This window comes from Oncorhynchus masou, chromosome 17 (genome assembly GCF_036934945.1).
Source record: "Oncorhynchus masou masou isolate Uvic2021 chromosome 17, UVic_Omas_1.1, whole genome shotgun sequence".
Classification (NCBI taxonomy): domain Eukaryota; kingdom Metazoa; phylum Chordata; class Actinopteri; order Salmoniformes; family Salmonidae; genus Oncorhynchus; species Oncorhynchus masou.
The window spans coordinates 8920129-9064307 of NC_088228.1; the positions used below are offsets into that span (position 1 = coordinate 8920129).

A 144179-nucleotide genomic window follows, 5' to 3' on the forward strand; every position below is an offset into this window, starting at 1 on the left:
AATACAATATCTCCAGAATTTGTCCCTTTCTGGGTCAACTGAACTAATGGAGTTGAGCCCACCCAACGTGCTGATAATAGACAGATACTGTCTGGTTCTGGTTGAGCCCAACTGGCTGATTATAGACAGATACTGTCTGGTTAAGCCCAACCTGCTGGTTCTGGGTTCAGCTCACCGTTGGTCCTGACCTGCCGATCAGACCAGGAAACCCTTGGTCTCCAGGATAGCCCTGAATGAAAGGAGAACAACTACATTAATAACGTACAGTATAGAAGTCAACATTCACAGAAAGTACAATATTTAGACATTCACATCAAAACTACAATTCCTGTGCCTTACTCTGGTCTAGCCTGCAATGTCGCCACTTGCAGCACTTGTACTACACCCTCAGCTCGTTACAAATCCTAAACCCCCCGCTACTCTACAGCTTCATCTCTCACTGTCTCCCCTTTCGTTGCCTACTGTGCCTATCTGAATAAAGTGAAAATAAATATCTTCTTCTCGTTAAAATTACAATACCTTCTCCTCCTTTAGTTTCCTAAAATAACCAATGCATTTCAAATCTGACAACAGACCAAACTATAGTAAACTAAATCAAATAAATTTCCTTCAGATGCCTTTCATGCAATATCACTGCAGATTCATTGGTAGTTAAACATAGCAAAGCAATATTTTGGAGAGTAATTATTCCACACAACATTGACGAGACGAAACTAGGATGGAGAAGTCCCACCTGTGGTCCAGGCATTCCAGGCAGGCCGGTAGATCCAATGTAACCCTTGGACAGAGAAGATAAGAGACAAAAAAATAATAATTAAAAGACAACTAATCAAGTAATATTGAAGACAACAACAGATGACTACATAATAACAAGGAGGATGGCTTTATGACATCAGATCACAACCGTACAGTGTTCTTACCCGAGGGCCAGGAGGACGGCTTTATGACATCAGATCACAAAAGTACAGTGCTCCTACCCGAGGGCCAGGAGGATGGCTTTATGACATCAGATCACAACCGTACAGTGTTCTTACCCGAGGCCCAAGAGGACGGCTTTATGACATCAGATCACAACAGTACAGTGTTCCTACCCGAGGGCCAGGAGGACGGCTTTATGACATCAGATCACAACAGTACAGTGTTCCTACCCGAGGCCCAAGAGGACGGCTTTATGACATCAGATCACAACAGTACAGTGCTCCTACCCGAGGGCCAGGAGGACGGCTTTATGACATCAGATCACAACAGTACAGTGTTCCTACCCGAGGGCCAGGAAAGCCACGGATTCCAGTTTCTCCCTTTAGTCCTTCATAGGATTTTTCTCCCTGTAAGGAGAGTTATAGTTCAAACACATGTAAATACACAAATGCATAAACCACACACACACACACGAGCATGCACACACACACACACACATAGGAGCATGCACACACACACACACAGGAGCATGCACACACACACACACACACACACACACACACACACACACACACACACACACACACACACACACACACACACACACACACACACAGGAGCATGCACACACACACACACACACACACACACACACACACACACACACACACACACACACACACACACACAGGAGCATGCACACACAAACTCACACACACACACACACACAAACTCACAGTTATGCCTCTGGGTCCACATGGTCCAGGAACCCCTTTATCCCCCTTAGACAAAAACAACATCAAGAGTTAATCGTGGTGGACGAAAGCCAACTCTGTTACAGCAAGCCAATTATGGGTTAACTCATTCATTGCTCTGGACTTCAAGAAGAATAATGCAGTCCATATTTTGAGTCCTAATGCTCCAAACTATAAAATTACATTTCTTGGTTCCCACTGATGTTTTAGCATCAACTGTTACAACCCTTGGTAAGCATATAGTCTACGTGTTTCTTTGCACGACGAAGTACAGAGAAAGTCCATAATGTTCCCATAGGCAGTCGCGCTATATAGGGTACCTTGTCTCCTTTGGGGTAGAAAAGGTCTGGAGGCTCGACGATCTCCTCAGGCCCCGGAGGCCCTGGTTGACCCTGGTCCCCCTGAGAGACAGCAGGATGAGTAGAGAGATAATATTATCCATGTTGACATGGAGAGAAGGGGATGATTAGGAAAGCTAAGGCTAGCTTTTTCAAACACAAATTCACATCCTGTAGCACAAACGGCCAAAAAAGTTATGTGACACTGTAAAGTCCATGGAGAATAAGAGCACCTCCTCCCAGCTGCCCACTGCTCTGAGGCTAGGTAACACAGTCACCACCGATAAATCCACTATAATTGAGAGTTTCAATAAGCATTTTTCTATGGCTGGCCATGCATTCCACCTGGCTACCCCTACCCTGGTCAACAGCTCTGCACCCCCCACAGCAACTTGCCCAATCCTCCTCCATTTCTCCTTCACCCAAATCCAGACAGCTGATGTTCTGAAAGAGCTGCAAAATCTGGACCACTACAAACCAGCTGGGCTAGACAATCTGGACCCTCTCTTTCTAAAATTATCCGTCGCAAATTGTTGCAACCCCTATTACTAGCCTGTTCAACCTCTCGTATCGTCCTGTGTGGCTCAGTCGGTAGAGCATGGCGCTTGCAACGCCAAGCGTCGTGGGTTCGATTCCCGCTGGGGCCACCCATATGTAAAAAGTAGTGGCCCCAGCCGACTTGTAAGTCGCTTTGGACAAAAGCGTCTGCTAAATGGGATATATTTTTTATATTTTTAGATCCCCAAAGATTGGAAAGCTGCCACGGTCATCCCCCTCTTCAAAAGTGGGGAGACACTCTAGACCCAAACTGCTACAGACCTATACCTATCCTACCCTGTCTTTCTAAGCGTCTTCAAAAGCCAAGTTAACAAACAGATCACCGACCATTTCGAATCCCACCGTACCTTCTCCGCTATGCAATCTGGTTTCTGAGCTGGTCATGGGTGCACCTCAGCCACGCTCAAGGTCCTAAACGATATCTTAACCGCCATCGATAAAAGACAATACTGTGCAGCCGTACTCGTCAACCTGGCCAAGGCTTTCGACTCTGTCAATCACCGCATTCTTATTGGCAGACTCAACAGCCTTGGTTTCTCAAATGACTGCCTCGCCTGGTTCACCAACTACTTCTCAGACAGAGTTCAGTGTGTCAAATCGGAGGGCATGTTGTCTGGACCTCTGGCAGTCTCTATGGGGGTGCCACAGGGTTCAATTCTCAGGCCGACTCTTTTCTCTGTATACATCAATGATGTTGCTCTTACTGCTGGGTGAGTCTCTGATCCACCTCTACGCAGACGACACCATTCTGTATACTTCTGGCCCTTCCTTGGATACTGTTAACAAACCTCCAGAGCTTCAATACAACTCTCCTTCCGTGGCTTCCAACTGCTCTTAAATGCAAGTAAAACTAAATGCACGCTCTTCAACCGATCGCTGCCTGCATCTGCCTGCCCGTCCATCATCACTACTCTGGACGGTTCTGACATAGGTATTTGTAGTTGTCCACATATTCTAGGTATCTGGTTAGACTGTAAACTCTCCTTCCAGACTCACATTAAGCATCTCCAATTCAAAATTAAATCTAGAATCGGCTTCCTATTTCGCAACAAAGCATCCTTCACTCATGCTGCCAAACATACCCTGTCATTTACAAAATAGCCTCCAACACTCTACTCAGCAAATTGGATGCAGTCTATCACAGTGAAATCCGTTTTGTCATCAAAGCCCAATATACACCACTGCGACCTGTATGCTCTCATTGGCTGGCCCTCGCTTCATATTCTCACCAAACCCACTGGCTCCAGCTGTCAGAGCAGCTCACAGATCACTGTACCTGTCCATAGCCCATCTGTAAATAACCCATCCAACTACCTCATCCCCATACTGTATTTATTTATTTATCTTGCTCATTTGCATCCCAGTATCTCTACTTGCACATTCATCTTCTACACATCTATCACTCCAGTGTTTAATTGCTACATTGTAATTACTTCACCACTATGGCCTATTTATTGCCTTACCTCCCTAATTTTACCTCATTTGCACACACTGTATATAGATGTTTCTATTGTGTTATTGACTGTACATTTGTTTATTCCTTTATTACCTGGTTAAATAAAAGGTGAAATAAAAAAAATGTCAAAATGATTACACAGCAAAACACACACACACACTAGCATAGCTACTTACCTCATCACCTTTAATGCCCGGCAGTGATCTGCCAGTGTCACCCTGAAACACAAACACGTTTGTAAGTGTGTGTGTGTGTGTGTGTGTGTGTGTGTGTGTGTGTGTGTGTGTGTGTGTGTGTGTGTGTGTGTGTGTGTGTGTGCGTGTGCGTGTGCGTGTGTATGTGTGCCCACTCACTGGTTCTCCTCTAGCCCCGGGTAGACCGTCTGGACCCTAGATGAAAGAGAGAGAAATATCTTAACACGTATACACATACTGTTCACCACTATATAATCTCATTAACTACATACAGTACTGTAAGACATGCAGGTCACACAAAAGATATACATGTTTCACATCACAGAATCGTCTGTATTCAATAGCAAAGACGATGATTACAAAAAGCCCTATTGCTCACATCATTTCCATTAGGTCCAGTAGGGCCTGTGTGACCCTTGGGTCCCGCATGGCCAGGTGATCCCTGGAGGAAAAACATGACATTGTCGTGTTCATTAGGCCCAAAAATGGAAGAAAACCCTCTGAAGGGATGTTAAACAGACAGGTACTATCTGTACTTGTCATCCAATAAGAAAACACTAATTTTCCGTTCACTAAATATTTTTGCTACGGTGTGCCCTACTGAACATATTACCCAGATCTTGTTGACATACATTTGTTTTTTTTACTTCTAATTGATGAGTCAAAAAGGCAATAAATTAGTGTGTTAGAGATAAATGTTGTAAAACACAACTGCTACTACAGCTTATATCTTTGTTTTACTAAATGTAAATTGACTGAGAACATATTCTCTTTTACAGAAACAACCTGGTGGAAGAGTTCCAGTGTGGGAGGAGAAATACTATCAAAGTTTTACAGAGTAACTATGTCTGAACATCTACAGTGCCTTCAGAATGTATTCACACCCTTTGACCTTTTCCACGTTTAGTTGCGTTACAAAGTGGGATGTAAATTGAATTAATTGTAATTTTTAGTCAACGATCTACACAACATACTCGGTAATGTCAAATTTGAAGAAAAATGCAATATTTATTGATTATATAAGTGTTGAACCCCCTGAGTCAATACTAGTTAGAGTCACCTTTGGCAGGGAATACAGCTGTGTTTTTCTGGGAAAATCTCAAAGAGTTTTCCACACCTGGATGGTACAATATTTGCACATTATTCTTTTAAGAAATTGTCAAGCTCTGTCAAGTTGGTTGTTGATCATTGCTAGACAGCCATTTTCAAGTCTTGCCATATATTTTCAAGCCAATTTAAGTCAAAACTGTAACTTTGCCACTCAGGAACATTCAATGTTGTCTAGGTTATCAACTCCACTGTGTAAAGTATTTGACCTTGTGTTCTAGGTTATTGTCCTACTGAAAGGTGAATTGTATTATTGCAAACAGAATGCATCTTTTGGAATATTGTTATTCTGTACAGGCTTCCTTCTTTTCACTCTGTCAACAATGTTGTTGATCCATCCACAGTTGTCTCCTATCACAGCCATTAAACTATATAACTGTTTTAAAATCACCATTGGTGTCATGGTGAAATCCCTGAGTGGTTTCCTTCCTCTCCAGCAACTGAGTTAGGAAGGACGCCTGTATCTTTGTAATGACTGGGTGTATTGATACACCATCCAAAGTGTAATTAATAACTTCACCGCTCAAAGGGATATTCAATGTCTGCTTTTTTTACCCATCTACCAATAGGTGTCCTTCTTTGCGAACCATAGGAAAACCTCCCTGGTCTTTGTGCTTGAATCTGTGTTTGAAATTCACTGATCAATTCAGGGACCTTAATTGTATGTGTAGGGTACAGAGATGGGGTATTCACTTAAAAATCATGTTAAACCCTATCATTGCACAAAGTCCATGCAACTTATTATGTGACTTGTTAAGCATCTTTTCACTCCTGAACTTATTTAGGCTTGTCATAACAGAAGGGTTGAATACTTATTGACTCAAGACATTTCAGCTTTACATTTTTTATTAATTTGCAAACATTTCTAAAAACATAATTCCACTTTGCAATTATGGGGTATTTTGTAGATCAGTGACATAAAAATATCAATTTAATACCGTTTTAAATTCAAGCTGTAACACAAGAAAATGTGGAAAAAGTCAAGGAGTGTGAATACATTGAAGACACTGTACCTGTCACCTCTGGGTCCTGGAGTTCAAAGCTGCCGTAGCTGTGGAGCCCCGTCACCGTGGTAACGTGTTTACCTGTGGTGTTCTAAGAATGCGGAGTGATAGTGAAAACGATGAAACACTTACAGATCTTCCAGGAGGCCCAGGGTCGCCCTGTCAAATATCAACAAGTCAAAGTTTGTGTAATATAACGCACATATCTGTACACACACACACACACACACACACACACACACACACACACACACAAACAGCAAAGATTACTCACAGGAAGGCCAGGTCCAGATACATTGTAGACAGGCTCCCCTTTAGTTCCTTTGGGACCGATATATCCCTGAAGGAAAGTCAAAACGATAGGTTAGGAGAAATCCCTGAAGGAAAGTCTAAACGATAGGTTAGGAGATATCCCTGAAGGAAAGTCAAAGCGATAGGTTTGGAGATATCCCTGAAGGAAAGTCAAAGCGATAGGTTAGGAGATATCCCTGAAGGAAAGTCAAAGCGATAGGTTTGGAGATATCCCTGAAGGAAAGTCAAAGCGATAGGTTTGGAGATATCCCTGAAGGAAAGTCAAAGCGATAGGTTTGGAGATATCCCTGAAGGAAAGTCTAAACGATAGGTTTGGAGATATCCCTGAAGGAAAGTCAAAGCGATAGGTTTGGAGATATCCCTGAAGGAAAGTCAAAGCGATAGGTTTGGAGATATCCCTGAAGGAAAGTCAAAGCGATAGGTTTGGAGATATCCCTGAAGGAAAGTCAAAGCGATAGGTTTGGAGATATCCCTGAAGGAAAGTCAAAGCGATAGGTTTGGAGATATCCCTGAAGGAAAGTCAAAGCGATAGGTTTGGAGATATCCCTGAAGGAAAGTCTAAACGATAGGTTTGGAGATATCCCTGAAGGAAAGTCAAAACAATTTTGCTGATAAAGCATTCTGCTTGTGCGACTCCATCCCCTGACACACAAGATGTGTAAATGAAACCTGTCGATGTCTTCCACAGTGTATGAGACTCCTGTCAGAATGCTGGATAGCTGCATGAAGGAAACGTCACATTCACATGCTGTACATATATCATGAAGTTATATTCTATGTTATTTCTCTTGTTCGGAAACAATTGAGGGGTGAAGGGCTTCAAAGGGAGTTGGGTGAAGGTAGAGACCATATGACGTCTACCCTGGAGGTGTGTGAAGGTAGAGACCATATGATGTTTACCCTGGAGGTGTGTGAAGGTAGAGACCATATGATGTCTACCCTGGAGGTGGGTGAAGGTAGAGACCATATGACGTCTACCCTGGAGGTGGGTGAAGGTAGAGACCATATGATGTCTACCCTATTTCTAGACCGGAGGTGTGGTTGCTAATAGGAGTCCCCTCACCCTGGGTCCAGGGAATCCGTCCGTGCCATGAACACCGGGCATCCCCGTCTGTCCCCTGGTCCCGTTACAGCCATCTAGCCCCGGCAGGCCAGGATTCCCCCCAGCACCAACGTGACCCTGAAACCACACAGACAGGCCCGAGAACCACACAGTTATGGAAAGATACTCAGAGTACACCCTGTAAACACCATGAACACCCACGCCACCATGTGGTGTATAACAGTATGCACTAGAAATGATTATTAGTAATTTCATTACATGAAGTATGTTTCATTTTCTCTTTATGAATAAGAAAATGTGTTTTATTTAATGTTCTTTACGAGGGTTAGCTGGCCTTTTGGTTGTAATACATTTCATAAATATGTAACCACTTAAAGGCCATAAGAGTTCAGTAAACTCTAATATCAATCACAGCCTTTCTGGACAATGTAAAGTAACTTTCTAGCGTTTACAGATTTTTATGAAATATGACCTATAATTAACCTATAATACAATATGAGTGAAATACCTTTCCTTCCAAAATGTTTCAATTAAGTATGTTAAAAACCAGGTTCTCTGTGTTGGAATGGTGTGGGCATACCCCAACAACAGAATGGTGTGGGCGTACCCCAACAACAGAATGGTGTGGGCGTACCCCAACAACAGAATGGTGTGGGCGTACCCCAACAACAGAATGGTGTGGGCGTACCCCAACAACAGAATGGTGTGGGCGTACCCCAACAACAGAATGGTGTGGGCGTACCCCAACAACAGAATGGTGTGGGCGTATACCGGTCATTTAAAAAAATTCATGAGAGTAGACCGCTGATTGGTCAGCATGTTCTATGAGGAAATAGCAAGTCTGTTTGAGATACAAGTTTGAGGTTTAAAAAAAAAAGTGTTTTATGATTTTACGATATTATTCTCTCTACTATTATTCTGACATTTCACCTTCTTCAAATAAAGTGGTGATCCTTTTTTACTAGGATTAAATGTCAGGAATTGTGAAAAACTGAGTTTATAAATGTATTTTTCTAAGGTGTATGTAAACTTCCGACTTCAACTGTATGTGTTATTTTATAGTTTTGATGCTTTCACTATTATTCTACAACGTAGAACATAGTACAAATAAAGAAACATCCTGGAATGAGTAGGTGTCCCAACCTTTGACTGGTACTATATATAATTATGATTAATATTATTGGACATAAAAGACCAGCAAATCAGCTCCAAGTGATTTTAATTTTGTTAATCTGTTCCAAAGTATTCCCATTAAGAAATGTGATTGTATACAAATTTAAGTTTGACATGACTATGTTTTAAATCAAATATTATATCTGTTTTGGGCTTCTTGTGGTCAGTTTGCAGTCTACAAATTATTTGTAATTATGTTCCAGTCACCTGACCCTCCGCTCAAGAAAAAAAAGAAAAAAAATCAGCCCGCGGGTTCTGTTGAGGAGGTGCACCGCTCCAGCGCTCCACCAACGTGCCGTAAAAAAAAAGAGATCTAATATAAATCATGTAGCCTATAGCGTACGGTAGAAACAGTATGTGGAGTTTTCTGTAGCCTAGAGGCTGAAGATCAAATGTATGACAAAGCCCTTTTTACACCATGCGCGTTTCTTCGGTCAAATTGCTGAACCTGGCACCCAATCAAAAAATAACATCTGCTTCTATGTGAATATGACATATTATCAAACAATATATCCTAAAAACAGGACAGGTCCAAGTAAAATGGACAATATGGAATGGACAATCAGGCTACTCAACTGTTGTACGGGAGTTTCACCCCGTGGGTGAAACTCAAAGTGTGATCAGTGGTTTCAAGATTGTATTCCTACATTTTTTTACGAGCAGCAACACAGCAAAAAATAAAATACTTCTGCATTTCCCAATGTGTAAAAAACAGATTCTCATTACAAATAGACTCAGGATAACGTCTGATAAAGTTGGGTAGCTGATATTCAGAGCTTAAATAGCCCAAATGATTAGTCACAGGAATCAGGACTAATAAAGCCAATACAACTGACTGTTTTACAAACAGTAGGCCTTCCACATGGATGAGCATTGATTAAATTCCATTTCAGACCAGCACTGCAGGCTACACTTGTGTAGTTTTGGGTGGGAAGGACAGCAATTGTTTCTGTCTCAGATCAGCCAGGACTGGGCCTGTGTGTGTGTGTGTGTGTGTGTGTGTGTTGCCTCAACTGTACAAATATCCACTTTGTGTATCTATGTTGTTGTAGCAAACCTTTGAGGCATGCTCTCTTCAGGGTTGAATCTTAATTTGAGATCCCAGGTCCATAATCTGATCTGTGTTCTTTTCTCTAATCTCCCATATTTATGTGATGATATTTACATACTCAGGTGACAAATGATGATGATGCCGCTGGTGATTTACTTACGTTGACACCATCGATACCAGGAAATCCTGGGTGACCAGTCGGACCCTGCAACACAAAACAAGGTGGCATCAGACTGTCCACTCTCAATGACAGGTATAGAACACAGACTCTCACTGGGCATATCTGTCTCTCATGCAGTCATGTCAACCCAAGGTAAGACAGGCAACATAGAAAGACAACTACACAAACATAGAGAAAGACAGACCAACACAAAGTCACACCCACAAAGTCACACCCACAAAGTCACGCCCACAAAGTCACGCCCACAAAGTCACGCCCACAAAGTCACGCCCACAAAGTCACGCCCACAAAGTCACGCACACACAAAGCCCTGCCCACAAAGCCCCACCCACAAAGTCACACCCACAAAGCCCCGCCCACAAAGTCACACCCAGACACTCACCCTTTCCCCTTTTTTCCCATCCAGCCCAGGTGGTCCCTCGACACCCCTCCTCCCCTTCTCTCCGTGAGGCCCTGCGGAGCCCCTGATGCCATCTGGGCCCTGTGGCCCCTGCTTCCCCAGCTTCCCTGGGGCCCCCTGGAGAGGAAAATAGAGCTCAAGTAGTAATGATACGATTTACACAGCACACATTTCTGATCTGGGTGTATGTAGTCCTCAATATCACATTAGCGCGTTGAGCTAAAGCCTAGGCCTTAGCTATGAGAACTAACACAAGTATTCAGGTCTGGATAACAAGGATATGTATGAGCTGAGTTGAATCCCTGCTACTGCACTGAGCACAATATTACCCTTTTCTCTTTCCACCAGGAAAATCTATTAATTCATCCGCAGCTTCTATTCATTCCTTTTACATGTCTTTTAGTTACTAAGTGTGCAGACATCACTTTCTTATCAAGTTTCTCATCAAATCTATACATTCATTTGTACCATCGTATCATACATAATAGGCTACTGTACATGTCTGAGCACGAGCTCAAAGTGGTCTCTGTATAAAACACTAGAATTTCGGTCTGTCTGTGAGGTTCCTTGGGATCGTGGTTGCACAGTGGTGGACTGTGGGGGTCCAGTGGAGCGAGGTGAGAATTGAAAAGTCGTACCCGGGCTCCCTTGGCGGGGAGACAGCTGCACACTGAGCAGTCTCTGCCGTCACACGAGCCCAGCGTCTCTCCCTGAAACACACACACACACACACCAATGAGACGCTGCCACACTGTGACAGCCATGAAGATTGACCAATGAGGCATTGAAGAGATCAGTTAGAGGGACAGACTAGTGATGGGCACCAACATGGATAATTCAATATGATATTGATATGAGCAAGGCATAATACGGTTTCACCTTCCTTTCAACCTACACTATTATGTAAAAAGCATGCATGACTGTTCCAAAACCCTCACACAGACCTTCTCAATAGACTCTCAGCTCAGCATACTTCGTTGCCTGCTGATGGTGCATCAAAGGTAGTTGGGCTTCCCATTGTATTCAAACGTGTTGGGTAGGTTTTAGAGTCCAAGAACATTCACACCTGGCCTAATGGGCAACCAGTTGTCTGGACTTCACAGAGACATGGAAGCTAACAAAAAGTGAACATTTACACAATTGCAATGTTGTTGTTTTCAAACATTGCAAGTGGGGTAATCTGAGGTAAAAAACAAAGTGTTTCCGATATATATTTCGATATGATTTTGATATCAAATGGAAAAATGCTACTGATATCGATAATGAACGTTCCATAAATTGGTGCCCAATCCCTAGAGTGAACAGTGAAACTTTGCATGTTTTATGACAGAAGACCCTAAAGATGCAACTGAATTTCAACTATTTGCTTTGACTACTTTCAACCATAGTGTAAAACATAAGTTGTGTAGGCTACAAACTAGGCCATCCTTCATAGACCCCCAAGAAAGTCAAAAGTATATACTGTGTGTGCTTGTGTGTCAGTGCGTTTGAATGTTTCTGTGCGAGAAAGGTATTTCACAGCCTGTGTGTTTTTTTTAATCAACTAACCGCTTTCTGTCTCCTCTCCAAAGCTTGTGTTGAAAGTCAGTTGCACAAACACCGAGCAATGTTAGTTTAGGGTTCCTAAATATTTGGATATTTATGTTATTCGGCAGGAAGGGCTCCCACTACACATTTGGCAATAAAACAGAGCTTCAATCCCTGTGTGAACTCTTAAACCAGACTCACATTTAACAGTTTAATTCATTAATGATTTTAATACCGTGGATGTGGACCAAGTCTATAGAGGATGATGATTTGGGTTGTGTTTACATGGCGTGCAACCATACAAATGTTGAGAGTGTAGGGGAATTCCATTCAGATCCTATTGCCCTAGAGCAATATTCCCCAAAACTGTCAGTACCAAGATGTTAGCTAGGGGTACAAAAATAGGTTGGATTGCCAGTGAAGATCATGAGCAGCAGCCCACTCGGAACACACTGGTTGAACCAACATGGAATACATGTTGCATTGACATCTGTGTCCAGTGGGCGGTGACATAAACGCTAATGCAAACAACATAAATGCAAACAACGCTAATGCAAACAACGCTAATGCAAACAACGCTAATGCAAACAACGCTAATGCAAACAACACTAACTTATTTTAAGTATAGTAGGGGCAATATTTTCCTGTCGCAAAAAAACAGCTGAGCTGTGAACTAACGTACCGCAACGTTCAAAACAACGCGAGTTCCGATATTGTACCTCACGATTGCTGTGACTAAATCAATCTTCCTCCTCACGGAAATTGTTAAAGTCCCAATGCAGACAAAAAATATATATATTTTTATATTTCCACACTATAAGGTTATACTGTACAATTGTGAAAATTATGATAAGGCCATTTTCGTGTAAGAGCTGTTTGATAAGACTGCCTGAAATCTCTGCCTGTTTTGGTGGAATAGTTTTGGCCTGCCTGGTGACCAGGCAGTAAATTAGTTAATTAACCAATGAGAAAGTGAGTTCTAAACCTCTATTCAAATAAAAGTTCGTTTTCCGTTTTCCCCTCCCCACTCAGAACACTCCCAGACAGTCCTAGCCAAATTAACATAGTTTACCCTCCACTATAACCCTGGTACGGCACCATGTGTGTGTGGGGGGGGGGGGTGGGGGGGTTCACAGTGTGCAACACTGAACACTGACGAAGACAGACCAACCTACTGAAACACTGCATAATCACTGACTGAAACAGGTGGACTTGAGGTCAAGGCAGAAATTCCACAGTTGATGGATTTAAGTTTATCTTAGTTCTAAACAACTACATTCCAACAGTGAAGCCAAAACAAACCCTTATAAAAAGGTCAGCTTAGTTCAGATAGAGAGAGTAAAGCTGATGCTAGATCTGTTTCTGTGGGAAACTTCTACCATTTGAAACTGCTGTACAGAGGGGATTAAATGTTACTTCTACTTACAGCATTCACCCCCTGTTCAGAGATGTGCAGCAGGACGATCCACCTGTAATTTCACAAAGTGTTACAGTAAACCTCCATTCATCAAAATCACATGGCTGGGAGGCCTCTTAACTCATATGTTTTGTTTGGCGTCTCTGCAAGCTGGCATCCCCCCCATCCAGGTGACCTGCAGCCTCAGAGAAGTGGACCACTCGTGTGTGTGTTTAAGTTCTTTGTGTGTGTGTGTGTGTGTACACATGTTGCATGTGCCTCTACGCACATTTTTTTTTGTGTGGGTTGAGAATCTAAAAGTAAACGTGCACGGCCACTGTTTGTCACAATTTCATGCATTTCGTCAACTTACACTGGTGTGTCTAGTCTAGCCTATAACATGCCCCAGAAACTACGTCAGACAGGAATTCTCATCCGTTGCCGTTTGAGGCCTAATGCACAGATATAGGACCTTCATTTAATCACAATGTTGTTGCAGGAAATGCGTCAACCCCTACAAAAATCTGCTTTAATTAACATCCTATATCTGTATAGTGTTGTCAAGTGGGAAGGCACTGTCTTGGTCTGAACTTGTGGGTCTGAGCAAGTGTGATATCATACATACAGCGCTGTGAAGAAGTATTTGCCCCCTTTCTGATTCCTTGTTGTTTTTGCACATTTGTCACTTAAATGTTTCAGATCATCAAACACATGTTAATATTACACAAAGATAACCCAAGTCAACACAAAATGCAGTTTAAGTGATGATTTTATTTATTTTGTCAAAAAGAAATCTATCCGAACCTTCATGGCCCTATGTGGAAAAAGTAATTGCCCCCTAAACCTAACCTAATGCCATCCTCTGCAGCAACAACTGCAATCAAGTGTTTGCGATAACTGTCAATGAGTCTTTCACATCGCTGTGGAGGAATTTTGGACCACTCTTCTTTGCAGAATTGTTTTAATTCAGCCACATTGGAGGGTTTTCGAGCATGAACCACCTTTTTAAGGTCACGCCACAGCATCTCAATCAGATTCAAGTCCAGACTTTGACTAGGCCACTCCAAAACCTTCATTTAGTTTTTTGTTAAGCCATTCAAAGGTGGACTTGCTGGTGTGTTTTGGATCATTGCCCTGCTGCAGAACCCAAGTGCGCTTCAGCTTGAGGTCACAAACTGTTGGCCGGACATTCTCCTTCAGGATTTTTTGGTAGAGAACAGAATTCATGGTTCCATCAATCACAGCAAGTCGTCCAGGTCCTGAAGCAGCAAAGCAGTGCCAGACCATCACACCACCACCACCATATTGGACTGTTGGTATGATGTTCTTTTTCTGAAATGCTGTGTTACTTTTACGCCAGATGTAACGGGTCGCACACCTTCCAAAAAGTTCAACTTTTGTCTCGTCAGTCCACAGAATATTTTCCCAAAAGTCTTTGGGCTCATTAAGATGTTGTTTTTTTTGTCAAAAGTGAGACGAGCCTTTATGTTCTTTTTGGTCAGCAGTGGTTTTCTCCTTGGAACTCTGCCACGGATGCCATTTTTGCCCAGACTCTTTCTTATGATTAAGTCATGGACACTGACCTTAACTGAGGAAAGTGAGGCCTGCAGTTCTTTAGATGTTGTTGTGGGTTCTTTTGTGACCTCTTGGATAAGTCCTCACTGCGCTCTTGGGGTAATTTGGTAGCCTGGCCACTCCTGGGAATTTTCACCACTGTTCCAAATTTTCTCCATTTGTGGATAATGGCTCTCACGTGGTTCGCTGGAGTCCCAAAGCTTACTGGCTTTGTAACCCTTTCCAGATTGATAAATGACTTTGTTTCTCATCTGTTCCTAAATTTCTTTGGATCACGGCATGATGTCTTGCTTTTTGAGATCTTTTGGCCTACTTCACTTTGTCAGACAGGTTCTATTTAAGTGATTTCTTGATTCAACAGGTCTGGCAGTAATCAGGCTGGGTATGGCTGGTGAAATTGAACTCAGCTTTCCAAAAAAATGTGATTAACCACAGTAAATTAATGATTTATAACAAGGGGGGGGGATATACTTTGTCACATAGGGCCATGAAGGTTCGGATAGCTTTTTTCCCTTAATAAATACAATTATCACTTAAACTGCATTTTGTGTTTACTTGGGTTATCTTTGTGTAATATTAACATGTGTTTGATGATCTGAAACATTTAAGTGACAAATGTGCAAAAACAACAAGAAATCAGGAATGGGGCAAATACTTTTTCACAGCGCTGTATGTATATGTTCAGTTGTCTATTGTTTTTGTCTATTTATAGCAGAAATAATAGCAAAAAACCTCAAATAACATATTAAAAAAAGGGAAGGCACAGTCTATCTTTTGGGTTCAAATCAAATCAAATTGTATTTGTCACATGCGCGAAATACAACCTTAGAGTGAAATGCTTACTTACAAGTGAAATGCTTACTCACAATTTTTTGTATTTTTATAAACAGATAAAAGTAACAAATAATTAAAGAGCAGCAGTAACATAACAATAGTGAGGCTATATACAGGGAGGCACGGGTACAGAGTCAATGTGCAGGAGCACCGGTTAGTCGAGGTCATTGAGGTTCACTGAACGTATGCCTGAATCTGTCAAGGTGTGTGTGTTGAGCATCTTTCCATGTGCACGTCCCTTCATATTATTGTATCCATAGGTATCACATCCTTCCCATGTTAAAATTGGCATATGATGTCATACTTTCTAACTATTGCAGTTCCAGAACGTCAATCTAGGCTGCCAGGTCTTCAATTTTAACACGTGGATCCTACTGCTGCCACCAAGTGTTAAGATAGAAGACGACATTACTCCCAACTTCTCCACTGCGAAAAATTTATTTCTGGTAGTAAGTGGGTGCTATGCGTCTGCTGCATGTACAGTACAAACCAGGGATGCTCCCATGAGCCCTTAACTATTATGGCTCAGGGTCAACAGTTTGTGTCACAGTACAAGGTTAAGCTAACTACAGCTAGCAATCTAACTCTAATAAACATCACCAAGCCAAGCCATTAGCCCTAAGCTAACACGAGTCTTCAGGTCTAACAAGGCAAGAGTAGTTCACCAAACCACCTCTGGTATGATTCACCCCCTTTGACATCCTTCTCTTCTCTGTAGAAAACCTATCAATGAATATAATATATCAATTATGCGCTGAGGCAGGAGGACTCACCAGATAGGCAGAGAACAGAAGGTCACCCAGCAAGCGAAGGGACTCATTGGTCACTCCTTCAGATGACTCCACCCACTTAAGTGCTGCACCCTGTGATAGGTTAGAGTCACTTCAAACTGGTCAAGCTACACCGGCCAAGCACATATAACACACCAACTAAACATACATGTAGAGTTCACACGTTTAAACGTGCAATAGTAGACCTACAGGTTTGAGCCTGGGTTGTTATAAGATGTGGTAGTGGGTATATCAACTTTATTTTGCTGAGAATCTGCATTGACATAATGATCACAGTCTACAATGTCATTTTGAAGGCAGACTGCATTACATGACAAGAACCAACAAACTGAAAAATAATAGGTAAAGACAAAAGCAAGACTGGAAATAGATTAATTTAGACAATAAACAACACTTGAAAATCTGACTGCAAACACTCAGCATGACGCTGTCAGTTGTACAATGAAAATTAGTCTTCAGCTATGGAAAGGTCTATAGCCTTATGTTTACAGGTTGTCAAATGTTAAATTGAAGCTGTCATTACACAACTTCTCAAAATACACTCTTTTCTCATTCTTAAATAGTAACTTTACAGTTCTCATTGGCTTACTGGCTTGAAACTTCATGCACACAATCTGTTTTTCATTGAAAAGGTCCACACATACACCAATGTTCTTAAAATCTTTTAGTAGGCAATTTAACCTAATATTCATAGGCTACATTTCTTAAGATCGATCAAAATGTTACGTTTTTCAGAACTCACCTTATTCGTGTTTTGACTCCGTCCTCAACTCAACGGTTCCTCCGCATCCACAATAGTATATGAGTGAATATTGTAGAGCGATATGCCTTGTCTCTCGCGACTCGTTATCATTGTATGATAACACCTGCTGCCGATGCAAGCGAGGCAAAGAGAGGTCTTGAAAGATGACTGGCCATCTAGAGGACAATATCTAGGCTAGACCGCCCCCCACTTCACAACCTGGGCTGTCCAAAAACGAAACCCTGACTTGCTAACTCACTTCAATAACTACAGTGAAGCTTCTACATCTTTTAGCAACCATTTCAAAGTGTTGCTGCAGTTTGAGAGGTTCATTGTCGTTCAATCAGATCATAGCTGGGCACAAGGGTCGTTTTGCGCCTTTGAAGACGATGACAGATGACGCTAGATGACCGACCGCGTCCTTGTATTTTCCTTCCATTGGAACGTCGTTGAAAAACGGAAAACGGCTCGTTTTTCGTTTCTGAATGTGGAAATCGGAAATCGACTTATTTTCTCATTCATCATCTCACAATTGGGCATGGAATATGGGAAAACAGATAACAACATCTATTACATTTTCAATTTGCATTTTTCTCATACCTGGAAATACAGGCCCCCTCATTGAAGATTCACAGGGATTAGGAGATATGTTTAGAGTCTAGGTTGGCAGCACAAATAAAAGATTAAACTGTGTGTATGACAGGAAGATGAAAATACTCATGTTAACTAAGATGCAGAATATATCATGAAGTTAGCATGTCAATAGGACAAACTCAACAACAACTGAACAAAGTTGTCTTGCACTAGCTGGCTAGAAAGCACTGGTTGTTTACTGCTGTGTGTGTGGTCCTAAACTTTTTTGTACAGTTAAGGTGTTGACTTGACAGGGCTGAATCCGTATTTGAGGCCCGGTCGAGGATACCCCCCGAATTTGCTACAATATCCTTCCATGGTTGGTTTCATAGAGCCTACCCTTTAACTGCCCTTAATTGACCAATTGTTTTCTACAACTTCTGAGGCCGTTGGAGAGGATCAGTTTGAACAAAGTGAGGTGTATAATCACAGATCTACAAATAGTAATCCCTGCTAAATAATAGGCGTTGTGTGATTAAGATTAGAAGAACTACGCCTCCCCTGGTTTATGCAAGCCCCCAAAAAACACACATGCACAACCAGACATTGATTGATTGAACGGAGACAGCTTGTGTCAATTAAATAACATTTCCTAGGATTTTCTACATACAACAAACCTAGTGGATCTGGAAATACCAGTAAAAACAAAGTGCAAAAAAAATAAAAATAAGCAAGGCCCAAATCCTGGGTCAAGTCTCAAATATGGCTGAATTGTTGTGCATGTACAGAATAACCTTGTGTTGTACACGTTGTCATCCACTAGATGGCAGTAATGTGCTACCACCTCCACTGAAAGTTGAGAGATGTATGGAGTCCTCTGTTTCCACTGTTTCAAAGGGTAACGTGAGCATAAAGCCTCGTTGGTTTTGGGCTAAGAGTAAAACAACATAAATCACAACAATCCCAGTGCTACTTTCAAAGTAGTAAATCTTACTTGTGTGTCACTGGTCGTGAAATTGAACCATATTTATTTTGACCTATTTGCCACTTCAATAACAAAATGATTTTGCTGCTCCCACAGGATATCTTAATGATCAACGTGTACACCACTGAAAGTAGAGACTGTGTTTAAAAGCTCTCATAGGGTGTTTGACATTATAATTTTGGTGGGTGCTATGCTGGACCAAAGGTTCCATGGCCAAAATATTTCTGAATGAGAATGTCATGCTAATTTTAGTGCCAAATTGGACAAGAATTTGCCCCACTATGGCTCTGTCCTTGCCTACACCTACTCAGTGTAATATTTATGTTTCTGCTAATGGATATAGGGATGGTTTCCCAGACATTGATTGAGCCTAGTCCTAGACTAAAAATCAAGATCAATAGAAAGTGCTTTATAGACTAGGACTAGGCATAATCTGTATCAAGGAAACCATTCCGTTAGTTTACCACAGGTACCATTTCCTTTCATCTTGTTGTTTTCTAGACATGACCTGGTGCAACAGAAATAGAAACGCAACTTTTAAAGTGTTGGTCCCATGTTTCATGAGTAGAAATAGAATGCACAAAAATCTTATTTCTCTAAAATATGGGCACAAATTTGTTTACATCCTTTTTAGTGAGCATCTTTCCTTTGCCAAGATAATCCATTCACCTAACAGGTGTGGCATATCAAGAAGCTGAATAAACAGTATGATCATTACACAGGTGCACCTTGTTCTGGCGACAATAAAAGGCCATTCTAAAATGTGCAGTTTTGTCGCACAATACAATGCCACAAATGTCAAAAATTTTGGGGGAGCATGCAATTGGCATGCTGAATGCAGGAATGTCCACCAGAGGTGTTGCCAGAGAATGTAATGTTTCTTTCTCTACCATAAGCCGCCTCCAACTTCGTTTTAAAGAATTTTGCAGTACGTCCAACTGGCCTCACAGCAGCAGACCACATGTAACCACGCCATCCCAGGACCTCCACATCCGACTTCTTCACCTGTGGGATCGTCTGAGACCAGCCACCCGGACAGCTGATGTAACTGTGGGTTTGCACAACCAAAGAATTTCTATACAAACTGTCAGGAACCGTCTCAGGGAAGCTAATCTGAGTGATCGTCATCTGATGCCGCAGACTGGTAGGTTTGGGCCTTTGACTATGAATCTCTTTCACGGTAACTAGGCTTCTCCAAAACTGTGCTCTGATGCCTCTGATGGTCATTAGTAGCCAACCGTCCTCCCCTTAGTTTTGATGGCATATAGGCTAGGCCTACTACATTTATTTCTCAACTTTCCCAATATTAGGCACATTGCTTCGATTTACAACAGGAGTAGCCTACCTGGCTGGAATGAAAAAGCGTCTTCCATTCACTATTTAAGTACATAAGGATGACTTATTTTCTCCCCCTGTTCTGACAGGTGCATGATAATGGTCCACTTTGAATCAAAACAAATTTCATACATACACTACTGTTCAAAAGTTTGGGGTCACTTAGAAATGTCCTTGTTTTTTAAAGAAAAGCACATTTTTTGTTCATTAAAATAACATAAAATTGATCAGAAATACAGTGTAGACATTGTTAATGTTGTAAATGACTATTGTACCTGGAAACTGAAGATTTTTTATGGAATATCTACATAGGCGTACAGAGGCCCATTATTAGCAACCATCACCCCTGTGTCCCAATGGCACGCTGTGTTATCTAATCCAAGTTTATCATTTTAAAAGGCTAATTGATCATTAGAAACCCTTTTGCAATTATGTTAGCACAGCTGAAAACTGTTGTCCTGATTAAAGAAGCAATAAAGCTGGCCTTCTTTAGACTAGTTGAGTATCTGGAGCATCAGCATTTGTGGGTTTGATTACAGGCTCAAAATGGCCAGAAACAAAGCACTTTCTTCTGAAACTCGTCAGTCTATTCTTGTTCTGAGAAATGAAGGCTATTCCATGCGAGAAATTGCCAAGAAACTGAAGATCTCATTCAAAGCTGTGTACTTCTCCCTTCACAGAACAGCGCAAACTGGCTCTAACCAGAATAGAAAGAGGAGTGGGAGGCCCCGGTGCACAACTAAGCAAGAGGACATTAGAGTGTCTAGTTTGAGAAACAGACACCTCACAAGTCTGGCAGCGTCATTAAATAGTGCCCGCAAAACACCCATCTCAATGTTAACAGTGAAGAGGCAACTCCGGGATGCTGGCCTTCTAGGCAGAGTTCCTCTGTCCAGTGTCTGTGTTCTTTTGCCCATCTTAATCTTTTATTTTTATTGGCCAGTCTGAAATATGTATTTTTCTTTGCAACTCTGCCTAGAAGGCCAGCATCCAGCAGTCGTGTCTTCACTGTTGACATTGAAACTGGTGTTTTTCGGGTACTATTTAGTGAAGCTGCCAGTTGTGTTTTGCTGGTACTATTTGCGGGTTCTAGTGCTAGTTTGACCACCAGAGGGCATCTTTGAGAAGCATTTGATTATCTTCAATAGTGGCTGTTCTAGAGAATTGAAAACAGTTTTGTAAGAACATAGTATATGAGAATGATATTAAGAAATTTTGCTTAATTAATTTGATTAATATTATGGTGTTTCTATTTCAAGAAAAATAAAAAACCCTCAAGGTTTCCATTAGGATGGAACGGAAAATATGGCGCTGTACAACGTGACAGTCTGTCACACCCTGACCATAGTTTGCTTTGTATGTTTCTATGTTTTGGTTGGTCAGGGTGTGATCTGAGTGGGCATTCTATGTTGGATGTCTTGTTTGTCTATTTCTATGTCTGGCCTGATATGGTTCTCAATCAGAGGCAGGTGTTAGTCATTGTCTCTGATTGGGAACCATATTTAGGTAGCCTGGGTTTCACTGTGTGTTTGTGGGTGATTGTTCCTGTCTCTGTGTTTTCACCAGATAGGACTGTTTAGGTTTTCGCACAGTTATTGTTTTGTTAGTTATTTCGTGTCTATTTCCTTTATTAAAGACCATGAATAACCACCACGCTGTATTTTGGTCCGCTTCTCTTTCACCAGAGGAAAACCCTTACACAGTCGGGAGTAGGCTACTCAGAGCATAACATTTCCACACCCGAATTGTATAATTGCAGTCTAACCAAAACTCAAATGGAGACTCAATGAAAATAAAAATCATGTTGATTTATCAAGACTAGCTTTATGTAGGTGCTGAGGCTATATGACTGTGCCATCAACTCGATGATATATAAATATATAATAATATTTGTAAAGGCCAAAACATTTATTTATGTTTTTAGAGGGGTAGAAAGGCTGGGCCAATTGTACGTAGCCCCATGGAACTCCCCATCATGGTCGGATGTGATACATAATTACAATAATACTTATTGTTGTAATATTTGTTTGGTCTTTTCCGGTGGATTAAACTGAAATTACAACCAATCACGACCAGTTGTGATACAGCCAATTTAACTAAGAAATACATTTGATGATAGAATTCTCCCCCCACCCTCTTTCTAGGCAAGTCTATTGTCCAGCTACCTGCTAATAGCCATAATGGCGCTGTACAACGTGACCGTGTGTGCATGAAAGAGTATTCTCCAGTAAGCAACAATTTGTTACCTTCATTAGACAACTTTGTTCCAATATTTCTGTAATTCAGTGATATTTATTTCCATAGTAATTCATTATAGATCCATAACTAAATAAACAAACATTGGCATTTTGAAAGAGTATTTTATAATTATTTTATTAACGAGAGCATAGAGATGCTGGTGAAGAAATACAGTACTATACAGTATATGCTTTATCTGACATTTTGCATACGGTCGCCCACATGTAGCTTTATGTAGGTGCCGAGGCTATATGAATGTGCCATCAACTTGATTATTTAGCAGATATCACTTGCTTATATTCAGTCAACACATATATCTTAAGAATATCATGGAGTATAATTGACATTTTTCATTTCTCCATGCTTGTCTCAGAGCAGCGTGAAATAGTGCTGAAATAGACACAGCGGGTAGGCTATATATAACGATATTTTGGAGATTATTATTTATTTTTTTAAATGACAGTGAGCAATTGTAATCTGAGTTAACATCAAAATAATATTTATCAATGCCAAAATATAGGCCTTCTAATAGCCATAATGGCATTGTACAATGTGAACTTGTGTGTTTGAAAGAGTATTTTCCAGTAACAACAATTTGTTAACCTTCATTAGACAAATTTGTTCCAATATTTATGTAATTCAGTGATATTTATTCCCAGAGTAAATCATTATGGATTCAGAACTAAATAAACATCTGCACTTTAAAGAGTATTTTTATCATTATTTTATTAATGAAAGCATAAAGATGCCGATGAAGAAATACAGTACTGTACAGTATATGCTTTTACATTTGGATAATAAAGCATTTACAGCATTTTGAAGATATAAGCCACCTGCATTTGTTTATTAGGCTACTGTGCAGTCTGACAAGTAAACATAGCCTACAGTACATACTGTTGTAAACATGGGAAAGTGCCTAATTCCTTACATAAGGGAGAGCAGGCCAAGTCCAGGCTTTCTCGGTGACCTCAAGTACTCAATAACTCTTTAATACTTTTTCGGGTTGCATCAGTCATGGACAGAAATGTCTGAGGCACAGTATTAATGATGAACACCCAGCGGTTCACTTGTAAGCCACATTTGACTTGGTCAAGTTCTGTTGTCAGAAGAGGAATGGAAATGTCAGGACCCACCAGGTATGCTGACTCTGCCTGTCGGAGGTCGGAGGTGGAGTTCCAGAGCTCACAGATGTTCCTGGCATGGATTGTGACTTCATCTCATTCCTCGCCCTCTTCAACGCGTCATTCTCCACCTGACTCTCCGCCAATACCGCCTGGCTCTGGACTAATGCATCAGCTGTCGCCCGTTTCTCTTTGACAGATAATGTTTCTCTTTCTGCTGGTCTGCCTTCAAGGACTCAATATCGGTCTTCAAAGTTTGAATCTGATCCATGTGCACCTTCATCAGATGAGCAGAATGGTACCGCCCTGAGCCCCCATCGATTACAATGGCCTATGACAGAAACGGTAGATCAATTAAGAATTAAAAGTGACTCCAACACACAAATGCTGCTTACACATTTTAAGAATCAAGCAAAACAAACCACTTTCTTGGCAACCATGCGTTTTTTTGGTGTGGCCCGTTGTCCAGCCCTTTGTCCACTGATCTCCAGGGATGGTTATCGGTATGGTTGTATGCTCTGCAAAAACACATTCACATTTTTAGTACACAATAATTGTTTTAATTTTTAAATGTATTTAACCTTTATTTAATGATCGATTTAATTACACAGGATGCCAACACATTGACAGGCTATTACATTTTTTTTTTAGATAAACAGCAAATTTTTGAATGGTAACTGTGTTAAGGGTGGAGTTTGGGGCGGGGTGAGGAGTGCTGGAAAGGTCTGATTTTCAGCTTAAAACAGGCCAGAAGTATACAGCAGATTGTCCTCACTGAGAATATACTGCTAATCGGGCTACAAGTGTTTGAAAACCTGTTTACAAAATGCCACCAGCTGTCCATCACTACTGTAAATAAAATGTAATATTTAATAATATCTGCCCTCTGAATTCATATCTAAGGGGCATTTTTCACGCCATTGTTAGTTACATTGTTTTAGTTTGAACGTGCAGACTGGCGCTAAGAACAGCGGGAACGCTTCCCTAGTCAGCGCCATTAGTAGTGTAAGGGAACGTATGCAATGCCCCTTAAAGTGTTGCTCTGTGCTACCCAGTGGGGCTGGGGTGGGGTTCCACCCCCCCTTCCTTCCCCTCCCTTCCCCATGGGCTAGGTCCGTCTTCTGTGCGCGGCTCTGTGACCCATCCCGTGCCCCCTGCCCTTGTGCCTTAAACCTAGTGCACCCACCGCTATTTCAGTGGATACAGCTGGAGAACTGCAAGGCAATCCCATTGTGTGCCACTCGGAAGCCATGACCAATATGACCAATATATAGCTCTGGATACTACTGCAAAATGATCCGTTTCCCTGGTTGTACTATTTATAGGTATGTGTTTGGGTGAAATGAACATTTTTGTTTTATTCCTTAAATATATTTCACACCAAATACTTTTAGATTTTTACTCAAGTTGTATTTTGCTGGGTGACTTTCACTTGAGTCATTTTCTATTAAGGTATCTTTACTTTTACTCAAGTATGGCAATTGGGTACTTTTTCCACCACTGTGTGTGTGTGTGTGTGTGTGTGTGTGTGTGTGTGTGTGTGTGTGTGTGTGTGTGTGTGTGTGTGTGTGTGTGTTTAGAGAGAGAGTGGGGGGATCAGTAATCAAGTATTATCAGGTCGTGTCATTGATCATCAGCCCCCCAGACAGGGGGTGTATATACATTCAGGGAAGTAGATTATTTGTCGTAGAAAGAGTTGTGTTCACAACTGAAGAGTATAGCTTTCGTCTGCCTTTCAGTGAGCAGGAAAATATGTTTGTGTGGTATACCCATGCCAATGAAAAGGCTAATTTTAACTTACTGTATTGGCTGATTTAACTAACTGAAGTTCACTATGATCTGCTCAGATGCCATACTGTGCCCTCCTCTGCGGAAGACACATCATGGTTGAATGCATTCAGTTGGCAACTGAATAGGTATCCCCTTTACTTTCCTCCGGAAACATTCAAACTCACACACACACACACACACACACACACACACACACACACACACACACACATCAGCACTGACAATAGCTTAATTGAATACTGTTGTATGTGTAAACAATAGACAACTTAGGTATGGAAAATAACAGATAGGTTACCATTTACAGTAGCTGTAGTTAATCGTTACACAGCCAATAAGCACATCAGCCAGCCATAAGATCGAGCTAAGTTAGCTACAGAAAGTAATGGAGAAATATCACCTTTCTGCAGCAGGTAGCTCTGTCCGGGCAGCTTCATCTTGTAGCATGTTGAGGGACTTTCTTATGTCCACTAGCTAGTATAACTATAGCCTGTAGCCATTTAGGGATAGCTAGCCAGCCGACTAGCTAGTCAGTAGCCAGCTTGCTAGCTAGTCACTAATTAGCCAGCCAGTGCTAGCTAGCCAGTCAGTGCTAGCCAACTTTGTTCAGTTGTTGTTGAGTTTGTTCTATTGCCATGATAACTACATGCTAAGTTCTGCATTTTAGCTAACACTACTAATTTTATCATCGTGTCACACTCACACCAACGATTTGTATAACTAACCCAAGATGTGCACGTTTGCAATAACTCAATTCACCCTTGTACTCCTTCTAAACAACACAATGCAAAGGGTAAAGTCTACAAAACTTAGTCCACTCCATTCATAACATATTCTTGTTTTGGGAACAGAAAACTGTACTGAGATCAAATGTTTCATCGATGAGAAAATTTGCAGAATGTCAGCCCAGTTCCATCTCGCTCCATACTCTCCCACTTCCGGCCACTGGGAAATTCCAACCAGATACTTCATATTTAAACATCCGGTGAAGATCTCTCTCCTTGATTTATCTGTGCTCAAACAGTCTAATACATTATTTGTGCTGCCAACCTAGGCTGTAAGCACATACCCTAAGCCATGTAAATGTTATATGAGGGGGCATGTACTTTGAAAACCTTTTGTTGTAATTTTGTTTTTCATTATTCCATGTCCAATTCTGACACAATAAATTAGAAAACATTTCTTATTTTTTTTCAGAAACTAAAAACTAAAAATTTGCCGTTTTCCGTTTTTCAGGTCATCTTCTGAATTAAATAACCACTGAACTGATGATACAGGATTACCATTCTCCTAGCAGCAGGATATTATAATGGCAGGATAATCGCTGATTTTCATTTTTTTTTTTTTTTAATAAGAGTCTCCCTGCAAAGATATGCTACACTTTGGAATATAGTGCAATACACCTGTTTTTCACAGCATTGCAACCACCTTTGAAATAATTGATGGATAATTTTTATATTGTATTATTTATACCAGTATTTCTTTTGAAAGTTTACACATGTTGAAAGCTATTGTTAGCTATATTTCAATAAATAAACTTTTAATAAAATACACATTTCTATGTTATTGGAATTACTCAATACAGACACCGATGCACAAACACAGGACTATTGAAGGAATCTTATTTCAGTCAAAAAATGATGTTTATATGAGTGGGAAGATATACGACTTAAAAATAACTTATGTTTACATTTACATTTACATTTAAGTCATTTAGCAGACGCTCTTATCCAGAGCGACTTACAAATTGGTGAATTCACCTTCTGACATCCAGTGGAACAGCCACTTTACAATAGTGCATCTAAATCATTAAGGGGGGGGTGAGAAGGATTACTTATCCTATCCTAGGTATTCCTTGAAGAGGTGGGGTTTCAGGTGTCTCCGGAAGGTGGTGATTGACTCCGCTGTCCTGGCGTCGTGAGGGAGTTTGTTCCACCATTGGGGGGCCAGAGCAGCGAACAGTTTTGACTGGGCTGAGCGGGAACTGTACTTCCTCAATGGTAGGGAGGCGAGCAGGCCAGAGGTGGATGAACGCAGTGCCCTTGCTTGGGTGTAGGGCCTGATCAGAGCCTGGAGGTACTGCGGTGCCGTTCCCCTCACAGCTCCGTAGGCAAGCACCATGGTCTTGTAGCGGATGCGAGCTTCAACTGGAAGCCAGTGGAGAGAGCGGAGGAGCGGGGTGACGTGAGAGAACTTGGGAAGGTTGAACACCAGACGGGCTGCGGCGTTCTGGATGAGTTGTAGGGGTTTAATGGCACAGGCAGGGAGCCCAGCCAACAGCGAGTTGCAGTAATCCAGACGGGAGATGACAAGTGCCTGGATTAGGACCTGCGCCGCTTCCTGTGTGAGGCAGGGTCGTACTCTGCGGATGTTGTAGAGCATGAACCTACAGGAACGGGCCACCGCCATGATGTTGGTTGAGAACGACAGGGTGTTGTCCAGGATCACGCCAAGGTTCTTAGCGCTCTGGGAGGAGGACACAATGGAGTTGTCAACCGTGATGGCGAGATCATGGAACGGGCAGTCCTTCCCCAGGAGGAAGAGCAGCTCCGTCTTGCCGAGGTTCAGCTTGAGGTGGTGATCCGTCATCCACACTGATATGTCTGCCAGACATGCAGAGATGCGATTCGCCACCTGGTCATCAGAAGGGGGAAAGGAGAAGATTAATTGTGTGTCGTCTGCATAGCAATGATAGGAGAGACCATGTGAGGTTATGACAGAGCCAAGTGACTTGGTGTATAGCGAGAATAGGAGAGGGCCTAGAACAGAGCCCTGGGGGACACCAGTGGTGAGAGCGCGTGGCGAGGAGACAGATTCTCGCCACGCCACCTGGTAGGAGCGACCTGTCAGGTAGGACGCAATCCAAGCGTGGGCCGCGCCGGAGATGCCCAACTCGGAGAGGGTGGAGAGGAGGATCTGATGGTTCACAGTATCGAAGGCAGCCGATAGGTCTAGAAGGATGAGAGCAGAGGAGAGAGAGTTAGCTTTAGCAGTGCGGAGCGCCTCCGTGATGCAGAGAAGAGCAGTCTCAGTTGAATGACTAGTCTTGAAACCTGACTGATTTGGATCAAGAAGGTCATTCTGAGAGAGATAGCGGGAGAGCTGGCCAAGGACGGCACGTTCAAGAGTTTTGGAGAGAAAAGAAAGAAGGGAAACTGGTCTGTAGTTGTTGACATCGGAGGGATCGAGTGTAGGTTTTTTCAGAAGGGGTGCAACTCTCGCTCTCTTGAAGACGGAAGGGACGTAGCCAGCGGTCAGGGATGAGTTGATGAGCGAGGTGAGGTAAGGGAGAAGGTCCCCGGAAATGGTCTGGAGAAGAGAGGAGGGGATAGGGTCGAGCGGGCAGGTTGTTGGGCGGCCGGCCGTCACAAGAAGCGAGATTTCATCTGGAGAGAGAGGGGAGAAAGAGGTCAGAGCACAGGGTAGGGCAGTGTGAGCAGAGCCAGCGGTGTCGTTTGACTTAGCAAACGAGGATCGGATGTCGTCGACCTTCTTTTCAAAATGGTTGACGAAGTCATCTGCAGAGAGGGAGGAGGGGGAGGGGGAGGAGGATTCAGGAGGGAGGAGAAGGTGGCAAAGAGCTTCCTAGGGTTAGAGGCAGATGCTTGGAATTTAGAGTGGTAGAAAGTGGCTTTAGCAGCAGAGACAGAGGAGGAAAATGTAGAGAGGAGGGAGTGAAAGGATGCCAGGTCCGCAGGGGAGGCGAGTTTTCCTCCATTTCCGCTCGGCTGCCCGGAGCTCTGTTCTGTGAGCTCGCAATGAGTCATCGAGCCACGGAGCGGGAGGGGAGGACCGAGCCGGCCTGGAGGATAGGGGACATAGAGAGTCAAAGGATGCAGAAAGGGAAGAGAGGAGGGTTGAGGAGGCAGAATCAGGAGAAAGGTTGGAGAAGGTATGAGCAGAGGGAAGAGATGATAGGATGGAAGAGGAAAGAGTAGCGGGGGAGAGAGAGCGAAGGTTGGGACGGCGCGATACCATCCGAGTAGGGGCAGTGTGGGAAGTGTTGGATGAGAGCGAGAGGGAAAAGGATACAAGGTAGTGGTCGGAGACTTGGAGGGGAGTTGCAGTGAGGTTAGTGGAAGAACAGCATCTAGTAAAGATGAGGTCGAGCGTATTGCCTGCCTTGTGAGTAGGGGGGGAAGGTGAGAGGGTGAGGTGAAAAGAGGAGAGGAGTGGAAAGAAGGAGGCAGAGAGGAATGAGTCAAAGGTAGACGTGGGGAGGTTAAAGTCGCCCAGGACTGTGAGAGGTGAGCCGTCCTCAGGAAAGGAGCTTATCAAGGCATCAAGCTCATTGATGAACTCTCCGAGGGAACCTGGAGGGCGATAAATGATAAGGATGTTAAGCTTGAAAGGGCTGGTAACTGTGACAGCATGGAATTCAAAGGAGGCGATAGATAGATGGGTAAGGGGAGAGAGAGAGAATGACCACTTGGGAGAGATGAGGATCCCGGTGCCACCACCCCGCTGACCAGAAGCTCTCGGGGTGTGCGAGAACACGTGGGCGGACGAAGAGAGAGCAGTAGGAGTAGCAGTGTTATCTGTGGTGATCCATGTTTCCGTCAGTGCCAGGAAGTCGAGGGACTGGAGGGAGGCATAGGCTGAGATGAACTCTGCCTTGTTGGCCGCAGATCGGCAGTTCCAGAGGCTACCGGAGACCAGGAACTCCACGTGGGTCGTGCGCGCTGGGACCACCAGATTAGGGTGTTGGCACAAGATGGTGGGAAGGTTGAAGCATAACTGTTGAAATTACAATTAACGAAAACGTATGCTTAATTTGAATGTATAGAAATTCACAAATTCTACAGCACAATGGCGGAGTAATGTCTTAAGTGTAAAACTAGTAATGACTCAAATGTCCATGCCTTTTGGGAATCCTATAAAGTCACAAAATTATGGGCGGAGCTAGAACATTTTCTGTCAGAAGTGTTACATTGTAAACTTACTTTTAATCTGTCTGTTTGCATATTTCAAGACATGGCATATGAGGGTGTAGTGAGATACCCAATGGGCTGGACGATTCTCTTCTCATCACCCATCTTGAAAAAACGTAGGCTATACTAAATACTTGGAACTCAATCAATCCGCCATCATTAACGCAATGGAAAAATCGAATGATTTATTATTTTAATATTATGGGCAACCGAAGAAAAAAAACGAACTGGTTCAATTTAAGGCCACGTGGCAAACAATATGGATGGGGGTGTGAGCATGCGGGTCTGGCCAGATGAGATGTAGTTATTGTTTGTGTGCAAGTTGTTGTTCCTATGTAGAAGTTTGTGTCTGTAGTTAAAAAATACACAAATATATATATATATAAACCATAAGAAATTACTCAAAAGAGAATGCAAAACTTAAATGGGTCTCGTGCTGGGTTTAATACAGAGTACTAGTGGTTATTTCACTAAAAACAACAATAAAATGACTAAAGCTTTCTAGATACCCTCCAACGAATGACAGAATATCTCCCATTTGGCAAAATCGAGTTGACGATTATACAGATAGCAGATCAGCTCATGAATAACGGGGAGATGAATAGAGAAAATAACAAGGTATCTTAACCCGGACCAACTCTGTTTAAAAAAAATATCCATATGTACTCTCATACCGTTTGTAGATGACACATTATCTGGTGAAGCTCTCATATGGGCAGCAATACGAGACAGCGCAGAGAAGCGGGGGAAAATGTTATAGCGGTATTTTGACACGCATTGGTGAGACGAGCTTTGATAGTCCAGGGTATACATTACAGAATAAAGTTAGGAATTTTCATGCGAGACAGGAGTCAGAAGTCATTCCAGTGGGATTGGGACAAAAGGAAAATAGCCTACGAAAGGCTATATGAGACTACTACAACAGTCAGCAGATAAATAATAGTTTTAGACTGTATTATTGCATGTTAAATGTTTCTGTTCGGTGTTAGATGAGAAAACAAATAAATTAGCTACCACTTCCACTTGTCCAGTTTATCGAGTTGAGGATTAAACAGATAGCAGATCAGCTCATGAATAACGAATAGATGAAGGGTGGAAATAGTTTAAATATAAAGGTATCGTAAAAAAATATTCATATGTTGTCACATCTGCTCCTTCTCCCCTTCTCAGTTACGCACACCTGTCACTGTCGTTACGCGCCAGCGCTTCATCGGACTCACATGGACTCCATCAGGTCATTGATTGCCTCCCTTATATCTGTCACTTCCTCCGTTTCATTCCGGTGTCTGCATTGATGTTGTTTTGTTTCTCTTGTCCGGACGTTGTTCTGGTTTAGTTTCATGTGTATTTATTATTAAATCCCCACCCTGTACTTCCTTCCCGTCTCCCAGCGTCTGTAGTTACGGAACGGTTCCACATACCCACATACTCTCATACCGTTTGTAAATGACACATTGTATGCTGAAGCTCTCATATGTGCAGCAATACGAGGCCACACAGAGAAGCGGGCGAAATGTTCTAGCGGTATTTTGACATGCATAGGTGAGACGTGCTTTGATGGTGCAGCCTATGGATTACAGAATAAAGTTAGGAATTTCCATGAGTCAGCCAGTATGATGGGTTTCAGTGGGATTGGGGCAATAGGAAAACTACTACAACAGTAAGCAGATAAATAGTAATTGTATGCTACATTGTTGCATGTAACCAAGGCTACTACGGTGGTGAAGAGCAAAATCCACTTGTATAAAATGCTAGAAAACTAGAATAAAGATGATTATTAAACTGAACTCAACTTTGCTAACGTTTCCACAGCCTAATTGTTACCAAATATTCAAACGGAGATTCATTGAAAGCAATGATCTGACCATGATTCCCCCACGCTTGTCCCACGCTTGTCTCAAAGCAGCGCGATGGTACTGTCCCAATCAAAACGGTGTTGACATTATAATCTAGGCGACCGACCACACAAGACTATTACTTTAAATTAGTATGGTATATGGTTGTATATGACATAGCTAATGTGAGTTTTCCCCACTATGCTTTTTCTAGGCCCAATGGCTGTTTCCTCGTCTTCTCAATCCGCTGCCACCCGCCTCTCCCTTGTTGTTCTCAACATCAATATAAATCAATATAACCTACTGTTTTCTAGAAATCTGGCTTTTTTTTGGGTTCGGGCTCAATTGATTTCTGTAATGTTTTCTGTAAGATTTGTCCGGTGACAGTCCAAAGCCAGCAGCAAGCCGTGTAAACACAGTCTCCCTAGAAAATCGCAATATTTGGTTAGTAGAGACCCTACTGAATATTTCCCATTACACTTTAACTGAGACAGGTAGAAAAGCCAATATTCTCAACATACCAGGGTCAACATAGTATTTTTTCCTTATTTAGAGATTTTTTGAAAGCATATTTTTTAGTTTATTCCATATCTTTTAAATTGGTTATTTACATTGCAATGTTTTGAAATACGGGCTGTTATTTTGAATGTTTTTCCTCATTTCCATATGAACGTGACGTCACCGTGTGTGCTGCATGTCAGAATACTAGTGGGTACACGCGCCCCCAACCGCACTGACGCACCTGTCGCTTGCGGCGCACACAGGTGTCGGGCCTGGCTGCTTGTATGTTGCAGGAGATCGAGGAGAGGAGCACGCGAATTTGCTAAATCCAATAGTGGCGGAAAGATCATCTTCAAGATGAGGACTGCGTTGCTTTGTTTTGCTTTGGGGGTGATGCTGCGAGGAATTGAGGCGAAGGATGTAAGCATCATACCCTTTTAACAATACATGCATTTTTTTAAAACGGAATGTTCATGAAAAGGAAGGCTGTGAGGAAAGCTTATGGACAAATATTTATAGGGAAATGTAGGCAACATGAAAATGAAACGGGTTCACAGATTTAGCCTATATGAGTCCTGCATAACCTGTTGTCTTTAACATAGGTCCACGTTATCCGGGAATCATGGGATGGCCCTACCCCATTGAAGGGGTAGGTAAGGTTTAGGTTCAGGTAAGGGTTCAGGTAAAGGTTAAGGTAAGGGTTAGTGTTAGGGTTAAGTGTAGGGACATCCCAAGGATCCCGGATTGACCATGTGCTAGCCTATAAAGTAGACTGTGGGACTTGCTTTTCGTGTGTGATAATAGTTTGGCCTATGTCTGTCCTATACTTAACTTTAGATATTTGCCGAATCGATTCATTAATTTTTCACAGGCAGCTATATCATGCTGTATGCAATTTGTGTATTGGGCCTTTGGGAGACATTCTTAGTACATTTTTTCTATCTAATAACCAAAAAAAAGGGTTCTTTGGCTGTCCCTATAGCAAAACCCTTTGAAGAACCCTTGTGGGTTCCAGGTAGACCCCTTTTGCTTTCAAGTAGAACCGTTTTTGGTTCCATGAAGAACTCTTTCCACAGAGGGTTCAACATGGAACGCAAAATGGCTCTACCAGGAACCAAAAAGGGTTCTACCAGGAACCAACAAGGGATCTACCTGGAACCAGACTATGCATTGTAGCCTTCTAGGATGCCTATCCTATAGGGCTAGATACCCTGGCCAGGTGTAGGCCTACAACATAAGATTTAGCAGGCTACAAGGCTATATAGGCCAGAAAGTTTAGCAGGCTACCAGGCTATGTAGGCCACAAGGTTTAGCAGGTTACCAGGCTATATAGGCCACAAGGTTCAGCAGGCTACCAGGCTAATGGGCCAGAAGGTTTCATAGGCTACCAGGCTCTATGGGCCAGAAGGTTTCATAGGCTACCAGGCTCTATGGGCCAGAAGGTTTAGTAGGCTACCAGGCTATATAGGCCACAAGGTGTAGTAGGCTACCAGGCTCAATTGGCCAGAAGGTTTAGCAGGCTACCAGGCTATATAGGCCAGAGGGTTTAGTAGACTACCAGGCTCAATTGGCCAAAAGGTTTGGCAGGCTACCAGGCTCTATAGGCCACAAGGTGTAGTAGGACTACCAGGCTATATAGGCCACAAGGTGTAGTAGGCTACCAGGCTCTAGGGGCCACAAGGTGTAGTAGGACTACCAGGCTATATAGGCCACAATGTGTAGTAGGCTACCAGGCTATATAGGCCACAAGGTTTAGTAGGCTACCAGGCTATATAGGCCACAAGGTGTAGTAGGCTACCAGGCTATATAGGCCACAAGGTTTAGTAGGCTACCAGGCTATATAGGCCAGAATGTTTGGTAGGCTACCAGGCTATATGGGCCACAAGGTGTAGTAGGCTACCAGGCTACACGGGCCACAAGGTTTAATAGGCTACCAGGCTATATAGGCCAGAATGTTTAGTAGATTACCAGGCTATATGGGCCAGACGGATTAGCAGTCTATCAGGCTAGATGGGCCATAAGGTTTTGTTCTGCTACCAGACTATATAGGGCAGAAGGTTTAGTAGGCTACCAGGCTATATAGGGCACAAGGTTTAGTAGGCTACCAGGCTATATAGGGCAGAAGGTTTAGTAGATTACCAGGCTCTATGGGCCGGTTTCCCAGAAACAGATTAGGCCTAGTCCTGGACTGAAAATCATGTTTAATGGAGACCGCTAATTAATCCAGGACTAGATTTAAACTTAATATCGTGTCTGGGAAACATGCCCTATCAGTGTCAGGTGTGAAGTAGACTCTGGTGTTTTCTCTTGTAAACAGGACTGGGGTCAAATGAAATTCTATATATATATATATATATAAAAAAATACATCCACATGAATTTAAATTCATCCCCTGAAATGATTATATTGGAATGGAACTGACTCCAAACCTGGCAGCAAGGCCTCATGTACCCCAGTAGGTCATTTATGATCAGAATGGTCATAAAACACATTTCTTATTAAGCTTTCATACACCCTTAATAAAGCCTACTTGGATGTTTTATTAAGAATTTATAAGCAAATGTCATATTAGGATTTGGAAAATAACCAGTTGAATGAAGACCTGTCACCCTAAGAAATAATGATTCATGAAGCATCTATGTAGGTCTTATGAAATATCTATGGAAAAAGTCAATAATCCTTTACAATATAGACTGCTTTCAAAATGTGACCCTCTGAATTGGGGTTCTAAAGTTGCATGGTGGCCAAAAATATTCAGGTGTTTGTTAATTGCTGTCATTCTTATTCATGGATCGTAGAACACCTTTCAGAAACAGTCAAATGATTTGGTGATATACAGTGCCTTGCGAAAGTATTCGGCCCCCTTGAACTTTGCGACCTTTTGCCACATTTCAGGCTTCAAACATAAAGATATAAAACTGTATTTTTTTGTGAAGAATCAACAACAAGTGGGACACAATCATGAAGTGGAACGACATTTATTGGATATTTCAAACATTTTTAACAAATCAAAAACTGAAAAATTGGGCGTGCAAAATTATTCAGCCCCTTTACTTTCAGTGCCGCAAACTCTCTCCAGAAGTTCAGTGAGGATCTCTGAATGATCCAATGTTGACCTAAATGACTAATGATGATAAATACAATCCACCTGTGTGTAATTAAGTCTCCGTATAAATGCACCTGCACTGTGATAGTCTCGGAGGTCCGTTAAAAGCGCAGAGAGCATCATGAAGAACAAGGAACACACCAGGCAGGTCCGAGATACTGTTGTGAAGAAGTTTAAAGCCGGATTTGGATACAAAAAGATTTCCCAAGCTTTAAACATCCCAAGGAGCACTGTGCAAGCGATAATATTGAAATGGAAGGAGTATCAGACCACTGCAAATCTACCAAGACCTGGCCGTCCCTCTAAACTTTCAGCTCATACAAGGAGAAGACTGATCAGAGATGCAGCCAAGAGGCCCATGATCACTCTGGATGAACTGCAGAGATCTACAGCTGAGGTGGGAGACTCTGTCCATAGGACAACAATCAGTCGTATATTGCACAAATCTGGCCTTTATGGAAGAGTGGCAAGAAGAAAGCCATTTCTTAAAGTTATCCATAAAAAGTGTTGTTTAAAGTTTGCCACAAGCCACTTGGGAGACACATCAAACATGTGGAAGAAGGTGCTCTGGTCAGATGAAACCATAATTGAACTTTTTGGCAACAATGCAAAACGTTATGTTTGGCGTAAAAGCAACACAGCTCATCACCCTGAACTCACCATCCCCACTGTCAAACATGGTGGTGGCAGCATCATGGGTTGGGCCTGCTTTTCTTCAGCAGGGACAGGGAAGATGGTTAAAATTGATGGGAAGATGGATGGAGCCAAATACAGGACCATTCTGGAAGAAAACCTGATGGAGTCTGCAAAAGACCTGAGACTGGGACAGAGATTTATCTTCCAACAAGACAATGATCCAAAACATAAAGCAAAATCTACAATGGAATGGTTCAAAAATAAACATATCCAGGTGTTAGAATGGCCAAGTCAAAGTCCAGACCTGAATCCAATCGAGAATCTGTGGAAAGAACTGAAAACTGCTGTTCACAAATGCTCTCCATCCAACCTCACTGAGCTCGAGCTGTTTTGCAAGGAGGAATGGGAAAAAATGTCAGTCTCTCGATGTGCGAAACTGATAGAGACATACCCCAAGCGACTTACAGCTGTAATCGCAGCAAAAGGTGGCGCTACAAAGTATTAACTTAAGGGGGCTGAATAATTTTGCACGCCCAATATTTCAGTTTTTGATTTGTTAAAAAATGTTTGAAATATCCAATAAATGTTGTTCCACTTCATGATTGTGTCCCACTTGTTGTTGATTCTTCACAAAAAATACAGTTTTATATCTTTATGTTTGAAGCCTGAAATGTGGCAAAAGGTCGCAAAGTTCAAGGGGGCCGAATACTTTCGCAAGGCACTGTATTTGAACAAGACATTTTGCCATAGCTTTTAGAAAAATATTTACAGGATCAAATCTTTACCGGTCAAAAGTTTTAGAACACCTACTCATTCAAGGGTTTTTCTTTATTTGTACTATTTTCTACATTTTAGAATAATAGTGAAGACATCAAAACTATAAAATATCACATATGGAATCACAAAGTAACAAAAAAGTTTTAAACAAATACAAAAATATTTGATTTGGGCTGTAATCTGAGGTGCAGTTAATTGCCTATTTCTGAGGCTGGTAACTCTAATGAACTTATCCTCTGCAGCAGAGGTAACTCTCGGTCTTCCTTTCCTGTGGCGGTCCTCATAAGAGCCAGTTTCATCATAGCTCGTGATGGTTTTTGCGACTGCACATGAAGAAACTTTCAAAGTTTTTGAAATGTTCCGTAATGACTGACCTCCATGTCTTAAAGTAATGATGGACTGTCATTTCTCTTTGCTTATTTGAACTGCCATAATATCGACTTGGTCCTTAACCAAATAGGGCTATCTTCTGTATACCCCCCCTACTTTGTGACAACACAACTGATTGGCTCAAACACATTAAAAAGGAAAGAAATTCCACAAATTCACAAGACACACCTGTTAATTGAAATGCATTCCAGGTGACTACCTCATGAAGCTGGTTGAGAGAATGCCAAGACTGTGCAAAGCTGTCATTAATTAAGGCAGAGGGTTGCTACTTTAAAGAATCTAAAATCTAAAATATATTTTGATTTGTTTAACACTTTTTTTTGGTTACTACATGATTCCATATGTGTTATTTCATTGTTTTGATGTCTTCACTATTATTCTACAATGTAGAAAATAGTAAAAATAAAGAAAAGCCCTTGAATGAGTAGGTGTTCTAAAACTTTTGACCGGTATTGTAAATAACATACATTTTTCTGTTTCTTGGGCTTATTGCACCCGTTACTGAAATAGTTGTTCCCGTTTAGATGGTTAAGGTAGAATTATATTTTAACGATAACATATTTGCTTAGGATCTCACTTGGCGAAGGCCACACGATGGAAAATGGAGGAATGCAACAACCATGTCTCTGTCGCTAACAACGGCAAAGGCACTCTGAGAAATATGCAAATAAGGCTTTACACTAAGTGGTGTGTTCACTGAACACTGAAAAGTGTGGGCCCATATGGACACAGGACCAGTATTAAATTTAACACGGTGTTGATTCAACACTGGATAATTTGCTGTGTGACTATGTTTGGAGTAGATGTTTGGCGTAACTCACTTCACTTGTCCCAACCTTCTAAACCATTTCCTTTCATGTAAAGTAAGTCAGCGTCTCACAAACATACAATCTGCTAAAAGCTATTAAAGATGAACACACTGTACTTAATGTCTTGATCTGGCTTGAAAACGTCATGTTTATACACCGGCGGTCCACGATGTTTGTGTTGATGTGCAAACAACGTCCATCGTGTGGATGGGCCGGTAAACAGACGTGTGTGAGTCTCAGTGTGTTTGTTTGTGGTGCCATAAGTACATTGGGACTTGAGTGTTTTCACCTGTCCATACTAGGTCAAGTTTGAGGGGATCAACAAGTGCCTTTTGGGGAACACAGGAAGGAGGATGGTACAGTATGCGTGTGTTTAGTCTGAGTATGGGGGACACTTACAGTATACTGCTTTCACAAAGGATTTATAGTATTTTGCCTGTAAAAAAAAAACTTGGCAATGTTTAAATGACCCGCTTACAAACAGGCCCATTTTTACCATACACCTTTTATAATGTACCATGCCGGCATGCCGAGGACGAGTGTACAGATCTGAGTGGGCATCTATTTTAATAACTCCATTCAGAATATACACCATCAAAAATAAATCTGTTATTCATTTGTTTAGGCAGGTCCTAAGAAACATTTAAAAACAAATAAAAAGTATTTTCAAAAGAATAGAAGAGCATATTTTGAGTTTATTAGACCTATGTTACGGGTCTGTGCAGCCATGAAATTCAATAGTTTGTTATTTTGTTAATTAAACAGACAAGACACACCTACCCGATGACAGTCAACACACATATTTTTATAGTAAGAATTTAATGAAATGTAACAGAAAAAAAATACAACAAATATTTTTCCCACACAACTTGTGTCACAAGAACATGTGGAACCACTGTCATATTTTTAAAAAAGGGGTCAGTTTGAAAGAGAGCGCGTGCTTTTTCTATCCACGTTTATTCTCTTTCCTCTCCTCACTACGCTTTGTTAGGGAGCAGGCATAGGGTCTTAACTTCATCACGCAGTGGCGGTCGATGCCGTTTAAGATGAGATAACATTTTAATTTTTTCATGAGCATGGCCTTATTTTTATTAGATCATATTGGGTGACTGTCCATTCAGTGGGTGACTGTTTAGGCTACTACATGATACTCAAGTGTTCCTTATACCAATCATGAGGTTGCTACAACCTAGCCTATTGTGTGAATGAAAGTTTACAATGTAGGTGCAGACATGGATGCCTGCCTGGAGTGTCAGATGGCAAGTGTTTATACTTTTAGGACAATTTCAGCTCTGTCTTGTGCTGTAAGGACGCTGGGAGGCGAGAAGCAAGTATAGGGAGTGAATATTTAATGAATAAGCAGACAGGAAACAAAACACGACCAGCGTCTGGACAAGGGACACATAACGACATTAATGCTGACTCGGGAAAGAAACTGAGGAAGTGACAAATATGGGGGAGGTAATTAGTAACGTGATGGAGTGCAGGCGAGTCTGATGAAGCCCAGATGCGCGTAACGATGGTAACAGGTGTGCGTAATGATAAGCAGCCTGGCGACATTGAGCGCCAGCGACGGGGAGCGGGAGCAGACGTAACATGTACAGCAAAAGTATTTGATTGACAACAAACACAATTAGAATCAAGGTCCGAGGTCAAGGACAACACCTGAAAGGAGGGGAAGAATGGGGAGAGGAGTCTGCTGCTAATACTACTTTAACCTGTCGACTCATCATGAAACTACAACATGTTTGAAAACACCTTATGAGATATTCAGAGCTAGATATTGGATTTATCTAGACATTATACAGCAGACCTGTAGGGCCAGGATTTATTCCTGGCCATCTGTCCTGACCAGGAAGACCTCCTGTTTTTAGTCTTCCTCCAGTGGTCATTGGACACTTCGGGGTGAGATGGGACATTATTCCTATAACACCAGACCTGTAGAACCCGGATTTATTCCTATAACACCAGACCTGTAGAACCAGGATTTATTCCTATAACACCAGACCTGTAGAACCCGGATTTATTCCTATAACACCAGACCTGTAGAACCAGGATTTATTCCTATAACACCAGACCTGTAGAACCAGGATTTATTCCTATAACACCAGACCTGTAGAACCAGGATTTATTCCTATAACACCAGACCTGTAGAACCAGGATTTATTCCTATAACACCAGACCTGTAGAACCAGGATTTATTCCTGACCATCTGTCCTGACCAGGAAGACCTCCTGTTTTTAGTCTTCCTCCAGTGGTCATTGGACACTTCGGGGTCAGATGGGACATTATCCTGAAGGAGATCAGATTGTACTTTATTAGTCCACCAGAGGGGATATTTGATTGCACCAGCAAATACTTACATCACCAATACATTCACAATAAAAACACAACAAGGACAGATAGACACTAAAGCAGAACATCATCAATGAACATAAAAAGTGTTCACGGTAAAAAGCCTCATTGGAGCATATGGTGAAAAGCATAGCCATATAGTGTCTGTAGCCATATAGTGTCTGCAGCCATATAGTGTCTGTAGCCATATAGTGTCTGTAGCCATACAGTGTCTGTAGCCATATAGCGTCTGTAGCCATATAGTGTCTGTAGCCATATAGTGTCTGTAGCCATACAGTGTCTGTAGCCATATAGCGTCTGTAGCCATATAGCGTCTGTAGCCATATAGCGTCTGTAGCCATATAGTGTCTGTAGCCATATAGTGTCTGTAGCCATATAGTGTCTGTAGCCATATAGTGTCTGTAGCCATATAGCGTCTGTAGCCATATAGCGTCTGTAGCCATATAGCGTCTGTAGCCATATAGCGTCTGTAGCCATATAGTGTCTGTAGCCATATAGTGTCTGTAGCCATATAGTGTCTGTAGCCATATAGTGTCTGTAGCCATATAGCGTCTGTAGCCATATAGCGTCTGTAGCCATATAGCGTCTGTAGCCATATAGCGTCTGTAGCCATATAGCGTCTTCAGCCATATAGTGTCTGTAGCCATATAGTGTCTGTAGCCATATAGTGTCTGTAGCCATATAGTGTCTTCAGCCATATAGTGTCTGTAGCCATATAGTGTCTGTAGCCATATAGTGTCTGTAGCTATATAGTGTCTGTAGCCATATAGCGTCTGTAGCCATATAGCGTCTGTAGCCATATAGCGTCTGTAGCCATATAGCGTCTGTAGCCATATAGCGTCTTCAGCCATATAGTGTCTGTAGCCATATAGTGTCTGTAGCCATATAGTGTCTGTAGCCATATAGTGTCTTCAGCCATATAGTGTCTGTAGCCATATAGTGTCTGTAGCCATATAGTGTCTGTAGCTATATAGTGTCTGTAGCCATATAGTGTCTGTAGCCATATAGTGTCTGTAGCCATATAGTGTCTGTAGCCATATAGCGTCTGTAGCCATATAGCGTCTGTAGCCACATAGCGTCTGTAGCCACATAGCGTCTGTAGCCATATAGCGTCTGTAGCCATATAGCGTCTGTAGCCATATAGTGTCTGTAGCCATATAGTGTCTGTAGCCATACAGCGTCTGTAGCCATATAGTGTCTGTAGCCATACAGTGTCTGTAGCCATATAGTGTCTGTAGCCATATAGTGTCTGTAGCCATATAGTGTCTGTAGCCATACAGTGTCTGTAGCCATACAGCGTCTGTAGCCATATAGCGTCTGGGACCATATAGTGTCTGTAGCCATACAGCGTCTGTAGCCATATAGTGTCTGTAGTCATACAGCGTCTGTAGCCATACATCGTCTGTAGCCATATAGTGTCTGTAGCCTTATAGCGTCTGTAGCCATATAGTGTCTGTAGCCATACATCGTCTGTAGCCATATAGTGTCTGTAGCCATATAGTGTCTGTAGCCATTTGGTGTCTGTAAAATGCATAGCCGCGGGAAGTAAGGGTGCTGATTTTTTGGGGGGTGAAAACTATTTTTTTTTCACTAAAGTTGTGCACTGGGTGTTTAATAGTGCTCTATTAGCGGACCAAAATAGCATCTGGAACGATGTAGCGTCTGTAGTGTGGGCAAATATATTTTTTCAGCACCCCCCCTGAAAATAAAATTCCCAAAATTTACAAAACATTTTTTACAAACGCAGCACCCCAATCCCGAAATTACTTCTCACAGCTATGGTAAAATGATTCTGTCTGCTATCACACTGCTAGGCTTCAGCAGATACTGTGGAGGGGGTTCACCTAAAGTTAGTTCACCTAAATGATGTAATAGGTAACTTAACATAATATCTGTTGATCATGGGAGTCAAGGGAAACCCACTGGTCAAAAACTGGTTGAATCAACATGGAAAAATGATTGGATTTTTTGTTTAAGTCCTCAGTGTAAGGGAATTCACTCTCTTTTGACCTAAATCCAATGGCATGGTGAATTGTTGATTTCACGATGAATTCACGTAAGTTGACAGCAGCCAAATGTGAAGTAAACCTAGACATTGAACTGAAACTCCTTTCTAGGGAGTTTTTCCTAGCCACTGTGCTTCTACACCGGCATTGCTTGCTGTTTGGGGTTTTAGGCTGGGTTTCGGTACAGCACTTTGATGTATCAGCTGATGTACGAAGGGCTATATAAATACATTTGATTTGATTTGATTTGAACTGATGTCTGTGCCAAGTGGGTCACAATTATTATTACCGTTGTTGTGGGCCAACGAATGGGCTATGATAGCATGTTGTATCTTCCACATGACCTTTTCCCGTGGGAAGCAGCACTAGATAATTATTCTCCTTGTCTTGTTTTCTCCAAAGAAAGATAAGACACAAGGTCACATTTGTGCGTGTGAGAAAGAGAGAGAGAGAGAGAGAGAGATTAAAGCTTGCAAGAAAGGCATTTCATTGTACCTGTGCACGTGACATTAAAACTTGAATCTTGATTAGATACACTACAGCCATATATTGGACACTTATGATCATGACAGATAAACCTCGTACTATTATTGAACATAATAGGTCACCAGGTCACCAGGTGTACGGCGTTTCCTCTTGACACATTGGTGCGGTTGGCTTCCGGGTTGGATGCGCATCGTGTCAAGAAGCAGTGCGGCTTGGTTGGGTTGTGTTTCGGAGGACGCATGGCTCTCGACCTTCGCCTCTCCCAAGTCCGTACGGGGGGTTGCCAGCAATGAGACAAGACTGTAACTACTAACAATTGGGGAGATAAAAGGGGGTAAAAAATTATAAAATATAATAATACATTTCAAACATGCAGTGCAGATAAATTCTTCAAATTCATTATTTTACAGCACCGGTTTACTCTGACCTTTATCAAATCAAACTTTATTGATCACATACACGTGTTTAGCAGATGATATTGCGGGTGCAGCGAAATGCTTTGTGTTTCTAGTTCCGACAGTGCAGTAATATCTAACCATTTCACAACATATACCCAATACACACACATCTAAGTAAAGGAATGGAATTAAGAATATATAAATATATGGACGAGCAGCACCGACTAAGATACAGTAGAATATCCCATCATAAGAAGGTTCATGTGCATTCTAGTATTCCCAATTCTACAGGCCAGACAAGGTCTTCATCTGCTTGTTGCTATGTAGGGCTGTTATGTAGGGTTGTTATGCACTCTCTACCTCCCACCAATTTGGGCGCATTCATTGTTTCATTATTTACATGTTTTATTATTTACATTTATTTGCCCGTTGTTTGTTAAATATTTATCAATTTCCCGCATCTCACCAGTAATTAATTTACTGTTTAATCCTTGTAATTTCCTCGTAACATTACTAGATATCTAGAACATAGAGGTTACATTGGTCATTTATGTTCATTCATTCATTTCAATCACATTATTTGCCATTCATATTTTCTCGACGTGGACACATTGTTTGCAGAGCTCACAAACTACATTACATTTATTTGAAATATGTTTCGGTTTATCTTATTCTATTGAAGGGTTTTCTGCAAATCTACTTCCATTTATTTTGTTTGAGCAACACAGTCATACTTTTAACTTTGAAAAATGTGGTTTTACGTCGAACTGAATGGATATTGAGTTCATCATTGTTTCTCCGCTGAAGGTGTTTCTGTGCTGGGTTTTTAGAAACATTTGCCAGCTATAATGAGTGTGTGTTGTTTTTTTCTAGTGTGCGTGTACTGGGAAGTCCATGTGTCACTGTGAAGGAGTCAAAGGCAACAAGGTAACCAGAACACCAGCACACAGCTTTGAGACTGTATTGATTTAGAATCAATCAATTTCATACTACATTATTTATGCCTCATGATCACTGTTATTTCTCCCCATGATCCACACACACACACACACACACACACACACACACACACACACACACACACGCACGCACACACACACACACACACACACACACACACACACACACACACACACACACACACACACACACACACACACACACACACACACACACACACACACACACACACACACGCACGCACGCACACACACACACAGGGAGAAAGGGGTCGTGCAGGAGAGACGGGTCCACCTGGGTCGGTTGGGCATCCAGGCTCAGAGGGTCACCTTGGACCTGTGGGGCCAAAGGTCAGGTGTCCGTTATCATTCATTACTGTCCTTTCCGAGGAAGTGTAGAACTTGCCCTTAAACACAGATCGTTTCTAACATCTCCCCTGTATCATACCATGTCGCAAAACCAATTTAACCCACGGATGTTGTTCTGACTGAATTGTACATTTTCGTGTGCCGAGACTTTTTCCTTCATTGCTACTACTGTGAATGACCTAGTCACATCTGTAACTGCTACCTCTACTGTCACCAATAGTTACTACTACTGCACCTTCTTTCTGTTACGGAACCCAATAATTAGCCTACAGATAATGTTGCACTCAGTAACCTAATATAAGATGTGCATCTATGTGAGAAATCAGTGTATGTGCCCAGGGAGATAATACAGTATATGTACAAAAAGGAAAAATACAAAAAGGAATGCCCCAAACTAAAGACAAAAACAAACGAAAGGCCTCATGGCCACCAAAACAAACCAAGCAGCCTTACAGCTTACCAGCTGCGACTCTGACTGACCATCACCTTCATTGGCAGCACCTGATGTGCTTATCAACCAGGCTCAGCATCTGGACAAGGTTGCTGCTGCCCCCTGGGGGATGGAGTGTGGAAGTGTATCCTGTCGATATGTTTGCCTAACTGTGCGCCAACACTACACTGCCCACTACATAACACTATCATGAAAAATACTTTGATTACGAGCAAGCACACCATTTTTCTTCAGGAAATTACATTTTTCTAGTTTGAATTACTAGCTATCACAACATGCTCCTGACCCTCCTGATGTATTTAAAGTTTAAATGGCGACTCTACTGTAATTACAATAGGCTACATCAACATTAGTTCCCATTCATACAAAGTGTCGGGTAAATATCCACAGTATGCCGTGGTAAACCAGGAAATACATCATTTCTATTGTACGGAGAACTTGTCAAATAGATAAATCACTCTTAGTCTGTTCAACAAGGACTAAGTTGTTCCGGTGATAATACCAACCAAGGCGAACATATCTCAAAACACTTTGGGTTGCAAAGCCGGACTAAGGTAGCAACAACATAATTTTTTAGGGAATGGTAATTAGGTGAAGAATAATGGTTTCAGAGACATAAAGGATAATGGTTTCAGAGACATAAAGGATAATGGTTTCAGAGACATAAAGGATAATGGTTTCAGAGACATAAAGGATAATGGTTTCAGAGATATAAAGGATAATGGTTTCAGAGACATAAAGGATAATGGTTTCAGAGACATAAAGGAATAGGCAAAGCAGGACGGATAGCTGGGCCTGAAATGTATCTTCTTCAGCAGGTGGCGTATTTGTCACTCACAAAGCGAGGAGTTTTTTGTATGGAGGTCAATGAGAGAGTGTTGAATTTGGTTAACAAAATATGTAGTGGCTTATTTGATCAAATAAATGTTTTGTAATGCTGAGGTTGTTACTCATATAAGTAGGAAAGAAGTTGCAGACACACAAATATATTCCACCAAAACATTTTTAGGGGGGGTATTTTAATTTAACCTTTATTTTACTAGGCAAGTCAGTTGAGAACAAATTCTTACTTTCAATGACGGCCTAGGAACAGTGGGGTTAACTGCCTGTTCAGGGGCAGAACGACAGATTTGTACCTTGTCAGCTCGGGGGCTTGATCTTGCAACCTTTCGGTTACTAATCCAACGCTCTAACCACTAGGCTACCCTGCCGCCCTGTGTGATGCCTCAGTAACTTTCTCACTCATCATTATTCACGATTCATTCAGGATTATCTGTAACCATGGTAGCATCCACATTAGAAGTGTTTAGAAACATGTTATATTCTTATTTACAATAAAAGTGACTCCAAAAGGACACAATACATGATTTACCATTCATTTCTATTGGGCACAAAATAATCTGAAACACAACCTAAACAAACAGCAAATGCTTCTAACAAATGTGTATTCACACACTTAATGTCGTCATTGCGTGCTATGAATATGGAACCAAATACTTCACTTTTTACTAATTTAATACACATATAAGTGAATTTGTCCCAATGCTTTTGGCCCCCTAAAATGCAGGGCTATGTACAAAAGGTGTTGTCATTTCTTAACGGTTCACCCAATATGGATGAAAATGAAAGCTGACAGTTTGCACGTTAACCTCGTCGTCATTGTATCATTTCAAATCCAAAGTACAAAAACAACAACAAAATGTGTCAATTTCTCAACACTTTTAGAGCTCACTTTGTGTGTCTCTCAGATTCCAAAACAACAATGTCAATGTTTTTGGTTGAACAAGAAACCACCAGCAGAACACATCAGATGTCTAAAGAAACCGTCCTCCATAATAGTGCTGTGGACAAGGCCTTACAGAGTGAGAACGGGCACCTGAACCTGTTCCACCGCCTCTTTCTCAGCCTCACACTGGAGTCTAAATCAGACTCACTTACGAGGCCTTCTGAAATCAAAAAGGAGGCAACTGGCAAAAGCAATGAGGAAGCAGTCAAGTACGTCAAGGAGAAGATCAGGGAGAATCCCCCCCCCAGAAAGGTGAATCAATCTGTACCACTGTCTGAATGAACTAAAAGACCATTCTCTAGTGGAGGAGATCCAAAGCTACCTGAGCTCAGGAAGTCTCTCAAAAGCCAAACTGTCACCTGGACAGTGGTCACCTCTGGTCCCTGTGTTACTGACTTTAGAAGAGGAGCGGGACGTGTTTTACCTGAATACATACTCTAGATCAGAGGAAGGTCTTCTTAGGTTGCTGCCAGTGGTCAAAGCCTCCAGAACAGCTCTGTAAGTATAAATGTAATAATTTTCTCTTCCTCCCATTCTATACCAGATTAGCTTGTCATTTGTCAATTAGCTTGCAATTTTCTCCTGGAGACCATGTTGATCCAATCAGGGAGATAGTGTATGACGTTCAATCTCAAAATTTCTCTGTGAAAAGTCTTGCCGATAGTATCAATCGACACGCTGCACCTGACACTGTATTGTGTGTGACCATATTGTTTTGGTCCATTGTCTAGGCTGAATGGATGTAACCTCTCAAAGCGTGAAGTGTTAGTGTCAGTTCTCGGCTCTAAACCCGCACACCTGAGAGAGCTGGACCCGAGGGACAACAACCTGCGAGATTCAGCTGATCCTTCCTGACCTTGGGGATCCTCACTGTATTCTCCCACATGGCAGTGTTTCCTCTGTTAATTCCTCTATATATATTTCAGTGTAAACTTAAATGAGTAACACTAAATATAAAGTACGTAGAAAAGATAATGATACATTTTTAAACAAGATCATCTTTGATAACTAACAATCACCAAAATAAAAAACTAGACAGTCAGGGAGAATCTAAAATTCCATGGCATGGGACCCCCATTGATTTAGTTATGTTTGAGTCACTCAGATAGCATAAGAACACAGCATAAGACATGGTATAATGTGTAGAATTGCAGGAAACTAGCTTTAAAACAAGGTGACTTCACAGTAAAACTATGTTTGACATGATGGGTTGTACTTGGAATAAGAGAGTACAAATCAGTCTATTTCTGAGTGTGGAAGGCTTTCTGCAGGTTGTCATTCCGTTTGGTCACAGAGGAAGGCTGTGGTTTTCTCGCTTCAGCACTGAAGTCAAACCAGTCACTGATAAAGCTGGATCTGAGCTACAATCACCCAGGAGACTCCTGGAGTGAAGATATTTTCTTTTGTGCTGGAAGATCCACACTGTAAACTCAAGAAACTCAGGTAGAATCACATCTGTTAGTAATACAGCCCTTATAGTTCCCAAACTTACGACACTTTTAGCTGAATTTATCCCTAAATGTATTTCCAAGTTGCAGTATTCCAAAATAGCTTTGAATTGAAATGCCATCAAATATCAAATATATTTCAAATGTTACTTATTTTAGGCAGGTTAGTAGTGGAAAGATTGAGCAGATAGTTTCGTATTGTTTGTGAACTTGAGTTCACTGTGGACCATAATGCTAACAGTGTGGACTATAATGCTAACAGTGTGGACCATAATGTTGACAGTGTGGACCATAATGCTAACAGTGTGGACCATAATGCTGACATTGTGGACCATAATGCTAACAGTGTGGACCATAATGTTAACAGTGTGGACCATAATGCTAACCATGTGGACCATAATGCTGACAGGGTGGACCATAATGCTAACAGTGTGGACCATAATGTTGACAGTGTGGACCATAATGCTAACAGTGTGGACCATAATGCTGACAGTGTGGACCATAATGCTAACAGTGTGGACCATAATGCTAACAGTGTGGACCATAATGCTAACAGTGTGGACCATAATGCTGACAGTGTGGACCATAATGCTAACAGTGTGGACCATAATGCTAACAGGGTGGACCATAATGCTAACAGGGTGGACCATAATGCTAACAGTGTTGACCATAATGCTGACAGTGTGGACCATAATGCTGACAGTGTGGACCATAATGCTGTGTGTTATTTGAAATCAGCACTTGAGAAATGTAAGTCTTGGTTGCATTGAGGACCAAGATAATAGTATTCAAATGTTGCATTTGTAACAACTACAGTTTCCAAAACAATTATAGTCACTTATTAAACATAAAGTTCTTATACTATAAAAGTCTACATTTTTAGATGGAATATGAAGAAAAACAAAATGTTGGGCATTATTCACTCATTATCCAAAACTGTATTTATGACCTTTTATAAATGATGGTGATCAGTTTTGTGTCTTCATCAGATAACAAACACGCACAAAAACCAAAGGGAAACCAGAGGATTAAATAGGGTTTTGACAGAAACACGCACCTCACCAATGGAGTCAGCAGGTGCACACAGCCCTCCTCTACCTGTGGAGGAGTGCGTCCAGCAGCACGCGACTCTGTAGCAAAGTCTCGGCATAGCAATGGATCGCGTGCTGCAAACCATGGAGCGATGGGAGAGAGGGGTTTTTCCAGCAACCCCATCATCATCACCCCAGCTCCCACAACAACCCATACCGCTGTCCACCCCTCCTTCACCTGGACCCAGTGGAATTCGGCTCACGCTCCCGACGGAGTATGATGGAATGGCTTCCGGGTGCCAGGAGTTCCTACTCCAGCTGGAGGTCTACCTGGCGACCGTCCACCCGGCTCCTTCGGGACGCGGGAGTGTGAATGCCCTCATCTCCTGTCTATCTGGTAAAGCACTTCAATGGGCAAACGCCGTCTGGGGAAGGAAAGGAACAACGTTGATTTCTATGAGGGAATGCTTGTTCCGTCTCAGACAGGGGATGAGGAGCGCACAAGACTTTGCACTGGACTTTTGAACTCTGGCCACCGGCACGGGATGGAATGAGCGGGCCCTGACGTCGACCGCCGAACGCCGCCCGAACAAGGAGAGGGACCAACTTCGTCGGAAGTCGTGACAGTTCTACAGGAACTGCACCGTACAGTGAAGACCTAGTCTTCTTGGGATGGTCGTTCAAAAAATACTTATAAATGCTAAATACCAGTAAAAATGTTCTAAATTATTGTTCACCCAAAAATATGTTTCAAAGGGATTGATAATTTCAGAAGACTGAAACATCATTTTAACTAAAACTGTGTCCCACTTCTTCTTCACTTATAAGACTGGACACTAGACCTCTTTCGTAGACTTAAACTTAAAGACTTAAATATGACAAAGGTCGCTTCAAGTATCACTTGTCCTAAGATGATGTCCCCTGTATTTGTAGTGTTCATAAGACACAAGGCTTAAACGATGTCAGCTACTGACACATGAAAACAACTCGTCAATCTGTAACATTGCAAAACCCCTTAGTTCTGGAAGGGATGAACGTGTGACGAGGTGTGTGTGCTTGCTTGCTAGTGTAATGTAATGTGGTTAATGCAGGGCATTGTTCCGATCCACAGTAATCCATCGTCTTCTCGCAGGCTCGGGTAGCACACTATGACTCGTCCATGTTTTTGGGGACAGTAATGTGTGAAATCACATCTGAATCATGTTGTAATTGTCTCTCCCAGGGAGACGTGGGCCCTCATGGACCTCCAGGAACAGATGGCGATCGGGTAACTTTCCACAAATGTCTTTGCTGATATGTAAATGGTATAAGTGTGTGAGTGTGTGAATGTGTGTGTGTGTGTTTGCTGTATATTTAGTAAATCTACAGTCCTGTTTATTTCTTCAGGGACCTGAAGGCAAAGAAGGATTTTCTGCGACACCAGGTCTACCGGTAAGACTGTGTGTGTGTGTGTGTGTGTGTGTGTGTGTGTGTGTGTGTGTGTGTGTGTGTGTGTGTGTGTGTGTGTGTGTGTGTGTGTGTGTGTGTGTGTGTGTCTTTGTCAGTGTAATATTTACCTGACTTACCTCCCCTAGGGCATCCCAGGCCTTCAAGGACCAATGGGCCAACCAGGTTCCCCAGGATGTAATGGGACAGAGGTGGAGTAACAATGGCTATTGTCCCATAAATCTCTCTCTATGTGCACCTCTCTGACAAAAAAAAGGTATCACCCCAAGTTATCCAGATGTAGACAAGACTCACAGATAGTCACACACTCTAGTTAGACAGCAGGATCATCACTACCGTCTATCTTCACATAGTATCACAATCATCCCATATAATGGCACCCTATTCCTTAATATGGATCAGACTAAGTGTCCACTAGTTTTTCTGTTAAAAGGTAATGCATTATGTAGGTGTAATGATGTACGCTGAGAGTCAGGAAGCAAGTTCAGTGACTGAAAACATTTAATTAATAAATGGAACAAAACAAGAAACCCAGCACCGACAAGGAACAGGAACAATGACGACTGCGGAAGGAAACCAAAGGGAGTTTTTAAAATATATATTTTTGACGTTATTTAACCTAGGCAAGTCAATTAAGAACAAATTCTTATTTTCAATGACGGCCTAGGAACAGTGGCTTAATTGCCTTTTTCAGGGGCAGAACGACAGATTTTTACCTTGTCAGCTCAGTGATTCAATCTTGCAACCTTACTGTTACTAGTCCAACACTCTAACCACTAGGCTACCTGCCACCAGGTAGGTAAGCCTAGTGACATATATAAGGGCAGGTAATCAAGTAGGTGATGGAGTCCAGGTGAGTGTCATTATGCACAGATGCGCGTAACGATGCTGACAGGTGTGTGCCATAACGAGAAGCCTGGTGACCTAGAGGCCGGAGAGGGAGCACACGTGACAGTAGGGTAATAGTGCTCCACTTAGGACACGGCGCTACATTCATTCTAAGTGATGTTAACGACATGTCTCCACAGGGTGAGAGAGGTGCTACTGGTCCAGCTGGTCCCTGTAATGGTGATGATGGATTAAGAGTAAGATGGATGGACACACAACTTTTTATTTTATTTGTGTGTTTAACTACTGTCTGTCATAATATGCTTTTTTTTGTCATGTTCATATTTGTCTTTCTTCTTCTTTTTTTAGGGTTTACCTGGAGCACCTGGACCAAAGGTAATCTCTCCGGCTCTTCTTCCTTCTCCTGCTCATTCCTTCTTCTTCATCATCATCAGCAGAATTAACATTTTGTGTGCATGTGTGTGTGTATGTGTGTGCAGGGTGAATCCCAAATGTTAATTGGGTTTGGACAGTCAGGGAGACCTGGACCCCGAGGAAGGGACGGTGACCAGGTAACACACAGCAACCCATAATATAACATCACTCTATTCCTCTGTCTATCTTCTCCTCAAGCTTCAGTTCCGTCCTCCACTTCCTCTATACTTCCTCTATATTCTATACTTCTATCCTCTATACTGTAGGGGGCTGTCTTTCGGATGGGACGTTAAACGGGTGTCCTGACTCTGAGGTCATTAAAGATCCCATGACACTTATCGTAAGAGTAGGGGTGTTAACCCCGGTGTCCTGGCTAAATTCCCAATCTGGCCCTCAAACAATCATGGTCACCTAATAATCCCCAGTTTACAATTGGCTCATTCATCCCCCTCCTCTCCCATGTAACTATTCCCCAGGTCTTGCTGCAAATGAGAATGTGTTCTCAGTCAATTTACCTGGTAAAATAAAGGATAAATTTTAAAAATACTTCCTTTTTCCCAATCCAAAATGGGCCTCTGCTTCCTGCACATGTAGAGATCAGAGAGGTTTTGATGGGTGTATATCTGTAGCAGAAACTCACTCCTCAGCCTACCCTGAAGTGTTGCCCCTTAGGCCATTGAAAAAGGTCTTAATTGGTGGCGTGTTAGGTTGAAATACTCCATGAGGGTGGTCACATGTGTTTGCGAGGCAGATGTCCCGAGTTTGAGCCAGTTAGTTATTATTATGGATAATTATGGAAAGGAGCATCAAACTCATTCCATGCACTTTCAGCACCCTATGAAGTTAATCTGTGAGAGAAAAATTACATATTTACCTGATTTGTTTAATTTTAATAGTTAACAATTATTATGCTTAACTATAGACATTTCTATTCTTCCAATACCTTTTAGCTCTCAGCAGTTGGTCCAGGCGTATAGTCAAGGACATTCTTGGCGATTCCGGTTGGAGATAAACTTGAGGAACAGAATAGACCTGTATGGTTTCCAATCATCTTTGCTTCTGAGTAACTTGGTCACACGGCATAAGACAAAGAGCCTCTGAGAAGTGACCACAGTTCTTCAGTCCATCGTGTTCTTCTCATATCTTCCAAGGGCACAGCTGTGTGGAGATATGAGGTGAACAGAGGCTGGCTTGAACATCATTGACAATTTGATCAGCAGAAAGGAGTAACGTTATCACTTGTTTGCGCGCTATGACCTCACATACCCGATACACACAGCCACGAAGAAGAAAACAAGCTAGCTTATGATCCCCCTGATCTGCCAGGATATAGACATTAACCCATCTGTCTGTGGTGTCATACAGGGTGTCCTATCAGAGATAGACATTAACCCATCTGTCTGTGGTGTCATACATGGTGTCCTATCAGATATAGACATTAACCCATCTGTCTGTGGTGTCATACAGGGTGTCCTATCAGAGATAGACATTAACCCATCTGTCTGTGGTGTCATACAGGGTGTCCGATCAGAGATAGACATTAACCCATCTGTCTGTGGTGTCATACAGGGTGTCCTATCAGAGATAGATATTAACCCATCTTCTGTGGTGTCATACAGGGTGTCCACGGGGTAACAGGACCGACAGGACAACAAGGGGACGTTGGGCCCCGTGGTGTCGTTGTGAGTGAATTATTGCGCCTGGTGTCAACTGTGTTATAAATGTTTTAGGCTATATTAATGTATTGTGATGTTTGTCTTCTTCAATGACATGTTCACAGAGATGACATTGGATTGCATCTTACTGTGCAGTGCTGTACTGCTCCATGTAGGTTTTGTTCTCTGGTGTTAGTGTTGATGATGTACTAGGTATAGTTATGTCTTGACCTCCTTCCTTGTACTTACTACTCTCTATCTAGGGATTGCTAGGTCTACCCGGGATCCCAGGGTTAAAGGTAATAGGTCACTGTGTGTGTGGGTGTGTGTGCGTGTGTGTGTGTGTGTGTGTGTGTGTGTGTGTGTGTGTGTGTGTGTGTGTGTGTGTGTGTGTGTGTGTGTGTGTGTGTGTGTGTGTGTGTGCGCGTGCTTGTGCGTGTGTGTGTGTGTGTGTGTGTGTGCGCGCGTGCTTGTGCGTGTGCGTGTGTGTGTGTGTGTGAAGGTTGCTCAGCTGTGCTGTAACTGATCTTATTTGCTGTAGGGTCAAGAGGGACGCAGCTCCAGTATCCCTGGCTCTGGTGGTCCAAAGGTAAAGATACTACTTCACTGTGTGGCTCACACCATGTTTTACCATCATCATCATCATCATTCCATGTGTCACTCGCCTATATCCCTTATTCCTCATATTATCTCCATGCACTGAGTTTCTCAATTGGAATGCTTGAAATGCTTACTTTTAATTCTTGATTATATCTGACATTATATATGCTAAAGCTTTTACGCTGAAGCTCAATAAACCTACATATAATTTTACCTATACGGCATCCAATTACTTCAGGTCAAAGGCCCTTTAAAATTGTGTCATTAAATGTTTTGTTTTTCTGGCTATGTTTTGTAGTCGATAAGACAATGACCACCACCTCTGCGCTGCCACCACGTGGCCAGTCTGTAGAGCTGCACTTGAAATATGAAGTTGGGAATGCCTTTGATGTCTATTTTTTCTTGTTTGAAATTACATGTGTAACATAATGTGAACGTGTGTCTTCATGTTTAATTATTATCTGTACTAACCCTCCTACCGTCTTGGACCAGGTTTCTCTCATTTAATGAGTCATTCTAGCATCATGATGTCATATAACGAGCATACAGGTGGATGACATTTGAATTCCATTCCAACGACAGGATATATATATGTGTGACTGGTTCCCTTTTCTCTTGAAGGGACACCAAGGGCCCCCTGGATTCCCGGGACCCAAAGGGATCAAACTATATGCCCACGCTCCCTCCGATTTGAAGGTATAGTCACACCAAGTCAGACCTAGGTTTAAATACTACACTGAACACAAAATAGAAATGCAACATATGAGCTGAAATAAAATATCCCAGAATTGTTCCAAATGCACAATTTTTTTGTATTTCTCTGAAATTGTTGTGCACAAATGTGTTTACATCGCTGATAGTAGGCATAGTGTAGCATGTTGGGATAATAAAAGGATACTCTAAAATGTGATGTCTCAAGTTTTGAGGGAACGTGCAATTGGCAGAGCTGTTGCCTGAGAATTGAATGTCCATTTCTCTACCATAAGCCACCTACAACGTCGTTTTAGAGAATTTGGCAGTACTTCACAACCGTAGACCACGTGTAACCACTCCAGCCCAGGACCTCCATATCTGGCTTCTTCACCTGCGGGATTGTCTGAAACCAGCCACCCTGACAGCTGATGAAACTGAGGACTATTTCTGTCTGTAATAAAAGCCCTTTTGTGGAAAAAAACATATTCTGATTAGCTGTGCCTGGCTCCCCAGTGGGCGGGCCTTTGCCTTCCCAGGCTCACCCATGGCATCCCAGTCATGTGAAATCCATAGATTAGGACCGAATGAATTTATTGAAATTGACTGATTTCCTTATTTTAAACTGTAACTAAGTAAAATCAATGAAATTGTTGCATGTTGCGTTTATATTTGTGTTCAGTATAATTCGAAGTCGTTCAAATATTTTGATCATTTGCTTTTGCATGTCTGGAGTGTCAAGTGGGTGGGGTTTGCACTTTTGGGACTTTTCTATTGGTTTCATTGCAGGCAAGCTCAATCAAGCACAACGCAAAGTTTTGCATGAGCTAGCTTTTTAGTGCCCGTAACTGTGACCTAATAATAATCAGATCAAGGTTGATATTATCATTACTGTGGTGTGTGGAGTAATGTTACTATCTAATACTGTGATGTGTGGAGTAATGTTACTATCAAATACTGTGATGTGTGCAGTAATGTTACTATCTAATATTGTGATGTTACTATCTAATACTGTGATGTGTGCAGTAATGTTACTATCTAATACTGTGATGTGTGGAGTAATGTTACTATCTAATACTGTGATGTGTGGAGTAATGTTACTATCGAATACTGTGATGTTACTATCTAATACTGTGATGTGTGGAGTAATGTTACTATCTAATACTGTGATATGTGCAGTAATGTTACTATCTAATACTGTAATGTTACTATCTAATACTGTGATGTTACTATCTAATACTGTGATGTTACTATCTAATACTGTGATGTTACTATCTAATAATGTGATGTTACTATCTAATACTGTGATGTGTGGAGTAATGTTACTATCTAATACTGTGATGTGTGGAGTAATGTTACTATCGAATACTGTGATGTTACTATCTAATACTGTGATGTGTGGAGTAATGTTACTATCTAATACTGTGATATGTGCAGTAATGTTACTATCTAATACTGTAATGTTACTATCTAATACTGTAATGTTACTATCTAATACTGTGATGTTACTATCTAATACTGTGATGTTACTATCTAATACTGTGATGTTACTATCTAATACTGTGATGTTACTATCTAATAATGTGATGTTACTATCTAATAATGTGATGTGTGCAGTAATGTTACTATCTAATACTGTAATGTTACTATCTAATACTGTGATGTTACTATCTAATAATGTGATGTGTGCAGTAATGTTACTATCTAATAATGTGATGTGTGCAGTAATGTTACTATCTAATACTGTGGTGTGTGCAGTAATGTTACTATCTAATACTGTGATGTGTGCAGTAATGTTACTATCTAATACTGTGATGTGTGGAGTAATGTTACTATCGAATACTGTGATGTTACTATCTAATACTGTGATGTGTGCAGTAATGTTACTATCTAATACTGTGATGTGTGCAGTAATGTTACTATCTAATACTGTGATGTTACTATCTAATACTGTGATGTGTGCAGTAATGTTACTATCTAATACTGTGATGTGTGGAGTAATGTTACTATCGAATACTGTAATGTTACTATCTAATACTGTGATGTTACTATCTAATACTGTGATGTTACTATCCAATACTGTGATGTGTGGAGTAATGTTACTATCTAATACTGTGATGTGTGGAGTAATGTTACTATCTAATACTGTGAGGTTGCTATCTAATACTGTGATGTGTGGAGTAATGTTACTATCCAATACTGTGATGTGTGGAGTAATGTTACTATCTAATACTGTGATGTGTGGAGTAATGTTACTATCTAATACTGTGATGTGTGCTGTAATGTTACTATCTAATACTGTGATGTTACTATCTAATACTGTGATGTGTGCAGTAATGTTACTATCGAATACTGTGATGTTACTATCTAATAATGTGATGTGTGCAGTAATGTTACTATCTAATACTGTGATGTGTGCAGTAATGTTACTATCTAATACTGTGATGTGTGCTGTAATGTTACTATCTAATACTGTGATGTTACTATCTAATACTGTGATGTGTGCAGTAATGTTACTATCTAATACTGTGATGTTACTATCTAATAATGTGATGTGTGCAGTAATGTTACTATCGAATACTGTGATGTTACTATCTAATACTGTGATGTGTGCAGTAATGTTACTATCTAATACTGTGATGTTACTATCTAATAATGTGATGTGTGCAGTAATGTTACTATCTAATACTGTGATGTGTGCAGTAATGTTACTATCGAATACTGTGATGTTACTATCTAATACTGTGATGTGTGCAGTAATGTTACTATCTAATACTGTGATGTGTGGAGTAATGTTACTATCTAATACTGTGATGTGTGGAGTAATGTTACTATCTAATAATGTGATGTGTGCAGTAATGTTACTATCTAATACTGTGATGTTACTATCTAATACTGTGATGTGTGCAGTAATGTTACTATCGAATACTGTGATGTTACTATCTAATACTGTGATGTGTGCAGTAATGTTACTATCTAATACTGTGATGTGTGGAGTAATGTTACTATCCAATACTGTGATGTGTGGAGTAATGTTACTATCCAATACTGTGATGTGTGGAGTAATGTTACTATCTAATACTGTGATGTTACTATCCAATACTGTGATGTTACTATCCAATACTGTGATGTGTGGAGTAATGTTACTATCTAATACTGTGATGTTACTATCTAATACTGTGATGTTACTATCTAATAATGTGATGTTACTATCTAATAATGTGATGTGTGCAGTAATGTTACTATCTAATACTGTGATGTGTGCAGTAATGTTACTATCTAATACTGTGATGTTACTATCTAATAATGTGATGTTACTATCTAATAATGTGATGTGTGCAGTAATGTTACTATCTAATACTGTGATGTGTGGAGTAATGTTACTATCTAATACTGTGATGTGTGGAGTAATGTTACTATCTAATACTGTGATGTGTGCAGTAATGTTACTATCTAATACTGTGGTGTGTGCAGTAATGTTACTATCTAATACTGTGATGTGTGCAGTAACGTTACTATCTAATACTGTGATGTGTGCAGTAATGTTACTATCTAATACTGTGATGTGTGCAGTAATGTTACTATCTAATACTGTGATGTGTGCAGTAATGTTACTATCTAATAATGTGATGTGTGCAGTAATGTTACTATCGAATACTGTGATGTTACTATCTAATACTGTGATGTGTGCAGTAATGTTACTATCTAATACTGTGATGTGTGCAGTAATGTTACTATCTAATACTGTGATGTGTGCAGTAATGTTACTATCTAATACTGTGATGTGTGCAGTAATGTTACTATCTAATAATGTGATGTTACTATCTAATACTGTGATGTGTGCAGTAATGTTACTATCTAATACTGTGATGTGTGCAGTAATGTTACTATCTAATACTGTGATGTGTGCAGTAATGTTACTATCTAATACTGTGATGTTACTATCTAATACTGTGATGTGTGCAGTAATGTTACTATCTAATACTGTGATGTGTGCAGTAATGTTACTATCTACCCTTCAGGACATCTGCACAACCAATCTGAAAACCTTGCTGATTGGTGGGATGGTCAGCTGACCCTTGACCCAGCTTTTTTTTCTCTGCAGGGGGAGACAGGGGATCTGGGTGAGAAGGGCTGTAAGGGTTCACCTGTAAGTCATCTCCTTGTTTTCCAGTCCTCATACGTATCTAGCTTTTAATCGCCTATGTTCTATGGATGGAATCAGGTTCCATTTCTATATGACACGTTTGTATGACGGTGTCGTTTCACTATGACATTTTAGTCAGGTTGCTGTCCATGGGTGTTATGTATGTGCCGTTATTAGCAAACAGCTACCGCGGTTATGACACCAGTCATCTGACATGAGTGGTCGTGAATGGACATGACACCTCATGGCAAGAGTTATAGCACATTCATGCCCATATCATAGTGACACTGTCAAATAAAGTGTGACCTGGAATCTTGTCTTTACTTGATAGTTATCTCTGTCTGTTCAATATCTCTGTCTGTTCAGTATCTCTGTCTGTTCAATATCTCTGTCTGTTCAATATCTCTGTCTGTTCAATATCTCTGTCTGTTCAATATCTCTGTCTGTTCAATATCTCTGTCTGTTCAATATCTCTGTCTGTTCAATATCTCTGTCTGTTCAATATCTCTGTCTGTTCAATATCTCTGTCTGCTCAACATCTCTGTCTGTTCAATATCTCTGTCTGTTCAATATCTCTGTCTATTCAATCTCTCTGTCTGTCTATTCAATCTCTCTGTCTGTCTGTTCAACATCTCTGTCTGTTCAATATCTCTGTCTGTTCAATATCTCTGTCTGTTCAATATCTCTGTCTGCTCAGCATCTCTGTCTGTTCAATATCTCTGTCTGTTCAATATCTCTGTCTATTCAATCTCTCTGTCTGTCTGTCTATTCAATATCTCTGTCTGTCTGTTCAATATCTATGTCTGTTCAATATTTCTGTCTATTCAATCTGTCTGTCTGTCTGTCTGTCTGTCTGTCTCTCTGTCTGTCTGTCATCAGGGTGATGCTGGCCAGGTCAACCTTAAAGAAAAAGGGGACCCGGGGGGCATTGGCACTGAGGTAAAACACTGCCACATTCAGCCATTACACTATCTATGTGACTGTCAATTCAAGGCCATTGAGAATGTGTGCTGTGATGAGTGTTATGATTATGACGATGACAGTGATGTAAGGATTTCATGCCTCCGAGCCATGTGATAGAATTAACATGGGATTCAATGTAAAAAAATATATAACGGGGGTTTTGATCATTAGCTGTAGGAGAGATATGCCTTGTCCTTGTGGAGGACTAACTACCATCATTTCTCTTTTAGGGAAGACCAGGGAAAGATGGGCGTCCAGGGCCCGCTGGATATGAGGTAGCTGTCCTGTCAATCCGAATTCAGAATCCTTTTTCCGTCTAACATTGTTGATTTATGTCACTGTTTTGTCATGCATTTTGTGTGTCAATGTGTATGTGTGTACTGTGTTTGTTTTTGTGTTCATGCGTGTTGTGTGTGTGTGTGTGTGTGTGTGTGTGTGTGTATGTGTGTACTGTGTTTGTTTTTGTGTTCATGCGTGTTGTGTGTGTGTGTGTGTGTGTGTGTGTGTGTGTGTATATGTAACTATGGTGATTATACACTCTTGCCATTTTTAGGGGAGAAAGGGGAATCCCGGTTTAGCAGGACCTGATGGAATACCTGGACCGTGGGTCAGTCATTACTACCATTAATTTCATGTTTAGAATGTGTGTGTGTGTGTGCCAATAATAGGTTTTTGTGTGTGTGTGTGTGTGTGTGTGTGTGTGTGTGTGTGTGTGTGTGTGTGTGTGTGTGTGTGTGTGTTTACCAGGGACAGAAGGGTGTCCAGGGTCAAGACGGAGACCCTGGGGAGGTGAGTGAGTCAAAGTGCCTGATAGTGTCACTATCAACATCTAGAGAGAAGGATGAACCTACACACACACACACACACACACACACACACACACACACACACACACACACACACACACACACACACATGCAAATGAAACCTTCCGTAATGAATAAGATTAGAAGGACTAAGACTACATGAACTCCTACTCTGAGAAACATTATGAACACATGGCCTGGTCTCTCTGGTCTTCCCATAGGTGACCATGATTGGCTGTGACGTAATTGGCCCCAAAGGACAACCAGGATTTACTGGCCCCCCGGGGCCCCCCGGGGTTACTGGTCCCCCAGGTACTCTATGCTCATCCAGAATACAGTACACACCCTTATTGATATTCACTCTCCTCCTATCCAATCAGATGTGAAGTAGAACTGTATAATCCCGCCTCATTCACCAACATGACCAATCAGTGTGTCTGTATAGCTAATAATAATATTCACCATCTCCCTATCCCATCACACCCGGAGTAGAACTGTATAATCTAGCCTCATTCACCAACATGACCACTCAGTGTGTTTGAATAACGAATGATATCAACCTGTTTTCCAGGTGCCACTGGATTCCAGGGGCCTCCTGGGTCTCCAGGTAAGCGCTGATCAACATGCAAACACACACACACACACACACACACACACACACACACACACACTCAGTCTCCATCTTGGGCTCTATCTCCCCTACACAGGTCCTAACCATGGAGGAGAACCCTATAATCGGGGAGCGAAGGGCCACAGTGGGCCTAAAGGGGATAAAGGAGACCCAGGACCCATCATCCAGGGAGAGCCAGGCAGGGAAGGCTCACAAGGAACAACTGGAGACCTTGGACCCCCGGGACCACCTGGAGAATCAGGTTAGACTCTCTCCATATATAAAGTAATCTCCCCAACCCTGAGCCTATATTTATAAAACATCTCAAAATAGGAGTGCTGATCTAGAATCAGTTTTAGCTATTTGATCATAATAAATAAGACTACATGGACAGGTGAGGAAGATCTTTATGAATATGGATCCTGATATTCTCTCACAGCGATTTTAATTGAGACGCACACATAACATGGCAACTTTTTGATCCCACTGGGATCTTATTTGATTAAAGATAATGTACTTGTTTGTTTCTTGTTACAGATAATCTGAAGGGTGTTATCGGACCTCCGGGGGCAAAGGGAGCCAAGGGAGAACAAGGGTACGGTGGCCAATATGGATCGAAAGGTGAGCTCTGTCTGATTACTCTTCTGATTGGAGGGGCAATCAGTATTGAGTATACTGATTGGCTGGGCTGTCCAAGATCTCTACTGTGTCTCTCATTGGTTGACTTCAGACACCATCAACACTGTGGTGTGTTATCGGTTGACTTCAGACACCATGAACACTGTGGTGTGTTATCGGTTGACGTCAGACACCATGGGGGCGGCAGTGTAGTCTAGTGGTTAGAGCATTGGACTAGTAACCGAAAGGTTGCAAGTTCAAATCCTTGAGCTGACAAGGTACAAAATCTGTTGTTCTGCCCCTGAACAGGCAGTTAACCCACTGTTCCTAGGCCGTCATTGAAAATAAGAATTTGTTCTTAACTGACTTGCCTAGTAAAATAAAGGTAAAAAAAAAAACACTGTGTTGTGTTATCGGTTGACTTCAGACACCATCATCACTGTGGTGTGTTATTGGTAGAAAAATCAAAATATTATGATATCTCAATCTCAACGATCATTGGGTGATGTTATTGGAATGTTATGCTCACCTGGGATGCTCAGTTTTGCTGTCGATTGTCACTGTGTCCTTCTCTCCACTACAGGTGAGAAAGGGGAGGTCTGTAGTTTGTGTACGGGAAAAGGATCTGGAGAGCCGGGACCCCCAGGTTCCCCTGGTCAGCCTGGAGTTCCAGGTACCTGCAACTTAACAGAACTTTCAGTGAGAAATGTATTGTGTTGAACAAAAATCATTGTCTGTCCTATAGAATAGGAGTGTTTCAGCCTTTTTAAATAAACCCTCATCCCACAGGCTTTAGTGCAGGACCAGGACCCAAAGGAGAGCCAGGATTCAAAGGACCCTCGGGATCACCTGGACAACAGGTGACACTACCTGCATCATACCTCTGCCATACAGATACTAAATACCGTTTTTATTTGACCTTGTCATGTCACTGTGACTGCCTGTGGTTTTTCAGTTATTAATATTGTTTCCATAGTGACACATCTTGCTTAGTAGTTTTGCTTAGATACTGTATACATGGTGTTGCTGGTATACCTTATCCATGGTTTTATTAGGATACCAGATCTGTGGTGTTGATAGAATACTGTATCTATGGTGTTGCTTAGATACTGTATCCATGGTGTTGCTGGTATACCTTATCCATGGTTTTATTAGGATACCAGATCTGTGGTGTTGATAGAATACTGTATCCATGGTGTTGTTAGATACTGTATCCATGGTGTTGCTGGTATACCTTATCCATGGTTTTATTAGGTTACCATATCTGTGGTGTTGACAGAATACTGTATCTATGGTGTTCCTGCAATACCTTATCCATGGTGTTGCTAGGCTACTGTATCTGTGGTATCGCTGGAATAATGTATCCAAGGTTGCTAAATTACCGTATCCATGACAACCACTCCTGTCTGTGTTACAGGGTCTCCATGGCCCTTCAGGTGTTCCAGGACCCCCAGGGCCAAAAGGAAATTCAGGTTCCTGCAATCACCAGGGGATAAAGGGAGAGAAAGGAGCCCCAGGACCAGCAGGCAGATCAGGGCTGGATGGCCTATACGGGGCCCCTGGCTTTCGTGGACGCAAGGGACAACAAGGCCCGAAGGGTGATCCAGTGAGAATTTTAAATGGTTACGATTTCTATCACTAAAATGTATCTTTATTCTCAAATGCAAAGCAATGATTTGAATGCATTTTTTTCTATTTTTTTTAAACCGAAGTACATTTCAAATTTGGGTGAACTGTCACTTTAAGTAGTTAGGGTATGCCTTCTGATATTCTGATTGGCTATGAATATTAATTTGAGGTAGTGATAATAGGTTGTTGATAGACTGAGTTTGTTAGCTTTTATGAACACTTGAATGCTGAACATTTGTTAATGTGAAGCAGTAATGTTCTGTGAACTAATGTTTTGCGGATGGGCTGAATGGTAATGTCGATGTGTAACGTAAGTCTGTTAAAGTAATGTTTTGTGAAGAACTGATGTTTGGATGATTGTCTGTGCCAGTACGATGGGCCACTGGGTCTGAAGGGAGATACTGGTGTCCCAGGCGCTCCCGGGCCACAGGGATACCCAGGACCAGACGGTTCACCAGGTCCAGTAGGCATAGGACCGCTTGGCCCCTCAGGACCTAAAGGCAATAGTGGGGATCCAGGTCTACCTGGTACACCTGGTTACCGAGGTACCGTAAAGCAACACACCAATACCTGCTCTTTTTTGCTCTTTCAACTGTGTGTTTCCATACTCAATGATAATGTCCCTATATCAGTTGATGGTCTGACTCCGTTTTCTCCCCTATCCCCACCAGGTCAGAAGGGCGAGCCCTGCAGCAGTGTGGCTGACCAGGGAGTCCCAGGCCTACCGGGAAAGGCGGGGCTGCCGGGCACACGGGGCCCCCCAGGTGAGCACCCCAAGTGGGGACCGAACCACAGCATGGGTGGGAGGTGGCTGGAGGACTGGAGGTCTAGACTACATTGAGTTCAGTGGCATTTCAGTTCTTTAAAAAAAAAAATGTACCTTTATTTAACTAGGCAAGTAAGTTACAAACAAATTCTTATTTTCAATGACGGCCTAGGAACGATGGGTTAACTGTCTGTTCAGGGGCAGAACGACAGATTTGTACCTTGTCAGCTCAGGGATTTGAACTTGCAACCTTTTGGATACTCGTCCAACGCTCTAACCACTAGGCTACTAACCACTAGCATATCAGTTTAGACTCCAGGCTATTTCAGTTCTAACTTTATAATCTTTTCTGCCATTCTACCTGACGAACAACATAAACAACGTGATAGGACATTATCACAGAGTTGAGTTTGTCCACACAGGTCCTCGTGGTGGTGCTGGTAACCCGGGGGAGAAAGGAGACAGTGGTGTATTCTCCAGCCTGGGAAGACGAGGACCCACTGGACAGAAAGGTGAGCCATGTCGGCAAAACATTTTTGAGTAGTTATTTGTGCCATGTCGATCCCTTTGAATATCTGAATAACAGGAATGACACTTTAATGTAAACAAGAACGCCTTGACTGAAGGTTTTGTGTGAGTCGTTATCTCAAGTGAGGATTCATTTAGTCGTAGTCGCCGGAAGTGGTTTAGTTATTATGATTATTGTGATTATTATTATTAATAGTTTTATCGGTCTGCTAATACAGGACTAGTAAACGCCTACTATATAGTATATATACTATAGTATATAGTCTATATAGTCTATATAGTATATAGTATATTTACTATAGTATATCGTATTCAGTATATATAGTATATAGTGTAGTATATATACTATAGTATATAGTCTATATAGTATAGTATATAGTCTATATAGTATATAGTATATTTACTATAGTATATCGTATTCAGTATATATAGTATATAGTGTAGTATATTTACTATAGTATATAGTATATTTACTATAGTATATAGTATATTTACTATAGTATATAGTATTCAGTATATATAGTATATAGTGTAGTATATTTACTATAGTATATAATATTCAGTATATATATAGAATATAGTGTAGTATATTTACTATAGTATATAGTATTCAGTGTATATATAGTATATAGTGTAGTATATTTACTATAGTATATAGTATATTTTGCAGCACCTTAGCACCCATACTTCCCGTGCCCGTGTCTATTGTGTGATTGTATGACAGACATCAGATAATATATACTATTTAGCAGACACTGTTAAACAAAGCAACTTACATCAGTGAATGCAAAGATTTTCTAATGGGTGGCCCCAGTGGGAATCTAACCCATAACCCTGGCGTTGCTATAGCACCATGGTCCTTACCAACCAAGCCACGTAGGACCACCAATGGAGATGTGTTAGTGTATATATTATATACACTGAGTGTGCAAAACTCTTTCCATGATACAGACTGACCAGGTGAATCCAGGTGAAAGCTATAATCCCTTTTAAATGTCACTTGTTAAATCCACTTCAATCAGTGTAGATGAAGGGGAGGAGACAGGTTAAAGAATAATTTTTAAGCCTTGAGACAATTGAGACATGTATTGTGTAAATGTGCCATTCAGAGGGTGAATGGGCAAGGCAAAAGATTAAAATGCCTTTTAACGGGGTATGGTAGTAGGTTCCAGGCGCACCGGTTTGTGTCAAGAACTGCAACCCTGCTGGGGTTTTCACGCTCAACAGTTTCCTGTGTGTGTCAAGAACGGTCCACCACCCAAAGGACATCCAACCAACTTGACACAACTGTGGGAAGTATTGGAGTCAACATGGGCCAGCATCCTTGTGGAGCGCTTTTGACACCTTGTAGAGTCCATGCTCCGATGAATTGAGGCTGTTCTGAGGGCAAAAGGGGGGGGTTGCAACTCAATATTAGGAAGGTGTTCCTAATGTTTTGTACACTCAGTGTATACAGTGTATACTCGTGTGTTAGCACCAGTTTGTGGGACTTGTGATGCTGTCTGTCTCCTAGGTGACAAAGGGCAGCCGGGACGCCCAAGTACCTCTGGAAGTGGCTATCCTGGACGACCCGGCGTAATGGGATTCCCTGGAGCTCAAGGGCCAAAGGTCATTACTGAATATTGACCCTGTCATGTCTGTCTATCTTTCTATTCAATTTTTTAAAAATGACAGTAAGATTTACACTCACAAAAGTTCCAGAGGAATAGAGACATTTCAAATGTCATGTTATGGCTATATACAGTGTTGTAACGATGTGCAAAAAAGTACAAAAGGGAAAATAAATATTGGTTGTATTTACAACAGTGTTTGTTCTTCACTTGTTGTCCTTTTCTTGTCCTTTTTCATAAAATCTTGATGCTGTGATTGCACACTGTGGTATTTCACCCAATAGATATGGGAGTTTATTAAAATTGATTTGTTTTCTAATTCTTTGTGGGTCTGTGTAATCTGAGGAAAATATGTGTCTCTAATATGGTTTTACATTTGGCAGGAGATTAGGAAGTGCAGCTCAGTTTCCACCTCATTTTGTGGTCAGTGTGCACATAGCCTGTCTTCTCTTGAGAGTCAGGTCTGCCTACGGTGGCCTTTCTCAATAGCAAGGCTATGCTCTCTGAGTCTGTACATAGTTAAGCTTTCCTTAAATTTGGGTCAGTCACGGTGGTCAGGTATTCTGCCACTGTGTACTCTCTGTTTAGGGCCAAATAGCATTCTAGTTTGCTCAGTTCCTTTGTTAATTCTTTCCAATGTGTCAAGTAATGATCTTTTTGTTTTCTCATGATTTGGTTAGGTCTAATTGTGTTGCTGTCCTGAGGCTCTGATTGTGTTTGTGAACAGAGCCCCAGGACCAGCTTGCTTGGGGGACTCGTCGCCAGGTTCATCTCTCCGTAGGTGATGGCTTTGTTATGGAAGGTTTGGGAATCGCTTCCTTTTAGGTGGTTGTAGAATTTACCATCTCTTTTCTGGATTTTGATAATTAGCGGGTATCGGACTAATTCTACTCTGCATGCATTATTTGGTGTTTTACGTTGTACACTGAGGATATTTTTGCAGAATTCTGCAAGCAGAGTCTCAATTTGGTGTTTCTCTCATTTTGTGAATTCTTGGTTGGTGAATGTACCCCAGACCTCACAACCATAAAGGGCAATGGGTTCTATAACTAATTCAAGTATTTTTAGCCAGATCCTAATTGGTATGTTGAATTTTATATTCCTTTTGGTGGTGTAGAAGGCCCTTCTTTTTTGTCTTCTTTTTTTTTCGCTAAGGGGTGGCCCTTCTTGCCTTGTATCTCAGATCATTCACAGCTTTGTGGAAGTTACCTTTGGTGTCACTGATGTTTAGCCCGAGGTACGTATCGTTTTTTTTGTTGCTCTAGGGCAATGGTGTCTAGATGGAATTTGTATTTGTGGTCCTGAGAACTGGACCTTTTTTGGAACACCATTATTTTTGTCTTACTGAGATTTACTGTCAGGGCCCAGGTCTGGCAGAATCTGTGCAGAAGATCTAGGTGCTTCAGCAAACAGTAGACATTTGACTTCAGATTCTAGTAGGGTGAGGCCGGGTGCTGCAGACTGTTCTAGTGCCGTGGCCAGTTCTTTGATATATATGTTGAAGTGGGTGGGGCTCAAGCTGCATCCCTGTCTCATCCCACAGTCCCGTGGAAAGAAATATGTGTGTTTTTTTGCCAATTTTGCCATTTTTTTGTGTACATGTATTTTATAATGTCGTATGTTTTTCCCCCAACACCGCTTTCCATCAATTTCTATAGCAGACCCTTATTACAAATTGAGTCAAAAGCTTTTTTGAAATCAACTAAGCATGACAAGACTTTGACTTTGTTTTGGTTTGTTTGTTTGTCAATTAGGGTGTGCAGGGTGAATACGTAGCCTGTAGTATGGTAATTTGATAAAAAGCCAATTTGACATTTATTCAGTATATTGTTTTAACTGAGGAAATGTACAAGTCTCCTGTTAATGAAAATGCAGAGGATTTTCCCAAGGTTGCTGTATCCCACGGTAGTTATTAGAGTCAAATCTGTCTCCACTTTTGTGGATTGGGGTGATCAGTTCTTGGTTCCAAGTATTGGGAAAGATACCAGAGCTAAGGATGATGTTAAAAAGTTTAAGTATAGCCAATTGGAATTTGTGGTCTGTATATTTTTATAATTTCATTTAGGATACCATCAACACCACAAGCCTTTTTGGGTTGGAGGGTTTGTATTTTGTCCTGTAGTTCATTCAATGTAATTGGAGAATCCAGTGGGTTCTGGTAGTCTTTAATAGTTGATTCTAAGATTTGCATTTTGATCATGTATATGTTTTTGCTGTTTGTTCTTTGTTCTTTGTTATAGAGCCAAAAAGATTGGAGAAGTGGTTTATATATACATCTACGTTTTGGATAGATAACTCTTTGTGTTGTTTGTTTAGTGTGTTCCACAAGAGGTTGGTGGCACCTTAATTGGGGAGAACAGGCTCATGGTAATGGCTGGAATGGTATCCAATACATCAAACACATGGTTTGATGCCATTCCATTTGCTCTGTTCCAGCCGTTATTATGAGCCGTCCTAACCCTGGTATGTTCCAATTTTCCCAGAAGTGGTTAGATTCTATGGATTCTTCAGGTAATTGAGCTGATTTCTGATGTGTGGTTCCTTCTTTTTCCATAATGTTTCTCTCTATCGTTTTAGTGATTCACCATAGTGAAGGTGTAGGCTCACGTTTCCTGGGTCTCTGTGTTTTTGGTTGGATACGTTTCTCAATTTCTTTCTTAGGTTTTGCATTCTTCATCAAACCATTTGTCATTGTTGTTCATTTTCTTAGGTTGTCTTTCCATCTACCCATCTAACATTCATCTACTCCATCTACTCTCAGGGTGATGCTGGGTTTGAGACCCTAGGTCCAGCCGGCCCTAAAGGTTTCCCAGGTGGTGTTGGGGCCCAGGGCCCTCCTGGAGATCCAGGAGTACTGGGCCGACCAGGGAGTCCGGGACCACCCGGCATCAATGGGTCTTCAGGCCCCAAAGGTACTTAATGTACACGCAGGTAGACCCAGACCCAGACACAGCACAGGTAGACCCAGACACAGCACAGGTAGACCCAGACACAGCACAAGACACGGACATGGGACACACACACACACGGACACACACACAAATTCACCATCACAACATATCCATCACACACTCCATCTTTCACTTTTTCTACGCATTCATGCACAGTTACATTGAGGCATATACACTCTGTCAAATTCACACTGATGTATTTAAACACTGGTACACATACTCCCAGGTACTTATGGCCTTATGCCTGATATGTTTGTAGGAAGTAAAGGTGTAGATGGTTCCCAAGGACCTCCTGGTTACGCAGGTACTTGCTGTACTGAAGCCCCAACCGGACCACCAGGGCTGTCAGGCAGACCTGGACCCCCAGGTGAGCTGGTGAAGTCTGAATGTTCCTAATGTCCCTAACATACAACGGGTTGTCTTTCTAATGTCTCATTTTCTCTTTCTCTCTTTGTTCATTCCTACCATTCTCCATTCTCATTCCTTCTTGTCCCCTCTCTCTCGCTTGTCCTTTCCCTCTCTCTATTCCTCTCCCTCTCTCTCTCCTTCTCTCTTTCTCTCCCTCTCTATTTTTCGCCCTCTTCCTCTCCCCCTCTCTCTCTTCCTCTCCCCCTCTTTCTCTCCCTCTCTCTATTCCTCTCCCTTTCTCTATTCCTCTCCCTCTCCCATCTCTTTTTCTCCCTCTCTTCCTTTCCCTCTGTCCACTATTTCCATATTTTCCTTGCTTTCTTTTGCTCTTATCCACAACTCTATGACTTTCCCCTCTTACCCAGGTATTAATGGAGAGATGGGTTCGTGCGGGGACCCTGGCACCCCGGGGTTTGGAAGCTCAGGTCCGGCTGGTGACCCTGGGCCCCCTGGGGCCTCCGGACCCGTAGTGCAAGGCCTGACTGGACAGATGGGAGGCAGAGGGAGAGACGGGTTACCAGGTGCATCAGGTACAGTAACATCACTGACACATTCAACACCAGGTACAGTAACAGCACTGACACGTTCAACACCAGGTACAGTAACAGCACTGACACATTCAACACCAGGTACAGTAACAGCACTGACACATTCAACACCAGGTACAGTAACAGCACTGACACATTCAACACCAGGTACAGTAACAACACTGACACATTCAACACCAGGTACAGTAACAGCACTGACACATTCAACACTAGGTACAGTAACAGCACTGACACGTTCAACACCAGGTACAGTAACAGCACTGACACGTTCAACACCAGGTACAGTAACAGCACTGACACGTTCAACACCAGGTACAGTAACAGCACTGACACGTTCAACACCAGGTACAGTAACAGCACTGACACGTTCAACACCAGGTACAGTAACAGCACTGACACATTCAGCACCAGGTACAGTAACAGCACTGACACATTCAGCACCAGGTACAGTAACAGCACTGACACATTCAACACCAGGTACAGTAACAGCACTGACACGTTCAACACCAGGTACAGTAACAGCACTGACACGTTCAACACCAGGTACAGCAAAAGCATTGACACATTCTTATTGTATAAAATAATACTTATTTTCCACCATCATTTGCAAATAAATTCATAAAAAAATCCTACAATGTGATTTTCTGGATTTTTTTTCTCATTTTGTCTGTCATAGGTGAAGTGTACCTATGATGAAAATTACAGGCCTCTCTCATCTTTTTAAGTGGGAGAACCTGCACAATTGGTGGCTGACTAAATACTTTTTTGCCTCACTGTATACAGTGCCTTGCGAAAGTATTCGGCCCCCTTGAACTTTGCGACCTTTTGACACATTTCAGGCTTCAAACATAAAGATATAAAACTATTTTTTTGTGAAGAATTAACAACAAGTGGGACACATTCATGAAGTGGAACGACATTTATTGGATATTTCAAAGTTTTTTAACAAATCAAAAACTGAAAAATTGGGCGTCCAAAATTATTCAGCCCCCTTAAGTTAATACTTTGTAGCGCCACCTTTTGCTGCGATTACAGCTGTAAGTCGCTTGGGGTATGTCTCTATCAGTTTTGCACATCGAGAGACATTTTTTCCCATTCCTCCTTGCAAAACAGCTCGATCTCAGTGAGGTTGGATGGAGAGCATTTGTGAACAGCAGTTTTCAGTTCTCTCCACAGATTCTCGATTGGATTCAGGTCTGGACTTTGACTTGGCCATTCTAACACCTGGATATGTTTATTTTTGAACCATTCCATTGTAGATTTTGCTTTATGTTTTGGATCATTGTCTTGTTGGAAGACAAATCTCCGTCCCAGTCTCAGGTCTTTTGCAGACTCCATCAGGTTTTCTTCCAGAATGGTCCTGTATTTGGCTCCATCCATCTTCCCATCAATTTTAACCATCTTCCCTGTCCCTGCTGAAGAAAAGCAGGCCCAAACCATGATGCTGCCACCACCATGTTTGACAGTGGGAATGAGGGTGATGAGCTGTGTTGCTTTTACGCCAAACATAACGTTTTGCATTGTTGCCAAAAAGTTCAATTTTGGTTTCATCTGACCAGAGCACCTTCTTCCACATGTTTGGTGTGTCTCCCAGGTGGCTTGTGGCAAACTTTAAACAACACTTTTTATGGATATCTTTAAGAAATGGCTTTCTTCTTGCCACTCTTCCATAAAGGCCAGATTTGTGCAATATACGACTGATTGTTGTCCTATGGACAGAGTCTCCCACCTCAGCTGTAGATCTCTGCAGTTCATCCAGAGTGATCATGAGCCTCTTGGCTGCATCTCTGATCAGTCTTCTCCTTGTATGAGCTGAAAGTTTAGAGGGACGGCCAGGTCTTGGTAGATTTGCAGTGGTCTGATACTCCTTCCATTTCAATATTATCACTTGCACAGTGCTCCTTGGGATGTTTAAAGCTTGGGAAATCTTTTTGTATCCAAATCCGGCTTTAAACTTCTTCACAACAGTATCTCGGGCCTGCCTGGTGTGTTCCTTGTTCTTCATGATGCTCTCTGCGCTTTTAACGGACCTCTGAGACTATCACAGCGCAGGTGCATTTATACGGAGACTTGATTACACACAGGTGGATTGTATTTATCGTCATTAGTCCCACTTGTTGTTGATTCGTCACAAAAAAATACAGTTTTATATCTTTATGTTTGAAGCATGAAATGTGCCAAAAGGTCGCAAAGTTCAAGGGGGCCGAATACTTTCGCAAGGCACTGTATGTGCTTTCTTGAGCAGGGGGACCTTGCGGGCGCTGCATGATTTCAGTCATTCACGGCGTAGTGTGTTACCAATTGTTTTCTTGGTGACTATGGTCCCAGCTGCCTTGAGATCATTGACATGATCCTCCCGTGTAGTTCTGGGCTGATTCCTCATTGTTCTCATGATCATTGCAACTCCACGAGGTGAGATCTTGCATGGAGCCCCAGGCCGAGGGAGATTGACAGTTCTTTTGTGTTTCTTCTGTTTTCGAATAATCGCACCAACTGTTGTCACCTTCTCACCAAGCTGCTTGGCAATGGTTTTGTAGCCCATTCCAGCCTTGTGTAGGTCTACAAACATGTCCCTGACATCCTTGGAGAGCTCTTTGGTCTTGGCCATGTTGAAGAGTTTGGAATCTGATTGGTTGCTTCTGTGGACAGGTGTCTTTTATACAGGTAACAAACTGAGATTAGGAGCAATCCCTTTAAGAGTGTGCTCCTAATCTCAGCTCGTTACCTGTATAAAAGACACCTGGGAGCCAGAAATCTTTCTGATTGAGAGGGGTCAAGCAGGGGATCAAATACTTTTTTCCCTCACAGTACTACAGTAGTTGATGTAGTATATGTTACCTCCTACAGTAGTATATGTTACCTACTACAGGTCCTAGAGGTGACCCTGGGCTGGAAGGAAGATCTGGACCGGGCCCTGACGGCCCACCTGGACCTGAAGGACCCCCCGGTCCCAAAGGTCAGAGGTCACACACTTGTACAGTCACACACACACACACACACACACACACACACACACACACACACACACACACACACACAAATGCGCAAGAACACTCACACGTACAAATAAACTGTCAAACATACACAATGATGATAAAGGTGTGAATTATGACAATAGATTATATAATGATTTTTGAGGGGGATGTGGTTCTGGGCAGGGTCGGTTGGCCCTGATGGGGAGAAAGGTCACAGTGGTGTACCAGGCTCTGTGGGAGACGACGGGCCCCCAGGCCCTTGTGGACCATCATCCGATACAGTCATACATGGGCCCCCAGGGGACCCTGGGAAACATGGTGAGCTCCATAGAGATGAGCGAACAATTCAATCAAACATGCACTGCGGTATTTATGCAGAAGATCATTGTTTCCCCCCAATGCTATGATCAGTTCCATTTGAATCTCAGACTATGTGTTGTACGAGAATTGCTATTCAAAATATTGTGATTGATATGATCATTTAACACGTTAACATGTCGTTTGTCTCTTACGCAATAGGTCTGCCTGGTTTCCATGGGGCTGAAGGACACCCTGGATATCCTGGACCCAAAGGCATTGATGGGAGGGACGGTGACCCAGGAAATGGGCCGAGAGGTGTGTGTGAATTATAAACTAGAAAAGGAAACGTTGTGCTTCGTGGTAATGATTGCTGGAGTGATGGTAATTGTGGTAACACATTTTTACAAATGTTTTTTTTTTTAACTGTGCAAGTCAATATCCCCGATATCAGCATGGCTGATACTAGATAACGGCGGCAGGTAGCCTAGTGGTTAGAGAGTTGGACTAGTAAACCGAAAGGTTGCGAGATCGATTCCCCGAGCTGACAAAGTGAAAAGCTGTCGTTGTGCCCCTTAACAAGGCAGTTAACCCACTGTTCCTAGGCTGTCATTGAAAATAAGAATTTGTTCTTAACTGACTTGCCTAGTTAAATAAAGGTACAATGAATAAATATCACCATGTCTAATCATATCCAAATCAGCTTACAGAAACTTTATTCAGCTGTACAATCAATTTCACACGCTTAAGGATGATTTTTGACATGAAATGCAAACCAAACCATGGGGTTGTTGTCATGGTATCGCTATCCCGGGAAATCCCATCTACTCGTAAATCACAGCACTACATAAACAATCCCATCTACTCGTAAGTCACAGCACTACATAAACAATCCCATCTACTCGTAAGTCACAGCACTACATAAACAATCCCATCTACTCGTAAGTCACAGCACTACATACACTAAAGATGGTGTTAACTGTCCAGAACCTGATTTGCAAATGTCAGAGAACAACAGAGTTCATATTGAACCCGATTTATTAGAATGAAGTAGAATGAAGATGGACAAGGGAACCATCAACCTCATGAACCCTATGGTCAGTCCATCCCACGATATCAATCAAGGACAAAGTGGGAGTGGTTAATTGTCCGGAACCTGATTTGCAGAAATCAGAACCAATAACGAGTTCACACAGAGTTCAGCTATATAGAAATTAAGAAAGGTTGTTTCACGTTCCTCATAGTTCCTGATAGTTCCTCATAGTTCCTTATAGTTCCTGATAGTTCTTTATAGTTCCTTATAGTTCTTTATAGTTCTTTATAGTTCTTTATAGTTCCTCATAGTTCCTTATAGTTCCTTATAGTTCTTTATAGTTCCTGATAGTTCCTCATAGTTCCTTATAGTTCCTGATAGTTCTTCATAGTTCCTGATAGTTTTTTATAGTTCCTCATAGTTCCTTATAGTTCCTGATAGTTCCTCATAGTTCCTTATAGTTCCTGATAGTTCCTCATATTTCTTCATAGTTCCTGATAGTTCCTTATAGTTCCTGATAGTTCCTCATTGTTCCTTCCGGGTTCCTAAATAGACTGAGACTGACTACCTCAAGACTGTGTTGTGAACTATTTTGCTCACCATAAGACAGTTACAGTATATACAATCAGATATATACAGATTCCTTACCATGTATCATCATTTCATCCAGTTAAGCATGCCTGTGTTTTATGAATGGGTAAGCATGCCTGTGTATTATGGATGAGGTAAGCATGCCAGTGTATTATGGATGAGGTAAGCATGCCTGTGTATTATGGATGAGGTAAGCATGCCTGTGTATTATGAATGGGTAAGCAGGCCTGTGTATTATGGATGAGGTAAGCATGCCTGTGTATTATGGATGAGGTAAGCATGCCTGTGTATTATGAATGAGGTAAGCATGCCTGTGTATTATGGATGAGGTAAGCATGCCTGTGTATTATGGATGAGGTAAGCATGCCTGTGTATTATGGATGAGGTAAGCATGCCTGTGTATTATGGATGAGGTAAGCATGCCTGTGTATTATGAATGGGTAAGCATATACAAATACTTAAAGCATTTAATCAGACAACTAAAAGATGTGCAACATGACAATATTTTCTGACTTACTAGCCCCAGAGATAGGGTATCCGATGTCAAACCAATTTTGCCATGGTGGCACACTTGCCGACTGAAGCTATTTGGCGAAATAAGTTGGCTAGCACTAGCTAGCCAAGGTGACTTCAAGACACAAGACCTGTTTCAAGTTGTCTAGAAGGGTGAGGGACTGTAACTGTGTACTGTTTTGGCAGAATTCTGATACACATAATGACGCTGGATTCAGAGTTTTTCAATTTAAATTATTATACAAAAGTCTTGCAACCAATAGAATGTTATATACACTGCTCAAAAAAATAAAGGGTACACTAAAATAACACATCCTAGATCTGAATGAATGAAATATTCTTATGAAATACTTTTTTCTTTACATAGTTGAATGTGCTGACAACAAAATCACACAAAAATTATCAATGGAAATCAAATTTATCAACCCATGGAGGTCTGGATTTTGAGTCACACTCAAAATTAAAGTGGAAAACCACACTACAGGCTGATCCAACTTTGATGTAATGTCCTTAAAACAAGTCAAAATGAGGCTCAGTAGTGTGTGTGGCCTCCACGTGCCTGTATGACCTCCCTACAACGCCTGGGCATGCTCCTGATGAGGTGGCGGATGGTCTCCTGAGGGATCTCCTCCCAGACCTGGACTAAAGCATCCGCCAACTCCTGGACAGTCTGTGGTGCAACGTGGCGTTGGTGGATGGAGCGAGACATGATGTCCTAGATGTGCTCAATTGGATTCAGGTCTGGGGAACGGGCTGGCCAGTCCATAGCATCAATGCCTTCCTCTTGCAGGAACTGCTGACACACTCCAGCCACATGAGGTCTAGCATTGTCTTGCATTAGAAGGAACCCAGGGCCAATCGCATCAGCATATGGTCTCACAAGGGGTCTGAGGATCTCATCTCGGTACCTAATGGCAGTCAGGCTACCTCTGGCGAGCACATGGAGGGCTGTGTGGCCCCCCAAAGAAATGCCACCCCATTTCATGAATGACCCACCGCCAAACCGGTCATGCTGGAGGATGTTGCAGGCGGCAGAACGTTCTCCACGGCGTCTCCAGACTCTGTCACGTCTGTCACATGTGCTCAGTGTGAACCTGCTTTTATCTGTGAAGACCACAGGGCGCCAGTGGCGAATTTGCCAATCTCGGTGTTCTCTGGCATATGCCAAACGTTCTGCACGGTGTTGGGCTGTAAGCACAACCCCCACCTGTGGACGTCGGGCCCTCATACCACCCTCATGGAGTCTGTTTCTGACCGTTTGAGCAGACACATGCATATTTGTGGCCTGCTGGAGGTCATTTTGCAGGGCTCTGGTAGCGGTCCTGCTGCTGGGTTGTTGCCCTCCTACGGCCTCCTCCACGTCTCCTGATGTACTGGCCTGTCTCCTGGTAGCGCCTCCATGCTCTGGACACTACGCTGACAGACACAGCAAACCTTCTTGCCACAGCTCTCATTGATGTGCCATCCTGGATGAGCTGCACTACCTGAGCCACTTGTGTGGGTTGTAGACTCCGTCTCATGCTACCACTAGAGTGAAAGCACCGCCAGCATTCAAAAGTGACCAAAACATCGGCCAGGAAGCATAGGAACTGAGAAGTGGTCTGTGGTCTCCACCTGCAGAGGGGTGTCTTGCTAATTGCCTATAATTTCCACCTGCTGTCTATTCCATTTGCACAACAGCATGTGAAATTTATTGTCAATCAGTGTTTCTTCCTAAGTGGACAGTTTGATTTCACAGAAGTGTGATTGACTTGGAGTTACATTGTGTTGTTTAAGTGTTCCCTTTATTTTTTTGAGCAGTGTATATGGGGGATACACCCATTCTAGCTCTGCAGATTTAGCTGCAAAGAGACAATCATTACAGCATTTGTTTTGGTACTTGTCCATATGTAGATTGTTTTTGGACGCAGGTTCAGGAATGGCTGATAGCTCCATTTACATGGAGCTAACTCAGCAAATAGCACTGCTGGAGGATTTGAAAAGTCATAGTCAATCCATCAATAATATAATAATACTCTTAGCAAAAAATTGTATCTTTCATTTACAATCTGTAAAAAACTATGAGAATATAAAAGGTTCAGAACTTTTGTAAAACAGCACAGCACAACATATATGGCAAATAGAAATCAAAACTGGATGGTGTTCAGAAATAGAGATGGGAAGGGTTGAGTGTAGCTGAAGGATGGGACTACAAACAAACAAAGCAGTTGTTGTCCATTAGGGAGGGTTGGTAGGGTTAGGAGAAATTAATAAAGGAAAATATATATATATATATTGTTTTAAACACAGATGTATATTATACAGTTGAAGTCGGAAGTTTACATACACTTAGGTTGGAGTCATTACAACTTGTTTTTCAACCACTCCACAAATTTCTTGTTAACAAACTATAGTTTTGGCAAGTCGGTTAGGACATCTACTTTGTGCATGACACAAGTAATTTTTCCAACAATTGTTTACAGACAGATTATTTCACTTATAATTCACTGTATCACAATTCCAGTGGGTCAGAAGTTTACATACACTAAGTTGACTGTGCCCTTAAACAGCTTGGAAAATTCCAGAAAATGATGTCATGGCTTTAGAAGCTCTTTGCTTGACATCATGGGAAAATCAAAAGAAATCAGCAAAGAAAAAAGAAAACAATTGTCAACCTCCACAAGTCTCGTTCATCCTCGGGAGCAATTTACAAATGCCTGAAGGTACCACGTTCATCTGTACAAACAATAGTACGCAAGTATAAACACCATGGGACCACGCAGCTGTCATACCGGTCAGGAAGGAGACGCAATCTGTCTCCTAGAGATGATCGTACTTTGGTGCGAAAAGTGCAAATCAATCCCAGAACAACAGTAAAGGACCTTGTGAAGATGCTGGAGGAAACAGGTACAAAAGTATCTATATCCACAGTAAAATGAGTCCTATATCGACATAACCTGAAAGGCCGCTCAGCAAGGAAGAAGCCACTGCTCCAAACTGCCATAAAAAAGCCAGACTACAGTTTGCAACTGCACATGGGGACAAAGATCGTACTTTTTGGAGAAATGTACTCTGGTCTGATGAAACAAAAATAGACTGTAATGTAATGACCATCGTTATGTTTGGAGGAAAAAGGGTGAGGCTTGCAAGCCGTAGAACACCATCCCATTAGTGAAGCATGGGGGTGGCAGCATCATGTTGTGGGGGTTCTTTGCTGCAGGAGGGGCTGGTGCACTTCACAAAATAGATGGCATCATGAGGCAGGAAAATGATGTGGATATATTGAAGCAACATCTCAAGACAGGAAGTTAAAGCTTGGTCGCAAATGGGTCTTCCAAATGGACAATGATCCCAAGCATACTTCCAACATTATGGCAAAATGGCTTAAGGACAACAAAGTCAAGGTATAGGAGTGGCCATCACAGAGCCCTGACTTCAATCCTATAGAACATTTGTGGGCAGAAATTAAAAAGCGTGTGCGAGCAAGGAGGCCTACAAACCTGACTCAATTACACCCGCTCTGTCAGGAGGAATGGGCCAAAATTCACCCAACTTATTGTGGGGAGCTTGTGGAAGGCTTCCAGAAATGCTAAGTTAAACAATTTGAAGGCAATGCTACGGAATATTAATTGAGTGTATGTAAAGTTCTGACCCACTGGGAATGCGACAAAAGAAATAAAAGCTGAAATAAATCATTCTCTCTACTATTATTCTGACATTTCACATTCTTAAAATAAAGTGGTGATCCTAACTGACCTAAAACAGGGAATTTTTACTGGGATTAAATGTCAGGAATTGTGAAAAACGGAGTTTAAATGTAGTTGTATGTAAACTTCCGACTTCAACTGTATATATATATATATATATATATATATATATATATATATATATATATATATATATACAGTACTCGTCAAAAGTTTGGACACACCTACTCATTCAAGGGTTTTCTTTATTTTTACTATTTTCTACATTTTAGATTAATAGTGAAGACATGAAAACTATTAAATATCAGATATGGAATCATGTAGTAAACAAAAAAAACAAATCAAAATATATTTAGAATTTAGATTCTTCAATGTAGCCAGCCTTTGCCTTAATGGCAGCTTTGCACACACTTGGCATTCTCTCAACCAGCTTCATGAGGTAGTCACCTGGAATGCATTTCACTTAACTTTTAACAGGGCACATCTGTTAATTAATGTACTTTATTTCCTTCTTAATGCGTTTTAGCCAATCAGTTGTGTTGTGAAGTATTTATATTTGTGATATAAGTTGTAGCAAAGATAAAAAATATATTTGTAGTGGTACTGTAGCAGTGGAACTGGTAATGACTGCAATAGTAATTTTATTGGTAGTGACTTTGGTAGTAGTAGTAGCAGCAGTAGAATTAGCAGTAGCAGTAGTAGCAGCCGTAGCAACAGTAGCAGCAGTAACAGTAGAAGTAGCAGCAGTAGAAGTAGCAGCAGTAGCAATAGTGGTATCAGTAGCAGTAGGAGTATGAGTAGCAGTAGTAGCAGCAGCAGAATCAGTAGCAGCAGTAGTATCAGCAGCAGTAGCAGTAGTAGTGTAACAGTATAACTTTAGTCCGTCCCCTCGCCCATACCTGGCCTCAAACCAGGGACCCTCTGCACACATCAACAACTGACACCCACAAAGCATCGTTACCCATCGCTCCACAAAAGCCGCAGACCTTGTAGAGCAAGGGGAACCACTACTTCAAGGAACTAGCTAGCCGTTTCACATCCGTTACAGTAGCAGTAGTAGTAGTAGTAGCAGTAATAGTAGCAGCAGTAGTAGTAGTAGCAGCAGTAGTAGTAGCAGTAATAGCAGCAGTAGTAGCAGCAGTAGCAGTAATAGTAGCAGTAGTAGTAGTAGCAGCAGTAGTGGTAGCAGTAGTAATAGCAGTAGCAGTAATAGTAGCAGTAGTAGTAGCAGCAGTAGTAGTAGCAGTAATAGCAGCAGTAGTAGCAGCAGTAGCAGTAATAGTAGCAGTAGTAGTAGTAGCAGCAGTAGTGGTAGCAGTAGTAGTAGCAGTAATAGTAGCAGCAGTAGTAGTAGTAGCAGCAGTAGTAGTAGCAGTAATAGCAGCAGTAATAGTAGCAGTAGTAGTGGTAGCAGCAATAGTAGCAATGGTAGTAGAAGTAATAGTAGCAGCAGCAGCAGTAGTAGTAGTAGTAGTAGTATTAGCAGCAGTAGTAGTAGTACCAGCAGTAATAGCAGCAGTCGTAGCAGCAGTAGTAGTAGCAGTAGTAGTAGTAGTAATAGTAGCAGTAGTAGTACTATCAGTGGCAGTAGTAGTAGTAGCAGTAGTAGTAGAAGTAGTAGAAGTAGTAGCAGTAGTAGTAGTTGTAGCAGTAGTATCAGTAGAAGCAGTAGTAGCAATAGTAGTATCAGTAGTAGAAGCAGTAGTAGTAGCAGTAGTAGCAGTAGCAGTAGTGTAGCATGGTTCTTTCTGCTTTGTGTACTTTTAATTAGGACACTGCCACAACTGGAAGTCTGCTGGTTGGATGTTTTATTTGCCCTGCACACGAAGAGACAGCACACATATGTTAGTCCTTGGCGCAGTCACAGCTCTCAGGCACCTCGCTAGCTGAAGGCCAGGCAAAAGTGCGAACCAAAAATAAATAACAGGTGCTGCGTGCACACATACAATGCACAACAGCACACCATACAATACAAGCAAAATGACACAACATAATTCGGACAAAATAAAAGAAATACCTGCACACAAAGAGACAACACACAATATGTTAGCCCTTGGCGCTGTCACAGCTCTCAGGCACCTGCGCGAGCACATGGAAACTCAACTCAAACACTATCCCAAGTTCTCACTAGTTACAATATTTAGCCTAGATTAACGAGCTTGGTGAAACTTGTTAACATAAATCTTTATATTGCCCACATTGTAGCAAAACTTATGGTTGCATAACAGCACATTGTGTAACATTACCACGGTTTTATATTGAACAATTGCCGAGCCAAGGACAACATACCTCGCTAGCTGAAGGTCAGGCAAAAGAGAACAATAAGGGGCTACGGAATTACAGATAACCCGCGATGGACCAAACCAAAATATACAAAACTTTTACAATCATGTATGTACAATATAGATATGAAAAAGTGATTGTACACCGCAAAATAACTATGCAGCTGTAATTTTTTTAATCACACTGAATTATTATTATTATTATCAAATTATTAACATCCCCTCTTGACCTAGACTATTTGAATTGGTCCTTGTGAGCATAATCTAGATGAACAACATCACACTGCTTCATTAGCAATAGCAGTAGCAACAGTAGAAGTAGCAGCAGTAGTAGTAGCAGTAGCAGTAGTAGTAGTAGTAGCAGTAAAGCAGCAGCAGTAGCAGCAGTAGTAGAATTAGCAGCAGTAGTAGTAGTAGTATCAGTAGTAGTAGTAGTAGCAGTAGTAGTAGTAGTAGTAGTAGTAGTAGTAGCAGCAGTAGTGGTAGCAGAAGTAGTATCAGTAGCAGTAGTAGTAGTAGTAGTAGTAGCAGCAGCAGTAGTAGCAGTAGCAGCAGTAATAGTAGCATTAGCCGCAGCAGTAGTAGTATCAGTAGTAGTAGCAGTAGAAGTATCAGTAGCAGTAGTAGTATCTGTAGTAGTAGCAGCAGCAGTAGTAGTATCTGTAGTAGTAGCAGCAGCAGTAGTAGTAGCACCAGTAGTAGTAGCAGTAGCAGCAGTGGTATCAGTAGTATCAGTAGTAGTAGTAGTAGCACCAGTAGCAGTAATAGCAGCATCAGTAGTAGGAACAGCAGTAGTAGCAGTAGTATCAGTAGCAGTAGTAGTAGTAGTATCAGTAGCAGCAGCAGTAGTAGTATCAGTAGCAGCAGCAGTAGTAGTATCAGTAGTAGTAGTAGCACCAGCAGTATTAGTAGCAGTAGTAGCAGTAATAGCAGCATCAGTAGTAGGAACAGCAGTAGTAGCAGTAGTAACAGCAGTAGTAGTAGTATCAGTAGCAGCAGCAGTAGTAGTATCAGTAGTAGTAGTAGCACCAGCAGTATTAGTAGCAGTAGTAGCAGTAACAGCAGCATCAGTAGTAGGAACAGCAGTAGTAGCAGTAATAGCAGCATCAGTAGTAGGAACAGCAGTAGTAGCAGTAATAGCAGCATCAGTAGTAGGAACAGCAGTAGTAGTAGTAGTAACAGCAGTAGTAGTAGTATCAGTAGCAGCAGCAGTAGTATCAGTAGTAGCTGTAGTAGTAGTAGTAGTAGCAGTAGCTGTAGTAGTAGTAGTAGTAGCAGCAGTATCAGTAGTAGCAGTAGTAGTAGTAGTAGTAGCAGCAGTATCAGTAGTAGCAGCAGTAATATCAGTAGTAGCAGCAGTAATATCAGTAGTAGCAGCAGCAGCAAGCAGCAGCAGAAACAGTAACAGTAGTAGTCGTAGTGGTAGTGACTGGTTTAGTTTGATCTATAACAAGAGTATTGTCGGAATTCTAGAGTTTTCTTTCAGCGAGCACTAATGACGCATGTATGTTAGGCTGTCCAGGTGATCCTGGGGCTGATGGACTGTGCTCAGGAGGACCAGGCCCATCTGGACTCAGAGGAAATACGGGGCTCATGGGTCTACCAGGTAACACACACAATGACACACTGACACAAACACACACACACAATGACACACTGACACACACTAGGCCTGGGTGGTATATCAATACCGACGGAATGAAATGTATTTTATTTAGAATAATATTTTTTTTTTGGTTTGGGGTACCCTGAAGCTCGGAGGGTGCGTGCTACGCCACTTCTTATAACTATATGTTAACTATCTAAGATTTGCGGCAAATAAATTATCTCTAGATCAAGGGCTCCAGCTATGCATTTGGTTTGCTAACTTGCTAGCTATGTGGCTATCTTGCATCATTCTTCTTGGTTACGGCAGAGACAATTAATCCCCTCCTGGATCACGATCCCTGCTTCCTAAACATTTTTTGGGGGGTGGGGGTGTTATTTATATATTTTTTACGTTTGGAAAAAAAAAATAGCGGCCCTTGTATTTCTGCAATACTGTATATACCCCGGTATGGTATGACGGTATTCATATCTGGATAGCGCCTAACCCTAACACGCACACAACCACTGAAACACACACACACTCACAGATGCGCATACACTCACACACAAGCACAACAACAATTCACTATTCAATAGTCTTCTTGTATGCTTGTCATTCTGCATGGTATTAAAACACATGATATCATATTGAAAAGGGCTCAAATGAATTAAAAGCCGATTGATGATGATCTTACTGTTCGTATTGAGTTGTGTGGATATGATTTTAAGTCTCCATGGATTATAGGTTTTTACTGTTATTGAGTTGGGGGTGGGATGTGATCTCGTAGGTCCCCATGGAACACAGGGAGGGCTGGGTTCCAATGGAGACGCCGGACTAGACGGGAGGCCCGGTCCACGCGGGCCAAAAGGAACTAAAGGAGAGTCCAGTTGTGCAAAACCAGGCCTCCCAGGATCACCTGGACAGAAGGTGCAATCAACAAACAGAACCACAGTCTTATTACCAGCAATTGAAATCACTGCCACTGTGCAACACAATACTGTAAAGCTATCGTCACCATTTAAACACCAATGTGACAATTACCTGACTCTGATAACACTATCCTCTGTCTGTCTGTCTGTCTGTCTGTCTGTCTGTCTGTCTGTCTGTCTGTCTGTCTGTCTGTCTGTCTGTCTGTCTCCCACTCGCTCGTTCTCTCTTTCTCTCTTTCTTTCCCTCTCTCTCTAGGGCGAGCCAGCCTTATATAACAAACATGACTCCAAAGGAATGAAAGGCTCTCCTGGTTACGCAGGTCCTCCAGGCTCCCAAGGACCCTCTGGAGCCAAAGGAGTCCCAGGACACCATGGTTATTACCACTGAAACACTGATTAGTATGATGAGGACTGTGTTTTCGGCTATCATGTCACATGACCTCGATTTTAACCTTTTTAGAAATGAGGATTTGACCAAAAATGAAAGCAATTGCCTGAGGATGGTGCTGGAGCGTGGTGCTGGAAAATGGTGCTAGAATGTGGTGCTGGAGGATTGGTGTGGTGCTGGAAGTTGGTGCTGAAGAATGGTTCTGGAATGTGGTGCTGGGGTATGGTGCTGGATTGTGGTCGTGGAGATGGTGCTGGATTGTGGTGTTGGAGAATGGTGCTGGAATTGTGGTGCTGGACCATCTGACATAAAAAGAAAAGGGGACAGTGATGAAACAATGTTTAATAAAGGTTCAATTCAGGTCATGAATGTTCAAAACACAGGGTCCTTAATTATGATAGTTGCTTTGATAGATGACCATGACGATGGTGGTGATTGTGTACATTTCTCTTACTCTTGTCTTTTTCTGTCTCTCTCTATTTCTCTCTCTTCACTGTGATCCAGGAGCCCAAGGTCCTGCCGGCCAACCAGGTACTGATGGTCCCCCAGGCCCTCCAGGACTCCCTGCGTCACATGGAGCTCCAGGTCAGAACATCACTAAGGTTTATTCAGGAAATATATTAATGAAAATACGTTCAAAAGTATGTGGACACCTGCTCGTCGAACATCTCATTCCAAAAATCAGGGGCATTAATATGGGGTTGGTCCCCCCTTTGCTGCTATAGCCTCCACTCTTTCCACTAGATGTTGGAACATTGATGAGGGGACTTCAGCCACAAGAGCATTAGTGAAGTCGGGCACTGTAGTGGTGTCCACATACTTTTGACCATGTAGTGTATGTCTCCATGTGTTTGGGGTGTCTAACCATGTTCCCTTTCACAGGACAACCAGGGTTACCTGGCCTTCCTGGTCCCTATGGTCCTAAAGGTAACCAGGGTTACGATGGCATTCCTGGACCTGCTGGTCAGAAGGGAGAGACACGTAAGACATACAAGTTGACTTCTTCTTGAACTGTCAGAGCAGTTCTTTTAGTTATAGGAATACAGTTGATTTCTGAAACAACAGATTGTTCTAAACCAGAGCATTGAGATATACAGAGATAGGAAGATAGTCTACTTGAATTGGCTCTGGTGAATTTGTTGCACTTAAACTGAGTTTGCACTTGACTGAAGGTTGACTGAAGTGCTGAAATACAAAATGTAATAATCTAGCAATGTAAGACATGTCTTGTCTTTCTCACTCTTTAGTGATTGTGAGATCAACTCCTGGCCCACGTGGAAAGAATGGACTGCCAGGTCCATGACGGATGACATTATTCCCACACCTTCAGAAATACACCACTTACCATAACTTGCCACAAACATAGCAAGAGATTTATCTGGCTAACATTTGTTTGGTTGTGAACAAATATAATTGAATTAGCTACCATTGATTCTGTTTATGGCTAGAACTGATTTGATTGGCTATAATGTATTTCCTGTAGGTCCAAAGGGAGATGTGGGATTCCCTGGCCCCACCCCTCCGGGGCCCCCAGGATGTCCAGGAGATCAGGGCCACCGAGGCAACGAAGGACCCCAGGGTTCTCGCGGGAGGCCAGGGTTCGGTGGTGTTTGTGTCAACGGGCTGAAAGGAGATGCCGGTTCCCATGGCAACCCTGGAAGCCCTGGTGACTTTAACTGAAAATGTATCAGTTAGTGCTGACACAAACTCTACTCTTAACTCAGAATTAATTCTCTATCCTTGACTTTTACTGAAACTCTATAGGCCTGTTTCCCAGACACAGATAAAGCCTACTTCTGGATAGTGAAGTAAATAATGAAAGTTATTTTTAGTCAAGGCTGAAGGTGTCCGCATGCTTCCCAGACTAAACAGTTTGGAATACTTTTTGTGACGTTTTTGTTTGTTTTGGACTTTGGTGAGAGTTTTTCCGGGCACACAACATTTTTCGGTAGCCGAAGTCGGTAGCCCCTTCGTCCGTGATTGGTCAACAGTCGGGATTCTTCAATAAAGTCTTCGACTAGTTTTCATGCACATTTTTTAATTGAGAAACACTGCACCAAACACTGCACCAAACATCTTAGATAGAAGTAAAATTGAGTGACTAAGATCTCATTGGCAAAAAGGCCAAAATTAATGACAGATTTTGTCGAGATATCTTAGATTAATACAACAACAAAAAAATGAAGTGTATACTGGCTACGGCGGCTCGAAATGTACAATCAGTACTATTGCCACTGTTTACATTTGTTTTTAAGTGAAAGTCTTTTACGAGAACACTCGTTCTGTTTCGCCTCGCTGATTTTGAACTGAAGCATGCTGACGCCTTTAAACTCAATATCCCAAGATCTAAATCAACAATTGTCCCTAAGGTTGCACAATTCCAGGAACTTTCACTAAATTCCCTGGTTATCCCGAAATCCCAGACCCAGGGAATTTATTGTACGTTCCCAGAAGTTTGCAGCCCTAACTATCCCTGATTCGTTCAAACTCTTATTCCTTACTAACTGAAACAAAATAGTTATTTTACTAGGCAAGTCAGTTAAAGAACAAATTCTTATTTTCAATGACGGTCAAGGAACAGTAGGTTAACTGCCTTGTTCAGGGGCAGAACAACATATTTTTTTTTACCTTGTCAGATGAGAGATTTGATCTTGCAACCTTTCGGTTACTAGTCCAACGCTCTAACCCCTAGGCTACCTGCCTCCTAGTTATGCCACCCCGGTATGACTCAATGACTTAGTTGACTCAGTAAGTCAAATTCTGACCCTAACTCAACCTCCCCTGATTGCTATTCTACATCAAAACATTGAAATGATGACTTGTACTGGGGTCTTTCTGTCCTCAGGACAGCGGGGTCCACAGGGACAGCCAGGGTCTGGAGGCTATGAATGTAAAGGGGACAGGGGTGACCTGGGCGCTCCAGGGGGCAGAGGCTTGGACGGGCCTACGGGGGACCTCGGACCTCCAGGGCTACCGGTGAGTCACTCCAGCGAAGAATACAAGACTAACTAAATGTCGCTTATGTTACAAAAGTGCCTTGAATGCTGGAAGAGATAGATCTTATAAGGAACACTGTGTATAATTTGAAGTCTATGGAGTCATTAATTAAATTTCTTTTGACCCCCTAGGGGCCAGGATCCATCCCTGGACCTCCAGGACCAATCGGTTCCCCAGGTCACTCTGGAACCCCAGGAGTCCCTGGTAATCTTATTTTATCCACAATCTTCTGCATTTTTTTTCTTCAGAAAACCAACCCTGTCATTACAGTATAGTGATGTGTTCACCAAACCTGTCATTACAGTAGTGATGTGTTCACCAAACCTGTCATTACAGTAGTGATGTGTTCACCAAACCTGTCATTACACTATAGTGATGTGTTCACCAAACCTGTCATTACAGTATAGTGATGTGTTCACCAAACCTGTCATTACACTATAGTGATGTGTTCACCAAACCTGTCATTACAGTATAGTGATGTGTTCACCAAACCTGTCATTACAGTATAGTGATGTGTTCACCAAACCTGTCATTACAGTATAGTGATGTGTTCACCAAACCTGTCATTACAGTATAGTGATGTGTTCACCAACCCTGTCATTACAGTGTAGTGATGTGTTCACCAAACCTGTCATTACAGTATAGTGATGTGTTCACCAAACCTGTCATTACAGTATAGTGATGTGTTCACCAAACCTGTCATTACAGTATAGTGATGTGTTCACCAAACCTGTCATTACAGTATAGTGATGTGTTCACCAACCCTGTCATTACAGTGTAGTGATGTGTTCACCAACCCTGTCATTACAGTAGTGATGTGTTCACCAAACCTGTCATTACAGTATAGTGATGTGTTCACCAAACCTGTCATTACAGTATAGTGATGTGTTCACCAACCCTGTCATTACAGTATAGTGATGTGTTCACCAACCCTGTCATTACAGTATAGTGATGTGTTCACCAAACCTGTCATTACAGTAGTGATGTGTTCACCAAACCTGTCATTACACTATAGTGATGTGTTCACCAAACCTGTCATTACAGTATAGTGATGTGTTCACCAAACCTGTCATTACAGTATAGTGATGTGTTCACCAAACCTGTCATTACAGTAGTGATGTGTTCACCAAACCTGTCATTACACTATAGTGATGTGTTCACCAAACCTGTCATTACAGTAGTGATGTGTTCACCAAACCTGTCATTACACTATAGTGATGTGTTCACCAAACCTGTCATTACACTATAGTGATGTGTTCACCAAACCTGTCATTACAGTATAGTGATGTGTTCACCAAACCTGTCATTACACTAGTGATGTGTTCACCAAACCTGTCATTACAGTAGTGATGTGTTCACCAAACCTGTCATTACACTATAGTGATGTGTTCACCAAACCTGTCATTACAGTATAGTGATGTGTTCACCAAACCTGTCATTACAGTATAGTGATGTGTTCACCAAACCTGTCATTACAGTATAGTGATGTGTTCACCAAGCCTGTCATTACAGTATAGTGATGTGTAAACCAAACCTGTCACTACACTATAGTGATGTGTTCACCAAGCCTGTCATTACAGTATAGTGATGTGTTCACTAAACTTGTCTTTACACTAGTGATGTGTTCACCAAACCTGTCATTACAGTATAGTGATGTGTTCACCAAACCTGTCATTACAGTATAGTGATGTGTAAACCAAACCTGTCATTACACTAGTGATGTGTTCACCAAGCCTGTCATTACACTAGTGATGTGTTCACCAAGCCTGTCATTACACTAGTGATGTGTTCACCAAACCTGTCATTACAGTATAGTGATGTGTACACCAAACCTGTCATTACACTAGTGATGTGTAAACCAAACCTGTCACTACACTATAGTGATGTGTTCACCAAACCTGTCATTACAGTATAGTGATGTGTACACCAAACCTGTCATTACAGTATAGTGATGTGTAAACCAAACCTGTCACTACACTATAGTGATGTGTTCACCAAGCCTGTCATTACAGTATAGTGATGTGTTCACTAAACTTGTCTTTACACTAGTGATGTGTTCACCAAACCTGTCATTACAGTATAGTGATGTGTACACCAAACCTGTCATTACAGTATAGTGATGTGTAAACCAAACCTGTCATTACAGTATAGTGATGTGTAAACCAAACCTGTCATTACACTAGTGATGTGTTCACCAAACCTGTCATTGCAGTATAGTGATGTGTACACCAAACCTGTCATTACAGTATAGTGATGTGTTCACCAAACCTGTCATTACAGTATAGTGATGTGTAAACCAAGCCTGTCACTACACTATAGTGATGTGTTCACCAAACCTGTCATTGCACTAGTGATGTGTTCACCAAACCTGTCATTGCACTAGTGATGTGTACACCAAACCTGTCATTACAGTATAGTGATGTGTTCACCAAACCTGTCATTACAGTATAGTGATGTGTAAACCAAACCTGTCATTACACTAGTGATGTGTTCACCAAGCCTGTCATTACACTAGTGATGTGTTCACCAAACCTGTCATTACAGTATAGTGATGTGTACACCAAACCTGTCATTACACTAGTGATGTGTACATCAAACCTGTCATTACACTAGTGATGTGTTCACCAAACCTGTCATTACAGTATAGTGATGTGTACACCAAACCTGTCATTACAGTATAGTGATGTGTAAACCAAACCTGTCACTACACTATAGTGATGTGTTCACCAAGCCTGTCATTACAGTATAGTGATGTGTTCACTAAACTTGTCTTTACACTAGTGATGTGTTCACCAAACCTGTCATTACAGTATAGTGATGTGTACACCAAACCTGTCATTACAGTATAGTGATGTGTAAACCAAACCTGTCATTACAGTATAGTGATGTGTTCACCAAACCTGTCATTACACTAGTGATGTGTTCACCAAACCTGTCATTACAGTATAGTGCTGTGTAAACCAAACCTGTCATTACACTAGTGATCTGTTCACCAAACCTGTCATTGCAGTATAGTGATGTGTACACCAAACCTGTCATTACAGTATAGTGATGTGTTCACCAAACCTGTCATTACAGTATAGTGATGTGTAAACCAAGCCTGTCACTACACAATAGTGATGTGTTCACCAAACCTGTCATTGCACTAGTGATGTGTTCACCAAACATGTCATTGCACTAGTGATGTGTACACCAAACCTGTCATTACAGTATAGTGATGTGTTCACCAAACCTGTCATTACAGTATAGTGATGTGTAAACCAAGCCTGTCACTACACTATAGTGATGTGTTCACCAAACCTGTCATTGCACTAGTGATGTGTTCACCAAACCTGTCATTGCACTAGTGATGTGTACACCAAACCTGTCATTACAGTATAGTGATGTGTACAGCCAGGAGTTTCTTCTAAACCCTTGTCCTGTCCATGAAGAACTCTGGGCACTGGTTCTAGTTCAAGTGTGTGTGTGTGTGTGTGTGTGTGTGTGTGTGTGTGTGTGTTCGTGTGTTCAGTTGAGGATTCAGTGTCTCTTGATGAACTGTGCTGTTTTAGGTGACATGGGTGATCCTAGTTTTAACCCCGGCCCGAAAGGACCAAATGGATCCAGAGGCCCGCCAGGACCACCAGGTCAATATTTAACACTGTTAAACTAAACATTGACAACTCAACATTTAACACTGAAAAGGCAACATTTAACTGTCAACGTCTAACCCTGAAAACTCAACATTTAACACAGTCGATATAAACACTGACAGCTCAACATTTAACACTCAACATAAAAAAAAAAATGACGACTCAACATTTAACACGGAAATCTGTACATTTAACACTGGAAATTCAACATTAAACACTCAACCTTCAACACTGAAAACCATTGAGACGACATTGAATTCATCAATGCAACGCTAAACAGTATCTTTAACACAATTTGTTTTCAAGCAGTTAGTCAAACCTACTCAAAGATTTGATTATGCACATATACAGGTTGTCCGGGGCTTGATGTGTCAGTGAGACCCGAAAAGGGGGATCCGGGCCCACCCGGTTACGCCGGTAACCAGGGACCTCCAGGTCACAGTGGGTTGCCAGGACAACCAGGATTAACAGGTTCTGTATTCTTTCTTCATGTGGAACTACAAGCCACATGGCCACCGTGATTCATTTCACCCAAACGGCATATTCTTTCTTACTTATTAACTATTCTATGGAGGTAAAAGTGAAGGCTATGCCATGTCTTCGCTACGGGCACCACATGCTAACGTTAGCACCATGAGTCAGCTACGGGCACCACAGGCTAACGTTAGCAAAATGAGTCTTAGCTACTGGCACCACATCCTAACGTTAGCACAATGAGTCTTAGCTATGGGCACCACAGGCTAACGTTAGCACAATGAGTCTTCGCTACGGGCACCACAGGCTAACGTTAGCACAATGAGTCTTCGCTACGGGCACCACAGGCTAACGTTAGTACAATGAGTCTTAGCTACGGGCACCACAGGCTAACGTTAGCACAATGAGTCTTCGCTACGGGCACCACAGGCTAACGTTAGCACAATGAGTCTTCGCTATGGGCACCACAGGCTAACGTTAGTACAATGAGTCTTAGCTACGGGCACCACAGGCTAACGTTAGCACAATGGGTCTCAGTAGCTCCTACTTTAGTTTTGTCTTAATCCATTGCTAAATTCAAGTTGCCTTCTCCCTGCCAGGCCCCCCAGGCCCTGAGGGTCAACAGGGACACAGCCCTCCAGGTCTGCCTGGCTTCCCCGGAAGCAAGGGAGACAAAGGATCGCCAGGACTGACAGGTAGTTATGCAAATGTATGTGAATGTGTGTACCTGTCTGTGATTCTAGTGGTAACATTTGTCTTTGTAGATGTTTTTTCTATACTTTGTCTATAACAAGTAATTTTACAACGTTGACCTTGTTGAACAAGATACAAACAGTTGGAAAACATGTATTTTATGAAAGTGTTTTTACTCGGGCAGGGCCATTGGGCTACCGGGGGTTTCCGGGTCCGAAGGGTCCTCTTGGCCCACGGGGCTGCAGCACGGCAGGCCTGGCTGACAGTTTCCTGCTGGCCCGACACAGCCAGACCATCAGAGTGCCTGACTGCCCCCAAGGCACCACCCTCATCTACTCTGGATACTCTCTGCTCTTCATCAATGGCAACAAAAGGGCTCACGGACAAGACCTGGGTAATGGAGTATGGAGACGCATAATCAATTCACCTGAGACACAAACACACACTTGAGCTGGTAGACTTTACATTCACACACACACACACACACACACGCACACACACACACACACACACACACACACACACACACACACACACACACACACACACTGTCACAACACCAAAATAAACTATGCACAGATGTATTATTTAGACCAACATTTCAAATGTTGGACGAAGAGGGTGTATAGGTGTCAGAGGGTGTATAGGTGTCAGAGGGTGTATAGGTGTCAGAGGGTGTATAGGTGTCAGAGGGTGTATAGGTGTCAGAGGGTGTATAGGTGTCAGAGGGTGTATAGGTGTCAGAGGGTGTATAGGTGTCAGAGGGTGTATAGGTGTCAGAGGGTGTATAGGTGTCAGAGGGTGTATAGGTGTCAGAGGGTGTATAGGTGTCAGAGGGTGTATAGGTGTCAGAGGGTGTATAGGTGTCAGAGGGTGTATAGGTGTCAGAGGGTGTATAGGTGTCAGAGGGTGTAAAGGTGTCAGAGGGTGTAAAGGTGTCAGAGGGTGTTATTGAAAGAATTTAATTCCTCTGTTTTAATTCCCAATTAAAATTAAACACTCTGTCAATTCATAAGAATTTGTAAGACCCTTATTTTATAGGAATGGACAGAGCCCGGTCTTAAAGTCAAATAGCAGCCTTTATTCAAGAGAGTACTCCCTCAATACAGGTTACCACAGGTTATAAACTGAAAATGACGTCATTAGTTCCAACACCACCCCGCGCCATCTCCGTTCCAGTACAAAGGCTGTATCTCGAGCCTTCCCACATCCGTCTCCCTACCAATTTAATATAATTTACGAGTCAAGGTTTTCTCGTGTAGGTAAGCATTCTAGGCAGTCTGATTCATTTGTACCAAGAAACAGATAGTCATTGTTCTAAACTCTTGACCACATTCACCCACATTATTTTCAGTACTGGGATCAGATAAGAAAATTCATACATATACAGTAACATTTAGTATTCTGATTAGTACATCCTGATTGAAATGTATACATAATTAGTCATTATAGATAAAAATTCCCTTAACAGGTGTAAAGATGTCAGAGGGTGTAAAGATGTCAGAGGGTGTAAAGATGTCAGAGGGTGTAAAGATGTCAGAGGGTGTAAAGATGTCAGAGGGTATAAACATGTCAGAGGGTGTAAAGATGTCAGAGGGTGTAAAGATGTCAGAGGGTGTAAAGATGTCAGAGGGTGTAAAGATGTCAGAGGGTGTAAAGATGTCAGAGGGTATAAACATGTCAGAGGGTGTAAAGATGTCAGAGGGTGTAAAGATGTCAGAGGGTGTAAAGATGTCAGAGGGTATAAACATGTCAGAGGGTGTAAAGATGTCAGAGGGTGTAAAGATGTCAGAGGGTGTATAGGTGTAAGTAATATGGTGGAAGCCTCTCAGCAGGCAAGGTGGAGCTAATACCTGTCTAATCCCTTCAGATCTACGGTGTCTCAGGGCTAAGGGTTCATTCAGGGTGAAAGAGGTGCTAAAATTGTGACTTTAGCAATCTTCGATGACCTCACCACTGTCCCCCAGGCTCCATTGGCAGCTGCCTGCCTCGTTTCTCCACCATGCCCTTCCTGTTCTGTGACACGGACAACACCTGTCGCTACGCCGCCCGCAATGACTACTCCTATTGGCTGTCCACGGAGAAGCCCATGCCACGCAGCATGGACCTGATCAGAGGAGACGAGATAAGCAGCTACATCAGCAGGTACACAGCCCAGAGAGAAAGGACTCACACACTGACTCACACACACACACTGACTCACACACAAACACACACTAACTCAAACACACACACACCAACTCAACCACACACTAACTCAAACACATACACTAACTCAAACACACACACACACACATATACACACACACTAACTCACACACACACACACACACACACACACACACACACACACACACACACACACACACACACATTAACTTAAGCACACACACTAACTCAAACACACACACTAACTCAAACACACACATTAACTCACACACACACACTAACTCACACACACACACTAGCTCACACACACGCAGTAACTAACTCACTCACACACACAGGCTAACTCACACACACATGCTAACTCACACACACACACACACTAACTCACACACACAATAACTCACACACACACACTAACTCAAACACACACACATTAACTCACACACCTACTCACACACACACTAACTCACGCAGGCCAAAAAATACAAGGACTCTGCAGTCTGCAATCTTCTTTATTTTGGAGCACGTTCCGACAGGTTTCACTGAAGTGTGTGTGTGTGTGTGTGTGTGTGTGTGTGTGTGTGTGTGTGTGTGTGTGTGTGTGTGTGTGTGTGTGTGTGTGTGTGTGTGTGTGTGTGTGTGTGTGTGTGTAATTAGGTGTTCAGTGTGTGAGGGCAGCTCCAATGCTATGGCCATCCACAGCCAGACCGCCCAGCTCCCAGACTGTCCTGGTGACTGGGAATCCCTGTGGACTGGATACTCCTTTGTCATGGTAACAACCTAGCCTGGTGGAACCATCCTGACCTTTGTCATAGTAACAACCTAGCCTGGTGGAACCATCCTGACCTTTGTCATAGTAACAACCTAGCCTGGTGGAACCATCCTGACCTTTGTCATGGTAACAACCTAGCCTGGTGGAACCATCCTGACCTTTGTCATGGTAACAACCTAGCCTGGTGGAACCATCCTGACCTTTGTCATAGTAACAACCTAGCCTGGTGGAACCATCCTGACCTTTGTCATGGTAACAACCTAGCCTGGTGGAACCATCCTGACCTTTGTCATAGTAACAACCTAGCCTGGTGGAACCATCCTGACCTGTGTCATAGTAACAACCTAGCCTGGTGGAACCATCCTGACCTTTGTCATAGTAACAACCTAGCCTGGTGGAACCATCCTGACCTTTGTCATGGTAACAACCTAGCCTGGTGGAACCATCCTGACCTTTGTCATAGTAACAACCTAGCCTGGTGGAACCATCCTGACCTGTGTCATAGTAACAACCTAGCCTGGTGGAACCATCCTGACCTTTGTCATAGTAACAACCTAGCCTGGTGGAACCATCCTGACCTTTGTCATGGTAACAACCTAGCCTGGTGGAACCATCCTGACCTATTTCACTTCACATATCAGTATGGCATTGCTCTTCAGTGATACATTTTGTACATATGTCTGTAATGAAGGGCATTATTCAAAATGTACTTGTCTGCGATTGGATCACCTTCAACCAATCAGAGGACGGCCTAATTGTGGTATTTTGTCCTAGATCCACCTAATGTTTCTGAGAGGATGCTTCCCATCTCTTTTCTCTTCTTCTTTCTCCTCCACTTCTCTCCTCCTCCACCTCTCTCCTCCACCACCTCTCTCCTCCACCTCTTTCCTTTTCTCCCAGCAAACGGGTGCGGGTGCTGAGGGGTCGGGCCAGTCTCTGGGCTCCCCAGGCTCGTGTCTAGAACACTTCCGCCAGGTCCCCTTCATCGAGTGTCACGGCCGGGGAACCTGTAACTACTTCCCTGACTCCTACAGCTTCTGGCTGGCCTTGCTCGACCCCAACCACATGTTCAGGTTAGAATCACCTCAGCAGAGACTGATTCAGTGTGTGTGTGTGTGTGTGCGCGCACGTGTGTGTGTGTGTGTGCGTGTGTGCGTGCGTGCGTGCGTGTGTGGTGAGGATGGAGGCCTGCAAAGTGCGTGCAGGCTTTTGTTCTAGCCCAGCTCTAACATACATGAAATGGCCACCTATCTATGCCTAACCTAATCTATCAATACTGTATCTTATTCTGTTTTGTTCTATGCTATACTCAACTATACCATACTATGTTGGATTTCATTTGAAGATGTAGACTTCTTGTGTTTTTACGATGTATCTGTCAACTCTAATGGTATAATACCCTGTATTTTACAGCACAGTATACAGTAATACTGTGTCAGCTTGAACTAAACCGTATGTCATGGCACTACTCTAAAAAGAGACTACTTTCCTCACAGTGCATACTTTACTGATCTAGGATCAGTTTTGCCTTTTTAAGATCATAAAGAATCAAATGATATGGACTGAGTGGACATGATCCTAGACCAGCACTCCTACTCGTTGATGCTTTGTGAATATGGGCCCTGTTCTGTGTGCTGCTCCCCCCCGCAGTAAGCCTGTGCCCCAGAGGGTGAAGGGACCTCTTCTAGAGAATGTCATCAGTCGTTGCCGCGTATGCAGGAAACCACAAAGCAACGGTAGTGCATTATAATCCACATTCAGTCTCAGGCAGTGCAAAATGAACCATTACTTTGACGGATGAGACTTTAAACAATGATAATAATCAAATTCTAATGTATTTATAATTGGGTGTTTTTTTTCCCCAGACAAATCCAGCCAGGCTCAAGCGATCACTCAAAATATTTGGAACATGTAAGATACTGTTTGCAAACTGGTATGGTTCCCAGTCCAAAAGACACGGCTGAATTATTCTGAATCAAGACAGACATGTTTATTTAAGATACCTTGGAACTACTGTTAATATCACCTTCTGGGTTGTAATTATATTGAGCTCTTCATGACTTGCACTGAGGACCACGCATGTGATTTTAATGTAACTAAGTGCTTTTATAAAGTCTCAAGCATTGTACTGTATATAACTATTGTGTTTGGCTCTATTAACATGTATATTTGATAATGTGTCTCGGTTATTCCCTTCAACATAGGGTGCTCTCTAACAAACAAATAAAACGTGATTATTTTTTTATTTTTTTTGTATTTGCAAAAAAAAAAAAAGTATTACAATGGTTGGATATTTCCAAATAAACATTCACTCAGAGTTGCGTCTGTGTAATTACTTGAGTTTAGGTCTAAATGCCATAACATTTTCTGAGCAGACAATCTACACTTTTAAATGGACCTTCTAGTCATTTTGCAGACGTTCGTATCCAGAACGTCTTAGTCAGTGCATTCATCTGAAGATAGCTAGGTGAGACAATAACCACATATCTCAGTCATAGTAAGCACATTTTTCCTCAATAAAGTCTAACTATACGTGTTGCCATAAATGGCATCACCATTTGACAGTGGGGAGAGTGGATCAAAATGGGACAATGTGGCTGGTGTTTTAGCCTCTCCCTCATTATCAGACACCAATGGTCTTACAGGAGCAGCAACATCCGCTACAGGGGTAGTAGGCTCAGGCAGCGGTAACACAAGCACCTGCTCTTCCAACAATACATTTAATACTATCCGTTTCACCTCCGCCTTAACTAAACTCTGCGGAATCGATACTGAATAATGGTCAGCCAAGGTCATTAAATCAACTCTACGACATTTGTCAAAAACCTCCCACGAAGGGTTATCCAAAAAAGATTTCAAATCAAAAGTAGTCATTTTTACACTACTTCACAAGTGCCAAAGGAAATAGCAAACACTAATGCTACTTCAGCTATGACGCTCAACACTGAACTATACCACTACAACAATCTACATGAGCGGCATGGGTGTCAGTTATGACATATCCCGGACGAGGCTCCACTTACTAAGAACGGCCATGCACCACCACCCACAGAATCGAGAAAGAGCTATCAATCTGTCAATCCTTTCCGTGTCCGGGCCGTTACCGAAGACAAAATCGGGTAACCAGTTTTTGTTAACGATAATGTGTATGGCTACAAGATACCCCGAGGCCATTCCTCTGAGAAGGATTACAGCCCCGGTAGTGAGTAAAGCCTTAATAAAATTCTTCACGACATTCGGGTTACCTAGGGTGGTACAAAGCGATCAAGGTACCAATTTCCTATCCAAGCTCTTCAGGCAGGTGTTAAAATCCTTGTCAATTACGCACCGTGTGTCAAGCGCCTATCACCCAGAGTCTCAGGGTGCACTTGAAAGATGGCATCAGACACTGAAGTCTATGCTACGTAAATATTGTTTGGAATCTGAGAAAGATTGGGATGAGGGAGTTCCTCTAGTTTTGTTTGCTGCTCGTGAAACTGTGCAGGAGTCCCTAGGTTTCAGCCCGGCTGAACTGGTGTTTGGTCACACAATGAGAGGACCAATGAAAGTCCTTAAAGAACAGTTCTTGTCCCAAGAGTTGTGTACCAGAGATGAGAATGTGTTGGACTACGTTAGTCGCTTTCGTGAGCGCCTACACCAAGCTTGTGCTCTCGCAAAGGAAGCTCTGTCTTCCTCACAGAGGAGCATGAAAAGACAATATGATAAAGAGGCTGTTTCTCGTCCACTACAGCCAGGTGACCAAGTACTGGTGTTATTACCTGTTCCAGGATCTTCACTGTCAGCTCGTTTCTCGGGTCCTTATTTAATTGAAAAGAAAATAAGTGAAACTGACTATGTGCTTCAAACTCCTGATAGACAACGCCAATCTCGTGTGTGTCACATTAACATGTTGAAAGCTTACCACACCCGACCCATCACACAGTTAGAGAGTTCAAAAACAGAGGAAGGTACTGCTGTCTCCTCTGCTACTACTGCTATGATAGTGGACTGTCATATTGATGATGTTGATGGCTTGGAGTTGCGCAATACTCAGCAGCAGTGTGTTAGATTGCCCAACTCAGAAATGCTGCTGTCTATCCAATCCGGTCTGGTTCATTTAACGGATGGACAGGCCAATGATATTGTGAGGCTACTACACAGTTTTCCATGTCTCTTTAATGACGTTCCTACTCGCACAAATGTGTTGGAACATGACATTAATGTTGGAAATGCTACACCTATCAAGCAACACCCATATCGTATCAACGCTTCCAAGAGGAAGATAATGAGGGATGAGGTGAGATATTTGTTGGAGAATGACCTGGCTAAGCCAAGTTCAAGCCCTTGGAGTTCTCCTTGCATTTTGGTTCCTAAACCTGATGGTACGTCCAGGTTATGTACGGATTATCGAAAGGTAAATTCTGTCACTATGCCAGATTCGTTCCCGTTACCCCGACTGGACGACTGTATCGACACTATTGGTGCTGCTAAGTATGTAACTAAGTTAGACCTCTTAAAAGGTTACTGGCAGGTTCCGTTAACTTCACGTGCTTCTGAGATTTCTGCCTTTGTGACCCCAGACAACTTCCTACAGTACTCAGTCATGGCTTTTGGGATGCGAAATGCACCAGCCACCTTCCAACGACTGGTTAACTCCGTATTAGCTGGCGTTCCTAATTGTAGTGCATACCTTGATGACCTAGTGATTTATTCGTCTGAGTGGTCAGATCATGTTGACTCGATAAGGGTAGTATGTGAACGGTTGGCAGCTGCTTCTCTAACCGTGAACTTGGCAAAGTGCGAGTTTGGGAAGGCTACTGTTACCTATCTCGGTAAAGAGGTTGGCCATGGACAGGTGCGCCCTGTTAATGCCAAGGTCTTGGCTATAACTGCATTCCCTGCACCTACCACCAGACGAGAGCTACGCCGCTTTTTAGGGATGGTTGGCTACTACCGTAGCTTCTGTAAAAATTTCTCTGCGGTAGTTGCTCCATTGACCGATTTGCTTAGTCCGGCTAGATCATTTGAGTGGTCCCCTGATTGTAAGAGAGCTTTTGAATCAGCGAAAGCACTCTTATGTAGTACACCTGTACTTGCTGCTCCTGATTTTGAACAACCGTTCAAACTTGAGGTAGATGCTAGTGCCAGAGGTGCTGGTGCTGTTCTACTGCAGCAGGACAAGAGTGGAGTGGATCATCCCGTTTGTTATTTTTCACGTAAATTTAATAAATGTCAAACAAACTATGCGACAATAGAACAAGAAGCTCTTGCTTTGTTGTTGGCTCTGCAATACTTTGAAGTATATATTGGTTCCAGTGCCCTACCCGTGATTGTATATACTGACCATAACCCCTTAGTTTTTCTCCACCGAATGTACAACCAGAACCAGCGCCTTATGCGTTGGGCGCTGATTGTACAAAATTATAATTTGGAGATCCGCCACAAAAAGGGTTCTGATAATGTGTTGGCAGATGCTTTGTCTCGTGTGTGAAAATGATTTCTGCATGTTGTGCAAGGTTGTTGCTTTGTTGGGAGTATTAATTGAAATACTGTAGTCGCAACCCCTAGGGTTGCTCTTTTAAGGGTGGGAGTGTTACGGATACAGTTATCCTGTGTGTGTGTGTGTATCCTGTGTGTGTGTTTCTTTTCTCTCCTTCTCCCCTCACAGGTGAAAATCATCACTCCCCAATCAATCATCAATCAGAAGACGCACCTCCTCATATTTCCTAAACCTATCACAGTTCTTTCCCCATGGTTTAAAAACCCCATCATTTGTTTGTTCTAGAGCTCAGCTCAATCTCTCTGTAAATGCCATGTCTGTAGGTCTCTGTTTTTCACTCTCGCTTTGTGTCGTAACCTCTCTTTTGTTTAAGCACCTCATAGCACTTTGTCATCACCTGTGAGTATTGTTTTTGGTTATGGTGTTTGTGTTTGATTGCTGGTGGAAAAGGGGGAAACCAAGACAAGTCGCCCATGGGCATACACTACCCGTAGGTGAACTTTGTTAAATACACTAGTTAGAACTGGGCGGACCACCCACTGTATTTTTGGTTAGTTAGTTAGCTGTTGTTAAAGTAGGCTAGTCTAGCTTAGGGGTGTTTTTGAATACTTATTGTTTCTTTCCTTGGGTCCAGCTCAGCCCCTTTTCCTGCTCCCCCCATTACCGTGTGTTTATAAATAAACCTAGAGTTTGACGGTAGATTTCAGTTGTCGTGCTTATTTCGTTCACACTTTTCCTTTGTCACAATAATAATTTGCATGAGTTATGTTACGAGTCTCATTACCATCCCCCCCTAGACTGTCGGGCCAAAAGGGATTCGTAACATAAGTGGGCTTGTCTTGGTTTCCCCCTTTTCCACCAGCAAACAAACACCATAACCAAAAACAATACTCACAGGTGATGACAAAGTGCTATGAGGTGCTTAAACAAAAGAGAGGTTACGACACAAAGCGAGAGTGAAAAACAGAGTCCTACAGACATGGCATTTACAGAGAGATTGAGCTGAGCTCTAGAACAAACAAATGATGGGGTTTTTAAACCATGGGGAAAGAACTGTGATAGGTTTAGGAAATATGAGGAGGTGTGTCTTCTGATTGATGATTGATTGGGGAGTGATGATTTTCACCTGTGAGGGGAGAAGGAGAGAAAAGAAACACACACACAGGATACACACACACACACAGGATAACTGTATCCGTAACAAATGGAACGTCTCTTCTCTCCTTGTCAGGGTACTATACTGTTAATGAGTGGGTTAATCCACCCCCCAGGCCCACTGAAGCCCATTCACCCCAGTGGAATAACTTTGATCTGGGGCTGCAGGATCATCTTCATTCATCTTTATGGCCAGTCACAGTAGTTGGCGTTAGCCTGCATTATGCTGTTATGAGAGGTCAGACCCAATTACTTGAGCATGAACAACACAACTGAAAGCTTGCTTTGATGTTTTCCGTTGTTGGTGCGATGTGGCAAACCTCATTGACTGGCACTAGACTGAAACATTATTGGCTAATTCCAAACAGACCTTGGAACTCGCTGAACCAGATGGATATTTATAAGGAACTTGTGTAAACCTCAAATGACCATCTGGATGACACATACTATTCAGTGGGAAAGAGCTCTATCATACAGCCCTGACATCATTAAGATTCTATCACACATGAGTAGGTGACACATCACTTTGGTTGTCGGGGAAACCACCTTTATAGCGAACTGAGAACAGGTCTGGGCAGGACATCCTATGTTTGAACAGGTCTGGACAGGACATCCTATGGAAATAACAAATGATGTGAATGTGTGCAGTCAGTGTACTAGTGAAAGCTGGATATAGCCGGTAGCTAATGGGAAAACACATGTCTGTCTAAGTCTACATTTACTTTCCACAGTTTACTGTTTCGTTTCCAAAATGCAATTCTACATCACAATGTACTGTTCAGTAAGAGACTAAAAGACCAACATCCTGTTCCTGACATATGACATTCTATCTTTAACTTCCACAGCCACAATCCCTATAACAAGAGTCGTCTCATCTCCTAAATAAAAAGGTCAACACACTGGAGCTGTCCATGGTGCCGAAGGTCAACGCACTGGAGCTGTCCATGGTGCTGAAGGTAAACACTGGAGCTGTCCATGGTGCTGAAGGTCAACACACTGGAGCTGTCTATGGTGCTGAAGGTCAACACACTGGAGCTGTCTATGGTGCTGAAGGTAAACACTGGAGCTGTCCATGGTGCTGAAGGTCAACACACTGGAGCTGTCTATGGTGCTGAAGGTAAACACTGGAGCTGTCCATGGTGCTGAAGGTCAACACACTGGAGCTGTCTATGGTGCTGAAGGTCAACACACTGGAGCTGTCTATGGTGCTGAAGGTAAACACTGGAGCTGTCCATGGTGCTGAAGGTAAACACTGGAGCTGTCTATGGTGCTGAAGGTAAACACTGGAGCTGTCTATGGTGCTGAAGATAAACACTGGAGCTGTCCATGGTGCTGAAAATCAACACACTGGGGCTGTCCATGGTGCTGAAAATCAACACGCTGGAGCTGTCCATGGTGCTGAAGATCAACACACTGGGGCTGTCCATGGTGCTGAAGGTCAATACACTTCAAAAACCTCTTACGCTAAAAGGGCATTATCATAATTTTCACAATTTCTGTGTTATTTCGCCCTCATAGTGTTGGAACTATTATAGAAATATACAGAAATCACATTTTTGACTGCACTGCCTCTTTAAATCGCACTACCATCAGAAAAACAGTATTGGCCCCTAAGGTAGAATAACTAATAACTCAGTAATCCATTTAATGGCTGTGATCGATAGCTTGAACATCCCTATGTCATAGTGGATAACAAAGCCACAGCATTTTTTAAAACACACTACTTTGACGTATGGCAATAACAGACATAAGCGACATGCAACTACTATGTTTAAATGTCACTTTTTTACGTATTCTAATGAGACCATGTTACAGAGCATAGTAAGCCATAGGAAGGCAGTACTACCACAGTTAATAGTCTAGTGGTTAGAACGTTGGGTCAGTAACCTGAAAGTGTTGCTGGACTGAATCCCCGAGCTGACATGGTGAAAATCTGCCGTTCTGCCCCCGAGCAAGACAGCTAACCCACTGTTCCCTGGGTGCTGAAGACGTGGATGTCGATGAAGGCAGCACCCCGCAGCTACCTGATTCAGAGGGGTTGGGTTAAATGCAGAAGACACATTTCAGTTGTACAACTGACTAGGTATCCCTGTTTCCCCTTAATATTAGAAAGACATTTTCTAATTTGCGTCCCAACACTTAATGCTCTATAGGCTTCTTTACACGTTGTGGAAACGTTGTGGAAACGTTGTGGGCACGTTGAGGAAACGTTGTGGACACGTTGTGGACACGTTGTGCCGTTGTGGACACATTGAGGACACGTTGTGGGACACGTTGAGGAAACGTTGTGCCGTTGTGGACACGTTGAGGACACGTTGTGGGACACGTTGTGGACACGTTGTGGGACACGTTGTGGACACGTTGTGGGACACGTTGTGGACACGTTGTGGGCACGTTGTGGACACGTTGTGGGACACGTTGTGGACACGTTGAGGACACGTTGTGGGACACGTTGAGGACACGTTGTGGGACACGTTGAGGACACGTTGTGGGACACGTTGAGTACACGTTGTGGACACGTTGTGGGACACGTTGTGCGACAAGTTGTGGGACACGTTGTGGACACGTTGTGGAAACGTTGTGGGACACGTTGTGGACACGTTGTGGGACACGTTGTGGACACGTTGTGGCAAGGTGCGGCAAAGTGCAAGGAACCTGTGAGGGACGGGCACTACTACCCCCTGTACTAACAGGATTAATCCACTCGGTGGAAGACCAATGGCAGCGGCGCTACATAATCCTCCTATAGAATATAATTCAATAAAGTTGAGCGCTATCCCCTTAAATGGGTAATCTGCAGTTGAAACAAAAACAAAGTACTCCCCGCCACTGTTTCTGTAAAAAGATGAGCGATGGGGCTGCTGATGCAAGGACTGACCGTCCATGCTATAAAAAGTATCATTTTCACCATGTTTTGAGGCTATACAGTGTTTGATTAAATTTACTTTTGTTAACAAACATTGGAGTAAAACAAGCTTATATTATGGGTTCTGATGGAGATGAATTGATCTCATGAAGCATTTATAAATTATAAACTTCCAAGAATCAATGTGTAGGTTACATATCATTCATTTATAAATAAATAAAAATAATGTATCAACTGCAGATTGCGCTTTTAGGGTCTACCTTCTTCCCTTTCAAGGTGAACTTCAATAAGAGGAGCCATATTATTGTGTCTTGGGCTTGCCAAGCATGACTGTGATAACAACATAAAACATGCATTTTAACTCAACATAATCTAAGTGACTGGTCTGCTAATGCTACTGTGTGAATACATATATGCTACAACCAAGGCCAGGTCCGTTTTTAACACAGTGAATCTGTATAACATGTTTTTTTTGTTGCGCAAAATGGTCATTATTTGGCTAATAATGTGGATCTCAAGGAAAAAAATGGGCAGTTGTGTTACAAATGCCAGGGATGATTTTTGGTCCAAGTCTGCCCCTGGCTACAACTGTAATAAGAGGGGCGGGAGAGGGGATACAACGGACTAACAGATATATGTCAAACAGAGTGGAAATCTCATTAATAGACAAGGCAGACGGAACCAGTGTGAGCCTGCCGCGATGTTGAGCGACTTCCGCGACCTCTGGATTCCCCAATATCTTCCCGTTTTATGGCGCAGAAAAAGGGTTAATGAGATCACTTTTTGCGCCATGTCGGTGTCATTAACGTTTAATTTCACGAGTGCACATTGCGCGGCCAGTCGCACGGAAACCAGCTTGTAATAGCAGAGTGTGTGGATCTGTGTGCGTGCAAATATGTGAAAACAACCGATGATGACATTATATTCACTAAGGCCTCTATATCCGCAATGACGTGAGTGTGGGTACCAGCTATAGCTGAGGCAGTAATAGGAGAAAAAAAAAACATGTAGGCCCCACGCGCACACACAGCACGAGTGGAATTTATGGCCTGAATAAATGGTGCGTTAAAGACTACAGGCTACAAATTAAAATTACCTGTAACATTTTTTTATTATGCTCCAACATCTCGTTGTAAAATATGCAGTCTTGCAACTATGAGAAGAAAAAGAGTTGCCTTTAGTTCCAGACCCCTAATGACTGTTGTAAATGATCTGTCACATCACATGCTTTACTGCATCACTGAGGACAAATACAATTGCATTACCTCACCCTCATCTTACGTAATACGTTGGTTTAAAAAGACCAGATACCGGGGTAGCTGCAAGTTATTCAGAGTTTCGTTCCATCATTCCATCTTGGGACATCTCATCTATACCAGCTCAAGAGACCTACCAGAGTCCAGATGGCCCTCGCCGGAATCTGGTGCGCATTTGTGCTTGTGTGTGTCAGTCTGTGTCAGACGGGGAAGGTCGACTCTTTCGGAGTGTCTTCGTATCTCAAGCTCGGACACCAAGATAAACCAACATGGCTCGAAACCTTACAGGATAAACAGGTGAGGGGCATGGTGTTCTGTTTGTACTCGTTTAAGGTTTCTGAAAATTAGGCTATATAAAGTTGACGTTACTTAGTGGCACATGCTTGCATTAAATTAAATGAGTGGATTTGTCCATTGTGCTGAAATGGCTAATTGGAAAAATGGCAGTAAACGCACAAAATGACAGGCTCCTTCACTTTGGAAGTTGTATTTTAGTAGACAAGCCTACCTATGCTATGCTATATGCTATTTTAATTAACAAGGAATGCATTTAACATTGCAGCTATGTAAGAACATATCGTTTTTCTTTCACAGGTATCCGCTGACGACAAATACAACCTCGTCTGGCTGCTGTACACGCTTTCACAGTCACACCACGACAGCACGTTGAAAATAAACTCCCTCCCTCGTGGACCGGAGAGTGTCGGGAAACAGGAGAGTAGGCGCGAGACTATGCCACAGGACTCGCGCGTTCGTAAAGAAGGCTGCAAAGTGTTCTTCTGGAAGTCATGGACCGCCTGCTGATCGTCTGCTTTTACTCCCAAACAGATGCTCTTCTAATCGACGACAGTTTTCATTACAAATCCTTACCTGCTTGCCAAAGTTTTTACGAAATTGTTCATTTAACGTATTATTTTTCTTAATTAATTTTAAGTTACATGGTTGTGAGGCTATAGCCTATTTGTCAAGTTTAAATAAAATCTGAATTATTTATTAATCGTTTGTCTCCAGAATTATACTTTTCTCTCTCTCTCAATTCAATTTCAATTTAAGGGACTTTATTGACGCGGGAAACATATGTTTATATTGCCAAATCAAGTGAATTAGATAATAAAGTGATAACAAAGAAAAGTGAAATCTCTCTCATTTCTTAGAATGTTAGATAGTATTTCTTAGAACAGTAGGCTATGCGATGATACAGATTAGAATGGACTTTAAATGGGTAATCTGCATTTGATACATCCATTTATTTTGTACTTTTAAATTAATGATGTATACCTGTAGGCCACCCATTTGTTATTTTTTAGACATTTTTATTTATCTTTGTTATTTTCTGTTGGGCGGGGTCACAGGAACATGATCCATGTCTAATGATATGTTTCTAATAACCTCTAACCGTAGGCTGCCACTCATTGTTTCTTGAAGAATATAACTTATAAATGCCTCATGAGCTTAGTTCAACCGTCGTACATCATCAGAACCTAAAATATGTTTGTTTTTTTACTCCATTGTCTGTAAACCATGTAGGCTAATTGTAAACAAACACCATATAGCTGTTAAACACGGTCAAAAAATGATCATTTGATATCTTGGATGGTCAGTCCTTGTATTCATAGCGCTGGGTATGAATTTGAGAGTGGTTACATTTCTCCATCCCCAAGGAATTAAGAAATCTATAATTATTAAAATGAGCAATGTCAGAGTCCAGAATATAAATATATATATGAATATGATGGTGTGTATAGACATTAAGGACAGTAAATGAATAGAGAAGGTGTGTACAGCAGTAGTCATATAGGATGAGCTTTGACCTGAATACAGTAAATACATATGAAGTTGGTAAAACAGTATAAACATGATTAAAGTGACCAGTGTTCAATGACTATATACATAGGGCAGCAGTCTCTAAGGTGCAGGGTAGAGTACTGGGTGGTAGCCGGCTAGTAACAGTCTCTAAGGGGTAGAGTACGGGGTGGTAGCCGGCTAGTAACAGTCTCTAAGGTGCAGGGTAGAGTACGGGGCGGTAGCCGGCTAGTAACAGTCTCTAAGGGGTAGAGTACCGGGTGGTAGCCGGCTAGTAACAGTCTCTAAGGGGTAGAGTACGGGGTGGTAGCCGGCTAGTAACAGTCTCTAAGGGGTAGAGTACGGGGTGGTAGCCGGCTAGTAACAGTCTCTAAGGGGTAGAGTACGGGGTGGTAGCCGGCTAGTAACAGTCTCTAAGGGGTAGAGTACAGGGTGGTAGCCGGCTAGTAACAGTCTCTAAGGGGTAGAGTACTGGGTGGTAGCCGGCTAGTAACAGTCTCTAAGGGGTAGAGTACTGGGTGGTAGCCGGCTAGTAACAGTCTCTAAGGGGTAGAGTACCGGGTGGTAGCCGGCTAGTAACAGTCTCTAAGGTGCAGGGTAGAGTACAGGGTGGTAGCCGGCTAGTAACAGTCTCTAAGGGGTAGAGTACCGGGTGGTAGCCGGCTAGTAACAGTCTCTAAGGTGCAGAGTAGAGTACCGGGTGGTAGCCGGCTAGTAACAGTCTCTAAGGTGCAGAGTACCGGGTGGTAGCCGGCTAGTAACAGTCTCTAAGGTGCAGAGTAGAGTACAGGGTGGTAGCCGGCTAGTAACAGTCTCTAAGGGGTAGAGTACTGGGTGGTAGCCGGCTAGTAACAGTCTCTAAGGGGTAGAGTACTGGGTGGTAGCCGGCTAGTAACAGTCTCTAAGGGGTAGAGTACCGGGTGGTAGCCGGCTAGTAACAGTCTCTAAGGGGTAGAGTACTGGGTGGTAGCCGGCTAGTAACAGTCTCTAAGGGGTAGAGTACCGGGTGGTAGCCGGCTAGTAACAGTCTCTACGGGGTAGAGTACTGGGTGGTAGCCGGCTAGTAACAGTCTCTAAGGTGCAGAGTAGAGTACCGGGTGGTAGCCGGCTAGTAACAGTCTCTAAGGTGCAGAGTACCGGGTGGTAGCCGGCTAGTAACAGTCTCTAAGGTGCAGAGTAGAGTACAGGGTGGTAGCCGGCTAGTAACAGTCTCTAAGGGGTAGAGTACTGGGTGGTAGCCGGCTAGTAACAGTCTCTAAGGGGTAGAGTACTGGGTGGTAGCCGGCTAGTAACAGTCTCTAAGGGGTAGAGTACCGGGTGGTAGCCGGCTAGTAACAGTCTCTAAGGGGTAGAGTACTGGGTGGTAGCCGGCTAGTAACAGTCTCTAAGGGGTAGAGTACCGGGTGGTAGCTGGCTAGTAACAGTCTCTAAGGTGCAGGGTAGAGTACAGGGTGGTAGCCGGCTAGTAACAGTCTCTAAGGGGTAGAGTACCGGGTGGTAGCCGGCTAGTAACAGTCTCTAAGGTGCAGGGTAGAGTACAGGGTGGTAGCCGGCTAGTAACAGTCTCTAAGGGGTAGAGTACCGGGTGGTAGCCGGCTAGTAACAGTCTCTAAGGTGCAGGGTAGAGTACAGGGTGGTAGCCGGCTAGTAACAGTCTCTAAGGGGTAGAGTACCGGGTGGTAGCCGGCTAGTAACAGTCTCTAAGGTGCAGAGTAGAGTACCGGGTGGTAGCCGGCTAGTAACAGTCACTATGGGGTAGAGTACCGGGTGGTAGCCGGCTAGTAACAGTCTCTAAGGTGCAGAGTAGAGTACCGGGTGGTAGCCGGCTAGTAACAGTCTCTAAGGTGCAGGGTAGAGTACAGGGTGGTAGCCGGCTAGTAACAGTCTCTAAGGGGTAGAGTACCGGGTGGTAGCCGGCTAGTAACAGTCTCTAAGGTGCAGAGTAGAGTACCGGGTGGTAGCCGGCTAGTAACAGTCACTATGGGGTAGAGTACCGGGTGGTAGCCGGCTAGTAACAGTCTCTAAGGTGCAGAGTAGAGTACCGGGTGGTAGCCGGCTAGTAACAGTCTCTAAGGTGCAGAGTACCGGGTGGTAGCCGGCTAGTAACAGTCTCTAAGGTGCAGAGTAGAGTACCGGGTGGTAGCCGGCTAGTAACAGTCACAATGGGGTAGAGTACCGGGTGGTAGCCGGCTAGTAACAGTCTCTAAGGTGCAGAGTAGAGTACCGGGTGGTAGCCGGCTAGTAACAGTCTCTAAGGTGCAGGGTAGAGTACAGGGTGGTAGACGGCTAGTAACAGTCTCTAAGGGGTAGAGTACCGGGTGGTTGCCGGCTAGTAACAGTCTCTAAGGTCCAGGGTAGAGTACAGGGTGGTAGCCGGCTAGTAACAGTCTCTAAGGGGTAGAGTACCGGGTGGTAGCCGGCTAGTAACAGTCTCTAAGGTGCAGAGTAGAGTACCGGGTGGTAGCCGGCTAGTAACTGTCTCTAAGGGGTAGAGTACTGGGTGGTAGCCGGCTAGTAACAGTCTCTAAGGGGTAGAGTACCGGGTGGTAGCCGGCTAGTAACAGTCTCTAAGGGGTAGAGTACTGGGTGGTAGCCGGCTAGTAACAGTCTCTAAGGGGTAGAGTACCGGGTGGTAGCCGGCTAGTAACAGTCTCTAAGGTGCAGGGTAGAGTACAGGGTGGTAGCCGGCTAGTAACAGTCTCTAAGGGGTAGAGTACCGGGTGGTAGCCGGCTAGTAACAGTCTCTAAGGTGCAGGGTAGAGTACAGGGTGGTAGCCGGCTAGTAACAGTCTCTAAGGGGTAGAGTACCGTGTGGTAGCCGGCTAGTAACAGTCTCTAAGGTGCAGGGTAGAGTACAGGGTGGTAGCCGGCTAGTAACAGTCTCTAAGGGGTAGAGTACCGGGTGGTAGCCGGCTAGTAACAGTCTCTAAGGTGCAGAGTAGAGTACCGGGTGGTAGCCGGCTAGTAACAGTCACTATGGGGTAGAGTTCCGGGTGGTAGCCGGCTAGTAACAGTCTCTAAGGTGCAGAGTAGAGTACCGGGTGGTAGCCGGCTAGTAACAGTCTCTAAGGTGCAGGGTAGAGTACAGGGTGGTAGCCGGCTAGTAACAGTCTCTAAGGGGTAGAGTACCGGGTGGTAGCCGGCTAGTAACAGTCTCTAAGGTGCAGAGTAGAGTACCGGGTGGTAGCCGGCTAGTAACAGTCACTATGGGGTAGAGTACTGGGTGGTAGCCGGCTAGTAACAGTCTCTAAGGTGCAGAGTAGAGTACCGGGTGGTAGCCGGCTAGTAACAGTCTCTAAGGTGCAGGGTAGAGTACAGGGTGGTAGACGGCTAGTAACAGTCTCTAAGGGGTAGAGTACCGGGTGGTAGCCGGCTAGTAACAGTCTCTAAGGTGCAGGGTAGAGTACAGGGTGGTAGCCGGCTAGTAACAGTCTCTAAGGGGTAGAGTACCGGGTGGTAGCCGGCTAGTAACAGTCTCTAAGGTGCAGAGTAGAGTACCGGGTGGTAGCCGGCTAGTAACTGTCTCTAAGGGGTAGAGTACTGGGTGGTAGCCGGCTAGTAACAGTCTCTAAGGGGTAGAGTACCGGGTGGTAGCCGGCTAGTAACAGTCTCTAAGGGGTAGAGTACTGGGTGGTAGCCGGCTAGTAACAGTCTCTAAGGGGTAGAGTACCGGGTGGTAGCCGGCTAGTAACAGTCTCTAAGGTGCAGGGTAGAGTACAGGGTGGTAGCCGGCTAGTAACAGTCTCTAAGGGGTAGAGTACCGGGTGGTAGCCGGCTAGTAACAGTCTCTAAGGTGCAGGGTAGAGTACAGGGTGGTAGCCGGCTAGTAACAGTCTCTAAGGGGTAGAGTACCGGGTGGTAGCCGGCTAGTAACAGTCTCTAAGGTGCAGAGTAGAGTACCGGGTGGTAGCCGGCTAGTAACAGTCACTATGGGGTAGAGTACCGGGTGGTAGCCGGCTAGTAACAGTCTCTAAGGTGCAGAGTAGAGTACCGGGTGGTAGCCGGCTAGTAACAGTCTCTAAGGTGCAGAGTACCGGGTGGTAGCCGGCAAGTAACAATCTCTAATGTGCAGAGTAGAGTACCGGGTGGTAGCCGGCTAGTAACAGTCACTATGGGGTAGAGTACCGGGTGGTAGCCGGCTAGTAACAGTCTCTAAGGTGCAGAGTAGAGTACCGGGTGGTAGCCGGCTAGTAACAGTCTCTAAGGTGCAGGGTAGAGTACAGGGTGGTAGCCGGCTAGTAACAGTCTCTAAGGGGTAGAGTACCGGGTGGTAGCCGGCTAGTAACAGTCTCTAAGGTGCAGGGTAGAGTACAGGGTGGTAGCCGGCTAGTAACAGTCTCTAAGGGGTAGAGTACCGGGTGGTAGCCGGTTAGTAACAGTCTCTAAGGTGCAGGGTAGAGTACAGGGTGGTAGCCGGCTAGTAACAGTCTCTAAGGGGTAGAGTACCGGGTGGTAGCCGGCTAGTAACAGTCTCTAAGGTGCAGAGTAGAGTACCGGGTGGTAGCCGGCTAGTAACAGTCACTATGGGGTAGAGTACCGGGTGGTAGCCGGCTAGTAACAGTCACTAAGGGATAGAGTACCGGGTGGTAGCCGGCTAGTAACAGTCTCTAAGGTGCAGGGTAGAGTACAGGGTGGTAGCCGGCTAGTAACAGTCTCTAAGGGGTAGAGTACCGGGTGGTAGCCGGCTAGTAACAGTCTCTAAGGTGCAGAGTAGAGTACCGGGTGGTAGCCGGCTAGTAACAGTCACTATGGGGTAGAGTACCGGGTGGTAGCCGGCTAGTAACAGTCTCTAAGGTGCAGAGTAGAGTACCGGGTGGTAGCCGGCTAGTAACAGTCTCTAAGGTGCAGAGTACCGGGTGGTAGCCGGCTAGTAACAGTCTCTAAGGTGCAGAGTAGAGTACCGGGTGGTAGCCGGCTAGTAACAGTCACTATGGGGTAGAGTACCGGGTGGTAGCCGGCTAGTAACAGTCTCTAAGGTGCAGGGTAGAGTACAGGGTGGTAGCCGGCTAGTAACAGTCTCTAAGGGGTAGAGTACCGGGTGGTAGCCGGCTAGTAACAGTCTCTAAGGTGCAGAGTAGAGTACCGGGTGGTAGCCGGCTAGTAACAGTCACTATGGGGTAGAGTACCGGGTGGTAGCCGGCTAGTAACAGTCTCTAAGGTGCAGAGTAGAGTACCGGGTGGTAGCCGGCTAGTAACAGTCTCTAAGGTGCAGAGTAGAGTACCGGGTGGTAGCCGGCTAGTAACAGTCTCTAAGGTGCAGAGTAGAGTACCGGGTGGTAGCCGGCTAGTAACAGTCACTATGGGGTAGAGTACTGGGTGGTAGCCGGCTAGTAACAGTCACTAAGGTGCAGAGTAGAGTACCGGGTGGTAGCCGGCTAGTAACAGTCTCTAAGGTGCAGAGTAGAGTACCGGGTGGTAGCCGGCTAGTAACAGTCACTATGGGGTAGAGTACCGGGTGGTAGCCGGCTAGTAACAGTCACTAAGGTGCAGAGTAGAGTACCGGGTGGTAGCCGGCTAGTAACAGTCACTATGGGGTAGAGTACCGGGTGGTAGCCGGCTAGTAACAGTCACTAAGGTGCAGAGTAGAGTACCGGGTGGTAGCCGGCTAGTAACAGTCTCTAAGGGGTAGAGTACCGGGTGGTAGCCGGCTAGTAACAGTCACTATGGGGTAGAGTACCGGGTGGTAGCCGGCTAGTAACAGTCACTAAGGTGCAGAGTAGAGTACCGGGTGGTAGCCGGCTAGTAACAGTCACTATGGGGTAGAGTACTGGGTGGTAGCCGGCTAGTAACAGTCACTATGGGGTAGAGTACCGGGTGGTAGCCGGCTAGTAACAGTCTCTAAGGTGCAGAGTAGAGTACCGGGTGGTAGCCGGCTAGTAACAGTCTCTAAGGGGTAGAGTACCGGGTGGTAGCCGGCTAGTAACAGTCTCTAAGGTGCAGAGTAGAGTACCGGTTGGTAGCCGGCTAGTAACAGTCTCTAAGGTGCAGAGTAGAGTACCGGGTGGTAGCCGGCTAGTAACAGTCACTATGGGGTAGAGTACCGGGTGGTAGCCGGCTAGTAACAGTCTCTAAGGTGCAGAGTAGAGTACCGGGTGGTAGCCGGCTAGAACAGTGACTAGCGTTCAGGGCAGGGTACTGGCGGAGGCCAGCAAATGATGACTATTTAACAGTCTAATGATCTGGAGATAAAAGCTGTTTTCAGTCTCTCAGTTCCAGCTTTGATGCACCTGTACTGTCAACAGTGGTGGTGGTGGTGGTGGTGGTGGTGGTGGTGGTGGTGGTGGTGGTGGTGGTGGTGGTGGTGGTGGTGGTGGTGGGGGGATGGATGTGTTATTGTTGGAACTGCACATTGCCCCTTTAAATCTGTACTAAAACGAAGGAATGTTTTTTTTTATTTTCTTTGTGTTTCATTTCGATAGCTTGGTGTATCGTGGGCTGCAGCACTTCATCAGCAGCAGAGGGGGCTCTTCGCCTGGCGTTCCCACTCCATCTACCTGAAATGCATAACATGTCTGCAATGTCACCTAGATTTACTTCAATAATCTATACACGACAGTAGTAAAGAGGTTAACACATCACCGTTATAGATGGATATTCTCTTGCCAGTGCACTTCTATACGACATTAACAGGACTACAATTTAGTATGCCACCTATGCTGGGTTGTCTGTGAGTCTCAGTTGACCTGGTATGCTCATAAGAGCCTGAATTTGTGATGTGTAGGCACACTGAGGTATCAGACTGTGAAGCAACACAAACATTGGCACAGACACATGCATATTTCATAGTTTTGATGCCTTCACTTATTCTACAATGTAGAAAATAGTAAAAATCAAGAAAAATCCTTGAATGAGTAGGTGTGGCCAAACGTTTGACTGGTACTGTATGTACTGTATGAAGGCAAAAATGTACATAACTTCCAGTGTGCATGTGTAATAGATGTGAAATAGATGTGTAATTGATGTGTAATAGATGTTAAATGGATGTGAAATAGATGTGTAATAGATGTGTAATAGATTTTAAATGGATGTGAAATAGATGTGAAATGGATGTGGCTGTGAAATAGATGTGGCTGTGTAATGGATGTGAAATGGATGTGTAATGGATGTAGCTGGTTAATGATGTAGATGTGTAATAGATGTGTAATGATGTAGATGTGTAATGATGTGGCTGTGAAATGGATGTGTAATGGATGTAGCTGGTTAATGATGTAGATGTGTAATAGATGTGTAATGATGTAGATGTGTAATGATGTGGCTGTGTAATGGATGTGTAATAGATGTGTAATAGATGTGTATGTGTGCAGGATGCATATCTTATGTATGAGCTTGGGTTTGAAATAATGAAATAAGCATTCATGAATGAATAGGGCTAAAAGAGAAAATAGAGAGAATGTGAGATGGAATGAGACGGAGCGAGAGGGAGTGAGGGGGAGTGAGATCAAATCAAATCAAATCAAATTTATTTATATAGCCCTTCGTACATCAGCTGATATCTCAAAGTGCTGTACAGAAACCCAGCCTAAAACCCCAAACAGCAAGCAATGCAGGTGTAGAAGCACGGTGGCTAGGAAAAACTCCCTAGAAAAGCCAAAACCTAGGAAGAAACCTAGAGAGGAACCAGGCTATGTGGGGTGGCCAGTCCTCTTCTGGCTGTGCCGGGTAGAGATTATAACAGAACATGGCCAAGATGTTCAAATGTTCATAAATGACCAGCATGGTCGAATAATAATAAGGCAGAACAGTTGAAACTGGAGCAGCAGCACGGCCAGGTGGACTGGGGACAGCAAGGAGTCATCATGTCAAGTAGTCCTGGGGCATGGTCCTAGGGCTCAGGTCAGTTGAAACTGGAGCAGCAGCACGGCCAGGTGGACTGGGGACAGCAAGGAGTCATCATGTCAGGTAGTCCTGGGGCATGGTCCTAGGGCTCAGGTCCTCCGAGAGAGAGAAGGAGAGAATTAGAGAACGCACACTTAGATTCACACAGGACACCGAATTGGACAGGAGAAGTACTCCAGATATAACAAACTGACCCCAGCCCCCGACACATAAACTACTGCAGCATAAATACTGAAGGCTGAGACAGGAGGGGTCAGGAGACACTGTGGCCCCACCCGAGGACACCCCGGACAGGGCCAAACAGGAAGGATATAACCCCACCCACTATGCCAAAGCACAGCCCCCACACCACTGGAGGGATATCTTCAACCACCAACTTACCATCCTGAGACAAAGCTGAGTATAGCCCGCAAAGATCTCCGCCACGGCACAACCCAAGGGGGGCGCCAACCCAGACAGGATGACCACATCAGTGAATCAACCCACTCAGGTGACGCACCCCCTCAGGGACGGCATGAGAGAGCCCCAGCAAGCCAGTGACTCAGCCCCTGTAATAGGGTTAGAGGCAGAGAATCCCAGTGGAAAGAGGGGAACCGGCCAGGCAGAGACAGCAAGGGTGGTTCGTTGCTCCAGAGCCTTTCCGTTCACCTTCCCACTCCTGGGCCAGACTACACTCAATCATATGACCCACTGAAGAGATGAGTCTTCAGTAAAGACTTAAAGGTTGAGACCGAGTTTGCGTCTCTGACATGGGTAGGCAGACCGTTCCATAAAAATGGAGCTCTATAGGAGAAAGCCCTGCCTCCAGCTGTTTGCTTAGAAATTCTAGGGACAATTAGGAGGCCTGCGTCTTGTGACCGTAGCGTACGTGTAGGTATGTACGGCAGGACCAAATCAGAGAGATAGGTAGGAGCAAGCCCATGCAATGCTTTGTAGGTTAGCAGTAAAACCTTGAAATCAGCCCTTGCTTTGACAGGAAGCCAGTGTAGGGAGGCTAGCACTGGAGTAATATGATCAAATTTTTTGGTTCTAGTCAGAATTCTAGCAGCCGTATTTAGCACTAACTGAAGTTTATTTAGTGCTTTATCCGGGTAGCCGGAAAGTAGAGCATTGCAGTAGTCTAACCTAGAAGTGACAAAAGCATGGATTAATTTTTCTGCATCATTTTTGGACAGAAAGTTTCTGATTTTTGCAATGTTACGTAGATGGAAAAAAGCTGTCCTTGAAATGGTCTTGATATGTTCTTCAAAAGAGAGATCAGGGTCCAGAGTAACGCCGAGGTCCTTCACAGTTTTATTTGAGATGACTGTACAACCATTAAGATTAATTGTCAGATTCAACAGAAGATCTCTTTGTTTCTTGGGACCTAGAACAAGCATCTCTGTTTTATCCGAGTTTAAAAGTAGAAAGTTTGCTGCCATCCACTTCCTTATGTCTGAAACACATGCTTCTAGCGAGGGCAATTTTGGGGCTTCACCATGTTTCATTGAAATGTACAGCTGTGTATCATCCGCATAGCAGTGAAAGTTAACATTATGTTTTCGAATAACATCCCCAAGAGGTAAAATATATAGTGAAAACAACAGCGGTCCTAAAACGGAACCTTGAGGAACACCGAAATTTACAGTTGATTTGTCAGAGGACAAACCATCCACAGAGACAAACTGATATCTTTCCGACAGATAAGATCTAAACCAGGCCAGAACTTGACCGTGTAGACCAATTTGGGTTTCCAATCTCTCCAAAAGAATGTGGTGATCGATGGTATCAAAAGCAGCACTAAGGTCTAGGAGCACGAGGACAGATGCAGAGCCTCGGTCCGATGCCATTAAAATGTCATTTACCACCTTCACAAGTGCCGTCTCAGTGCTATGATGGGGTCTAAAACCAGACTGAAGCATTTCATATACATTGTTTGTCTTCAGGAAGGCAGTGAGTTGCTGAGCAACAGCCTTTTCTAAGATTTTTGAGAGGAATGGAAGATTCGATATAGGCCGATAGTTTTTTATATTTTCTGGGTCAAGGTTTGGCTTTTTCAAGAGAGGCTTTATTACTGCCACTTTTAGTGAGTTTGGTACACATCCGGTGGATAGAGAGCCGTTTATTATGTTCAACATAGGAGGGCCAAGCACAGGAAGCAGCTCTTTCAGTAGTTTAGTTGGAATAGGGTCCAGTAAGCAGCTTGAAGGTTTAGAGGCCATGATTATTTTCATCATTGTGTCAAGAGATATAGTACTAAAACACTTGAGCGTCTCTCTTGATCCTAGGTCCACGCAGAGATGGGGTGAGATGGAATGAGAGGGAGTGAGATGATTAAGAGGGGAGTGAGATGGGGTGAGATGGAATGAGAGGGAGTGAGGGGGAGTGAGATGGGGTGAGATGGAATGAGAGGGAGTGAGATGAGTAAGAGGGGAGTGAGATGGAATGAGAGGAAGGAATAAGATGGAGAGAGAGGGAATAAGATGAGAGAGAGGGGGAATAAGATGGAGAGAGGGGGAATAAGATGAGAGAGAGGGGGAATAAGATGGAGAGAGGGGGAATAAGATGGAGAGAGAGGGAATAAGATGGAGAGAGAGGGGGAATAAGATGGAGAGAGAGGGAATAAGATGAGAGAGGGGGAATAAGATGGAGAGAGAGGGAATAAGATGGAGAGAGAGGGAATAAGATGAGAGAGAGGGAATAAGATGAAAGAGAGGGAATAAGATGAGAGAGAGGGGGAATAAGATGAGAGAGAGGGGGAATAAGATGAGAGAGAGGGAATAAGATGAGAGAGAGGGAATAAGATGAAGAGAGAGGGAATAAGATGGAGAGAGAGGGAATAAGATGGAGAGAGGGGGAATAAGATGAGAGAGAGGGAATAAGATGAGAGAGAGGGGGAATAAGATGAGAGAGAGGGGGAATAAGATGAGAGAGAGGGGGAATAAGATGAGAGAGGGAATAAGATGGAGAGAGAACTAATTAGATGGAGAGAGAGAGGAAATAAGATGGAGAGAGGGAATAAGATGGAGAGAGAACTAATTAGATGGAGAGAGAGGGGGAATAAGATGAGAGAGAGGAAATAAGATGGAGAGAGGGAATCAATTGGAGAGAGAGGGAATAAGATGGAGAGAGAGGGGGAATAAGATGAGAGAGAGGGGGAATAAGATGAGAGAGAGGGAATAAATTGGAGAGAGAGGGAATAAGATGGAGAGAGAGGGGGAATAAGATGAGAGAGAGGAAATAAGATGGAGAGAGGGAATAAATTGGAGAGAGAATGAATAAGATGGAGAGGGGGAATAAGATGGAATAAGGGCTATAGGGATTGATCTGTTCGGTCCCTGAGCTAATGGGAAAGAGCAGAACAGCATTGTAAAATAACAGGAAACACTGCCAGCCGAATTACATGATCATACCTGCAGAGGTTGGTGTGTGTGTGTTGGAGTATTCATACACCTCTGAATACATAAGCCTGACTGACATAATCCTCGACTATGAGGGACCACCGCCACTGTGTGTGTGGGGTGTGTACATGAGTGTGTTTGTTGGTGTAAGAATATCAGAATGTATTTGTGTCTTTGTGGTGTGTACTTGTGTGTGCGTGCGTGTGTATTAGCATGTGTGTATTATGTGTGTTTCTGTAAGGTGTGTGTGTATTATGTGTGTCTTTGTGAGGTGCATGTGTATTATATGAGTTTCTGCGAGGTGTGTGTGTATTATATGAGTTTCTGCGAGGTGCGTGTTTATTATATGAGTTTCTGTCAGGTGTGTGTGTGTGTATTATATGAGTTTCTGTGAGGTGTGTGTGTGTTGGACTGCATGTATCAGTAGTTGTCCCAGTGCTTCATAAGTTAGTGACACTGTGTGTGTGTGTGTCTTTGTGTGACTACTAAAACAGAGAGAATGGCTCAAGGCATACAAATGACGAACATCTCCGTTTTCTCTGTGGTAATCTTTCTTTTCTAACTAGCACAACATTTCCAAGACTTCTGTGCAGTCGTTCCCACTTGTATGCCTCTTTCATTTACAGCCATATAATGATTCCCAACTTGCTTTTTTCCTTTGCACTGGGAAAGAATTAAAGCCAATTATCCAATACATTCTTCACTTCTGAACAGTAGATTTGGATGAAAAGACACGAGAAAAGACCCGCGAGCCCATTAAGATCAAAGGCAGACTGCTGAAGTCTTAGTTGAATGGAGATCAATTGTTTTTTTATGAGGAATTTCCTACTTCAGAGCTAGGAGTTCCTCATTCTCTCTGAGAGGGAAGAAGACAACAATGTCCGCAAGGCTCCGTCCCATATCTAAACCCAGAGGCTCCGTCCCATATCTAAACCCAGAGGCTCCGTTCCATATCTAAACCCAGAGGCTCCGTCCCATATCTAAACCCAGAGGCTCCGTCCCATATCTAAACCCAGAGGCTCCGTCCCATATCTAAACCCAGAGGCTCCGTCCCATATCTAAACCCAGAGGCTCCGTCCCATATCTAAACCCAGAGGCTCCGTCCCATATCTAAACCCAGAGGCTCCGTCCCATATCTAAACCCAGAGGCTCCGTTCCATATCTAAACCCAGAGGCTCCGTCCCATATCTAAACCCAGAGGCTCCGTCCCATATCTAAACCCAGAGGCTCCGTCCCATATCTAAACCCAGAGGCTCCGTCCCATATCTAAACCCAGAGGCTCCGTCCCATATCTAAACCCAGAGGCTCCGTCCCATATCTAAACCCAGAGGCTCCGTCCCATATCTAAACCCAGAGGCTCCGTCCCATATGGCACCCTGTTCCCTTTATATTGCACTACCTTAATTAACCAGGGCCCATAGTGCACTACCTTAATTAACCAGGAGCCATAGTGCACTAACTTAATTAACCAGAAGTCATAGTGCACTACCTTAATTAACCAGGAGCCATAGTGCACTAACTTAATTAACCAGAAGTCATAGTGCACTACCTTAATTAACCAGGAGCCATAGTGCACTACCTTAATTAACCAGAAGTCATAGTGCACTACCTTAATTAACCAGAAGTCATAGTGCACTACCTTAATTAACCAGAAGTCATAGTGCACTACCTTAATTAACCAGAAGTCATAGTGCACTACCTTAATTAACCAGAAGTCATAGTGCACTACCTTAATTAACCAGAAGTCATAGTGCACTACCTTAATTAACCAGGAGCCATAGTGCACTACCTTAATTAACCAGAAGTCATAGTGCACTACCTTAATTAACCAGGAGCCATAGTGCACTACCTTAACCAGGGCCCATAGTGCACTACCTTAACCAGGGCCCATAGTGCACTACCTTAACCAGGGCCCATAGTGCATTACCATAACCAGGGCCCATAGTGCACCACCTTAACCAGGGCCCATAGTGCACTACCTTAACCAGGGCCCATAGTGCACTACCTTAACCAGGACCCATAGTGCATTACCATAACCAGGGCCCATAGTGCACTACCATAACCAGGGCCCATAGTGCACTACCATAACCAGGGCCCATAGTGTACTACCATAACCAGGGCCCATAGTGCACTACCATAACCAGGGCCTATAGTGCACTACCATAACCAGGGCCTATAGTGCACTACCATAACCAGGGCCTATAGTGCACTACCATAACCAGGGCCTATAGTGCACTACCATAACCAGGGCCTATAGTGCACTATCTTAACCAGGGCCCATAGTGCACTACCTTAACCAGGGCACAAGGGGAATAGGGTGCCATTGGGGACGCACCCAGAGTAACATAGGGATGGAGAGGGGGAATAGAGAGATAGAAAGAAAAAGAGAAGAAAGATAATGAGGCAAATAAAGAAAGACATGGAAGTAGATCTTTATTAGGCATGGATGATGGCCTGGATGATGGTCTGGATGATGGTCTGGATGATGGTCTGGATGATGGTCTGGATGATGGTCTGGATGATGGCCTGGATGATGGCCTGGATGATGGCCTGGATGATGGTCTGGATGATGGTCTGGATGATGGCCTGGATGATGGTCTGGATGATGGTCTGGATGATGGCCTGGATGATGGTCTGGATGATGGCCTGGATGATGGTCTGGATGATGGTCTGGATGATGGTCTGGATGATGGTCTGGAGGATGGTCTGGATGATGGCCTGGATGATGGTCTGATGATGGTCTGAATGATGGCCTGGATGATGGTCTGGATGATGGTCTGGATTATTTTCTGATGATGGTCTGGATGATGGTCTGGATTATTTTCTGATGATGGTCTGGAGGATGGTCTGATGATGACCTTGATGATATTCTGATGATGACCTTGATGATGGCCTGATGATGGTCTGGATGATGTCTCACGCTGGTATTAACTCAATGTTAGTGTTATAATTAATTCAATGTATTCAGAGAGTCGATGGAGAGCTGTCGACCCAGTGTTTCCTCACGCAGCAGGGATTAGGTGGGAGGCAGGGCTGCAGTCAGATACCCAACATTGTTCCATATCTACATGTCGCAGGGTGCGGAGTGCGGCTGAGAGCTGTCTGCAACCCTTGACATTGCTCTCCTCAGGTGCCGAGGGACTTCCGAGGTAGTCTAAACAGCTGACTCTTTGTTTCCCCACTTACAGGAAAAAGTTTGTTGTCAGTGAGCTGTTTTCTACCTATTAAAGGTATATCAGGAGGCAAAAAAAAGGACAGCATAGATTCCTATATAGATTATAGATCTGGTCTTTCTGTGAATTGCGATATTAAAGGGACAGTTCAATCAAAAATGTTTGTCACGCTTCTTTCAGACAACTTTCTCAAGATTGGTCCGATGGCGAGATGTAATGCTATATGCCTCAATCCCCAATAAACGGGAGCCTTTTAGATGATGCCTATATTTCCTATTCATGTGTGATTGAGGCATGTTACAGTAATAACAGTAGCTGGATCGAAACAAAAGATGGCACGGGACAGATGTTTGCCTAATTTTAGTTTATGTGACAAAACAAGCAGTGTGTAGAATCATTGTACACTCTAAACTGCTGTGGAGAAAAAAAAATCAATAACTAAAAATATTGTATTTTCAGATGTTTAAAGCTTGTGTACAAACCCCATAAAGTAAAAAGACACAAAACCTAAACTTAAGGAGAGGAAGCAGAAATAGTGCACATAGAATGGATCTACCACTTATCAGGCTTGCTTTCAATGAGAATTACAGATCTATAACTAACATTTCTATATGTACTTAGTCTGGTATACAAAAGGTACATACTGGACCTTTAAAGGTTTGTAAACATGAATGAACTATTGCTTAAACACATAAATACATTTTGAATTGGTTCCTGTACCAGAGTTGACTCAATCGAAATACCTTCAAAATAACAACTCTATTCAGCACTATAGATAGACAGTAACATCTTGGAGCAATGCTTCTCCAATTTTGCATAGAAATGAGCGTAGCTTCAGAATGATTGTATCAGGGAGAGCCTTGGGATAAAATAGCTTTCTTTGAAGTGTGTGTGTGTGAGGTGAGAGCACAATCTTTTTGTGAGAGGTGTGTGTGTGTGTGTGTGTGTGTGTGTGTATGGTAGCTGTTGTGAGAGGTGTGTGAGTGTGTATGGGAGCTGTTAGGAGCGAGAAAGATGAGAGTGATAATTGGGTTCATCTTCCTCTCCCTCTCTCTCTCGCTGTGGGTGTACACTCATCCCTTGCTGAAGTGCTGCCTTTCTTTCAGGTGCTCACCTAAAACGAGGGAGAAAATTCAAATAGAAAACTAGAACATCAAGGAGAGTGTCCTCTGTACAGGAGCCATCAGCACCAACCTTCCTCCTCCTCTTCCTCCTCCTCCTTGCAGACAGCAGGGGGGAAAAGTCTGTTTCCATGACAATGGTAGAATTAAGGGCGCAGGAGCGCAATCCCAAAATGACATTGGACTCGAGCCTGAATGACATGATAAATCACCTTCAATGATTTGACACTGGGCACTCTCTCAAACATCAAGGTGGGGAGTGTAGAACCAAATCTAGTATTTTTTTTGGGGGGGGGTGTTCTTATCAGGGGAAGGACTTAGTACACAGTGCACAAGGTTATCAACAAGAAAACGGCAGCACAGTAAATTGGTGAAAGCTTTTGATAATGTATTTTTATTCTTAAACAATCACTAACTTCATTTCTGAATTTAAATATCAATGCATTTTTTTTATCTCACAATTCATAATGCATAAATGCGTGTTTTCCATTGACGGTTAAATCATTTCCAAACCAAAATATAATATCCCTTTACACAGTATTGAGCCCCTGGGTAGTCCCTCTGGCATTTTCCTCTTGTCCCCAAAAGTGTCCTCTTTGTTCACTTCTATTGCACCTATTTTACTCTCACTCTCTATCCTCAACCCCTCTTTTCTCTGTAAAGTACAACCATTTTTCATGCAATGCTTCGCTGCAACCCCGCACCCCCGCCCAGTAGTATGAAGTTGCAGGTACATGATACATGCTGATTTAAGGTCCATTTTGCATCCCCACCACTTCATGGTTACAGGTAGGATATATCCACCACCTCATGGTTACAGGTAGGATATATCCACCACCTCATGGATACAGGTAGGATATATCCACCACCTCATGGATACAGGTAGGATATATCCACCACCTCATGGATACAGGTAGGTTATATCCACCACCTCATGGATACAGGTAGGTTATATCCACCACCTCATGGTTACAGGTAGGATATATCCACCACTTCATGCAGTGTTTCCCAAACTCGGTCCTGTGGCCCCCACTGGGTGCACGTTTTGTTTATTACCCCTAACACTACACAGCTGATTCAAATGATCAAAGCTTAATGATTACTTGTGTAGTGCTAGGGACAAAAAAAAGAAAAGAAAAAAAGTGCCCTCCTTGGGGTCACTGAGGACTGATTTTGGGAAACGCTGACCTAATGGTTAAGGTTAGAACTAAAGGAGAGTAAGCTGATCCTAGATCTGTGCCCGTGGACTACTTATAGTGAAGCAGCTACTGCAGAACTGTGCCAGCTCTCTCCAGACCCCAGTGGAACATTTGTGAATAATATTTTTTTTTACAGTTCTCCGACACAGAGCAATACCTTGTGCTGGTCTTCCTGCCATGACCTGCCACAGTTAGAAGTGGATGTGTCTGACATGACACCCTGACATCCCTTAACTCATGTCCTGGCCTGACCTTCCCCCCAGACCCCCCACTTTGCCACCAACACCCCCGACCCAACCGCCCCAAGACCACACCTTTGGCCAGGTTTTGTGCATTGGGCGCTTGGCAAGGGTGGCCCGCCTTGTTGTCGGACTCCGTTCATTGGACTGGAGTGGGACTTCCTGAGTTAGACGAACGATAGGATCAGTGGATTGCTCCTCCACGGGTGATTTGTCTATATTGGTGATGGGGGGGGGGGGTTCTTCCCTGCCTTAACAACTGGTTTGACCTTCATATATCTCCTTTGTATATACAGCCGTTCTCCTACATTTGATTTATGAAATGACAGGGTCTCGTTTCCACAATGCAGAAAATGGCTCATTTAATGGCTCACCAAACCTACTGCAATGGAAGCCATTGGGATGCCAACCCCTACTGCGATGGAAGCCATTGGGAAGCCAGCCCCTACTGCGATGGAAGCCATTAGGATGCCAGCCTGGAAGTACAAAACAGTGAAATATTTACAGACTCTCAGGGCAAACGCACCTTCGGGCGTCCAAATGTTTTGTTTTCCTGGGTTTTGGATGGCTGGGCTCCATCCCGTTGTGGTAGGCTGTTATTGAGTACAGTATCGTAGGTGAAATATTAACAATGAAAGCGGGTTTCCCAGGGGCTTTGTCCAAAATCCTCTTAAAAGACTTCCTTGATTTTTTTTCCTTTACCTTGTATATATAAAGATATAAAGAGACTACTTCTATGAAATGAATACGCCACAACCCATCAACAAGACACAAGGAGAGGAAGCTTCTTAAGAGTATTGGGACAAATACTTGTCTGATCTGCAAGACCTGCCAGCAATCCAACCTTCTCTGATGCATACAGTACTGTGTCTATGTCTTGCCCTTAAACAAGCCACAACGTGCCTTCCTAAGGACATGTCCATGATTTCTTTGTACCGACTAAAAGCATTCTCTAATCACTTTGAACAAAGTCTTTGTCAAAGCGCATGCTGAGGTGAAATACACCAGTTTCAAGTATTCATGAAAGAATCCTTGATTGGCGGATGCTAGCCAAGTTTCCCTGTTTTCTGGAGAGAATATTACATTTTCTCCCATAGGATTGGCCAAGCTAGTTCTTATTAGAGACAAATCCCGTTAGTAGTGCTGGTTCACCCAACAAAAACAAACCTGACGTTCTATCTACCTTTTTTCCTCCTGCCTCCAAACACGTTGCCAGAGTATTGATGCTATTTCAAGGCTTTTCCTTTCTTGCTTCTTTTCCCTCCTGACCATTGAGTTGACAGGACGGGATTGTTGAGAGTAATGGTGCGTTCGAGTGGTCCTCGGAATCTCGCTATTTCCCAATTGGTGAAGTTGTAAATTATGGCATGAGTGCGCTCGTGTGCTAATGAAGTTTGGAATAACTCTTCAACCAATGAGATTCTAGCTAGATGGCTAATCTAGCTAATGTTGCTTACGTTGACAATGTGTCTAACTATATACTGTACGGATCCACTAAGCTACGTTAATCACATGGTTAAGGTTGTAAATGGTTTTCTTCTACCGTCTAGTGGTTGAAAAGGTGAAGGGCCAGCGATGAAACGTCACAACTCTGGACCATGTTTCCCACTTGTGTTTCCGACTTTGAAAATTGTTCAAGTGGTTATTTCCGAGTCGGGAACTTGTATTTCCACATTTCCGACAGCACTCGAAAGCACCATAACATGGTAGATGCCTGCTGTGAGGCTTGGTGTAGTAGCCCCTCCGTATTGCTTTTAGTTGTCGAGTCCTGTAATACCGAAGAGTGTGAGGAACCTCCAAATTAGAGTATTGAGATCCACCCAACGTATTCCTCACTGAAAGGACAATCACCTGAGCAAAACCCTTCCCACCCCATACCTGTTCCTTCCGAGCCCAACAGCTCTCATATACATTACATGTTTACCCTCACACCAGTGAAAGAGGGGCATTCACTGTCACGCAATATAAAAACAAACTATTTTTCAAACTTCTACAGTCTCAAATGAAAAACAGAATAACAATGATACTAAAATTGGGATGATGAGTTAGTCAACACATACATAATATTAGTATTAATGGACAATAAACTTGTGAGCGTGTCATAGCATTCATAAAATCAACGCATGGGAAATCAAACGTGTTTAAAGCAAATTTTTCACAGCATAAATTGGAAACGATAGATATTTGTATTGTGAAGAGACCACCATTTCTTTGTCTTGTCACAGCTTTTTTTTCTTTTTTTGCATAAACCGTAGGTCAAGTCCTGATTGAAAATGTTTGTAGTCGTTTTTTTGTTTTCCTCTGGGTTTATCTTGATATTTGTCTAAAAGATTTTCACAGGCAAGAGTTTTTTTGTGGTCTTGGGTGTAGCTCCTTCCCCTCGTGGTGGTCCATCCCTTCAGAGGGCATGGTGGTGAGGGGAGTTTGTGGCCCCTCCCCCCTCTGTTTAAGAGAGGGGGGACCGGGCACCCTAGTGGCCCCCCACCCTTGGGGCCCCGCTGCTAGGAATTCTGGTTGACAGCTTTCCCTCCGTTCATGGTGGGAGTCCCTGAGTTCTTCCTGGAGCGCTGTTTCTCCTCGATCTCATGCAGCGACGGCTCCCTGTACATACACACTGCAGGACGTGTATGTAGTAGAGGAAGAAGCAGGAAGCAGGGGGGATAGAGGGGAACATGGAGGATGAATAACGAGGAGATGGATGGGCAGACAGAGAGACAAATTCAGATCGAGCTCAGGGACTCCCACAGAGTGGATGAAGTTTCTCATGGAACCTGTTCTGAAAAAGAATATTAAATATATTTCCTTAAAAATTAAACGCCCTGTGTTGGGTGTTTAGTTTTTCTCCATCAATATGTTGTAAGCAGGGGTTGGAACCGATATTATGTTTCAAACATATTTTTCTTTGTTCTGTTCCACTGTTCTGACCAGCAAAAGAATGTTCTGAACCGGTTCAAATCCTAAATAAATAACAATTTACATTGCTCCTTTCTGTTCCTGTTTTAAAACTCTTAAACCACAAATATTTTTACATTTACCTCAACATTTAATTACTTCATCAATGGATAGAGCAGCTTGCTACGGAGCGTGCAAGCTATTACAGTTGAAGCTGGAAGTTTACATACACTTAGGTTGGAGTCATTAAAACTTGTTTTTCAACCACTCCAAAAAGTTCTTGTTCACTTGTATAACACAAGTATTTTTTCTAACAATTGTTTGCAGACAGATTATTTCACTTATAATTCACTGTATCATAATTCCAGTGGCTCAGAAGTTTACATACACAAAGTTGACTGTGCCTTTAAACAGCTTGGAAAATTCCAGAAAATTATGTCATGGCTTTAGAAGCTTCTGATAGGCTAATTGATATAATTTGAGTCAATTGGAGGTGTACCTGTGGATGTATTTCCAGGCCTACCTTCAAACTCAGTGCCTCTTTGCTTGACATCATGGGAAAATCAAAAGAAATCAGCCAAGACCTCAGAAAAACAGTTGTAGACCTCCACAAGTCTGGTTCATCCTTGGGAGCAATTTCCAAATGCCTGAAGGTACCACGTTCATCTGTACAAACAATAGTATGCAAGTATAAACACCATGGGACCACGCAGCCGTCATGCCGCTCAGGAAGGAGACGCGTTTTGTCTACCAGAGATTAATATAATTTGGTGCGAAAAGTGCAAATCAATCCCAGAACAGTAAAGGACCTTGTGAAGATGCTGGAGAAAACGGGTACAAAAGTATCTATATCCACAGTAAAACGAGTCCTATATCAACATAACCTGAAAGGCCGCTCAGCAAGGAAGAAGCCACTGCTCCAAAACCGCCATAAAAAAAGCCACACTACGGTTTGCAACTGCACATGGGGACAAAGATCATACTTTTTAGAGAAATGTCCTCTGGTCTGATGAAACAAAAATAGAACTGTTTGGCCATAATTACCATCGTTATGTTTGGAGGAAAAAGGGGGGCGGCCTGCAAGCCGAAGAACATTATCCCAACCGTGAAGCACAGGAGTGTCAGAATCATGTTGTGGGGGTGCTTTGCTACAGGAGGGACTGGTGCACTTCACACAATAGATGGCATCACGAGTGAGGAAAATTATGTGGATATATTGAAGCAACATCTCAAGACATCTGTCAGGAAGTTAAAGCTTGGTCGCAAATGGGTCTTCCAAATGGACAAAGAACTCAAGCATACTTTTAACATTGTGACAAAATGGCTTAAGGACAACAAAGTCAAGGTATTGGAGTGGCCATCACAAAAGCCCTGACCTCAATCCTATAGACAATTTGTGGGCAGAACTGAAAAAGCGTGTGCGAGCAAGGAGGCCTACAAACCTGACTCAGTTACACCAACTCTGTCAGGAGGAATGGGCCAAAATTCACCCAACTTATTGTGGGAAATTTGTGGAAGGCTACCCGAAATGTTTGACCCAAGTTAAACAATTTAAAGGCAATGCTACCTAATACTAATTGAGTGTATGTAAAGTTCTGACCCACTGGGAATATGATGAAAGAAATAAAAGCTGAAATAAATCATTCTCTCTACTATTATTCTGACATTTCACATTCTTAAAATAAAGTGGTGATCCTAACTGACCTAAGACAGGGAATTTTTAGTAGGATTAAACGTCAGGAATTGTGAAAAACTGAGTTTAAATGTAGTTGGCTAAGGTGTATGTAAACTTCTGACTTCAACTGTATATGCATTAGACAGACAAGTGTAGTGTAAGGTGTGGAGTAGGACTGACATTTTGCGGGTAAGGAGATAGCTGGGCATGAAGCGCTAGGTATCTTGTTCTTATGATGTGCAATATCTGAATTAGGCCCACAGTATTATACCTACGGAGGAGTGGCTTCTATGGAGGAACTTTCAATGTCTTTGAACTTCAGAGAGTTGGTTTACCTATCGTTGGATCAGAGCTACCTATCGTTGGACCAGAGCTAGCCCCTGATCATGACTCTCAGTTCCATTACATTACATAGCCCATCTGTAAATAGCCCATCCAACTACCTCATCCCCATATTGTCGGAGAGTTGGTTTAACTATCGTTGGACGAGAACTAGCCATTGACCATGACTCAGTTCCATTACATTTCACATAATGCCGCCTAGTGTTTTCAAGAGCTCGACCAGATCTAGCTAACAAGCTTATGTGTGCAGAGAGGAACCATAATTAAAATAAAAACACGTCTTAGCTTTTTGTAGTTAATAATAAATCCAATGTGAAACGTGATTACTATAGTATCCTTAACTAGCATTGAAAAAGTGAATCCATTGTTCTCAAATAAACATCTCTCTCCCTAATTTCTGAATCACGTCTGTAATGTCAGCGCATATTGCGTCATGACTGCAAGGTGTCCCAATATCTTTTCCAACTGTCCTGTTATCTGGATTTAATGTCCATTCTAAAATGCCCTTCTAGACAATCAAAAACAACTATTCAACAATGCTTTGTGGTATAATTCGATATTAAACTGATTATGGCAGTAGGCAGATATGCAATAGTCATGCAAATACCTTACTCTGCTTATCTTAATCAGCGTGAGATCAAACTCAAAGTAAGCACCAGCTGAGCGACTCTCCCTCTTTAGCGCGAGTGAAGTGAGTTTGGAAACAACTGATGTTTGTTAATGTGTCTTAGAAGTATTTTTCACGGACAAACTTCATATGTCCGAATTCAGAATCAAATATGGTTCCCAAAAATAACATGGCCGCTGTGGTAGAACGTTTATTTTGGTTGGCGATTTTCTGCATTTATCAAAGTCCCATCACATAGCCTGATCTCAGATGTGTCCATGTAAATAGGATTGGGTAAATAGTTTTTCTTGCAAAGCATGTAAACGTTTTAAATCAAATTATTATATTAATCTTACTATTTAGAATAATTGCATTATTGTGTGCATGTAACCGTACTCCGTGAGGGCTTTGCATGGACGCTTTGTTGCGTTTTTTGTGGGACTGGAAGTAAACGCCAGGAACGTAAAATAACGTTATTAACCGGTTCCCATGCTTTTAAAATACGGTTCTGTTCTGGAACAGTAAAGATCACTTTCCTTCTCGGTTCTGGTTCTGTTCCTTGAATAATTATGTTATTTTCCGGTTCCAACCCCTGATTTCGGGTCATTTTGAGACCTTGGTGGAGTATAAGGTACTGCTGGAATGTCTACTAATGGCATATCCAGGGTTTTAAGAGTAATTACTCAGGTCCTTTATAAACAGTTTATAAAGTATTGTGCTTGCTTTAGACTAGGTAGATGATATGGTCTAATATAGATAAGTATCTATATTAAACACCTTGTACATTATCTTATAAACCAGCATTAAATCATTTAAAGGCCCAGTGCAGTCAAAAATGTGATTTCCTGTGCTTTGTATATATATTTCTACACTTTCAGTGTAACAGCTGTTTTGGCAAGAGTTTTGATGACATCCATGGTGTTAATGACATCACAGTAAATGAGTTAATAGACAAATAAGAGAGTTCCAAACCTCTCTGACAAAAACAGTTCATTTTCAGTTTTCCCCTCCCCACTCAAACCCCTCCCAGACAGTCATAGCTGAAATTCTTACTTGAGAAATAGCTATTTGCTATTTTTTCTCTCTATTTTTGACCAATCACAGTAAGGTAACAGACATTTTTAATTATACATTGGACCTTTAAAAGTTGTTAACAAATGTGTGAATAACTTGCTTATTGTCATTTAAAAATGTAGGTATAATGATTCATAAAATGGTGGGCAGACCATTTCTAAATGACATATAAATGATTTATTAACTTGACATAATTATAAAGCGTTAACCACTTTTGGGCGTAGTATTCCATTGGTTCCAATTGTACCAAGTGAAGTGAATCAAAAGCAGATAAATTATTTGAAAGTATTTGACAACATACGTCCAACATTATCTCTCAGGGGCCTTGTTCATAAAACTTTTTAATACTTTATTTTAGCATGAGGAATATTTTTTATTTTTTTTGCGCCAGAGTTGAAGAAATGCAATTTGGAAAATGTGTATAGACTGTTAATGTTGTGTATAACACATGGTCGCATGTTTCATTTATAAATCATGTCATGCAAAATCCCAAGTAAAATCATGACATGTCATGCAAAACCCCAAGTAAAATCATGACATTTTCCCAATGTGAAGTTCAAGATGTATAAATCCCAAACGTTACCATGAATTTCATCGTACGCACAAATGTACGATCAAATCTGTGCGTGAGCACCTTTTATAAATGAGGCCCCCCCTCCCCCTTGATTTCACCATTTTGGGCTTCAACCAACTTACTCCAGGCGGATCAAAACCTGCAAAAGACAATACACAGATGAGACGGCAGATACATTCAGATGCCTTACCTTCAATGGGCCTGGGGACAAAGTGTGATGAGGGCTTGGTCTTCTTGACCCTGTTCCCCTTCATGACCTGGCCTTCCTTGGTGAGGCCCAGGAACCAGGCCCGACCGGACTCCTGCTGCCGGTACACAGTGGACGAGTAGATCACGTAGTAATTCTCAAACACCGACTCCTTAAACTTGCACTCCGGCGTGAACATTTCCTGTTTTGGTGCCAAACAACAAAGGGAGTTTGTTGTTACAGTAATGTTCATGAAGTCCGGGTCAAAGTTCAGGAAGTCGGATCATGGTCAGTAGGGTACACCGACGCAAAACATTTTGTAACAGAAAATTGAAATCTGTGTGCTTATTGGACAAGGTCAGATTTCACTCTCACGTTTCAAACTATTTTCTCCCCACTGAACATGACGAGGCAAGTGAGGGTTGTTATTGCGGCAAAGAGATGGTTACGAGACGGTGGTGATGGTAAACCACAGGACATACTACAGACAAATAGACACAGGTCAACTGGTGAAGGAGATATGAGCCTACTGAATTGTTGTGGATTATATTGTTTTGAGGATGATTTTGTGTGTAATGTGTGTTGACTACATTTTGTTGTGTATCAGACTATGTGTGGTCCAGGTGAAGAAGTTTGTTTGGAATTGCTGGGCGACCTTAAGTGATTTGGCAGTGTGTGTGTGTGTGTGTGTGTGTGTGTGTGTGTGTGTGTGGTGATATTTCATTCATCACTGTCTCCTCCAGGGTTCTGTGCCCTTTTAAGGTTGTCCCTTTGACTGACAGCCTAATACTGCTCACTGCTGGAGTTGTTCCACAGGCAAACCTGTGTGTGTGTGTGTGTGTGTGTGTGTGTGTGTGTGTGTGTGTGTGTGTGTGTGTGTGTGTGTGTGTGTGTGTGTGTGTGTGTGTGTGTGTGTGTGTGTGTGTGTGTGTGTGTGTGCGTAAGTGTGTGTGAGAGTGTGTGTGATTGAGAGATATGCATGTTAGTGTATTCAAGCCTGAATATGAATCCTCAATATGTGAATTGGTATACAGTACAGGTATGTGAACATTCATGTGTGTGTGTGTGTGTGTGTGTGTGTGTGTGTGTGTGTGTGTGTGTGTGTGTGTGTGTGTGTGTGTGCGCGCGCGCGCGGGCGAGACTGTACGGGCCGCCTCTATCCCACACACTTGCTGTGAGTGCTCGTTTATAATGCCCAGCTGTGTTCGACACACAGTACCAGTGTGAAGGACTCTGGGTACGTGCAGGGCATGTAAGCCGGTCGGCGAGGATATGAATGTGGACGGGCCGCGGTGGGGAGTTGGAGAGGCCGGTTCGATCTCGACCTTATGACACGTTGTCAAAGGGCAGACAACTCTCTATGTGTGGAGGTCGTGGTGTCACATCCCTCCTGTCCCACAACGGGCGACTCAGCCAGCGTTCCTCCCCCATCTCTGCCAAGGCCCCCTCACACCTTGCTCCCACACCCCCTCACACCTTCTTCATTTGCCAACCACACTGACATGTTCCTGAATCCCCTCCAAACCAGGCCACACCAAGGACATCGCTCTGTTAATGTCTGTTACGCCTGTAGCTTCGAGGGGAAGGTATACGGTGCGTGGGTGGCTTTGCTGTTGGAATGACAGAGCTGTTACAGTGTTTGCTGTCTTGAGTGTGGTTGAATGGCTAGTGAACGGGAGGGTGATGTAGGTGTGAGACTGTTAGGATATGAGCATACATCACGCACAAGTTTGTGGGTAGAAACACTGGTATAAAAAATAGATAAGAACACACATTCGTATCAACACACACACACACACAGTTCTTCTGCTGTGCTAACTGTTGGCTCCTCTGCCAGGACTGAAGAGAAGCTGCTACTAAATCACTGAGAAGGTGGAGGTGGAGGAGGAGGTGGAAGAGGTGGAGGGGGAGGAGGAAGAGGTGGAAGAGGAGAAAGAGGAGGTGGAGAGGGAGAAAGAGGAGGTGGAGGAGGAGAAAGAGGAGGTGGAGGAGGAGGAAGAGGAGGAGAAAGAGGAGGTGGAGGAGGAGAAAGAGGAGGTGGAGGAGGAGAAAGAGGAGGTGGAGGGGGAGAAAGAGGAGGTGGAGGTGGAGGAGGAGAAAGAGGAGGTGGAGAGGGAGAAAGAGGAGGTGGAGAGGGAGAAAGAGGAGGTGGAGGAGGAGAAAGAGGAGGTGGAGGTGGAGGAAGAGATGGAAGAGGAGAAAGAGGAGGTGGAGAGGGAGAAAGAGGAGGTGGAGAGGGAGAAAGAGGAGGTGGAGGAGGAGAAAGAGGAGGAGAAAGAGGAGGTGGAGGAGGAGAAAGAGGAGGTGGAGAGGGAGAAAGAGGAGGTGGAGGAGGAGAAAGAGGAGGTGGAGGAGAAGGAAGAGGAGGAGAAAGAGGAGGTGGAGGAGGAGAAAGAGGAGGTGGAGGTGGAGGAGGAGGAAGAGAAAACTGATCAAAGGACACTCATTTATATTCCACCCCAATACTGAAGGAGAAGCAAAGAAGTCGTTAGTTAAACTGGACACACGGGAGGTCTCTCTCACACTCGCATTACGGGTCTCTAGGGCTGGATAAACAAGCTGGGGGGACGAGCACAGAGCCCAGTGGACAAACAGTAGAGAGCAAACACATGGTGCATGCAGGAGGAGCAGATTCAACAGATACAGACCACATTTCAAAATGTACTTTATATGCAAAAACGAGTCTGACTGATGCGTAGATATACACAGTGACATGGTAGACCAGGTACACAGTGACATGGTAGACCAAGCACACAGTGACATGGTAGACCAAGTACACAGTGACATGGTAGACCAAGTACACAGTGACATGGTAGACCAAGCACACAGTGACATGGTAGACCAAGCACACAGTGACATGGTAGACCAAGCACACAGTAACATGGTAGACCAAGCACACAGTGACATGGTAGACCAAGTACACAGTAACATGGTAGACCAAGCACACAGTGACATGGTAGACCAAGTACACAGTGACATGGTAGACCAAGTACACAGTAACATGGTAGACCAAGCACACAGTGACATGGTAGACCAAGCACACAGTGACATGGTAGACCAAGCACACAGTGACATGGTACACCAAGCACACTGTGACATGGTACACCAAGCACACTGTGACATGGTAGACCAAGCACACAGTGACATGGTAGACCAAGTACACAGTGACATGGTAGACCAAGTACACAGTAACATGGTAGACCAAGGACACAGTGACATGGTAGACCACGCACACAGTGACATGGTAGACCAAGCACACAGTGACATGGTAGACCAAGCACACAGTGACATGGTAGACCAAGTACACAGTGACATGGTAGACCAAGTACACAGTAACATGGTAGACCAAGCACACAGTGACATGGTAGACCAAGTACACAGTAACATGGTAGACCAAACACACAGTGACATGGTAGACCAGTACACAGTGACATGGTAGACCAAGTACACAGTGACATGGTAGACCAAGTACACAGTAACATGGTAGACCAAGCACACAGTGACATGGTAGACCAAGTACACAGTAACATGGTAGACCAAGCACACAGTGACATGGTAGACCAAGTACACAGTAACATGGTAGACCAAACACACAGTGACATGGTAGACCAGTACACAGTGACATGGTAGACCAAGTACACAGTGACATGGTAGACCAAGCACACAGTAACATGGTAGACCAAGCACACAGTGACATGGTAGACCAAGCACACAGTGACATGGTAGACCAAGTACACAGTGACATGGTAGACCAAGTACACAGTAACATGGTAGACCAGTACACAGTGACATGGTAGACCAAGCACACAGTGACATGGTAGACCAAGTACACAGTGACATGGTAGACCAAGCACACAGTGACATGGTAGACCAAGCACACAGTGACATGGTAGACCAAGCACACAGTGACATGGTAGACCAAGCACACTGTGACATGGTAGACCAAGCACACAGTGACATGGTAGAACAAGCACACAGTGACATGGTAGACCAAGCACACAGTGACATGGTAGAACAAGCACACAGTAGGGGAAGAGAATGTACAGTGGAGTTGTTTGTAGAGACTGAGAGTGAATACAGTTCAGTTTAAACAGACTAAAGCTGGGGTTCATTTCAATTGTGTGTTTTTGGCAATGTGCCTTTTAAATTCACAGTAAAATAGTGCATATGTTGGCTCAATCAGAAATTACCTTTAAATATCAAACGTGCTACAACGCACAAACACATTGAATCCCAGCCTAAGAGTGAATTCAGTTCAGTGTAAACAGATTGAGAGTGAATTCAGTTCAGTGTAAACAGACTGAGAGTGAATTCAGTTCAGTGTAAACAGACTGAGAGTGAATCCAGTTCACTCACCAATAGAAAATCATGTTTCCTTAGTTAGCCCATACCTTTCTTCCAACTTTGGAACCCCCCCTCCCCCCGTTGAAAACATACAGCAATTGAAACCACATCCGAGTCTGAATGTTAAAGGCCCTTCAATTGAATCTGGATCTGAAAGTAGATTTGTGATGGGGGTTGTTCTGAATCCCCTTTACTAAGGATCTGTCTGACAGGTTATTCCAGCTCGGCGTTGCACCACTCCAGTCTAGACAGCTCCCTCGGTACCAATGGGAGTGTGGAAAGGAAACAGAACCCACGCACAGAAAGGACATACATTACACAGTTATTGACCACACACACACACACACACACACACACACACACTCACACTCACACTCACACAAACACACACGCACACGCACACGCACACGCACACTCACACAAACGCACACTCACACAAACACACACACACACACACACTCACACTCACACTCACGCACACGCACACGCACACACACACACACACACACACTCACACTCACACACACACACACACACACACACACACATTCACACAAACACACGCACACACACACGCACACTCACACTCACACAAACACACACACGCACACGCACACTCACACAAACACACACACACTCACACTCACACACACACGCACACGCACACGCACACTCACACAAACACACACACGCACACGCACACACACACACTCACACTCACACTCACGCACACTCACGCACACGCACACGCACACACACACACACACACACACAATTTAGAGCAAGAACAATGTTTTTTTTATGGGGCTCCCTTTGAGAGAGAATGAAATGAATCATTCTGTCCCAGTGTTCTCTCTCTAACAGAAGACCACCAGGCTACATCTCATTAGTAGCCGCAACACAGTCTCAACACTTCATTAGACTGCAGTGCCCTTGACAGTGATCATCTCCATTCAACCAACACACATCAGTATTTGGTCGGTAAAAACAGAGACGCTGCACAGAACTCTCTTGGAAATAACACATTTCTGTTCTCATTTGCGGTATAGTGGCCCCGTCTCCCAAAAATTAAAACTGGAGTCACCCCTTCGCCTCTTCTCCTCTCCTCCCCTCATTCACTTCCTTCCCACAGCCTCCACTCTCTTTGTCCTCCTCACAGCCTCCACTCTCTTTGTCCTCCTCACAGCCTCCACTCTCTTTGTCCTCCTCACAGCCTCCACTCTCTTTGTCCTCCTCACAGCCTCCACTCTCTTTGTCCTCCTCACAGCCTCCACTCTCTTTGTCCTCCTCACAGCCTCCACTCTCTTTGTCCTCCTCACAGCCTCCACTCTCTTTGTCCTCCTCACAGCCTCCACTCTCTCTGTCCTCCTCACAGCCTCCATTCTGTTCCTCCCCACAGCCTCCACTATCTCTCTCCTCCTCTCTGTTCCTCCTCACAGCCTCCACTCTCTCTCTCCTCCTCTCTGTTCCTCCCCACAGCCTCCACTCTCTCTCTCCTCCTCTCTGTTCCTCCCCACAGCCTCCACTCTCTCTGTCCTCCTCACAGCCTCCATTCTGTTCCTCCCCGCAGCCTCCACTCTCTCTCTCCTCCTCTCTGTTCCTCCTCACAGCCTCCACTCTCTCTCTCCTCCTCTCTGTTCCTCCTAACAGCCTCCACTCTTTCTCTCCTCCTCTCTGTTCCTCCTCACAGCCTCCACTCTCTCTCTCCTCCTCTCTGTTCCTCCTCACAGCCTCCACTCTCTCTCCTCCTCTCTGTTCCTCCTCACAGCCTCCACTCTCTCTCTCTCCTCCTCACAGCCTTCACTCTCTCTCTCCTCCTCTCTGTTCCTCCTCACAGCCTCCACTCTCTCTCTCCTCCTCTCTGTTCCTCCTAACAGCCTCCACTCTCTCTCTCCTCCTCTCTGTTCCTCCTCACAGCCTCCACTCTCTCTCTCCTCCTCTTAGTTCTTCCGTTGATGGTTAAGAGGCAATAAGTCAGTGGGTTTGGGAGAGAAACAACGGGAACATTTTAGACACCATTTACAAGGCCAGGTACAACAGGACAGAGGACAGATGCAGGGCGGAATTATCAGGTGTGTGGGTGTGCATATGTGTATACACAATATGTGTGTGCGTGCGTGTGTGTGTGTGTGAGTGTTTATGCTGGTGTGTGCGTGACTGTGTTTGTAAACAAGTATGTATCAGTGCTCGAGTGATAAACTGTATGCTCTATGCGTGTACGACGCTTCACTTTCCTGTGTACATGTATGTTGCTCCAGAGTGTAAACGTGTGCCCGCTCTGTCCCTTAGTTAAAGATAGATGCGTTTAAAATACAGAGAGAAAGTGGTTACCGCTAGGCTGCGAAGTAGGTCACAGTGAGTGTTATAAATAATGGAGATATCCTCACTGGAGCTCAACCCCCACATACTCCAGCTCTCAACATTCAACCCCAGCTCTCAACATTCAACTCCAGCTCTCAACATTCAACTCCAGCTCTCAACATTCAACTCCACCTCTCAACATTCAACTCCAGCTCTCAACATTCAACCCCAGCTCTCAACATTCAACTCCAGCTCTCAACACTCAACACTCAACACCAGCTCTCAACACCAGCTCTCAACATTCAAGCACAGCTCTCAACACCAGCTCTCAACACTCAACACCAGCTCTCAACACTCAACACCAGCTCTCAATATTCAACACCAGCTCTCAACACTCAACACCAGCTCTCAACACTCAACACCAGCTCTCAACACTCAACACCAGCTCTCAACATTCAACACCAGCTCTCAACATTCAACACCAGCTCTCAACATTCAACACCAGCTCTCAACACCAGCTCTCAACATTCAACACCAGCTCTCAACACTCAACACCAGCTCTCAACACTCAACACCAGCTCTCAACACTCAACACCAGCTCTCACCACTCAACACTCAACACCAACATTACACCCATGGCAACAGTCTTATAATCCATATCAGCATCAACACGCCTCATGACCCTCCAAACATACATTAAACACCACCAGGCAAGTTAAGGCTAGAAACCAACCTTGGTTAGCGTGCACTGCGCCCGGCCCGCCAAAGGAGTCGCTGGTGCGCAATGAGACAAGGATATCCCTACCGGCCAAGCCCTCCCGAACCCGGACGACGCTGGGCCAATGGTGCGTCGCCCCACGGACCTCCCGGTCACGGCCGGTTACAACAGAGCTTTGGCACGAACCCAGAGTCTCAGGTGGCACAGCTGGCGCTGCAGTACACCCTTAACCACTGCGCCACCCGGGAGGACCAACATCAGCATTGTTGATCACCTTTCTTGTTTTCGAAGTCCACTGACTGTAGGATAACCAACACCAGCTCAACATTCTGAACAATGTCATTTGGCATCCACACCGCACTGACTGAGAGAGTCAATACTAAACACTTCTAACCTACGCAGTACTCAACACTACACACAACAAGTTAACATCCTTAAAAATTTAAATATGAGAAGTAGTGATATTACAAATATTTCCTTCAATGGGGTGTTCCCAATTACCAACTTAAAAGTGATGCTCCAGAGGTTTTGTATAATTTCAGCCAGTAGTGTTGAAAGTAGTGCTCAAGAGCCAAAGAAATGGTCCCCCTGAAAAGTGTGCACGACGTCATGCATTTCCTATAACATGTTACGTCCTGAAAATGTTATTTTCAGATTTTCTTCCAACTTTCATCCACAACAACTCTGACTTGCACACACACACACACACACACACACACACACACACACACACGCACGCGCACACACACAGCCCTCCTCCAAGTTCACAGAACAAAAGAACCAAAAGCAACAATGCAACTTCTTCCCACTAGTCCCTAGGGTTAGGAGCGAGTTAGCTACAGTTAACAGGTAAAAAGGCAGGCGGGGGGGGGGGGGAGAAGAAGGGAGGGAGTGTTAGAGAGGTAGGAGGATATCTCTCTGTAATTACTTCCCAAGGGGGCCACAACAATGCATATCTGCTCTGAGACATTGACAAGAAAAGCATTAGAAAAGCCACTCAGATGACAAGACTTGAAGAGACCCTCGAAGAAAAACAAGAGTGAAATAAGTTATAAATAGAAAGAGAGGGGGGAGGGGGAAGGCGGGAGGAGGAGAGTTTGCTTGCTGGTGCAATGATGGTGCTGTTTTATCTCCGCTTCAAAGAGAGAGGGGGGAGAGAGAGAGGAATATATATAGAGAGGAGAGAACGAGTGAGAGAGCGAGAGAGAGAGAAAGAGTGTGAGAGATAGAGAGAGAGAGAGAGGGAGAAAGAGAGAGGGAGAGCTAGAGAAAGAGCAAAAGAGAGAGGGAGATAGGGAGATGGAGAGAGAGTAAGAGAGAGAGAGGGAGAGAGAGAGAAAGAGAGAGGGAGAGAGAGAGAGAGAGAGAAAGAGAGAGGGAGAGAGAGAGAGAGAAAGAGCGAGAAAGAGAGAGAGGGAGAGGAAGAGAGACGAAGAGCGAGAAAGAGAGAGGGAGAGAGAGAGAGAAAGAGTGAGAGAGAGATAAGGAGAGGGAGAGATAGGGAAAGAGAGAGAGAGAGAGAGGGAGAGAGAGAGAGGGAGAGAGAGAGAGAAAGAGTGAGAGAGAGATAAGGAGAGGGAGAGATAGGGAGAGAGAGAGAGAGAGAGAGAGATAGAGAGAGAGAGAGAGAGAGAGAGAGAGAGGGAGATAGGGAGAAGTAGTGTTATTTGTAAAAAGCTGTTCGGAACCACATTATATCATTCTCTCTCCTTGTCCTCCTTCCATTACTGTGATAAACGTCTTTCCATCTGTTACATGTGAAGCGCCTCATTGCTGGCAGCATAAGCAGCATGCATAATGCCAATCAGAGGTCAAGTCGACTAGGGAGGTCTGAGCCAATCAGAGGTCAAGTTGACTAGGGAGGTACGAGCCAATCAGAGGTCAAGTTGACTAGGGAGGTACGAGCCAATCAGAGATCAAGTTGACTAGGGAGGTACGAGCCAATCAGAGGTCAAGTTGACTAGGGAGGTCCGAGCCAGTCAGAGGTCAAGTTGACTAGGGAGGTACGAGCCAATCAGAGGTTAAGTTGACTAGGGAGGTTCGAGCCAATCAGAGGTCAAGTTGACTAGGGAGGTCTGAGCCAATCAGAGGTCAAGTTGACTAGGGAGGTACGAGCCAATCAGAGGTCAAGTTGACTAGGGAGGTCCGAGCCAGTCGGAGGTCAAGTCGACTAGGGAGGTCTGAGCCAATCAGAGGTCAAGTTGACTAGGGAGGTACGAGCCAATCAGAGGTCAAGTTGACTAGGGAGGTCCGAGCCAGTCAGAGGTCAAATCGACTAGGGAGGTCGGAGCAAGAGTAGGGGTGGAAGTAATGTGGTATGGTCCAGTACGGCGTCCTGGCAAAATGAATAGTGGGGCTACGCTGTGCCAGTAAAACATGAGCCTATCACAATAATGAAAACAAAATGTCAAGAAAACGGCAGGCTATTACACTAATACTTATCATTACCTCATGTCAGAGGCATGCAACATTTGCGAATGGACTTGAAAATGGACTTGACATTTTAATTTCCCATGATGCACGACAGGAAAGATTGGCCGCTCCATATGCCCGGGGAGAGCTTTCTCCTCTGTTTAATTAAAATGGGTCTTTCTGCCACTACTGTTAAAGCTGTTCATGGCTAGTAAAATATTCCTCGTCCACTTTGAAGAGGAGGAAAGATGTGCACTCCGGCCCATGAAAGTGATGATGAAGCACTACGAAGCAGAGCCTTAAAACTGCTGTTTGACACTGGGGTTAAAGTCTGTCTGGCTCCCACGATGATGGTAAGTGGAATATTATAAGCTGACTGACTATAGGGGAGATGCAGAATAGATTTGGTTCCACTATCATGAACTCTGTAAATTAGCTGTGCGTTGAGCTAATGTCAATGTTAAATGACTGTTTAATTAATTAACAGTAATGTGATTAACTGTAATGTAATGAACGGTAAAGAACTGTAATGTAATGTAATGAACAGTAATGTAATGAACAGTAATGTAATGTAATGAACAGTAATGTAATGTAATGAACAGTAATGTAATGAACAGTAATGTAATGTAATGAACAGTAATGTAATGTAATGAACAGTAATGTAATGAACAGTAATGTAATGTAATGAACAGTAATGTAATGTAATGTAATGAACAGTAATGTAATGTAATGAACAGTAATGTAATGGACAGTAATGTAATGTAATGAACAGTAATGTAATGTAATGAACAGTAATGTAATGTAATGAACAGTAATGTAATGTAATGAACAGTAATGTAATGAACAGTAATGTAATGAACAGTAATGTAATGTAATGAACAGTAATGTAATGAACTATAATGTAATGTAATGAACAGTAATGTAATGTAATGAACAGTAATGTAATGTAATGAACAGTAATGTAATGAACAGTAATGTAATGTAATGAACAGTAATGTAATGTAATGAACAGTAATGTAATGTAATGAACAGTAATGTAATGAACAGTAATGTAATAGGATTAGAATGTTTACTGCTGTCAGTTAAATCACACACCCCAACCCCCCTCCCTCTCAACCACACACCCCAACCCCCCTCCCAAACACACATACACATACACATACCCCAACCCCCCTCCCTCTCAACCACACGCACACACACACACACCAACCCCCCTCCCAAACACACACACACACACACACACACACCCCAACCCCCCTCCCAAACACACATACACATACCCCAACCCCCCTCCCTCTCAACCACACACACCAACCCCCCTCCCAAACACACATACACATACACATACCCCAACCCCCCTCCCTCTCAACCACACGCACACACACACACACCAACCCCCCTCCCAAACACACACACACACACACCCCAACCCCCTCCCAAACACACATACACATACCCCAACCCCCTCCCTCTCAACCACACACACCAACCCCCTCCCAGACACACACACACAGCCCAGCCCCCTCCCAAATACACACACACACACACCACCCCCCCCCCTCCCAAACACACACACACACACACCAACCCCCCCTCCCAA

General features: G+C 43.2%; 3 protein-coding genes across 5 annotated transcripts in view; 1 reads left to right on the forward strand and 2 right to left on the reverse strand.

The window, feature by feature from the left end:
* Positions 1-17589, reverse strand: part of LOC135558096 (collagen alpha-4(IV) chain-like) — an 87582-nt gene extending 69993 nt beyond the window's left edge. Inside the window, exons 1-17 of the mRNA XM_064991845.1 lie at positions 17376-17589; positions 16616-16705; positions 13464-13506; positions 11149-11220; positions 10493-10627; positions 10090-10134; positions 7706-7822; positions 6605-6670; positions 6463-6489; positions 4599-4661; positions 4379-4414; positions 4202-4243; positions 1994-2074; positions 1656-1700; positions 1263-1325; positions 734-778; positions 176-229 (exon numbers count right to left, since the gene is read on the reverse strand). Of these exons, the coding sequence (XP_064847917.1) occupies positions 176-229; positions 734-778; positions 1263-1325; positions 1656-1700; positions 1994-2074; positions 4202-4243; positions 4379-4414; positions 4599-4661; positions 6463-6489; positions 6605-6670; positions 7706-7822; positions 10090-10134; positions 10493-10627; positions 11149-11220; positions 13464-13506; positions 16616-16662 (981 nt within the window). The 5' untranslated portion in view covers positions 16663-16705; positions 17376-17589. The remainder of the gene's footprint in view (positions 1-175; positions 230-733; positions 779-1262; positions 1326-1655; positions 1701-1993; positions 2075-4201; positions 4244-4378; positions 4415-4598; positions 4662-6462; positions 6490-6604; positions 6671-7705; positions 7823-10089; positions 10135-10492; positions 10628-11148; positions 11221-13463; positions 13507-16615; positions 16706-17375) is intronic.
* A 15344-nt stretch (positions 17590-32933) lies between these two features.
* On the forward strand, positions 32934-98263 carry LOC135558396 (collagen alpha-1(I) chain-like). Of its 2 annotated transcripts, XM_064992172.1 has the most exons (53): positions 32934-33102; positions 44519-44572; positions 44866-44955; positions 50912-50956; positions 51076-51120; positions 51264-51326; positions 52164-52220; positions 52333-52359; positions 52464-52535; positions 54018-54080; positions 54317-54352; positions 54595-54642; positions 55275-55349; positions 59449-59493; positions 60370-60429; positions 60684-60728; positions 61007-61060; positions 61201-61242; positions 61481-61571; positions 61831-61866; positions 61967-62131; positions 62407-62490; positions 63071-63160; positions 63277-63347; positions 63905-64093; positions 64487-64661; positions 64788-64880; positions 65305-65394; positions 66924-67018; positions 69782-69932; positions 70231-70338; positions 70745-70909; positions 73797-73883; positions 74086-74220; positions 74422-74517; positions 83818-83910; positions 84680-84819; positions 85078-85195; positions 85714-85794; positions 86092-86190; positions 86457-86504; positions 86693-86875; positions 88055-88185; positions 88338-88410; positions 91758-91832; positions 92190-92309; positions 92912-93007; positions 93190-93399; positions 94973-95150; positions 95832-95946; positions 96847-97019; positions 97597-97682; positions 97812-98263. In XM_064992172.1, the coding sequence occupies exons 1-53, from the start codon at positions 33040-33042 to the stop codon at positions 97859-97861; spliced, it is 4974 nt and encodes a 1657-aa protein (XP_064848244.1). In that variant the 5' UTR covers positions 32934-33039; the 3' UTR covers positions 97862-98263. The 2 variants fall into 2 exon arrangements, with proteins under 2 accessions (XP_064848244.1, XP_064848245.1); XM_064992173.1 differs by lacking the exons at positions 95832-95946; positions 96847-97019; positions 97597-97682; positions 97812-98263 and having other exon boundaries at positions 94876-95005.
* A 27232-nt stretch (positions 98264-125495) lies between these two features.
* The window catches only part of LOC135558397 (fibroblast growth factor 12), a 57411-nt gene continuing 38727 nt past the window's right edge, over positions 125496-144179 (reverse strand). For both annotated transcript variants that reach the window (XM_064992174.1, XM_064992175.1), the window contains exons 4-5: positions 132808-133006; positions 125496-128067 (exon numbers count right to left, since the gene is read on the reverse strand). In XM_064992174.1, coding sequence (XP_064848246.1) covers positions 127955-128067; positions 132808-133006 — 312 coding nt within the window. In that variant the 3' untranslated portion in view covers positions 125496-127954. The remainder of the gene's footprint in view (positions 128068-132807; positions 133007-144179) is intronic.

Excerpts from the sequence above, each read along its gene's own strand:
- LOC135558396 (XM_064992172.1), top strand. The coding sequence starts at position 33,040 with ATGAGGACTGCGTTGCTTTGTTTTGCTTTGGGGGTGATGCTGCGAGGA. Across the intron at positions 60,430-60,683 it reads CGGGGGGCATTGGCACTGAG|GGAAGACCAGGGAAAGATGG; the intron begins GTAAAACACTGC and ends TTTCTCTTTTAG. Across the intron at positions 69,933-70,230 it reads TGGGTCTTCAGGCCCCAAAG|GAAGTAAAGGTGTAGATGGT; the intron begins GTACTTAATGTA and ends ATATGTTTGTAG.